This window comes from Hakea prostrata, chromosome 7, assembly GCF_041222555.1.
Source record: "Hakea prostrata isolate BN-2017 chromosome 7, UWA_Hpros_2, whole genome shotgun sequence".
Taxonomy (NCBI): Eukaryota; Viridiplantae; Streptophyta; class Magnoliopsida; order Proteales; family Proteaceae; genus Hakea; species Hakea prostrata.
The window spans coordinates 47,378,127-47,522,305 of NC_142606.1; the positions used below are offsets into that span (position 1 = coordinate 47,378,127).

General features: G+C 39.6%; 3 protein-coding genes across 3 annotated transcripts in view; 2 read left to right on the plus strand and 1 right to left on the minus strand.

Annotated features, from left to right (window-relative positions):
- The window catches only part of LOC149011272 (protein unc-13 homolog), a 14,009-nt gene extending 5,119 nt beyond the window's left edge, over positions 1–8,890 (plus strand). The window contains exons 2-5 of the mRNA XM_089161201.1: positions 1–199; positions 667–1,122; positions 6,946–7,135; positions 7,226–8,890. The exon at positions 1–199 is cut by the window's left edge and continues 671 nt beyond it. Coding sequence (XP_089017327.1) covers positions 1–199; positions 667–1,122; positions 6,946–7,135; positions 7,226–7,806 — 1,426 coding nt within the window. The 3' untranslated portion in view covers positions 7,807–8,890. The remainder of the gene's footprint in view (positions 200–666; positions 1,123–6,945; positions 7,136–7,225) is intronic.
- A 25,231-nt stretch (positions 8,891–34,121) lies between these two features.
- Positions 34,122–81,037, minus strand: LOC149011273 (dolichyl-diphosphooligosaccharide--protein glycosyltransferase subunit STT3A-like). The gene is made up of 23 exons (XM_089161833.1): positions 80,821–81,037; positions 80,595–80,657; positions 75,318–75,373; positions 75,127–75,198; positions 74,933–75,038; positions 74,788–74,838; positions 73,631–73,726; positions 73,342–73,401; positions 73,142–73,255; positions 72,731–72,817; positions 50,463–50,566; positions 50,061–50,156; positions 47,899–48,019; positions 47,706–47,786; positions 47,482–47,613; positions 47,106–47,360; positions 45,113–45,256; positions 39,503–39,689; positions 39,279–39,376; positions 38,370–38,449; positions 38,200–38,287; positions 34,724–34,813; positions 34,122–34,508 (listed from the first exon to the last, which is right to left on the minus strand). Exons 1-23 carry the CDS (start codon positions 80,935–80,937, stop codon positions 34,440–34,442), a joined length of 2,367 nt encoding a protein of 788 aa, XP_089017959.1. The 5' UTR covers positions 80,938–81,037; the 3' UTR covers positions 34,122–34,439.
- A 7,617-nt stretch (positions 81,038–88,654) lies between these two features.
- Positions 88,655–90,167, plus strand: LOC149011274 (uncharacterized). The gene is made up of 2 exons (XM_089162598.1): positions 88,655–89,569; positions 89,664–90,167. Exons 1-2 carry the CDS (start codon positions 88,655–88,657, stop codon positions 90,165–90,167), a joined length of 1,419 nt encoding a protein of 472 aa, XP_089018724.1.
- Positions 90,168–144,179: the final 54,012 nt, after the last annotated feature.

Below are 144,179 nucleotides of genomic sequence, written 5' to 3' on the forward strand. Positions count from 1 at the left end.
TCTTGCTTACCATGAAACATTCAACCGCAAAAATATTGAGTCCATGGAAACTATTGTTTCTCTAGGGGTAACTTCAGCCAAGATCCTTGTGGAAGACATCTCTCATGAATATCGCAGGAAAAGAAAAGAAGTGGTTGATGTGGCCTGCAACAGGGTTGACACTTACATTAGATCTTCTCTGCGCACAGCTTTTGCCCAGGCAAGTCTACATTTATACCTATATCCCTTGATAATGTGATTTAGATGGTAGACCTGAACTCACTTAACCCTCATGCTTGCCTCTTACTCAAGCCTATGCATTGTAATTTGGCAACTTATTTAATGGAAATATGCTACTGTAGGATTTTTGCTGACAAGGTTTATGATTAGAGCTGGATTGTGTTTATCTTAATATAAAAGCATTTTGGTTGAGTGAGAAAGTCTGTATGTGCTGTTTTATTGTGAAAATGTATCTCAAATCTGTTTTGATCAATTGATGATCATCATTTGTTTCTTCATGTATGTGAATTGGATGCTGGGTTGATTAAGCAGTATGGGCACAAATACAATCTGGATATCCCTGAGTAGTACTTTTGTGTTAGCAACCACACCTCATTGTTATATCAGTTCATCTTCTTTATGTTTATAATATGACATGAAGGTCAGTTTTATCTAATACTGAAACAGAGAATGGAGAAGGCAGACTCAAGCCGGAGGTCATCCAAAAATCTGCGCAATCCTCTTCCTGTTCTTTGCATCCTTGCAAAGGACATTGGTGAGCTGGCAACTAATGAGAAGGAGGTGTTTAGTCCCATATTGAAGAGATTTCATCCTTTTGCTGCTGGTGTTGCTGTTGCCACTCTTCATGGTTGCTATAGGAATGAACTGAAGCAATTTGTCTCAGGTATAACAGAGCTCACACCTGATGTTGTACAAGTGTTGGGAGCTGCAGACAAGTTGGAGAAAGATCTTGTGCAGATTGCTGTTGAAGATTCTGTGGACAGTGAAGATGGTGGCAAGGCAATAATCCGTGAGATGCCTCCTTTTGAGGCTGATTCTGCAATTACCAATCTTGTGAAGGCTTGGATTAAAACAAGAGTGGACACAATGAAAGAATGGGTGGACAGTAATCTACAGAAAGAGGTATGCAGTGTAGGGCTCTTCTATTTGTCTCTTCCATTCAGAGTTGAACCATCTTCTTTTAGATTGACATGTTTACATATTATCTAATGGTACTGAGAGATAATATGCTAATTTTCCTTGATATAATTGTAACTAGGTTTTACGGGGCCAACTAAATCATGGGACGCGGATGCCTTTTTTATATTTCACTGGTACTTGAAAACATGCAATTTGTAGTTAGGTTCTTCAGGAAACTCACCGAGAAGTAGATGTTGTGATTTTATGTTTATAATATCATGCTTGCTGGAAACTGAACTAGTAAAATGGTTAGCAGCCCTTACTCATATCGGAGATATCCTTGAGTAGAAGTTGCTAGTGGGGCCAAAACTGCTTAAGCTGCAGTTTATTAGCTTAGTCTGTCAAGTCTAAGAAGATCATGGTAAGGGGTGATTTTTATTGAGTTTAGTGTACACTAGATGATAGTTGCATAAGCATAGTATGACCAGAATGACCCACTTGGAGACCCAAGCCAAGATGATACTGCTTCAACCAGCCTTTTAGTTTCTTTATTGAGATAGATATTGCAGTCTGAGTTTTAGGAGTTAGCTGCATAGTTGCATGTTCCTATTTAATTTTAGAGTTGGTTGCTAAAGGGAGTTTTACTTTCCTGATATCGTGGAGATGGTAATTAAATTGAATGAACTGGAGATAGTTAATTGAACTGAATAAACTGGTGACCAGCAGGGTTTTTATATCATGTTGCATGCTGTTGGCTTATGTCCTCTCATTTCCTCTCCTTCCTTCTGTTTCTCTTTCTTCTTCTTCCTTTGGTAAGGTCTTCCTTCCTTTCTTTGCATTCATTCCTCATATTCTCCTTACTCTTCAATTCTGTTTTCCTTCTGTATTATCTTCATCTTTGGTGGTACGGGCAGCCACTTAGAGTTGAATCGAGTTCTGTCTTCTCACAACCTTTCTCCTTGAGATTAAAGTTGAAGCAACCCCTTTGCTGGTTGATCCAAAACTTAGACTCCTCTTCCCCATTCAACCTTTACGCAGTAAGATAGTTAACTGTACATTTTGTAGTTTAACCCTGCCAGAACCTGTGATTTTTGGAAATTTTAGTTACATAGGATCTTTAACTGGTAAGAGCTTAGAATTGATAGATGTTATGAGGAGAAGAAGGATTAATGTAGCTTGCATTCAAGAGACTAGATGGAAGGGTAAAAAAGCCAAAGAGTTGGATGACTTTAAACTTTGGTATGTTGGGGATAAAACAAATAAAAATGAAGTGGGTATAATAGTGGATAAAGATTTACAAAATGATGTGGTGGATGTTAAAAGAGTGGGTGATAGGATTATTGCTATCAAGCTTGTAATGGAGAAAGAGTTCGTAAATATAATTTGTGCATATGCACCTCAAGTAGGATTAGATGAAAGTATAAAGTTAGAATTTTGGAAAAATATGGATGATTTAATGCAAGGAATTCGTCAAAGAGAAAAGATTATCATAGGAGGTGATTTAAATGGACATATTAAAGATCAAAGAGGATATGAGAGTGTACATGGAGGATATGGTTTTTGAAAAAAGAATGAGGAGGGGATTTCAATTATAAATTTTGCTAATGCTTTTGATCTATCTATTATAAATACTCACTTCAAAAAGAGAGATGAGCATTTAATTACCTTAAAAAATGGACAGCATAGAAGCCAAAAAGATTTCTTCCTTACTAGAAGGACTGATAGATTGTTGTGCAAGGATTGCAAGGTGATATAGGGGGAAAGCTTAACTGCACAACATAGACTTGTGGTCTTGGATATGTGCTTAATCCCAAGAACACATAAAAGGTCCAAGGTAAACTATCCCAGAATAAGATGGTGGAATTTGAAAGGAGAGTGCTCGAAATCCTTCATTAATGAAATAGTCAAACAAGGAAAATGGGATTTTAAAGGGGATACCAATGCAATGTGGAGTGAGATGGTTGTGTGTATTAAGAAGGTGGCTAAAGATGTCCTAGGTGAATCAAAAGGAAAGCTCCATTCTTATAGAGAGACGTGGTGGTGGGATAGTAAGGTTCAAGCTGGCAAAGAACTAAGGATTTTGAGGATCTTCAAAGGTATAGGTTGGATAGAAATGAAGCTAAGAAAATTGCGGGAAAAGCAAGGGAAAAGAAGTATGAAGAGTTATACTATAAGTTGGGCACGAAGGAAGGGGAAAAATCTATTTATAAGATAGCTAAGATGAGGGATAGGAAGAGTAGAGATCTTGACCATGTTAGATGTATTAAAAGTGGAAATGGTAAAGTATTAGTTTGTGAGGAGGACATTAAGAAAAGATGGGAAACCTATTTCTTTAGTTTACTAAATGAGCATTCTTCAAGCACTTATGATTCGGACGATTAAACCTCTCACCAAGGCACCAATTTTCGAACTTATATACGTAGAATTTCGATGTCCAAAGTAAAAGAAGCTTTAAGGAGGATGAAACTCGGCAAGACACAAGGTCCTGATGAAATCCCAATTGAAGTATGGAAGAGCTTAGGAATCCATGGACTAGTTTGGTTGATTAAGTTGTTTAATAAGATTATGAGCATAGGGAAAATGCCAGATGAATGGAGGAGAAGCGTCGTGGTTTCAATTTACAAAAATAAAGGAGATATTCAAAGTTATAATAACTATAGGGGCATTAAATTGATGAGCTATACGATGAAATTATGGGAGAGAATAATTGAAACCCGTTTGAGACACTTAACTACAGTTACGGAGAACCAATTTGGGTTTATGTCGGGAATATCTATAACGGAGGCTATTTACTTAATTAGGAGACTTATGGAAAGGTAAAGAGAATGTAGGAAAGACCTTCATATGGTTTTTATTGGCCTAGAAAAAGCTTACGATAGAGTCCCTAGAGCGTTAATTTGACAAATACTAGAGAAAAGAAGTGTTGCAAGTAAATATGTAGATATAGTAAAGGATATGTATGATGGTTCGGTGACTAGTGTTAGAACAGTGGGGGGACAAAGTAATGAATTCCCGATAACAATTGGGCTACATCAAGGGTCAACTTTAAGCCCATATCTATTTGCACTGGTAATGGATGAATTAACCAAAGACATTCAAGATGAGGTCCCCTAGTGTATGCTTTTTGCGGATGATATTGTGTTGATTGATGAGACCCAAGTGGGGATTAATACCAAATTAGAATCATGGAGAGTAGCTTTGGAATTAAAAGGCTTTAAACTTAGTAAATTGAAGACATAATATTTAGTTTGTAACTTAGTCATGATCGGGTAGATGATGAGGTGGTGATACTTGACGATAAAGAGATTCCTTAGAGTGATTGTTTTAGGTACCTAGGTTCAATCATAAGTAAAAGATGTGATTTAGAAGATGAGGTTTCCCAAAGAATTAAAATAAGGTGGATGAAGTGGAGACGTGTGTCCGAGGTCTTATGTGATCGGCGTATTCTATTAAAGCTTAAAGGAAAATTTTATAGGACCGTTGTTCGACCAGTTATGATGTACAGTGCAGAGTGTTGGGTTGTTAAAAAGAATCATATAGATAAACTCAGTGTAGCAGAAATGAGGATGCTAAGATGGATGAGTAGCAAAACTAGGATGGATAAGATAAGAAATGATCATATCTAGTTTGTAACTTTAGTCATGATCGGGTAGATGATGAGGTGGTGATACTTGACGATAAAGAGATTCCTTAGAGTGATTGTTTTAGGTACCTAGGTTCAATCATAAGTAAAAGAGGTGATGTAGAAGATGAGGTTTCCCAAAGAATTAAAATAAGGTGGATGAAGTGGAGAGGTGTGTCCGGGGTCTTATGTGATCGGCATATTCCATTAAAGCTTAAAGGAAAATTTTATAGGACCGTTGTTCGACCAGTTATGATGTACGGTGCAAAGTGTTGGGCTAAAAAGAATCATATAGATAAACTCAGTGTAACAGAAATGAGGATGCTAAGATGGATGAGTGGCAAGACTAAGATGGATAAGATAAGAAATTATCATATTAGAGTTGGTCTGGGAGTTGCTCCCATAAGTGATAAGCTTTGAGAAAGTTGTTTGAGGTGGCACAACCACATTTAGCGGAGACCTATAAATGCTCCTGTATGTAGAAGTGATATAATCCATATTGAAGGAACTAGAAGAGCTAGGGGTAGACTTAAGATTACTTTAGGAGAAGTGGTGAGAAAGGATATGTATAGCTTAGGCTTTGTATCTAGCATGGCCTCGAATAGAACTGATTGGAGGGCAAGAATCCATGTAGCCGACCCCATTTAGTTGGGACAAGGCTTATTGTTGTTGTTGTTGTTGTTAGTTACATGGTTGGTTGCTGTTTCAGTGGGCTATCACTTGGATTTTTTAGGGCTGGTATGTAGGCCTTGGGTATATTGACCTTGTCCTAAATTCTCAGTTCTAGTTGTGGACTTTTTAGAGAACAATCCTTTTTAATTGGTTCAGTTTTTGCCTCTGGCTGGAGAGACCCACCAAAAGAAAGAAAGGGGAGGGTGGATGATAAGAATAGGATACATTTCAATTGGATCCCCGGAGGTTTGACTTAAGTCACTCTTGATCCCCAAAAAAGTAATATTTTGCATTTGCCTTTAAGTTCACTCACATGTGGCTCTGCGCATAATACCAAGGGTACATGGTGCATGGCCCAACAGACATTCACATGCACAAAACTGCACATATGCATGCACACACACACACAAACACACATGAAGTTTGTAATGGGGAATCCAGTAGTCATAGCATGGTTACCAAGGGAGCAATGCAAGCACGGTGTCTTCCCAGGTGCCTTGGCCATAGGGCAGCCATAATGTGTCACCATGCTAAACAAGGATTTCTAGTCTTCTTATTTAGAGTAACCATTTTATTAGACACAAACAACACATTAAAAATGATATAATTCTATTTATGTGCTAGATAAAAACTAAATATTATACCAATGAAAGATATCCATTGAAGAAATGAAGAAACTATGTTTATCATACTATTACTGCGATCTAGTATAATAGATATGTTCATCTACAAGAAATTTGGCTGGTCAAATAATTTTATTTTGTATAAGTTTCTTTCTTTTTTTTTTTTTTTTTTTTCATATTAGATAGAGCACGAAACCAGCTTTCTGCGAAATCTAAGATTCCTTAAATTTGATATATATTGGAGGTATTTTCTGGTCAAATCTTGTTTGGTTTATAAAAATAATTTTTTAGATATTGAAGCTAATAAATATTTTTAGTGCACTTAAACTGCACGAGTAGAAAGTTGAAATTTTTTGGTGAAAGTCCATTTATTTTCTTCTGGAATATTGTTTTTAACTTTTTTATTGGATTCAAATAGCTGGGTACTGTCTTATATTTAATAATAATAATATATATATATATATATATATATATAGTAATGAAATACAAATTGCAAACTCATTTACCAAAGGTCAGATATATATATACTATATATATATATATATATATATATATATATATATATATATATATATATATATATATATATATATATATATATATATATATATATAGTATATTGAAATACAAATTGCAAACTCATTTACCTATAAGGTCTAAGACAAGATTCAATACCATTATAAACAGTGCAAGGCACCTCCACTGCCCAGCCCTCAAGAAAATGATTGGACACTAAGCAATGCCTTGATGACTATCATGGATAGAACACTGCTTCCTTCTACCTTATTTACTCTATAATTTCTTCACGTTCTGTCTTTCTACATGCTTTGTGAACAGTACTTTCCTGTACACTGAATGTTACATCTGCTATAACTTTGTTAACCAACTTTATCAAGTATTTAATTGTAGTTATGGAACCCAAGGGAAACCAAAGAAAGGGTAGCTCCTTCGGCTGTTGAAGTCCTACGAACTGTGGATGAGAATTTGGACGGATTTTTTCTATTGCCAATTTCCTCACATCCAACTTTGCTTCCTGACCTGATGACAGGCCTGGATAAAGGTCTTCAATACTACATAACTAAGGCAAAATCTGGCTGTGGTATGTCTAAACTAGAAAATCCATTATCAATCTTGAATTTCCATCTCTTAGTCATCTTATTAATAATTATTTTCTTCTAATGATGAATAGGAACACGGAATACCTTTGTCCCCAGTATGCCAGCTTTAACCAGATGCACAATAGGATCAAGCAAATCAAAGAAGAAAGAGAAGTCACAAGGCACTCAAAGGAAGAAATCACAAGTCGGAATGATGGATGAGAACAGCTCCTCCGGAATACCACAGCTATGTGTCCGTATTAATACTTTGCTGCATATCTGGGCAGAATTGGATGTCTTGGAGAATCGGATCGTAACTCATCTAAGGAATTGTCCGTCTGCTGGTGCGAATAATTTGGCAAATGGGTTTGGGAAGAAGTTTGACTTGGCAGCAGCTGCTTGTCGGGAAGGAATCCAACTACTTTCTGAGGCAATAGCTTACAAAATCATCTTCCATGATTTGAGCCATGTTCTATGGGATGGTTTATATGTTGGGGAGCCAGCATCTTCACGGATTGAACCTTTGCTTACAGAGCTCGACCAGAACTTAGGAATCATAGCAGAAACAATTCATAACAGAGTTCGCACTCTTGTGATTACTGAGGTCATGAAAGCTACATTTGATGGATTCTTGCTGGTGCTTCTAGCTGGGGGCTCGTCACGTGCTTTCTGACAGCAAGATGCTCAATTAATAGAGGATGATTTCAAATCACTAAAAGATCTGTTCCGGTCGAATGGGGATGGGTTGCCATTCGATGTGATAGATAAGGCTGCAAAAACAGTTGAGGATGTCCTCCCCCTTTTCCATGCAAATACTCAAACCCTCATTGACAATTTTAGGGCCAGGACATTGGATACTTAGGGTCTTACCAAATCCAGGCTCCCATTACCTCCAACATCAGGACAGTGGAGTCAAGTTGAACCAAATACATTGCTACGTGTTTTGTGTTGCCGAAATGATGACGCAGCTTCGAAGTTCCTTAAGAAGACCTACAATTTGCCCAAGAAACTGTAACTATGAGGTATGATCTTGGCAAAAATGCTTCTATGAGATTATTCAGGTAGAAAGTTCCTGGACTGTTTGCTCTGGAATGCTGAGGATTAATTTTTTTTCTGAAGCGAAATACCTTCCTTGTATAGTGTATTTGTGGGCGGGTCTGGTTGATAGGAGACTTCATTGTTTACTTAGCCTTACCTATTATACCATTAGTTGAGATCTGTGCTAGTTGACTTGAAAGCACCAGTGAATTGCGAAAATATGAGACCTTTGGAGATGGTTCAGGGTTGGTTGGTATTAATATCATTGGGTTGTTAATATTCATTGTCATTCTTTAACACCTCAATTGGATATGTATTCTTAGATCTCTGATTTCTATGAACAAAATCATTTATGTAGAGTTTTCATTTCCTTCTCTCTCCTGGAATACAACCAAAGGCATAGGTGATTCAGAAAAAAAGAGTAAAGATGACTAATGCATCCTCTAGCATGCTTCTTAACTTTTGGCTCTTTTTGGTATCAATTATCATTCTCAATTATGAGAATTTTCATTATTTTTAATTGTTTGGCATCTATTATCTGTTTTCTTTTTATTTAAAATAAAAACTTCCAAAATCCTTGTCTATTATGGATTATGGTGATCATTTATGCACAAGTTTATGTAAAATTTTATAGTTAAGATAAGGGTAAAATAGTCAATACATATTTTTTTAAAATAAAAATCATACTTTTTTCCTCTTTTCTCACTTGTTCACTATCATTTCCTAACAATTTTTTATTGACACTAAACTTATTTTTCATTTCATAATTTATTTTTGACAAAATTTACCAAATCATTTTTCATTTTTAGACCAATAATAAATTATTATACTTATTTCTTTTAAATAGGCATAATCGAGAATGAAAATTGATACAAAAAAGAGACGAAAGGTATGTGATTCTTTTCTATACATATGAAATCTTCTGTTTTTCTTCTTTTGTTTTTGGAAAACTATACATGAAATAGCATATTAAATAGCAAAATTAGTAGGAATTGACGACATATGGATGGCTATCCTTATAATCCTGACAAAAAAATCCAAGTTGTTCTGATGTGAATTGGATTGAAGACTCAGAAGTCTGTCTTCATTGTACCTTGACAAAGGGGGAAAACCAGATTTTAATCGACGAGTAGGTGTTCATGGTTTGTGGTAAGGAATCAGAGATAAGTATCATTGCTTGCTGAAATTCATGGAAGTGCAGCTGTTCAGTTTTGGTTGACATTTTTGAGTTTGAATCCTCCATTCACATGGAAGGAAAAATTTCAATCCACATAATTAATTTTGAGTCTAGATCCTCCACTAGATGGAAGAATAAAAAAATTCTATTGTACATGATTGAATGTCTAAAGCATGAACAATCTAAAAGCAAAATCATATTTTTTTAAAAAAATTCGAAAAATGTAGGAATCTAAATCTTCTCTCATTTCTTAAAAAAGAAGGTTTTTTTTAAGATTCACATGTATCAAGCATTTAACCACATGGATTGTAATTTTTCCTCTTCATGTGGGTGGGGGATTCATACTCAATTTTTGGAAACTAGGACCAAGTGGAGGCCTACATGGACAAATAGTCAACTTGTAACAAATTGAATTTTTTTATTAATTTTTTGGGGAGATGATGCGTCTAAAATGTGCTTAGCCTTGAGATCTACAAACGTGCCTGCAAAACAGTGTTAGGAATGGCCCGACCTTGGGGGTTAGGAGCCACCTTCGAAGGCTAAGTCAGCAGATGAACTAATCACACGACTCTGGCTAGTTGCAAAGTAAAAATGAACATAATTGTAAAGGAAAACGATTCAGATACCTCCTCTATGTGTAGGCTACTTGTTTATATAGGTTTTACCTCTGATTCTCGATCGTTGGATGCGTTTTTGATCTTCACAAGTGGCCATCCGATTATAGGGTTTTACCCTCGATATTCTGAAAGGTGGGTAGTTACCAATCTTGGCACGATCCCCACTCTCCCCGATGGAAGTTGCCTTCCATGGTACGATTACGTATCCCGGGATCTTCGGGATAACGTTCATCTCTCTTAACTGCCAAACGGCTCTTTTTCATTCGGTTGCTAGGATTCGGTCAAGACCGGTCTTGATCGTGGTTCGACCGGGATCCTATACCCGAACCTGGTGCAACCGGGTTCAATCTGATTTGTTCCGTATCAAGAGATGAGGTTCATTTGGGCCAGTTCACGTGCAATTCAACCACATCCTTAGAGGAGACGCCTCGGCAAGAGTCGAACTTACAACCTCTTCACTAAAAGATGTGGATCTTACCACTAGATGCTTCTTGTTAACTTTTGTCTTTTAAAATCTATGAAAGTTGCATTGTTATTTAATATAGAAATATGATCTTACACATTTGTTAATAAATCATGTATTAAAATTGGGATCCAAATTAAGTTATTTGAGCTTGGAGGTTTTCTATGGTAGAGAGGATTCCTAGCTTGCAGAGATATCAGATTACATAATTGCTCCAACGTGGTTCATTTGCACATAATATAGACTACTGATGTTTCGAATTTGAAACGTCATTATCTCCTGACCGTTGATCTTGGATTTGTTTTTCGAAATTCGAACTGTCCCTCGTCCTAGACCATTGATCCATACGAGCTTTAAATCATCGCATCACCTTCTGGGGCTATTTAAACCCCTCAGGTGTGCTTCAAACTTGCTTTCATCCTTTGCAAGAGCAATTGTTTATCTGAATACTTTCTCTCCGCCTTCGTCCATTAGCAAAACTTGTCTTCGTCTTTTGTTGCTTTTGCATTTCTATCCTCTGACGATACCCTGAATAGAACTTGAACAAGTAAGTTTTCTCATTCTTTTTCTATCTAGTTCGTTGGCTTCTCCTCCTTGAATAACTCCAAAGTATTATACTTGGGGGTTATTCATTCCGGAAGCTCTTTGCTGGAAACTCCTTTTCTGATATTTGAACTTCAGACATCTAGGGTTTTTCGTTTTGTTTTTAGTTGGTTGACATTCCTTAACTGGCGACATTCGTCTTTCCTTGCAGTGCCTCCAAAAGTTAACTTGGATGTTGTTAGTGTAACAACCCCCATATTTCTAACCTGAGATCCGTATTTCAGGTCCGAGAACCCGAAGGTCTAGCCGGGTGAATTTATGGAGTGTCCAGATTGAAGTCCATGATCCATACCCTGAATCCATGGATCTGGATCCTTTGTCTGAAGAGCCTGCCCTGCTTGGTATTTGGAATTCTAGAAGTCAAGTGTTGTTCGGAGATGTCCGGAATGAAGGTAAGATCTCCTCCATCTCTTCTTTAGGGCTAGGTTGGCCTTGGGTATCAACCCCCTAGCAAAAGCACCCTTGTATGGCAAATTACATGGGGGCGGTTGCTAGTGGCAATCGATTAAACCAAGCGACCGCCTGGAGTGACCGCCTGGTCTGTTTTTGGGAATTTTACCCTATTTTGCCCCCTGACTCTATAAAAGGCAACTCTCGTCCAAGTAATGAATATTTTATTCGTGGTTGCTAATTTTGGAGGTTAGACGGCTGCGGGGAAGTTCCGAAAGAGACTCGGAGTGCTGGCAGTGACTTGGAGATCAGTCCTTTCCTTTTCTGACTTTCTGGCATGAGGTAATGAATTAATCCTTTGTTCTTTACTCTCTTTGTCCGTTAAATTAGTGTTAACCCATCCCCTCGTCTTTGTGGTTACCCCCTTGGATCTTTTTAACTCTCTTTTCAACCTACTTGAGATGAATTACCCGTAAACGAAACCCTGTTTTTGTGAGAAGGATAATCCAGTCAAGGGGAGAGTTTTGGGTAATCTATTGATGGTAATGGTTAGTTTTCCCTCACCCTTTGGCTTAGGGAGTTTTAGATTTGAGACTTAGGTCAAGATTACTTGAAATCCGGATTGAAAACGAGTAATCAGAAGCCTGAGTTTCGGATTGAAACTCACTGTTTTTGGGGCGGTCACTAGTGGCGGTCGCTCAACCTAAGCTACCGGCCCAAGCGACCGGCTGGTAAACAGAGACCAAATGGTTTTTGGTTCTGATTCAAATTGATTCATTTAACTTATATGTTACTGTAACCCTGTGTATAGGTAATCACTGTTTGAAAGAAAAGTCATATAATAGTTATCAAATTTCATTTTACGGACAGTTTTACTTATATGCAGGTAAGGACAATTCATCCTATCTCTTGGATAGACTTGTAATATGTTAATCTAGTGTCTATTCGAAATAATATTTCTTTATATATGCTGCTGTTTTTATGTCTTAAATGTAAATCATATTACTTTACTGCTGTTTGTCTTACTTACGTACATACTGTGTTGATTATGAATGTTATGTATTGATGATAGTTGGTATATGGTTCTGATGGATGAGGTATCTATTTTTGGGATATCTTAGCTAGGGATATCAAAAGGCTATGGAATGGGACACATGCCTGCTGATGTCTCCAGCATAGTCTTTACTATTTGATGGCATTATTTAGGTAGAGTCTAGAATTGCATGGTTAGGCACCCCACATGCTACTACCCTTTCGGTAGGGGGATTGAAACCGAGTGACCCGTGATGACAGTGATGTGACATTGTGGTGCATTGTTAGTCATATAAATGGTAGGGTTGGGCTCATGGATGTCCAAGGATCGGACCGGGTGTCATGAGGAATCATGAGAGCATCCGCCCCAATAATATGTGGATGACCATAGGGTTAAGGAGTGGAGTCCAACAGCGGTAACCAGTCCGTGAGGATTCTCTCTCCTAGGTTGCGAAGGATACTGAACCGAGTTGGTTGGTGCCATAGGGGGTGTATCTGGACTTCGTGTAGACATGTAACCAGTATGACCTTGCATTGGATTAGAAACCCCGACATGCGCGAGTACTCATTACCAATGGTCGTGGTAAGAGAGTGTTGACTTAACCCCCAGCCATGGAATTGAGAGCCAGGTGTGGACTTTCCCCTTTTTCCCAGGATCCCTACAGAGGTAGCCAGTCCTTGCCGGATCAGAGTGATGAGACTTACCCAGAGGAGGGCTGGTGTATAACTTAAAGCATGTCAACTATTAGAGACCTCCATAGTTAGAAATCATAGTATCATTCATATTTTGCATTCATTCATATTATTTATGTGTCTTGGCATTATTGGATAATTGATGGGATTTGTGATTGTTTCTTACTGAGTTCTCTAGAACTCACGTCTTTATTTTGTATTGTTTATTAGCCTGCACAGAAGAAGGAATTATACAGGAGGATGGACTGGTTTCCTATGAAGGAACCATCCCGTATGAAGAAGATGTGGCACTGTCAGTGGGAGATGGAAATAGCATGTGCGGGAGCTCCTGCAGCTGCATGGAGTGCACTTATCGCACCTATTGATGGTCAGAGACGGAAGGTGGTCAGAAAGTTCGCTCGGCGAATAGAGTTGAATTGGAGAACACCTTACCTTGAGATCCATGAAAAACACTTTTTAGATTTAGAAAAGGAAACTGGGAAGAAATTGATATAACTCTTTTGTTTACTTCCGCTGAACCCTTATTCCTTTATTCATTATTTCTTTCCTTTATTATTGTTATTGGAGTATTTTGGATTCCTGTAATTCATTTAATTAAGTTATTGAATAGTCTTTGCTCTTGATTATCTTTATTTGTCTTAAATATTGTTGATAGACTAAAGCCTTGGATCTTGTGACGGATCACACCCATGGGTTGTCGGGCGGGTAACCGAGACCGGCGGGTGGGGTGTGACAGTTAGGGTAAAATCTTCTAAGACGACTACTCCAGTGGCGAAAGAGGTCATTCGACGCGAAGAGGTTGCTGTTGGTGATTCTCCTAAAGTTCAGATTCCCACAGCTTCAGCTGGTGCCCCGTATGCGTCTTCTTCCATGATGGAGACCGTTAGGCCCACTAAGGAAGATGTGATTCCTTCTGTTGTCATTCGGGCTTCTGAAATTCTAGCTGGTGCCTCGTTGGCATCTTCTTCCATGATGAAGACCGTTCGGCCTGCTAAGGAAGATGTGGTTCCTTCAGCTGTCGTTCAGGCCTCCGAATCCCCATCTGGTGCCTTGTTGGCATCTTCCTCCAACCGTCCACAAGCTATGGAGATTCCTTCTCCGGTAGTGGAGGGGGTTTTCAAAGAGGCCGAGGGTGCTGCTTCTAAGAGAAAGTGTCCTCGGTTTGATGATGAACTATACAGGCCTTCTTGGTCGCTGAAGAGGTCTAACTTGGTGACGGGCGATTTTGAAAAGGCGCTAGAATGGTGCACTTTTGCTCAGATACCTGCCGAGAACAGAGCCTTCAATGTTGTTCCAAACGAGGCCTTTCTAAGGTCATTTGAGGTGTAAGTATTTCTTCATTGTCTTTCCTTTTGAAATATTTTCTGCCCCCTGACTAACTCTAGCGGTATTGCAGAAGCCTTGCTGATAACTTCCACAAGCAAGTGGAATAAGCTTTTTAGCTTAGTAGCTTAAGTAATGATCTTTCTCAGCTTCGGGGAGAATCCAAAGCCAAAGATGCTGAGATTGCTCTCCTTCGGGAGAATCTTTGGGAAGATGCTCGAGAGAAGAATTCCAAAATCGGGCGGCTTTCTTTGGATATGGATGGTGCTAGGAAGCGCATCCGTAAGTTGGAGCGGGAAGTTGAGAAGCTTTTGGGAGAGCTGAAGGGGTCTGGAGCTAAAGCTGATACGCTTCAAAGGCAAGCCATTAATTCTCTGCCCTAAACTCTTTCGACCGATGTTCGGAGGGCTTGCATCTTCAAATACTTGCAGAGTAAGCCATTTGTTGATATGCTAAATACCTATAATTTGCAGGCTTATCGGGACGGCGAAAACGAGGTATGGGAGTCGATCCTAAGGAGGAATCCTTATTCCAACACGGCTCCCCACCATAAAAGTTGTCATCCCGAAGTGTTTGAAAAGTTGCGACTTCCTCTTCCTGCTTGGGCTAAGGATGTGGTGGATCGGCCCGTTCTAGACCCGGATATAATGCATCATCTTGACGATTCTCCTCCTTTGTCCCCCCTCAGAGGATTCAGCTATGAAGAGCTTGCCTCGAATGCAGGTCTAACTAAAGGCCAAGCCTCTTCATTGGTCCAAAAGGACAAGGAAGCTTAAAATTCCTTGTTTTTTCCATGGAAAAGCCTGATGAAGGGTATGGAATTGCAGAGGATTTTGTTCTGTAGGTGGGAGTTTATGGAACTCTTCGCAATCACCGAGGATGAGAGGACCTATGTCTCCTCGGCCAGCATTCAATCTATGTCTTCCCGACTCTGTTTCAACATATGGGAGCCGCTTCAATTTTTCTTCTTGACTTAGTGTTGTTTCCGAGAAAGCTACTTTGGTATTTCTTCCCGATTCTGTATCGACTTAGAGTTCGCTGTTTCTCGACCAAACGAAGATTTGACCTCAACACTTGTTATCTCACTTGTATTTTTGTTGAGAACTTTTTTATGTTGTAAAGGTTGGCCCCTTCTGATCGTTTAAAGAAATAAAGAATTAACTTTTATCCTTAAACTTTGTCAATCAATGAAGTCTTTACTTTGGTAGGTCTTAGCTGATCGGAACCGAAACCTTTTATGATAACTTTAGAATTTCCTTAGAAATTCATTAAGCTTTCGAAGGTCCCACTCAGGTTTTAAACCAATGCCTTTACTTAGGAATTTTCGAAGAATTCTTCTAAGCTTTTGGAGGTCTCACTTGGGTTTTAAACTGATGCCTCTATGAGTACTTAAGAATTTCCTTAAAAATTCATTAAGCTTGTGAAGGTCCCACACGGGTTTTAAACTGATGCCTTTACTTAGGAATTTCCACGAATTCTTCTAAGCTTTCCAGAGGTCCAACTCGGGTTTTAAACCAATGCCTCTATGACTACTTAAAGAATTTCCTTAAAAATTCATTAAGCTTGCGAAGATCCCACACGGGTTTTACCGATGCCTTTACTTAGGAATTTCCACAGAATTCTTCTAAGCTTTTGGAGGTCCCACTCGGGTTTTAAACCGATGCCTCTATGACTACTCAAAAATTTCCTTAAAAATTCATTAAGCTTGCGAAGGTCCCACAAGGGTTTTAAGACGATGCCTTTACTTAGGAATTTCCGAAGAATTCTTCTAAGCTTTCGGAGGTCCCACTTGAGTTTTAAACCGATGCCTCTATGACTACTTAAGAATTTCCTTAAAAATTCATTAAGCTTGCGAAGGTCCCACACGGGTTTTAAACCGATGCCTTTACTTAGGAATTTCTGAAGAATTCTTCTAAGCTTTTAGAGGTCCCACTCGGGTTTTAAGCCAATGCCCCTATGACTACTTAAGAATTTCCTTAAAAATTCATTAAGCTTGCGAAGGTCCCACACGGGTTTTAAACCGATGCCTTTTGATTTGATCCATTTTTGCTGAATAATGTGTGCTGCCCCCAATCAAAAGATGTTATGTTGAAAACCGAGAATTGCATTGATTGAGTCGAATGCCTTACATCATAGATGAAAATGATAATCTTCTAGGGATAGTATTTCTTTAGATGCCTAGCATTCCACGAACGATCCATCTCTTTTTCTGTTGCCATGTTCTTTAGCTTATACGCCCCCGAGCCGACTGGCTTGATTACCATATATGGTCCTTCCCACGAAGGATCTAATTTCTTCTGATGGCGTGGATCTGAAGCTAAAGTATTCCTTAACACCAGGTCTCCCGCTCGGTATTGCCGACGCTTTACTCGGGAATTATAGTGTGATGCTATGCTTCGGTGATAATGTTGGGTTCGGGCAATTGCTTTTGTCCGAACTTCATCTTGTAATTCAAGGTTGTCTAGCAATCCTTGTTCGTTTTCTTTTTCCTCGAATTCCCTTTCCCGAAGTGTTCCAGCCATCACTTCGATGGGTGCCAATGCTTCAGATCCATATGCCAATTTAAATGGAGTTTCTCTGTTGGAAGTTCGAACCGTAGTTTGGTAGGCCCATAGAACGTTGTGCAATTCTTCAACCCATAAGGCTTTATCAGACTCGAGTCTCTTTTTTATTCCATCAAGTTGTATTCGGTTCGTAACCTCCAGTTGCCCGTTGCTTTGAGGATATGCTACTGATGACATTCGATGTTCAATCAGGTAAGTGCTGCAGAATTGCTCGAATTGTGGGTTGTCGGATTGTGTACCATGATCAGTTACAAGGATTTTTGGCATCCCGAACCGATATATGATAGATTCCAACACGAACTTCTCCACCTTCTTTTCAGTGATGGTCGCTAGAGCATTAGCTTCTACCCATTTCGTGAAGTAGTCGATTGCTACAATGAGATATTCCCGTCCAACCGCGGCCTTAATTAATTTTCCCAAAATATTAATTCCCCACATCGCAAAGGGGATGGGGTCTAGAATTGAAGTCAGGGTTTCAGCTGGCCTTTTGGATACTGTGGCATGGATTTGGAAATTGCTACAATGACGAACATATTGCATTGCATCCTCTTAAAGCTTTGGCCAATACAAACCGAGCCTTAAGATCTTGTGGGCCAGGGCTCGTCCACCCATGTGTGCTCCACAAATCCCTTCATGAACCTCTGCCAAAGTTGTTCCTAATCCTTCGGGACCCAAACATCTCAAGAGGGGTCCAGCATAAGACCTTCGGTACAGCCTTCCATTCTGCATTATTACTTTTGCTTCCTTTAGATCCTTTGGTAGCTTATCATCTCTGAGATATTCTATGATCGGGTCCATCCAGCAACATTCGGCTTCAATATAGGATATCTCCTTTGCTTGACTGCTTGGGAATGTTAATTCCTCAATATAGACCGAAGGGTCTATAGTCTTTTCTTTGGCGTTAGCCAATCTTGAAAGCTCATCTTCCATTGCATTTTCTTTTCTTGGAATCTGACATACTTTTAGATTCTTGAATTCCTTCTGCAAAGCTTGCACGATTTCTTGATATTTCTGCAATCGAGGCTTCTTGACGCCATACTCCCCTTGCACTTGATTGACAATAAGCTGTGAATCACTAAAGATAGTTACCTCAGCTATTGCCAAGGCCTTTGACAGATGAAGTCAAGCTATCAAGTCCTTATACTCTGCTTCGTTATTGCTTGCTTCTAATGTGAACCTCAAAGCGTAGCGAATGATGAATCCTACCGGGCTTTTCAAAAGAATCCCGGCTCCAGCTCCCTATTTGTTGCTTGAGCCATCCACGTATACCTCCCACATGGTTGGAATACTAGGTTCGGTTACTTCCTCGGTTGGTGCAGTGGTTTCTACCACGAAATCGGCCAATGCTTGGGCCTTGATTGATGTTCGAGGTTTGAAGCATTGGAATTCACCAAGCTCAACCGACCATGCCACCATTGTGAAATCCAGCCCAAACCTAGCTAGGACACCCTATTTGTTTTGGGATAAAGAAATGCTTGTTTAATGTTAGACCTTGAAGTCGGACCTTGATTTCAATGTTGCTATCTTTGAAAGCCTTAGGAGGTCATGTCTGACCTTTTCCTTAGGGTCCAATGTCCCAAAGTGAAGGAAGAAGTCTCTATGGGCCCTCTTTGTAGAATACATGGTGTTTGACCGGAAACCCATGGATATTGATGATGGTGCTCCACACTGGGAAGCATTGTCAATGTTTGTTAAGAAACTGTGCATTGAAGAGGGATGAATTATTTGAAGTACCTAATGAATTCCCGTGCTCAATCTGAAGGTATTTTCTGAAACTAGACTTCTTGATTGACTTGTAGGAGAAAACCCCACTCAATTTAACCCCGTATAGCCCTCCGAATCCCTATCCGAAGTTGTTGAACTATGCCTGGCCAATCCTGTTTGGTCGATCCTCTTTGGTCAATCCCATCAACCAAGGAGCATCGACCAAGGCTGCCCAGCTGTGAGTTAATGATTCTTTTAGAATATTCCACCCCCTATTTATGCTAGTCTCGTATTTTGAACCCTATTCTAATCATTGCAACACCTGAGAACGTGGAGAAGGTTCCCCAAAGCTCTTCCTTGATATTGGTGAAGGTTATTCTACTCTAATCATTGCCAATCATTTGATTCTTGCCTCCATTATCATCTACAAGGCATGAACTCTCATCTTCACTCTCTATCCTACTCTTTTCTCTTCTTTTCTTACTGTTGTAACCTTGGATTTGATGTTGCAACCTTGCAACCATCACTCCAAGTGTTTATTCCTCACTAATCCATGATCTCTTTCCATTCCCTCTTATGATATACTCTTATTTTTATTCTCGCATATGCATTTCTATAAACTTCTTATTAACATCTTGCATTCTTGACCTAAACTGAGATATGTAATGTGTTAAACCTATGTTCTATGCTAGCATATGATTCTAATCTATTCCCCATCATTCCCCAAGCTAATCCCTCCATTTTCATTGCTTTTCATTTGATTTTACTTCATGCTATGTTCTTGTATTTAGAACATAGGGTTTCAATAGGGCCATTAGATTGTGTTGATTCTTGGTGTATAGTGTCCTTATACTGTTACAATGAATCCATCCAAGTTTCGGATCGATCTGAGCCCCGGAAGACCGATTTCGGACCAAAATCACCAAAATACACTATGCAGCCCGGATATTGTTCCTTGGTCGATCTTGCTTAGTCAATCCCATCAACCAAGGAGCATCGACCAAGCAGGTGCTGAACTGTGTTCTTCGCCGTTTTGACCCGTTTGACCTCCGATTTTCCCGATTTCTTCTCTAATCTTTCATTTATGTTTGTCTAGGGTCCTAATACCATCATTGGATCATTCTTTTGTGACCTTTGGATCATCATCATCACAGCTTAAGGTAAGGATGGTTATCGCCATATAACATACACTGTATGACTTTTACACTGTTGTTGGCAATTTAGTAGACTTAGCTTATTAGTTGATTCTAGACATCATATGACTATTGTAGTTACCTTATGAGAGTAGCACCATGCTTAATTACTTTGTTTATCATGTCTATTTATTCTTGACATTTTTGTCCTTGGACATTAGAGAGAATAGTATGGGATGTTCTCTAAAGATGTCCATCGACGCTTTCCCGGATTATTGAATGACATACATAGGACTTGTCTAGTGGTGTTTGGCTAGGATGTCCCTGTCGTGTCAGACCCGAATTGGAAGGGTGTCACATCCACCCAGCCGGTACCCAATTTGGCATACCCGGGATGTGATCCACAGCCCCGAAGATCAATAGTTCAGGGACCACATCATCCACATCGACAATAACACAATCATGAACAATCAATATTAAACTAACAATTGATAAACATAGAATTCAGAAATGAGATACCAAGGATAATCAGAGTACGGAAATAAATATCATATCAGATAAATTAAGAAGGCAGTGGGCGGAATCCACTCCTTCAAATAAGCGGAAGTGAGGTCAAAATTAAATTAAGTACAAGTCTTAAGTTATGAAAATAAGTCAGAGTTATTACAATTCTTCCAAGTTTAATTTTCACAAAAAGGGGGGGGGGGGCAGCTACACATAAGTCTCCTCCACAATAAATATGTTCTCTTCGATAGTGAAGACCACAGAGACCCAATATGGCTGCTCCCATACTACTCCAGGGCTTACCCTCAAACGCCGGAGGATCTGCTTCGGTACCGTCACCGAAGTCCTCATTGTAGCTAGCCTCCGGATAGTAGTATGAGGTATCTGGGTCCGCCTCAAGGAACGTACCATCAGCGTAATTACCTGCAGAGTAGCCTAACAAAATATTGCAACAGAAAAGGAATGAGTTCAAAAGAACTCAGCAAGGTAGTTATTCCACAACACATAAACCACAAGATAATCATAAAATGATGCAGATGAATGAGACATATAATGCAATATGATTCTATTCTAAGTATGTTGGTCATCTATGGTAGACATGCTTTAAGTCATAGCACCATACTTCTTTAGGTAGTCTCAGTCACTCATCACCGGGGGAAATTGGGTCTTGCATCCCTCTTGGACAAATCCATGGTTGGGGGTTTTGGTCACCACTCTCTCACATCACCATTTGGTACAAGTATTGGCGCATGTCAAGGTAAAGCCTAGCCCAATGCAAGTCATCTACTTAATCATATCATGTCAATTCCAGATATGTCCATTCCTCCCCTCTCGGGATCCTTTCTGGTATCCTTCACACTAGAGTCACGGATATTACTCATCGGACTCATCAACCCTATTGGTCATCCACAAATGGTAGATGGGAAGCTCTCACGTCCCCCTCATGGATCATTTCACCGGTCTTGAGTGCCCGTGAGCCCAAGTCTAGCCATTTGCAACCCTACCAATAAATGGCCCCTTCCGAGTATCCGCAATGCAATTCATGTCCTCTCACGGAGTGGTTACCGGTCTTGAGCGCCCACAAATCCACACTACCACCACGGGTCGTTTGGTCTCAATGCCCTTCCGAATCGGGTCTGATATGATAGGGACATCCTAGCCATACATCTAGACAAGTCCTATGTATGTCAACCAATAACCCGGGAAAGCGTCGATGGACACCTTCGGAGAACATCCCATACTATTCCCTCCGATGTCCAAGGACAGAAGCACCAGTAGGGTACTCCTCAATCCCAAGTTATACTTAAGCAATCACATGCCCAAGTTCATCATATTAATTCACAAGATACAACATCATAATAAACATTCGATTCATGACATTGACATAATTCATCATATATTGAAATTGATAAGCATGATAAGACATTGAAATAAAATAATGTAAACACAAGGCTACTGTTGAAAGACATATGTAGCAAGTTTAACATGATAAGAATATGAATAGAAACCATGTTCACTAGGTTAGGAACACCAAGTCAAAATTTCATGTCCTATGTAATTATATCGATAACTATCCTTACCTTGAATTGGAGAAGAGAATGGTCCAAGATCACAAGCAAGTGGCCCAAATAGTCTTAAAACCCTAAACAAGCATATATGAAAGGTTAGAGAAGAAATCAGAACAATCGGAGATCGAACGAATCAAAACTAGGCAAAAGTTGCTGACAGCAACTCTCTTGGTCGATATCATCGACCAACAAGCATCGACCAAAAGGATTTCGGACAGCAAGCTGGCTTTTTGGGTTTTGGCCCAGATTTGGTCTTCCGGGTCTCGGATCAATACGAAACTTGGGGAATAGTCTAAGCACAACATAGGGACACTAATTATCACGAATTTAACATAATCCAATGGTCCATTTAGAAATCCCCAAATTGATTTATCAAGGTCAAGCGTTGTTAAACATGGCATTGGCTATATCTTAATGCAAATCAGGGGAAAACATAGGGGATTAGGTAGGGAATCACTTAAAAGCAACATTGAACTCATATGCAAGGTGTAGATTAGGTTAATCATAGGCTTCATCTCAGTTTTGGTAAATAAAGCAAGTTGGCGAGCAATAAATCATGGAAATGTGTAGTTAATGATCATGAGGTGAATAAATCATAGTCATATCGGTGAAAACATCAATGTATGAGGTATAGAAGGCTCATTGCAAGGTGCTTGCAAGGTTGCAGCACTTTGGCCATGGTCCCAACAGTAAAATAGAGAAAAGAGGAGTGAGAAAGTGATTAGGAGAGAGAGTCATACCTTGAGAGTGGAACAAGAAAGTGGAAATGAGTGGTTGGCAATGATTAATGGAGTAGATGCTTCATCATTACCAAGGAGAAGTTCTTGAGAGGCTCTCCCACGTTCTCAGATGTTGAAAACGCTAGAATAGGGCTCCAGTCTCGAGGAATAAATAAATAGAAAAGAATATTCCAGAGAATCTTTAAACCTGGGTTCAGCAAACCTGTTGGTCGATACATTTGGTCGATAGTATCGACCAATAGTATCGACCAAAACATGTTTCTGCAGAATTTCACAGAAAAGTTCAGCAACTTTAGGTGTGGACTTGGAGGGCTATACAAGGTCAAATTGCATGGGGTTTTCTCCTACAGTTCACTCAAGAGGTCTAGTTTTAGGGAGTACCTTCGGATTATGCACAAGAGTTCGTTTGATATCTCAACTGTCTCACTCTTCATCAGTGTGCAGATTCTAACTTAACACTGATAATGTGCTCAAGGAAGGAGCAGCATCATCAATGTCCATATACTGGAGTTCCGACACCACGTCATCAACTAGAAGGGCCCATAAGTCCCTTCTACCACTACTTCGGGTCTTCGGACCTACAAACACAACAATGACCAGGTCGGGTCAAGGTTAGGTAAAAGCTGGATTTTACAAAGGGCATTGAGACCAAACGACCCGTGGTAGCAATGGGGATTTGTGGGCGCTCAAGACCGGTAACCAACCCGTGAGAGGACATGAATCACATTGTGGGGGCCATTTATTGGTAGGGTTGCAAATGGATAGACTTGGTCTCACGGGCGCTCAAGTCTGGTAACCAACCCGTGAGAGGACGTGAGAGCTTCCCGTTTACTATTTGTGGATGACCAATAGGGTTGATGAGTCTGTAGTCCGAGTTGGTTGGAGCCATAGGATAAGTGATTCTAGTGTGAAGGATATTGGAAAGGATCCCAAGATATCTTAAATGGTTGAGGAGGAATGGAAGTATCCGGATCTGAGTTGACATGATTGAGTAGATGACTTGCATTGGGCTAGGTTTTACCGTGACATACACCAATACTTATACCAATGGTGATGTGAGAGAGTGGTGACCAAATCCCCAGGCATGGTTTTTTACGAGGACTTTACCCAACTACCCCGGCAGACCCAAGATACCTTAAATGGTTGAGGGGGAGTGACAGACGACCCAAAGAAATATTGTGCTATGACTTAAAGCATGTCTACCATAGAGACCAGCATTCATAGAGTTAAAATCATACTCGCATCATGTGTTTCATATCATATTGCATCATGTTATGACTTGTATCCTATGGCTTATGTATTATGGAATAACTAGCTTGTTGAGTTCTTTTGAACTCACTCCTTTTTACAACATCTTTTGTTAGACTTTCCTGCAGGTACTACTACTATTGACTATAATGGTCAACACTTTAAAGACCAAGTTGGTGACTCATACAATACTGGTTACGGCGACTACGTCGATGAAGACTATTAGTTCGAGACTGATATTTGTTAGGAGCAGATTCGGCCTTGTCTAGTTTCTTATGATTATTTTATTGAGGAAACATTGTATATGTTAGAAGAAACTGTAACTTAGTTGCTTACCTTTTTCTTTCCCTTCTTTTGAGAACTGGTTGTAACCTTTACTTTTGTTTGATCTACCTTCCGTTGTTATTGTAGAATGGGTTTTCCCTTTTATTTCATACTTTGACTATTTATTCTATTGGTATCATTTTCCGCACTCTGATGTTCTTTATTATCCTTTTGAGATCCTTTCTTGACTTTTATTATTAAATTACTTGAAAACTATGATTTGTTCTTGCTTTTGATTAAGTTATTGTGCTAAGTGGATATGATCATTCCTAAACTTGATCTTTTGGGCTGTGGATCACTCCCCCGAGTAATCCAAATAGGGTACCCCATGGGTGGATTTTTGCAGGATGTGAGAACTATTCTTCCAGACAAGTTGGGCTTACGAAGAACTTTATTGAGAGGAAAAGTAGTCAATACCTCTATCGGATGTGCTTGAAAGTATGGCCTTAGTTTTCTGGCCGCTATCATAAGAGCCAAAGCCTGCTTCTCAATCTGGGAATATCGCGTCTTTGCATCGAGGAGCACATGGTTGACATAATAAATTGGCCATTGCTTCTTTTCTTTCTCCCGAACAAGTACTGCACTTACTGCCGAGCGTGATGTTGCTAAGTAAACTTGCAAAATTTCTCCTTTCTCTGGTCGGGACAAAAGCAGCGGTTTACCAAGTGTTTCCTTCAGATTTTTGAATGCCTTTTGGCATTCTTCTGACCATTTAGCCTCCTTACTACCCCTCAAATCCTTAAGTGCTTTGAAAAAAGGGAGGCATTTTTCTCCCAACTGTGAGATGAATCGGTTCAACGCAGCTATTCTTCCCGTTAAGCATTGCACATCCCGAATGGTCTTGGGGGATTCCATGTTAATCAAAGCCTGTATTTTGGCCGGGTTAGCCTCGATACCTCTTTGAGACACCATGAAACCTAAGAATTTCCCTGATGATACACCAAAGGCACACTTCTCTGGGTTCAGCCTCATCTGGTATTTCTAGAGTACTGAAAATACTTCTGCCAAATCTTCATTATGCTTTGTTCTGGCTGTGCTTTTTACCAACACATAATCAACGTATGCTTCCATATTTCTCCCGATCAGATCCTTGAATATTTTGTTTACTGCCCTCTGATAAGTAGCCCCTACATTCTTCAGGCCGAATGACATGACTTTGTAATAGAAGCTTTCATGATCGGTCATGAAAGCAGTAAGCTTTTCATCCTCTTGATTCATGAGGATTTGGTTATACCCCGAATATGCATCCATGAAACTTAACGTTTCATATCCAGCGGTGGCATCTATTAAAAGATCTATCTGGGGCAGCGGATAACAGTCTTTCGGGCAAGCCTTGTTGAGATTTGTGTAATCCGTACACATTCTCCATTTTCCATTCGCCTTCTTGACCATCATCACATTGGCCAACCAGGTTGGGCATTCTATGGGTTCAATGAACCCTGAGTTCTTCAACTTTTTGACTTCGCCCCTGATGGCCTTATGCTTTTCTATCGAGAAATTCCTTCTCTTCTGGATAACCGGTTTTACCTTCGGATCTATCCAAAGCTTATGTTTTGCCACTTGTCGATCTATTCCCGACATATCCTCCGTAGACCACGCGAACACATCATTGTCTTCCCAAAGGAATAACTTCAGTTCTGTTTTGAATTCCTCCAGCTGCTCCGATCCAATATGAGTAGTTCTTTTTTCATTGTCAGGATCCAGCTGGATTCATTCCAACCTTTCTACCGGCTCAGGTCTTTGCATTTCTTCCTCATCCCGATCATCACATATCTCAATTGGCAAAGCTGTGGCCTTCTTCAGGCCTTCCTTATCTTTTAGATACGCCACATAGCACTGTCGAGAGATTCTTTGGTCAGAGGAAACCTGACCAATTCCCATATTAGTTGGGAATTTTATCTTCAGGTGCTTTGTCGAAACTACAGCACCTAACTTTGATAAGGATGGCCTGCCAAGAATGACATTGTAAGCCGGAAGTTCCCGAACCCCCAGGAAGTTCACCCGAATAGTGCTTCTTTGGGGAAGTTTCCAACTGAAAAATCCAGTTGTACTGATCCTTCGGCTATAGCTGACGACCCGGCAAAGCCATAAAGATGCATAGATGACGGCTCCATTAGATCTTCCTCGACTTTAAGCTTTTGATAAGCCTCATAAGATAAAAGGTCTGCAGCAAACCCTGTGTCAACTAACACTCTGTGCACCTCTCGACGTGCAACCTTTACCCTGATGACTATGGAGTCATCATGAGGTATACAGATGCCTCTCTCATCTTCTTCACCGAAGGTGATCGAACCCTCACCATTTTGTTTTTTCCACTTCTGCGTTTCTCCAGTTACAATGAACTTGGATTTGGCCTTTAGTTTTCGGAGCGACTCAGGCTGGGTCCTCCAAATATTGTCAATATGGGTGATCGGGTGGCATCGATCACTTCTTTGCCTTTCTTAGACCTAGGAGCTTCTGTCGGTTGTGCTCCACTTACCGAACGCTCCCTTTTGTCACCAGTTGTCACATCCCCCCAGCCGGTACCCTAACTGGCATACCCGGGAGTGTGATCCACAGCCCCGAAGATCAAGTATCGAGGAAATCATCCTCCCACACATACAATAACATAATCATAAACAGGAAATAATCAAGGTTTTAATATTATAAACAAAAGATTCAATCAAGAAATGAATAATCAATATAATCAGAGTGCGGAAATGATACCAGATGTAATCACATCAAAAGAAGTAGAGTGAGGCGGAAACTCACTCCACAGCTACAGCGGAACGTAGTATGTAAGTCTAAAAGGAATTACAATTGAAACAAAAGAAAATAAGAAAGACAAACTAAACTTAAGAGTTTTCTATCCTATAGATGACATCTTCAAAATAGTGGACTTAGTCAATCCAACATAGATGTTCCATCTCTACATTACGTCTAATCGTAGTACGCAATTTGATCGCTTGAGGGATCATCAGTGTAATCTTGATTGTCGCCAACACCTTGTGTGTAGTACGCTTCATCGGCTTGCACTTCATCGTATTGTCCGTCATAGTAGTCAGTACCTGTAGAATAGTCTAATAAAAGATTGTACAAAAAGGAATGAGTTTCGAAAGAAACTCAGTAAGGCAAATCAACTCATAACAGCATAAATAACATATATCAGAACATAACAAGATGCAATGTAGTATGAAACAAATATGTATGTATGCATCTAAACTCTATGTAGGCTGGTCTCTATTGGCAGACATGCTTTAAGTCATAACACCGTACTTCTTTGGGTAGGTCAGTCACACAACGCCTTTTGGTAGTGGGTCCAACATCCCTCTCGGACATTCCATGGCTGGGGGTTAAGTCACCGCTCTCTCACACCACCATTGGTCTAAGTACTGGCGCATGTCAGGGTAAAGCCTAGCCCAATGCAAGTCATCTACTCGGTAACATCAACTCAGTTCTAGATACGTCCATTCCTCCCCTCTCGGGATCCTTTCTGGTATCCTTCACACTAAAGTCAGCGTATCCGACTCTCTCAAATACGGACTCATCAACCCTATTGGTTATCCACATATGGTAAACGGGAAGCTCTCATGTCCTCTCACGACTTGGTTACCGGTCTTGAGCGCCCATGAGCCCAAGTCTAACCATATGCAACCCTCCAATAAATGGCCCCCACAATATGATTCCCGTCCTCTCACGGGTTGGTTACCGGTATTGAGCGCCCGTGAATCACATTGCTACCACGGGTCATTCGGTCTCAATACCCTTCCGATTCGGGTCTGATATAATGGGGACATCCTAGCCAAACACTGCTAGACAACCCTAGGTACGACAACCAATGATTCGGGAAAGCGTCGATGGGCATCGTCGGAGAACATCCCATACTATTCCCTCCGATGTCCAAGGACAGAAGCGTCAAAATGACACTTCCCAATCCCAAACCATACCTAGTCAAACACATTCTCAAATCAGTCATGACATACACAACCAACAACTCATCATATAAAAGAGAATGTAAAAGCATAATCCGATCAAGCAATAATAAACATTTCCTATAAGCTTAAATAATGAAAAAGAATACATAAACAAGTGCTATTGTACTTACAATAGTATATCAGAAGTATAAATTACAAGAACAATACATAAACTCAGAGTTTCATAAAGTATAAACTCAAGAATATGCGATCTATGTTATTATGAAATAACCGTCCTTACCTTGATTATCGTCGAAGATAATCCAAAGATCAAAGAGAGTAACTCCAAACTTGGCAAATAAACTCCTAACAATCATAGATACAACATTAGGAAAGATGCCTAAAAGATCAAATGAATCAAATCGGGCAAAAAATGAAGCTACTGACATCATTGGTCGAGTGCTTGGTCTACTGACCCAAGCGACCAAGCAGTCGACCAATCGAGTCAGTACGAAATTGTTGAAACTGATTTGGTCATAACTTCTTAGTTTGAAGTCGGATTGATCCGAAATTCGAAGGGGAACTTCCTATAATGTATTAGAACAATATGGGAAGGTAAAATCATCAAGTCATGGTCAAATATGGGTTCTTGATTTGACCCAAGAAACTAGGGTTTCAACCTTTATGGCACCCATAAAAAGGTTATGATCACGAAATGAGAGGGAATGATTGCTATCAAGAAAATAATAAGAAAATCATTGAAAGATCAAGTTTAGATTAACATAAATATTGCCCATGAGGTTTCCCTCGCATGGGAGGTCACTAAAGGTTTCCAGAAAGATCATACAAGGTCAGGGTTTCAAGAAATTATTCGGCTAGGGTTAAGATCTTGACGATGATTATAGATCTCAAAGAAACGAAGGAGATCACAAAGGGATGGTTGCAAGAATGCAGTATCTTCTTCCTAATCTCAATCGAGAATAAGATTAAAGAAAAGAAATTTGTAATGTCGAAGTGATTACTAACCTTGAATTGGCAGATCAGAGATGAGAAGCTTCAGATCTGTATTTAGATCTGTAGAGGAATCCTTCGAGAGTTTCGGAGAGGTCTTCTCACGTTCAAAAAGTGTTTAGGAGGCAGCCGTAACTAAGAAACTCGAAGTAGGGTTTAAATATAAGTGAAAAACCCTAAAATTGCATTTTCTCGGATTTAACACACAGTTGGTCGAGTGCTTGGTCGACTGGTCCAATCGACCAATCAGTTGACCAAGGCAGACAGTAAGGTTCAAACAGGGAATTGGAGGATCAAATGGGATCTAAACCTCAAGGGCTTTTGCACACACATCAAGTGACATATCTAGTGTGTAGAAATACCTTCAAACCAAGTCAGATAATACTCCAAGTCCTTCAACTAATCTCATCATCAGACAGGTGCAGCTTCCTTTCCAAATCTGCACAGACTTCCAAGTATGGAACTCCATCATCAACATCCATGGGTTCAGAGTCAAACACCATGTCTTCTACTGAGATGGCCCATAGTTGGCTTCTTCCTTTACTCCGGGTCTTCGGACCTAAAAACAACCGGGTTACCGGGTCAAGGTCGGGGTTAGGTTTGGGCTGGGTTTCACACCAGTTGCCGGATAGGTGACCTTGAGATATCAATCTCTTGATATCGGCCTTCAGATGCCTACAGTCATTGGAAAAGTGACCGTAATCCTTATGAAAATGGCAATACCTTTCCATATTTTGCTCCCCAGGCTTTGCTAGGACCTTCGGTGGCCACTTTAGGATATTTTGTCCCTTGATGATATTCAAGATGTCTGCCTGAGGAGTATTCAAGGGTGTATACTCACTTTGATCAGGAGACCTCTGTTGCCACGCCGTACGGGGCCTTCCTACTCGATCCCGAACATTTTGTTTGGGCTTTTGCTTTTTCTCAGGTTCTTTCTGCTCTCTTGTAGAGGCCTTCGTGTCTCCCTGACAGGCATCTAGGATCTCTGTTACCTCTGTTTGCTTCTGACACCTTTGCACTAGTTCAACATAGGTTGTAGGCATATCTTGAAGTAATAACTCCAAGAGTCTTTGATTGGTGAGTCCAGTGAACAGAGCAGTTTTAGCTACCTGTTCATCTAGATTCTCGATCTCCATCGTGACCTTGTTGAATCTTTTCAGGTATTCCCTAATCGACTCACTTTTCCCTTGCCTAATAGTGAACAAGGTTTCCTCGGTCTTCTTAATCTGAATTCCGCTTTGGAATTGACCGATGAATTTTCTCGCCAAATCCTCAAATTCCATGATCCCTCCTGAGGGAAGATTCGAGAACTACTTTTGTGCTGCTCCTGTCAAAGAGGAACCGAACACCCTACACAGGATTTCATTTGAGTTACCAGCTACAGCCATAGTTTGCTGGTAGTAACTGATGTCAGAAATAGGATCTCTCGAACTGTTTAACGAAGAAAAAGTTGGTAACCGAAAATTATGAGGAAATTGATATCTGGCTATTGCTTTAGCGAACGGGGTCTTTCGAATGACTGAATATATATCATCAATTATTTTTCCTCTGGACAGTTGTCTGAGTCTCTGATTAATATTAGCCTGTTCTTGGCCAATATGTACTGAATGTCCACCGGTGACGCGAGCTTTGTCTTGAACCGCACGCCTGGGGGTCGGGGAGTGAGTTCGCACTCTTGTGCCAAACCTTGTTGTTGAATATGTTGTGCTTCCTTGCGGTCGTTCAAATTGCTCGTCTCTTCTAGGGAGTTCTCCATTTCTTCTTGATTCTCTGCCTTGTCTCCGAGCATCCTCCCGAAAATTTTGACCAACATTCTGGTCTTCCGGAAGCCTTCTTTCCCTTCGCGGGGAATGCCCTCGTGGAAGAGAAGTAAATACTTCCTCCCCTTCTCTTACACGCCTTCTTGCTTCGTGCTGATCAGGAGCCTACGGCGCCACCACTTGTCTGACCAACGTATGAAGCTTCTGATTCATCTCTAGATATTGGAGCTGCAGTTGATCCAACTGCTGCTAGAGTGGATTAGGAGGATGTAATTGGTCATTGCCCCCTTGTCCACCATCTTCACGTACTTCACGAGCTCGACTTCCTTCAGGGATATCATCCGGGTTCCCTATAGGAAGAAGTTGAGTGTCAGCATCTCGCTGAGCCGCTGCTACTGCTAATATGGTAACCATGACTTTTTGAAGCGTTTCCCACAGACAACGCCAAATGATGCGTCCAAAATCCGCTCAGCTCTTAGATCACTGATGAATGACCTGCAAAAAAATTGTCATACATGGCCCGACCGTTGGGGTCGGGAGTCCACCTCCGAAGGATAAGTCAGTTGATGAACTGATCATAAAAGGCTCTGCTTGAGTATAGAGCAAAAGTATGAATACGAGTATTGAGAATACGATTCAGATACCTCTCTTGTACATAGGTCATGTCTTATATAGTGTTTACCTTCGAATCTCCTTCGTTGGATTTATTTGAGCCTTCTTCCGTTCTTCGGGTGGCGGTCCGATCTTAATGATTAGATCCGTTGATAATAGATCCGTTCGTCGGTGGGATAATGAATAACTCCTTTTGTTAGCACGATCATAGCGTGGCAGTTATCTGAGTAAGCACGATCGTTTGCTCCAGTAAGTGCCGTTAACCGTCTCCTTGACGATTCGTCCACTCCGATAATTACGGATTTGGGCGTGCTTGTTGACTGAATCAGGTTTCTTCCTCAGCAAGCTATCTTTAAATCCGGCCCACTCGGATGCGAGTCGGTCTGTTTCTTCCAGACCGGGGTCGAGGGTCGAACCAAGGGCAGACCTGGTTCGACAATGATTTTTCCCGTATCGGGTAGTTTTACATAAATTTCATTTAATGGTTTCCTTAAAAAATGAGAAAGAAAAAATATATCAACATATATTCCTATAAAAGAGGGAGAACAGGGACGAAAAAGAAAATAATGTAACACAAATAAAAAATATCAACATAATGACCAAAGAGATGTTAAAAAAAAAGTAATTTGGAGAAGGAGAGGATTTTTAGAGGTGAATTTTTTGAGAGGAGAGTTAGTTCAGGAGAGAAAAAATGTTTTTCGAATTTGTTATGATACATGTGTTTATTTATTTCTTTCTTTTTAGAACGAAGGTATAGCTTTATTTAAAAGAATGAACGATGGTGTTGTCACAATCTATCGTATTTTTTTCCATTGGTGTCACTTCAAACATGATTAAATAATGCCAAAGAAAGGGCTTTAGGATGGAAATGAAAATTTTGGGTGGATTAAGCAGGCTGTTGGTTACTTGAGTCTAGAGATTTCAAAAATCTATAGATTTCAAATCTATGGAGTTATGATTCATAAAATTACCTGTTTAGTTAGCTTGAATATTTGGAATGAAATCTGTAGATTTATCCTCAAAAAAAATCTATGGAGTCATGGTTCAAATGTTTAGCGCTATTATAGTAGGGGTGAAATCTCTAAGTTTTAGTTCATACCCATAAATATACAGATTCATGTTTTTAGTGTAAAAAAGTGAATCCCTAGATTTCATGAATCCAAGAATTCACAATCAAACCTGTTTGGATTCATGTAACCAAACAGACCCTAAAGAAATCTAGCCAAGAAATCAGCACAATAGTTCAACTCACGAACATGGTGGTTAAAAGTGTATTCCCTTAGACTCTCCACGTACTCTCAGATTTCTGTAGACCAAGTTCAAAGCATACCAAAGAACCCTAAAAACTTCCCTTTTAACATCTGTATGGCTGTGTCTGAATCAGACTTTATTTGCACACATAGGACTCCTATATCTTTTTTAGTCTACCTTAATAGCCAAGAGTTCTGCATATAGGATGTTCTCACTATTAGCCATTCCAGCAATGGCAAATACAAGTTTACCATAACTGTTGCGTGCATAGCACCAAGACCTCACGTATCTCGCATTGAAAGCTATCACAGTTTAACAACATCTGGCCCATCATCGTTATCCCATGGGTTCTGAAATCCAACTCACTTCTTCCCAAAACCAGGAGGCTTTCAATTCTAGGTATAATGCGTGTTTCATTTTCTTCTTGGTCAACAGGGAAATCGCTCCATGAAAGTTTTGTCTGCAAAATTTGTCATGTTTTGAGAAGGATGAAATGCTCTAATTAGGGCAGACGGTAATGGTGGTCTGCCCAAAGAAAAAACGCGTGTTCCATCTGTTTTTGCAGAGGCTAAGTGATCAGCACAGGGATGAAATGGTTCGAGGGGATCCAAATATCAACCAGAGACTAATGATCAAAATGCTAAAAGATGGAAAATGGAAGGGATAGTCCTTTGAAAAACAGCTTTCAAATCCTAGGCAGTAAGTAATACAGAGGTGGATTGAATTCATCAACCTCTACATGGCAAACTTGCAGAAGGGATTGGCACAAGAGATCTCTGTGGAAACATCAACTGAACGACCAGATCCCTAGCACCTATGCGGTGTCCGTCAAGTTTCTTATAACATAGAGATAAATCACACATAAAAGGCTTAAGTAGTTGCATTTAGGGCCACTTCCTAGTTAAGTGAAACCAATGTTCAGGAGCACTTCCAGTCTCAGGTATGAACAGTTCAAACATCTGTTAACATTCACAAGGCGGCCAAGAATTATAAGAAAAATTGATTTCCCATTTTAGGATCAATACATTCCAAAACCTGTGAAAGCCTGGCCTCTATATCTAAGTACCTTTGTTACTCCCAATTTCAAATTTTATCTCATTGTATATGGAACCAGTACCTTTTTGTACACAACCCAAGTTGTTAAATTACCTATTAAACCTGTTAGCCAAGAGTTACAACAGAAAACTCAAGCAGGTTATAACCAAAGTCCAACACTAAATTTATTTTCTTTTTTAATGAATTTTTATTCTCATCAAAAAAAGAAAAAAGAAAAAAGAAAAAAGAAAAAAGAAAAAGATGAAGAAAGAAAGAACAAAAGAAAAACACCAGACAATCGGGACTGGAGAAACGTACATGGAACGGTTTCAGTATAGCTACTTGAATGGGTTAAAATTCCACTACTACGTACTGCTATTAAAGACAAAACTGTGACAAAGATCTGCACCATAGTTTCACTTCCTTCTATGAAACTGGTCCGAGGCCGTTAAAGAATAACCATCCCTTAAACATATGGAAAAGAAGGCAAATGATACAAGGTGAGCTACAAAAGGAAGGGAAATTTATATCAGAAGCAACCACGAACCTACAAGTGCAAATCCCTCTCTGCAGGTTCAAGCAAAACCTGAGACATTGGCTCACTTGTAAAACAGTAAGAGTATCTAATGCCAAGGATTTATCTTTTTCCTCCCAGTTCGTTTCAAGCTAGTTGCAGTGCTTCCTTTTGAACTCTGCCACAATCAATAAAAAAGAAGAATAATGAGTTTCCTGCTGAGTTTCCTGCTAGTACACTATATAAAAGAAAATGAATGAAAATTCAAATCAAGCATCAACACCCCCCCCCCCCCAAAAAAAAAAAAAAAAAAAAAAAAGAAAGATGGAAAAGAAAAGGAAAGAAGAAATTCCCTACATCAACCAAAGAATTAAAGAAAAGAAAAGAAAATACCGATTTTGATTTCTTTGCCTTTCCCCTGATCCTATTCTTTGGAGGTTTTAATTTGTATATCCTCATCATCCAATGATGTGTTGTGTATACCTGAAATGGTCAGAAGTAAGAATAAACTAAAGTAGCAGCACACGCTCACAAATCCAATACATTCATCCCACCACGCTTTAGAAAGAGATAAAAAACCAGAATAAGTTCTACATGACAGGATTTTCCTATACATTAGATATTTTCTCACATGCCCAACCAGGAACTCGTGCATGCTTGAAGATTGTCTGCTACAGGCATCTGTCGTTAACAGAAGAAGACTATTGGCTCGTAATCAACATGACAGGGGATGGTTGGTTAGGAAGCTATGCTTAGGAAAATGAAAAGTTTAAATAGAAGTCCATAAAAGTTTAAACAGAAGAACATATGCATAATGGAGTTTTGCAAAATATTCATGGCGAGGGTAGGTAGGACGAACCTAGGCTTAGGACTTTCAGGCTAAACACCTCCCATACAAAGATCCCAAGCAAACCCAAACCCATTAAGTTAACACAAAAGTCAACCAACTCAGATGAAGCTCAACTTCGACAGCAATTACATATTGAGATTGAAGTCCCTTGCTGTCTACATCAATTCCCCAAGTATGTTGTTTACGCTGCATTTCATATATAATATATGCTTTTAAAAAGCATATATTAATACCTTATTTGAGATAAGCATGACAACATGATGTGTATTTCTCACACTTGCAGGTTGTAGGGCTAGCCATGTAATTGATGCCAAAGGAATGGATTTGATGTAATTTTAACACCAAGCTACAAATGGACCAGCACATCTGATTGGGGATGGGATGGTAAGAAATTTCACTGAAACACAGAAGGGAAAAGAAGGAATTCTAGTCACAACCCAAGGTTGACCAGAGAAAAGTAACACTTAGAAGGACATTCCTACATAGCTTTAGGGGAAGGAAAGCAATTAAAATAATTCAAGTAAATGGATGGTATTATGGATGGAGAGAAGCAACGGCAAAACATCGTCTAGCCAAGAACCCTTGTTTCTGGGGGCCGGGGTGGGTGGGGAAGTGGAAGCACCAAAGTAAAACTAAAAATTAAAATCTTAAATTAAGAGTGTTGGTTAACAAGGAGGGATGAGAATATTACTTGTGTGCCTCTCCTTAGCCCTATTCCCTTTACTTGCACTTCTACTCATTCCCTCTAGATTTATAATTTCAACTCCAATTCCAACTTCTCTCTAGTTATGTTGGTTAGAATCATCATTTTTAATCTGTTAGGATTGTTTATTTATTTATTTTCTTTTCTTTTTCTTTTTGGAACTGGCAGTTTTGTATTAGTGGGTCTAACTCCGCAAAATTTCACCATCTCGGTACTAGGTGAAATGAAATTCCCACCAAAATCAAAAAGTTTTGGATTTTGATGAAATTTCAGCACTTTGCTGAAATTTCAAAAATTAAGCAAAAATCTATAAAATTTGGGTGAAAATTTTGAAAATTCCAAGGGTTGTACCATACAGGGCTTATGGCTATGGCTATGAATATAGTAGAGCATATGGTTATCCATTTGTAATTGTAGTAGATGTCTACATAGAGGTATGGAGATGGATCAGCTGCATCATTTGTGGACTCCATTTTTGAATATCTATTAGGACCAGCACAACCAGTTATGCCAGTGATGGACTATATGGATAACTTTATCTATACCATATCATGGCATGCTTATTTCCAGTATCCAAAGTACTCCATAACCAAGGCGATAGATCCAACCCGGCACATATTTGTATATTGAATTCTACTAGTATTCGTTGTTGCATTTTAATGAAAATCTTAGTGTTGTCTTGCATAACATTGGTTAAAATTCATGTTCCATACTTTTAGTTTTGCCTGCATACAGCCTGACATGTGCAGATCAAGAACATCATTTTTTATTAGGTTTTAGGCAAAAATAACATTCTTAGTGTGTTTGTTGGCCTCAAATTAGGCTTGTCACCAAAAACTAGGCCGGAATGACCCAAAATTAAGGGTCAAAATTTAATAAAAGATTCCGAAATTTCCTCGAAATCTCAGAATTTTGGTATTGAGATCACCAAAACTAACAAAATTTCAAACCTTGGTGGGAACTACTACATATACCACCAAGGAGAGATGAACGCATGACCTCTTCACTAAAAGATATTGGTCATTACCAACTGAGCAAACCTTTAATAGTAAGGATCGTTGTTTTAGATGAACTGTGTTAGGACATCACCGTTAATTTATTGCAATTAATTAACAAAATTCAACTCACATTTGCATTACTTAAAGGGAGTAAAATGGAGCTATGTATCTCTCTGTGATCAACCAATTAGCTACGTTGATCCGTATGCTTGCGGTTACTATTTATTTCTGAAGAAAAGGCTACGTTAAATGTAATTTGAAAACCAGATCTTAAACAGAAAATAAAATAGAGGAAAAAAAGAAAAAATAACAAAAGAATGAGATCTTAAAAATCAGCAGAACAGAGCCTCAGACTAGTCAAAGGTTAGTAATGGGCAATACCCTTTAATGCCTGCAAGGCTCAACCAAACAGATCGTATCGATCTCAGGTGAAAAAATAAATATGGTAGAAACAGGAAGAACTTTCCAGGTAGTAATAGGTTAAATGATATTAAACAGTTAAGGTTAATATGGTAATGATGTTTCAGTTCAAACTGAGGAAAAACCTTCAGATTAACAAGGTCAATCGATCGGGTAAACCAGTACAGTAACTCACTAGCAGAAAACAGAATAAAAACAATAACAGTATCCAACCATTGGATCAGAGTCCCACAAATCCACTGAGGATTCACACCATGACTGACTCACACAGCTCAATTACAGAAAAACAAACTTCAATATGTTCCAAATTGCTTGTAGCCGAGTTCTTACAAGCTTTTTAAAGAGAAACAAGTAACAGTGATAACTTGTACAGGGAAATATCCCATTAATACACAACATGACTAAGAAACAGAAAAAATAAATAGAAACCATCTCAGGGAATGTGAGGGAATTAAAAGCCTATTAAACTCTTAAAACAAATACTAACAAAACTACTAAAGCCTAATCTTGTAGTGCCATTAAAGTGGACTATTGCAAAAAAAAATATATAGCATGGTTGGCAAATCATCTGCCACGTACCTAGGCCCATTTTTTGGTCAAGGTGACATGGTGTCGCCTTGGTTTTTGGTGCCCTCTATCACCTTGCTTCACCTTGTCGCCTTGAAAACCATGTATATAGGACCAAAGTCTAACACATACATAATCAAACTCAAAGCAGATTTCCAACACAATAACCATTTAGGTGACTTATTTGTATCAGTTCAAAGGGTAACTTCCACTAAGAGTAAGAAGAAAGATGCTGGGAAAGGAAGAACATTCCTCAACAAAACAGTGCTAAGTACGCTATTCATATTTTCTCTAAGCAATTGATCCCTAAAAATGAAGTTGTTATTGTTACCTCCTCAAAATGTGTAAGTTTGAAATGTTTCTTCCCAATTTCAGTCCTCCTAACTCTGTCAAATCCTTTGCCATCTGTCTCCACAAACCTAAATAAAAAACAGAATGAGATCACCAAAAGCATACACAAGATTAAGTTATAAAACATAGTACAGGATACTGCGAGTATACCTATAATACGCGAGCTTGTACATGAGACAATTTAACATGGTTGGAGTAGCCTGAGAATCGATCCGGTACTGACCATCTCTCTATTACATTAGCAGTCAAAAGGAATAAGTAATTTTTTTAATTACCAAACAATCAAAGAAAAAGTTGGAGTTAAGTTACAAGCATGTCTAAAATTATAAACTCATGTGTTAGGACATCAACGAGAAAGACAAGAAGCAAACTTTAATGTACAAATTAGACACGTACACATACACCTGGGAATAAATTGAGAAGGATATGCCCATAACATTGTTGTCAAGTGCGTCCACGATTCTACCGAAAAATAATTGTGTGCACAATATCCAATACATGAATTGACAAACATGTATTTATTATTATTATTTTTTAAAGGAAGTAGAGAGCACAAAGAAAAGAAAACCATTTCAATTAAAACTATTTTAATTAACATGAAAAGTAAACATAATTTATGCTACACCTGCAATTATAGAAATAATTATACAGTTTAGGTAAGCATGATTCTGTAAATTTTAAATAAAATATTATTGAGGGGCAGTTTTGGTATTACAGAATTAGCCATGGGCTATCTTGGTAATACATGCAAATATATATATATTTTTTTTTTGGTGTGTGAATTCTGATGTTCCATTGAATTGACAAAAATAGGCAGTAAGCATGTCCCAAATTGTTGCTCATGTACCCTTCAAAATTAAAGGCACTAATGCAGTGTGCTGAACTCCAAAAGATGTTAATGAGATGCAGTAAGCACTAAGAGCTTAACATGCAATGCCAAACATCTCTAAGACAATCCAACAATATCAGCAAACAAAATGCAGCAAGATTCAGCGACATTCACCAAAAAAAATCCGATTGGAAGAGGAAATCGATATTTGATATTTAATGCCAACTTACCAGATAATCAGGTTCCTTGATATGGGGAAAAACACCACCTCCAATACGAACCATCCATAGAAATTTATTGATATCATCACTGGGGTAGCCTACAAGACCTGAGCATCAGAGTATATGTGTATAATAATCAGTTTCTGTGTTAACATGTATCTTCTAACAGTCAGGGAAGCCAACTCTGAAAGTAAACAAGGTACGACAAAATAAAGAACCATATGCAATCCAACCTCCAAAGACAACAAGAACATATTTTACATCCAAAGAGTTGAAAATCTCCCATGCAGCCTTCTCTGGGGAAGACATGGCAGTACCAACTGTTGCAATATGTGTGTTGTTCCAGGTATTGTTGTCAACAATGACTGTACGATTAGCCATGGCAGTGGTTTGGTAACCATAGTCCCACCAAGAAGCAACCTGCAAGAGCCCTTGTTAAGCATCCAATTTATTTCTAATATCTTCGTTCAGCTAGTGATACCACTTTAGCTCAAAAGAAACTCTCAAAGTAAAATTTAAAACAATCTGAGTCTCAAACTTTGTTGACTAAAACAAGGATATTACAAAGGCCAGTAAAATTCAGTCCGTCTTTTAATATGAACTAGAAGAATGAAAGAATTCCTCACAATACATACATTTTATGCATAAAGATACATTTTTAAGGATAGGACCATGGGTAGACTGGGATCTTTTCAATCATTTTCTTCTTTAGATAGAAGCCTTCCGGCTGTTGCATACACACTCAATTATCCAGGAACCATCAATTATTACAAACATTTATGAGAAGCCAACATTTGAAACCTGTGTAATATTTTTATTTTTTTGGTGAATCTTTGTCATAGTTCTGCACCAGAAATGGTGCCAAGGTAGAAATAAGAACAGATGTCACAGAATTAGCAGGAAAGTTATTCTATGGTTCTAGGAAGAATAAAAATACTGGTAAGCCTTGTTTCCAAAAAATAGATAGTTTAGAAACTATCGTTTCACAATGTAGAGTTGTAACCATAATTCCATATGCAAGAGGGATGAATAAATTGCTCAACCTTCATTTACAACGCCAATGGCATTCTCATTTCTCAAGTCTGACCCTCAAATCTAGCCACAAAACCAAATATTAGGTGAATTGAATGAGAGGGGAAGCCAAGGAGAAACCACTACTGAAGGTTTCATTATGGTTCTAATGTGATCAAAAAGACCCCCACTATTTAGGTCCCCTAAATCAATATCCAAATTGCCAATCCAAGCTGGCCAAATACACTCCAAGGGCAATTTGGTCATTGTCCAGCCTCTTATAAGGCTCAATATGGGTCTGAATAGAATCCCCTCAATCCAAGGGTCTACTTTCGTTTTTCTATTTGGGTTAGTCAATTTTGAATTAGAAAGAATCCAAGTCCTTCAAAAGTTAGTTGTGAATAAGATTGGATTCCTTATCTAGAGGGGCTCTTATCTTATAGAGTTTGTTTCTATTTGGAACTCTTCGCTTGAGTCCAAGTCCCAAGTCAATTATATTTACAAGATTCTAATCCTAAGGTTGGTCTTGTAGTAATTTGATTCCTTTTTGAGTGTGGCAGTCTAAGAGTCAGGAACCTTATCTACTAGGGATTCCCAACCCCAGTCAGTCTCTTATTTTCAGGTTATAAATAGCCTATTCTAGCAATGTAAAATTCAGTTTTGATGATTAATAAATTTGATTGGGTTGGGGACCAGGGTCTCCTTGTTAAATAACCTTGGTTGAGTGACTCGTTCAAGTTCTTCATCTTCTTCAACAATCCAGCAGATTCAAATAATCATCAAAGCATTCACGTAAGAGAAGCCCCCCTCAACCCCATTCTCAGCCCCCTTCTCTTGTCCACAGCCCTCCCCACCCATTCCTGGCCTTGTGCACTAGAGAACCCCCTCCCCCCTTGCTGCTGTACCTTAACAATAGCATTCCCCAACTCCCACAACTTCCCCCACACCTCTCCCCTCTCCTATGGCACCCTAGATTTCAGTCCTCTGCAAACCTTCCATTCCCAGCCCTTAAAACCCACCCTTCACCTCCATTGGGATCACATAAACCCCTAGGTACCATCCCTACTGTTAGTTTCTTCAATTCATTTCTACTTCACTAACTTCAGAAAAACCTGCAGTTCATCTCCTTCCTAGAGATTCTGTAGAATTTTAATTTCCTTTGAAATCTGACTGTATCTCAAGTTCTGAACATATTCCAAGTTCCAGACCCATCACCTCAGTTCTGAAACTGCAGAACAGCAGCTCTAGTCGCTCTGAACTACAGTTGGAGCAAGGCCTTCCCCATCCCTAACCCTAGTCAAGGCAATCCCAACCCTAACTCTGACTTTTGAATTCAAATTTCAAATCCGGAGTTTAGTTATCAGAAGAATACGAGTCTAGAATTCTATAACAGCAAGCCCTAGAGTACCCAAAATCACTACCCCTTCACTGGAATTTCCTGGGTAAACCCTAAGTCTAGGAAATTACAAAAATACCCCTAACCCTATACCCAGTTTACATCAATTGGTGTCAGAGATGCACTTCCCAGCAATCCGAACACCACCATTGTTTCATTCCTAATAGCCAGAATCATGGAGGAGTTAGCAGACAGCCTTCATATTGAACGTAATGTCAAGTATGGGCCAATGATGAATTTCCTCTCCAAAGTTTTTGTTATTGAACCTGAAAATGAAGACTGGAGGAGGAGTTTGTTCCACACTCGCCTGAAGGTTGGAAAGGTCACATCTAGAGCTATCATTGACAATGGGTGCAGCACCAATGTCATATCTGAGTTATCTATAGAAGGCCCAATTACCAATGGAAGCACATTCCCATCCCTACATAGTTGGACTCCTCAACCACGAAATTAATAAGGTAAAGTTCAGATGTCTAGTTCCCATCAGTTTACATGCCTATGTTGATGAGGTTTGGTGTCATGTAATTCCCATGAGAGTCATTGATGTAATTTTGGGTAGACCATGGCTTTTTGACAATGATTTAACTATCCATGGGCGGAAAAACACGTGTAACTTTAGGCATAGGGGAAAAAATATTTTATTCCTTCCCTTGAATCTATACGAGGAAGGTAGAAAAATCGGTGTACAGAGTCCAATCCCAACAGAATCTAGTCATAGTCCTGCACCTCAAACTGAAGATTAACGTGAAGTCAAGCCCCTTCTAGTCCAGGAAGAATTGAAGCCAAATGCCGCAACTCAAGAATCTCTACACATAGAGGGCAGCACCTTGAGTGACTCTACAAACCATACCACATCAGATAGAATACCATTGCCACCAAGTTAGAAGCTTCCTCTAAAAGATGAACCAGAGAAGATTGGTAAAATTGACTTTGGAGTAGAAGAGCACCTAGCTAGGGAGTCTACTCAAAGAAGGGGAGTTGTTGTCCCCAACATGCACCAACCAACTCTTGATAAAGAGCACCCATGGCAAAGACCAAAGGAGCCCTAGAAGACTATAGTGACAAGGTAACCTACTTGGACCAATATCAAGGTCCTAGAGAGATTACAAAAGAGATAGCTGCAGGCCATGACTCCTACTACCACAGGAGAGTTTAATGAGGGTCCTACGGCTAGAACAGTCGAGGACCATAAGGAAATATAAGTCCTTGAAGTCCAGAGCATAACAGTTAACAAAGGTGGCCTTCCAGAGTGTAGAAACAAATCAGCAACCCTACTCAGAGTTGTAAGTAAAAAAGCTCCGTATGTCTTTTACACCAGAGAGATGACACTGCTGCTGCTGCCCCCATACATCAGGGCTATACCAAATCCTATCCCTTATGAGACAGGCCCTCCCTTGGGTTCCAAATTTCTTCTAAAGGATACTACTAGAGTCCTCGAAGCCCTAGCTACAATGCGGATAGAGGTGGTAACAGAAAAAGACTCCACGAGCTTCACCAGCCACTCCCTCATGCCTTCTTGCTCCGTTCAAAAGAAGATCACATCCGTCAATCCATCATTCTTCCAGAGTTCTGTCTAGTAGTAATATTGGCGGCCCTATACCAACTACTTCCTCCCCATTGCAAGATGTCAAGACGAGTCCACACCAAGGATATTCTGAAGCATTGAGTCAGGAGCGTTAGCGGAACACATTCATCAGGAGATGAAAGTTTTCAAGAATGGGAGTATTGATGTGAACACAAGGACCCATAATTAAGTCCCCAAAAACCATATCCTGGCCAATCCAAGCTTGGCTGAATACCCTCCAAGGTATTTTGGTTGTTTTTCAATCCCATTTAGGGTTCAATATGGATCAGGATAGAATCCCCGCAATCCAAGGATCATGGATCTACCTTTGTTTTTCTATTTGGGTTAGTCAATTTTGAATTAAAAATACTCCAAGTCATTTAAAATTTAGTTATTTGTGGATAAGATAGGATTCCTTATCCAAAGGGGTTCATATCCTATAGAGTTTGTTTCAATTTGGAACTGTTAGCTAGAGTCCCAAATCAAGTGTCTTTACAAGATTCCAATCCTAAGATTGTGGTTTTGTAGTAATTTGATTCCTTTTTTAGTGTGATAGTCTAGAGTTGGGAACCTTACCTACTACAGATTCCCAACCCCAATCAAAGTCTTTTATTTTCAGGCTATAAATAGCCTATTCTAGCAATGTAGAATTCAGTTTTGATGATTAATAAATTTAACTGAGTTGAGGATCAAGGTCTCCTCGTTGGGTAGGTCTTCATCTTCTTCAACAGTCCAGCAGATTCAAGTAATTGTCAAAGCCTTCAAGCCTCCATCAAAGCATTCAGGTAAGAGAAGCCCCAACTCCATTCTCAGCCCCCTTCTCTTGTCCACAGCCATCTCCATCCATTCCTGGCCTAGCACACCAGAGAATCCCCTCCCCCCTTGCTGCTATACCTTAACAGCAGCATTCCCCATCCCCATGAGTACCCTAAGCCATTCCCGTAAGCCCCATGACTTCCCCTACACCCCTTCCCTCTCCCACAGCACCCTAGATTTCAGTCCTTTGCAAACCTTCCATTCCCAGCCCTTAAACCCACCCTTCCACCTCCATTAGGATCGCATAAACCCGTAGGTACCATCCATACTGTTAGTTTCTTCAATTCAGCTCTACTTCCCAACTTTAGAAGAACCTGCACTTCATCTCCTTCCTTGAGATTCTGCAGAATTTTAATTTCTTTTGAAATCTGACTTTATCTCAAGTTCTGAACATATTCCAAGTTCCAGACCTATCACCTCAGTTCTGGACTGCAGAACAGCAGCTCTAGTAGCTCTGAACTACAGTTGCAGCAAAGCCTTCCCCATCCCTAACCCTAGCCGAGTCAATCCTAACTCTTAACTCTGACTTTTGAATTCAAATTTCAAATCTGGAGTCTAGCTTTCAGAAGTATACAAGTCTAGAATCCTGTAACAGCAAGCCCTAAAGTACCAGAAATCACTCCCCCTTTGCTGGAATTTCTTGGGCAAACCCTAAGTCTAGGAAAATTACTAAATATAACCCTAGACCTGGTTTACATCAGGTTCTATCATTAGTCTTTATCTGAGCCTCACCAACCAAAGTGGGATCAACTAGAACAAACTTGCTCCACCATCCCATCAGATCCAAAGGCACATCCTCCAGAAAAGTATACTTCAAATTCGGTTTTATGATGAAATCAATCTAGTGCCTTTAATTTAACAATTCTTGAAAGGTGAATTACATTAATTTTAAAAGACCAAAAACATAATATCAAAATCACATGTTCTACATCTATTGATATAACTAAGTGATCCAAAATAATCTTATATCGTAGTGACTTAAAATGAAGAAAGTGTGAGTATCTCAGCTGGTGTAATCTGCGACTTTTAACTGCAAGAAGGCATAAGATGAATTACCTTATCATCCACTTCAGTATTGTGCCTCAACCATGCATAAGCCTCACGGAAATCATCAAAAACATGAAGACCGTCATTCGAGTGAGATGTCAAAACGATTGAAGGAGCCGAATAAGCTTCTGCTGCTGCCCATACACAATGAATCTACACAGAAATAATACAGAACTAATAAGTTCAACAAGCATAAAAAGCTATGCAATTGCCCCCCCCCCCCCAAAAAAAAAATAGTTACATTGTTGAATAGGATAATATGATTTCTTTTTATTTTTTAAAGTAAAAATAAAAAAACCACAAATGACTCAGAATGTTGCCTAAACATAATTTTCAGTGCATTTCATTCAATTCCTACAACTATTGCCTTCTTTTCATTCCAATAATTCTTTGTCATGTATTCAGGGCACATTGGTTTCCTTTCCCCCATATATAAGATTATGCTATATCTTAAAATGAATAACTTTTAATATCCTAGTGAACTACAATGCTTGGACCTGTTCTTGATCTGGGCTATGGATCCAAGTTGCCTTGCACCCACATCACTGCACAAACCATAAGATTGATGGCTTTTGCTCCTCTTTTTTAAACTTCGCATGGTGACTACTACTCAAAATTTAGTAGTGCAGTGAACAGGCCTGTGACAAAATTCACAAGCCCCGATATTGTAAAACAAGAAAGTGAGCAACGCGCACGTGTACACAGGAAACTGCCACAAAACACTAGGAAATCTGAAAGCTTGAAAATGAATACAAAGACTTTTCTGAATACATTGTAATTTGCATTTTATAAAATGCTATATTGGGGTTAGGAACAAAGTTGCAACCATAAATGATAATATTAAGTGAAAAGAGAGAGGAAGGAGGGGGGATGACATTACGATATTACATTAATTGAATTCAGTCTTTTTAGTAAAAACTTTCAATTTCTAGCTTCAAATAGATATACTTTACAGATTAAGTAATTACCTTATTAAGTGGTCAAAGGAAGAGATCAACAGGGGGATGCATGAGACTCTAAATCCCTTTCTAGGATCTACACTAGAAGAAGATGAGGGACTTTCAGGAGATAAATAGTAAAGATTATTTTTCAGGCTGTTTTCGAATGTCAATGAATATGCTCTGAAAGAATTCCCAAAATCAGAGCAGGTACCTTGATAATGGTTTCAGGTACAAAAGACATCTAAGCACATACATATGGGAATCAAATATTATCACAAAGATCCCAACTACTATGACCTTTAAACCATATCTACATTATCACATATGTATGGGAATCAAATATTAAAGTCAGGTGGTTGGACAAATCAAGTTACAATTACTGGTTTTTGTAACAATGATCTACCTAAATTCTATGGTTTAAATCTTCCACCTTTTTTCCCTCCCATTTTTTGGGGAGTACCTTTATAGGTCATTTCTGGAGGATTTTTTTATTTTTTATTTTTATTTTTTTAATAGATGCTCTAATCCTGCCCTATTTTTCTTGTAGCCAATTGTGTTCTTATTAGCATGAATTCTTTGCCACTCTGGGTTGTGGCTTTGGGAGAACAACTTCACTACAATATAACAGCTCAAATCAACCAAGAGTCATTTGAAGTCCTGATCGCTTAAACGTAAATCTCCACATAATGAAGAATGAGAAATAACTATGTTAGCGCAAAGGGTGAACAAGGAACAATAAGGGTCTCAGAATTAGCATGGCAGGGTGTCTAGTTAGTCCTTTCTGAACTTTTTTGCTATTATTTACTGCTTAACCATTGTCAATATTAACTTAAACATATTGAGGTTTGTGGAAGTTCTTCCCATCTAAGTGAATCCACCATTGGCACTCCTATTTTCTTATTTCTCCTTCGCTCCTCTTCTATATTCAGTCTCTAATTAACCACCACAAAACAGACACCTGCCCCTTTTCAATAGATAGAACTCAAGGATAACTGTGTTTAACTAACTATACGATATGGAAAATATCAATGCGAAGATATCAATTGTACAGATTGGCGTACCACATAAACACCACCCAATAAAACAAGCAAGAGAATCCCAAGAATAGATGCTTCTAATGGTAAAACCAAAAGCTTCTTTTGGATTTGGGATTTCAAGGAAGCTTTCTCCACATGTTCCTTTTCCTTTTCCTTCTTCTTCTTTTTCTTTGAGGCTTTTTCCTTTATATTGTCTTCAGTTCTATCAATAGGTGTTTGTTTTTCAGTCTTCACCACATCATTGCAAGCATCAACAGTCCCAGAAGTAGTATCCCCTGCCTTGAAAGACAGGACCAAAACTGACATATTAGTTCATAATCTAGACTACAAGTTGTTTGAGTAGTTCGAAAAACATGCACAAATCTGCAGGTAAACAAGACAAGAAATAAAGAACCCTTACACCAGATTGCAAGTTTCCAGACACTCCAGGCAACTGAAACTTGATAGATCGTGTTAAAACATCGAAAGCTTCAGAAAGAGCAATTCCAGACATAATACATGCTGCTGGAGCCAGAACAAGCATGAGACGCACCTGGAACATATGACAGAAGAAAGATGTTATGGTTGTAGTAGAGAATCCTAAGGAAAACCAAATGAAGTTAGCAATTTTAGAGGACCACTTACCATGACTCCTGAGAAGTATACTGAAGTTACAATATAGAGAACCACAAAGGAGCTCGCATCAGATAGGGGTAAAAAGCACGCCTGTGAAAATAAGGAACATGATTAAAAGACACAAACAAGAGGGCTAAACAAACACATACAACCCACTCAACATTCAGTGGCACAGTATGCAATGAACAGGGTTGCTGCTTACTATAATGCCAGCTGGAACCAAGAAAGCCAAAACATTGATATCCATAAAATATGATGGCCAGGTTGGTGGTTGATGTTCGCTAACACTAGCAATAATGGGTATGTACTTGCTTGCATAAGTTCTGTTTCATTTCCAACAAAAAAAAGTATCAGATCCCCAAAAGAGAAAACAAACATAAACAAGTACATGGTGAAACTAGGTTCAAAACCTGGAACATGCACAACTAAAAGAACGGTGAAGCAGGTGAATAGCAAGAAAAAGAGTTTGGGCGCAAGCAGAAGAATAAGAAAAGACATTATCACCACATGTTGATCAAGCGCTTTGAAAAGTTGGGTTTAGAGATTACTTCAGTGATCCTTAATCATTTCAAAGCGTCCGCAGCACACCTATCCTGATTTCTATCCAAGAATCATCAGAAAATTGATCATGATACATCTTTGGTCAAAAAGCTTCTATCAATTCCAACAAATTTTCATTTTGAATTTGTTGAGCCTTGTCCAAATTATACTCTTCTGGATTCCATATTTTTTTTTCAAAAATATGCTTACGAGGTTTCCACATAGACACCGTCCCTAAAGAACACAAAAAATTTCTAAATGAAACTACGCAATCCCTTTTAAGTGATTCTTTTATCACATTGTGATATTTCAAACCATTTAAGGGATCCATTTGAGAATAATTGGATGATGACAAAATTATTGAAGGATTGGCGAACACATTCATTTAAGTGAGTCAGCTTACTATGCTTCTCTTTACATTCATTACACATTTATGTGATTTCTTATCTTCTCTTTTTCTCTTTTCTTCTCCCAAGAATATTTTTATCACTCAAGCTGATGTTCAAGAATATCTTCAAGAAAGTACATTGAATTATCCCCAACCCTAAATTCCTATATTTCTGTTTCTATTTTTACACTCCATAGAAAACCCAAATTTCAAACTTCGATCTATACCAATCTGACCATTAGAACTGTCCCAAACTTTAGGGATCACCCTCATATATCACTACCTAAGTTCTCTCCAAGTTTCGCCCCCATCTAACCATTATAACTTATGCGCTGGTGCACCTCAACAAACCATCGTCAAAATCCCAAACTATAAACCCTGAGTTTTTGGATTTAGATCCTGGAAGACTAGCCCATAATTGATCCTATTCAATCTAGGGCAACATCAGGTGCTCTAGGAAGGGGACTTATTTATCATTGTCACTGTCAGACGTTATTGGTTATCCTTTTGCTACAGGGCTGGAGCTGCTGGCTATAAATGATCAACAAGGAGGCGTTGTACTTATTTTTGGCAATAACATTGTTAAATGGAAAAGCAAAGAAATAGACTGACATAGATTGTTCAGGTGCTGAGGCAGAGTACAGAGCTATGGCTCACACTGCCACTGCAGCTGAATTGATGAGACCTGATCCTTTGCTCAAGAGCAAGGTTATTCTATTGATTAGGATGCAGATATATAAATTGCCAATAATCATGATTCAAAACGATGGATTTATGTTGCCAATAATCACGAGAACCAAACAGCAACATGTAATGCCAAAAAGCATTTTTTTTCCTTGAGAATGCAAAGCATATTAATGTAGATTGTCATTTTGTTCAGGACACTGCAAATAATTCAATCTCGGATGCTTGTCAGCCCTCATCTTCAACCTAGGGATTTATTTACCAATGCCATGTTTCTGGATGTTTTTCTACAAGCAGGCTCTAAGGTGGGCATGGGTAATGTCCATGCTCCAGACAGAAAGGAAGTGATAAATCAGTACATCTTTGAAAGCATAATCACTGTTGGGGGCTCATTTTTGCTACTGTTTATTAATTGTGTTAAAGCAGTTTTATTATTACTCCAATCTTTTGGTCATTTTCTTCTTCTTCTTCTTCCCTCCTACAGCTTGTTCATTAGTGCTCTAGTTTCCTCCTACATTCCACATCTACAACTTTTCATGTCATCAAACATTTATCTGCAGGAACATTCCATTCTGCTTATGCCAATGACAGTTACAACCCTATGTCTAGGATTTCCATATAATAATAAGTCAATCACATCAGTGTAGATGTCTGAAACATAAACCGGAATCAACTTCAAATCATTCAACTTAGCAGGCATGGTATGACAAAACTATTCAACATTGATATGAAATGCAAGACTAGATGCTTACGGATCAAGAAGACTCAAACTACGGCCACTCCATCCCTTCGTTGGGCTGGATGCTACTAGCGCTACAAGAACTGCTACCGCAGCACAACATATTACCCTGAAAAGTGAAAATTTACTTTAGTGTTCTTGCTATAATGCAAATATATTATATTAATATCATATAGTTCACAGTCCAAACTAGGTAACCAGAACCAACATCTTTTTATCAACCAAGTGTAGTGCTTAACAACTCTCTATTCTGTAACCAATCTCTAGATAGCATAAACCTGTAACCTCAATCATACTAGCATAGAAGAGACGCCAATGCAGAAGTATTTTTCAAGCTAATTTCTTTCCACCATTTTACCACTACCATTCAGCATCTTAATATCATATGTACTAAAGGAATGGCACGGATGCTTACATGCCAACTGACACGACAAGAGCAACAGCCACCTTAAACATTTTTGGTGAGAGAAGCCCTTTGATGTAATATACAAAAGCAACTACATGAATAATGATGAATACCTGCAATTAGTTAAAAACAAAAAGTAAGAAGTATTGTATTAGAGAACTCCTAGAAGGATCAAAACAGATTTCAGCTCTTGCCACACCACAGAAGGAAAGGGAAAAGAAATCAGAACTAAGAGGTCATAGATCATTCAACATCATCTATAGTTCTTTCCATATTCATCAAGATAAGATTTGTCATGTCACCAACCAAAGCAAACACCAAGTTCCAAATAACTACACCATATTCCACAAGTAGCTTTTCATTTTGTGTGTGTGTGTGTTTCAGCATTAGAAAACGTCCGTCCCTTTAGTAAGATGGTATAAAAAATGTCAAATCCAGAAACCTGAACTGATTCAAACCACAAGGATATACAAAGACAAAGAAAGTACATCAAACCAACTATATTGAAGATAAGTATACAGATTTTTCATTTCCATTTGAGTCATACAACCATGACCAAAGGGAAGATGGCAATCTCATTCTCACTGCCCCTAGAGCAACACATGAGCCAGAGAAATTTTTATACTTTTCTAATATCAGTCATCCTCTCAAATAAGTTAGGTCAAATACATCTTCTGATCCCATCTTCACCCTGTCATTGATGACAAAGCTGCACATGCTTAACCCGTGTGCCTCAACTGGCTACCAAGGGCAGAACTTGAACCAAGCACTGTGATTGCCAGGATCCAGGCAAGGGGATCACCAGGAGAATTCACAGACGACCTTTTCAAAGTTTGGGTACGAAGTGGTCCTTGGATGAGCCTAATGATTCAGTAGCTTCCTGTTAGCACCCTGTAACTTCCCCAATCTAACCCTGAAACAAAACCTGCAACCAGCTGCCACTTTAATAGCAATTTCACCTGAACTTCAGCTCATGACAACCCTGCAACTCACTCACATGAATTGTATACACCAGAATGTACAGGGAAGCTCTTCAATTAATTCGTTAACAAAATAGCTCAATCAATCTCCAAATACAAGGAACTCCCACACCCTTGAGTATTCTATTTCAATCACCCCCAACCTGAGAGATTACCTCTCCCCTACGAGCACAGCTCGTCCCCTTCCTTATAAAATTCTTCCTCCCCTTTGCCCACTCCCTATCCCTTATAATATAGCCCTAACAATCCCCAGATATCCTAACTAACGACTTCCCACATCGGCCAACATGAGAGTGGCTGCTCCCCAATAGGTTGATGCCACTTGTTCTTGTCCCCGCCACCCCCCACCCCCAAAAAATTTAAAAAAAAACATAATTATTTTGATACCCAACAGGTCCCCCACACCCTCAGGTTTAGGTCTTAACACCTCCCCTCCTATTTTCAATAGGCAGCCTGCAAGTTGAGTTTGAGCATATCGTGTCACCTTCCTGGTTTGGTTCAAACTTAGTAAGTCCTACTCTAACCAGATAATGAAGTAGAATTTAAAAAGGAATTGATAATTATTTTAACTAATTAACACACAAGATTAATTAATTATATATGCGCTTTCCACCTAAATCCTATAATATTATGTATTTGCACATCAGTCCTTGTAACTTCACATAATTACGTGCTAGACCTTCCACTTTCTAATATTTACAGAAGGTACCCAACACGTAAATAATTTCTGCCAGCCCCTTTAGGCCCCATTAGGAATCCCAAGTACACAAAATCAAATCCTGAAGGGCGTCTGTTAAAGACTTAAGAGCACAATACTATAACCCCATGCTGTTAAAAGCCATCTGCTAATTGACAACGTGGCATCTGAGTATTTTTCAAAATGCCTAAACTAACCCTGAGTCATGTTGTATTATTGCTTTACTTTTGACCTAAATTACAAGAGTATCCTTCAAATTAAAAGGTACTCAAATATCACAATCCCTTAGGTTTAAATGATGGAAAATGTACTCCCTACACCAATCTTCTTCAAACATGATCAACAACCCACAGCTTCTCTTCCTCCTCTCTCTCTCTCTCTCTCTCTCTCTCTCTCTCTCTCTCTCTCTCTCTCTCTCTCTCTCTCCTTATTCTCCTCCATCACTCTGCCTACACGTATATTTCCACAAATCTAACTCTACCTCGGAGGGTGACCCATCGCTGTTCCTTATATCTACAAAATGATACAGCACTAGATTGAGGAGGTTCAACTAGGGACCAGGGTTTTAGGACTTTTGAGCAGTTGAGTTGGGTACACAAGAATGCAGGTTTTATTGGTTGGATGAGAATGAAATTTGTAGAGAACTTAGTAAATAGCATATGGGGATAATCCCTAAAGTCTGGGATGATTCTAACAGTCAGATTGGTGTTGATCTAAGTTTGAATTGGGTATTTTGGGAGTACGAAAATTCTCGAAAGAGGTTAGAACTTTGGGTTTTGCATGGTATTTTAATGTATACTCTTTGATTGGAAGAGGATAGTAGGTATAGGCTATGGGATGGAATTCTAATGGCTTCTGATGGTGTTTTGGGGCTGGAGATAGGTCTTAATGGCCATGGTTTAAGAAAAATAGAAAGAAAAAGAAAAGGATTTTTAGGGTCTGGAAATTCAGAAGTTTAGACTAATAAATAAAATAATAATAATAATAATAATAATAATAATAATAATAATAATAATTTGGGGTAAGCGATAACTGAAATTACTTTTGCTGAAGATATTCTTCAAGATCATGTTGAATGAGAAAATATACTCTTGGGAGAAGAAAAGAGAAACAGAGAAGATAGAAAATCACATAAGCAGGAGAGAGAGAGAGAGAGAGAAGACCGGGTGGAGATGCTGTGTCATTGTACCTCACCGGCAGCAATAACCAACACTAAAAATTCAATTCATCAACTCATGACTCAAACTAAGCAATTACATCCATATTTATGGCCACACTGGCTGACATAGTTTCAAACTCAAAATAGGGCTCAAAATTAGAAAGTGACTCCAAAATAAACTCCTATGCTAGAAATGAAAGGCCTTACCCAATCCTTAACTTATTAACTAACTTAAATTGACTAGGAAATTGTATTAAGAAAGGAAATACATGTAATAATCCTACATGATAGGATTCTTAACCAAATCAATGACATTAATCCCTTCCCATTTTCTACCCATGTTTTAGGCCCATTAAATTGGCCAATTATGAAGTAAACCCAAGGAATACCAATACTTAAACCTATTAAGTGAATTAAATTGACTAGGAAATTCAAATAATAAAGGAAATGCATATAAAATAGGATCCTTAACCTAACAATCAGCCTTTTCCTTGGGGAGTCAACCACCGGGGGATGGGGGATAGAAAGGAGCCTAGAAGATACATCAAAACAAATAGCATGCCAAATCCTATCAAGAGATCGAGATTTGGTGGACCATCTTCTAAGATTGCGCTCCCACCATAGGTGATGGATGGAGGCCGCGAACACTAGCTTACCAACTTGGTCGCACAAAGATGAACCAGAAAATGTTCTCAAGCACCATTCCCAATCTCGAGTGAAGCCATAAGAACGTCTTAACCTAGGCCAAATGGAAGCAAGGGCTTTCTCCCAAAGAGAGCAGGAGAATGGGCATAAGAAAAATAGGTGATCAAGGTCCTCAGGGCAATTCCAACAGAGGGGGCAATTAGGGTTAGCTAGGATGTGGCGGCTATTAAGAAAAGCTTGGGTAGGAAGGGCTAAGTTGTGGGCTCTCCAAAGGGTAAGGGAGTGGCGGGGGATGTGGCCTTTCAACCAAAGCAAGGAGGCCTAGGGGGTAGGGGCGAAGGGGGGTTCTAAGGAGGTTCCAAGCTGAGGAGGTGGAAAAAGACTTTGAAGGAGAGGGGAGCCAGATTGTTACATCACTAGGAGAAGTTGAAAGGAGGGGGGGAGTTCCAAACTTGTGTGAGACTCGGGTGAGATGGGGTGGCAATCGAAGAGCCATTAGAGAGGAATGAGGAGAGGAGGTGGATTTGGGGATAAGAGTATCATAGATAGTGCAAGGGGCAAAGTGGTTAAACAGGATGCCCAACGGATGCCACGGGTCAAGCCAGAAAGGGAGGGGAACCAAAAGAGATTTGGATGGAAATAGCAGAGAGAGCTCTAGGGCGGAGAAGGAGAAGCTTTCTCAAGATCCAGGAAGGATTGGGAGGGGTGGGGGCAGACCAAATGGAATCAGATTAAAGAATATGAGAGTAAACCTAGGAAACCCAGATAAAGGGATGGTTGGAGGCAATTTTCCAAACAAGCTTCAAGAGACAGGCAAGATTAATGTCAGAGATATGGCAGATACCTAAGCCCCCTTCAGATTTGGGACGACAGACATTAGCCCAACTGATGGGGTGAACGAAGCGGGCGGATTCTTGACCTTTCCAGAGGAAGGCACAGCAGAGGAATTCCATAGCCCAAATGGTAGATTTCGGGATGGAGAAGATTCCACACCAATAGAGGTAGGTAGATTGGAGGACAATGCGGATGAGCTCCACTCGGCCAACAAAGGAGAGAAGCTTACCTTTCTAGAGTTGCAGCCTCTTCCGGATGTGATCAAGCATCGAGGAGCAATGATGGCAAGTGAACCTGCCAAGGATAAGGGGGAGGCCAAGATAGGTGACAGGGAAGGAACTAAGCTTAAAACCGGTAAAAAGGAGGGAGGAGCAGACAGAATCAGAGACACCCAAGAGGAAGAGGGAAGACTTGTCCAAATTAACCCAAAGACCGGAGAGTGATTAGCCTTAGAGAAAATCATGAGGTCACCATGCAAGCTAAGTGGGTAAGCTTCAGGGCCTTACACTTGGGAATAGGGGAGATGAGGAGTCGATCAATTTTGGATTGAAGAAGGCGAGAGAGAACTTCTAGGGCCAAGGAGAAAAGGTAGGGGGAGAAAGGGCAACCCTGACGGATGCCAACGCGAGAAGGGAAGTAGCCGACAGGGGATTGGTGATGATGTAGAAGTGGAGGGTAGAGATGCAAATTTTGACCCAGTGAACAAAGGGGGGAACCCATGGTAGAGAGAACCTCACTGATGAAATCCCAGCGAATGGAATGAAAAGCTTTATGGAGATCAACCTTGAGGACTGCCGAGGAGTGGGCGGCGCGATCAAAACCTCCAACAATCTCCGCATAGAGGAGGATATTGTCAAAGATACTATGACCAGAGATGAAAGCCAATTGGTTGGGACTCACAAGGGAGGGGATGACACGCTTGAGATGGTTAGTAAGGACCTTGGAGATGAACTTATAGATGAGATTACAAAGGGAAATGGGGCGGAAATCAGAGAGGGAAGTGGCTCCTGGCTTCATGGGGATAAAACAGATGAAGGTTAGTTGATGGAGGAAAGTTGGGACGGATTGAAGAAGATGCTCCGGATAGCTCAGACAAGCTCTTCCTCAATGAAATCCTGGGTGGCAAGAAAGAAGCCCATGCTAAAGCCATCACAGCCAAGAACACGGTTGGATTTATGGGAGTGGATTGCGAAAAGGATCTCCTCGGAGGAAGGGGTGGAGCAAAGAGAATCAAAGGAGGAGGGAACAAATCTGTTAAGTATAGGGAGGAAGGGGGTGGCGGGGAGGGAGGGGGAAAGAAGGTTGGAGAAGAAAGAGATGATTTCAGCCTCGATACTCAGGGGATCATGAACCCAAGAGCCATTCCTAGAGAGGAGGCAAGGGATGGAATTAGAATTAAGGCGAGCTTTTAAGGGAGCGATGAAAGTAGGCAATTTTAGCATCCCCAAGCTCAATCCATTTAATTACAGCTTTCCTCCTAAGACATGAGGGAGGACAAGTCCAAAGAAAGAGATTTATCATCGTCCGCAAAGGAAGGGTTAAGAGGGTCACTTTGGAGGAGATTCGGGACCCTAGCAAGATAGAGCGGCATGGGAAGATATATTGCCAAAGGAGGAAGAATTCCAAGATCAAAGAGCAATCTTGGTATTACAGAGCTTGCGAGCAAAAGCAACTAAAGGGAGGGAGTGGCAATAGACAGGTTGACCCCAAGCAACTTGGACAGTAAGGAGAAAAGAGGAGTTAGAGGTCCACATGTCAAAAATTTTGAATGGCTTAGGGCCGAAGGAGAGAGGATTGACGATGTGGAGGTGACAGGGAGAATGCTCGGAGAGAAGAGGGGGGGGGAGAAGGTGGCGAAGGAAAAGGGGAATTGGGAAAGCCAGGGCTCATTGATAAGAAAGCTATCGAGCTTAGAAGCAATACGGGCATTTCCAGACCTGCGGTTGTGCTAGGTAAGATGGTGACCAAGCCACCGGAGATTGGAGAGACCCACCTCATCAAGACAAGAGTTAAAAGCATCGATCGCTAACGGGTCAGGCAAGCAACCGCTCACCTCTCGTGTGAGAAACGGTCAATATTGAAATCCCCACCAATACCCCAAGGGTGACCCATCATGGAAGGAGTAGATCATACAAAGATCATCCCATAGGGGGAGCCAAACAAGGGAACGATTGAGACCGTAGATGATGGTGAGGAAGAAAGGAGGGTTCAGGGGACTAAAGAGAGGAGTAATGTGAAAATGCGTGAGCTGAGAGGTAGTGGAGAGAAGAGAGGGTTGGATTTGGTTGGTCCCAAAGGATCCAAATATGCCCATTAGGGTGATATTGGAATTCGAGAGAAACGACCAAGAGGGAGCAATGGAAGAGACAATCCGTCAGGCATTGTCAAGGACTCAAGATGGACATGGGTTTCAAAAAGGGCAGAAAAAGAAGCTTTCGAATTCCAAATAGCATTTTTAACTTCATCTTGTTTTGCAAGGGAATTGAGATCCCTGACATTCCAAATGTGGAGGCACACATTTAAAAACCTTGGGGGTGTGGGCAATAATGGGCTAATGGAGTGGGGCCAACAATGTGAGTGTTAACAATAGTCGGGGATTAACACAAGAGGGGGTGGGAGATTCACACAAGGGGGAACTCAGGGGGGATGGGAACTCAAAGATATTGAGTTCAATAATGGAGCAAGAGCTAGGGTGGAAGTGGGTTCACAAGGGGTGAAGGGGCTCGGGTATGGTCAAAAGGGTTAAATGGTTTAGGCAAATGGAATTGGTTAGGGGTATGGTCCAGCGAAAGAGGATGAAGGTGGTTGAGTGGTTCAAGGATTTAGGAGTGGATGATGGGTTTGGGTCAAGAGAGACAGTGGGTTTGATGGGTTGAATGGTGGGCGGTGGTGGGACATTGGATAATGTGGGCAATGGGCTTTAAAGTTTTAATAGTGATCAAAGGGCTAGGAGTGTGAGATGAGAGAGATGGGTTTAAGTTATGAGAGATTGAGAATGCGTTTGGGTAAATAGGTAAATGAGATGGGCTTGGGCTATAGTTTAGATGGTTTAGGCTATTTGGACCAAAGTGGATAGGCCCAACAAAGGATCCAAAGGGGATAAAGGGAGTGGGGTGAGATGGTTGCTTGAGATGAGTGTTAGGATGTGAAGTTTTCGTGAGGTGAGAGGTTGAGGGTTGCACAGCTTTTTCAGGCTGGGGATAAGCAGTGTGGCTAGAAGAGGAGTGTAACAGAGTGTCAATGGTCGAAATAGAACCAGAGCAAGCATGAGAAGGGAAGCGTACTTGAGCTTGAGCGGCGGTGATTGGAGATACAGCTTGCTGTGACGACCAAGGAAGCTCTAACAAACGCGAACCAGCAAAGGCAGGAGAAACAGTGTCAGGAGGAAGCACGATTTCCAACAGATTTGGCTCCAATGTCTTCATCAAAGCAGAGGTTAACTTCATCATAGGGGAGGGCTTTAGCGTCTTCGATGCCAAGTCAACAGAGGCAGTGTCAGGAAGCATTGACTGTTTAGGCAGGAGAGAGGAAACCTTCTTCTGAGATGATCGAGGAGCAAAGCAACAGAGCCTGGTTCACCGTCAGCGGAAGGAGCAAAGGTCAGAGACTGTGATAGTTGCAGCGATGATGCTTTTTCCTTACTTCTTTTTCCTCCAGTATGCTTTTCTTGGCAAGGGAGGCAATGGATGAGCAAGAGGTAGTGACAATAGTGGCAACAAGAGAAGAATCTGCAAGTTCAATTCTGGTGGTAACAGTATCATTGTCAACTAGAGAGATGCAACAAGGATCTTCCGTAGCAAGACCAACTGAATCTTCATTCTCTGCAGAAGGAGCTAAAGAGGCGACTATAATGACAGAATCAAAACCAATTTCTTCATGCATGATAGGAGGAACTTTCATGGCAGCTTTAACGGCAGCAACATTTACAGCTTCTGATGTAGTGACATCTACTGAAATTTTTTTCAATTTGTCAACAATGAGCATCAGTGGAGATGAATCTTATGGCAGCATAATTTCAGTAGAGGTTGAGGCAATTGTAGAAGAACCCAACTTGAGGGTCGAAGAGCAGGAGGATAAATCATGACCAAATCGGCAGCAGATTTCACACCTTTAAGGGATCCAATTGTAGACAACAATTTTATTATATTGAAGACCGTTATCATCTACAATGTATAAGGAGGAAGGTAGGGGTTGGGCAACATTGACTTCGACATAGATACGGGCATAAGAGAGCCTCTGCAAGTTGAGGGTCTTCAGGTCTGAGTGAAGAGGACGACCTATTGTAGAGCCAATATGACTGAGACATTCAGGGTTCCAGAAATCCAAAGGGAGACCCAGGAGGTTGATCCACAGGGGAACGGTGCTAAAGTTGACCCTGTGGAGGGGGAAAGAAGGAGACCAAGGCCTGAGGAAGATGGGAGACTTACCGACAAACCATGGAGAACCTTCCAGAGCTCGAGTTTTGCTGGCTAAAGTGAAAATTGAACAAGAAGACCAGAGTCCAGGACAAAGGTATCCATATAGTCGATTGATTTCCATTGTTTAGAAAGTGAGGTTTTAACAATTCCGAAAGGGGGAGGGGAGCCAAGGAATTGGCCAACAATGGTCGATTGCCAAAAGAGGATACTGGCTTGAGTTGCAGAAGCAGGGCAGTGAACAATATGGGAAGGTCCAGAGATGGAGGAGGGAATAAAGGAGAGTGTGCAGTCATTTGAGAGAGGGTTGTGGAAGAGGGAAAAAGGAAGTTCCAGGGCTTGGAGGGGGTGGGGGATGTAGGGGAAGAGGTGAGGGAAGCAGGGGAGGAGATGGGAGGATCATCAGGGGGGTTGGGAGAGCCATCATTCATTCTCCAGTCAATAAGCTCATTATATTGATCTCTTCACCCTTTAGCTTCTCTTTTCCTTCATTTTTCTTTGGAAAAGGGTGAAGCACTCCACATTCCTTATCGACGCCAGCACATTCCTTATTTGCCATATTTTAGGCCCATTAAATTGGAAATTACAAACTAAACCAAAGAAATCAAAGGCAAAATACATATATGACCCAACCCTAGACTATATTTAAGGAAGCCCAATTTGATAATGATTATGTAACAACTCTCCCACTGTTGAGAAAAATTTGACATGAGTTTATAAAATTTAAGGATGAGTTTGATATGGTGCATATCCAGCTTAAATCCAAACAGAACTCTGGCATTTCACATGTGTTTGGAATGCACTCTTTGAGACGGGTATCTATATCTTAAAAAAAATTGGATGGAATCATGACCTCTATATGCTTGATCTTTATATCAATGTGACGTGTGAATGGCATATTGACAGAGTCCTCAATGCAAGTAACCTGCTCTTCAATGACTTGAGGTGCAAGTTCCACACCTTTTATCACTTTTAACTCTTTTTCTAAGCCTTCCAAGTACCCCGCACACTTGATCACAAAAATGTATAATATTTGTGCCAGACTTGAAATAATCTGATCGAATATGTCGTAAATCTGATTGAATATCTCCAAATTGGATTTGATATCGGACAATCCTTCATCAAAGTCCTTTGCAAATCACTCCCAAAAAATAATAACTTTAGGAAGTAACATTGTATCTAGGAAAGTTAGGCTCCGATACCACTTAATGCAGCCCTAGACTGAAAAGGTTCAACTAGGGCCCAGCTTTCCAAGATCTCAACTCAAATAGTAAGGGATCAAGATTTTAGAACTTTTGGGTAGTTGATTGGATAAACAAGAATATAGGTGTTATTGGTTGGATAGGGATGAAACTTGTAGAGAACCTAGGTAATGGCATGGAAGAAAATTCGATCGAAATGGTCGAAATTTCGACCGAAATGCCTGCAAAAATCCAAATCGAAACGAAATGTAGTAGTAGGCACGAAATGTATCCATATCGTTTCGTATCGACCGAAATTTCGACCATTTCGACAAATTTCACCATTTACAAAATTTCGACATATCAGCATTCCAACTTGTTTTTCCTTAGCTTTTGTTGATTTCTATCCCATTTTCACCTAATTTTCACTACTCCTTTGCCTTCAAACACCACTTTTGCTCATTTTTTGCCTCCAAACACCTCCTACGCCACAACAACTACAAAGGAAACTCCAGCAACAATAGAATATGAAGCATGAGCCACACCCAACAGTTCCAAACTTCCCCTTTTTTTATTTTTGTTTTGTTCATGCCTTAAATGATCTTGTATTGCCTTGAAATTAATATATGTTTAGCCTAGGACTATGATCTATAATTGTGTTTTGTTAAACTTATCTTTTTATTATTTGCTACTATTTTTTCATTTTTTTATTTTAATAATTATTTTCTAAAATTATGTATTTTTATTTTATGTATATATGATATATAGGCTTTAGCTTAATATATTTGAGACACCATCACTTGATCTAGTCGGTCATTTTATTTTGTTGACTTGTTGTATATGTAACCATTCTACCAAACAATTCATGTATGTTGTTGATTCTATGCATGTATGCAATACAGTCGGAACCAGTCATTTGTTAGTATACTTGAATGATAAATTTTCAATAGTTTTGTTTTTTACAAAATACTAGTTCCATTGTGTTTATTATGCTTGAAATAGGTAGTATACAAGAATCCAAATCATTTTGAGTCCATATGAGGCCCGAAATTGAAGTTCCAATTTTCAGAAAAAGTATCCAGTTTCGATCGAAATTTCGACCCAACGTCGAAATTTCGGCCTTTTGCAAGGTCGAAATTCCTGTTTCGGTCGAATTTTCTTCCTTGGTAATGGTATACATGGATGATCCCTAACACTGGGGATGATTCTAATGGTGAGATTGGTGTAAATCTAAGTTTGAAATTTATATTTTCTAAGGAGTACGAAAATTCAAGAAAGGGTCAGAACCTCAGGTTTTGGATGGTATTTTGATGCATACTCTTGATTGGATGAAGGGAATGATAGGTATAGGCTATAGAACGGAATTCTAATGAATTTAATGGTTAGTTTCAGCTATAGACAGACCTTATTGGCTTGGGTTTAAGGAAATGACAATCAAAAGAAAAGAAATTTAGCATAGTGAAATTTGGAAGTTTAGAAGATTAGATAAAGGAGACTTGGGGCTAGGGATAATTGAACTTACCTTTGTTGAAGATATCCTTCAAAATCAAGTTGAAAAAAGAATATATATTCTCGGGAGAAGAAAAGAGAAAAACAAACAAGAAATCGAATAAGGAAAGGGTATGGGTTGGTTTGGATAACAAGAACAACAACAACAACAATAAGCCTTGTCCCAAATAAATGGGGTCAGCTACATGGATTCTTGCCTTCCAATCAGTTTTGTTTGAGGTCATGCCAGATACAAGACCTAAGCTATGCATATCATTTCTCACCACTTCTCTTAAGGTTATCTTAGGTCTACCCCTAACTCTTCTAGTCCCTTCAATCTGGATTATATCATTTTTCCGTGCAGGGGCATATATAGATCTTTGTTGAACATGGCCGTACCACCTTAAATGACTTTCTCAAAACTTATCACTTATGGAAGCAACTCTCAAACCAACTCTAATATGATCATTCCTTATCTTATCCTTCCTAGTTATGCTCCTCATCCATCTTAGCATCCTCATTTCTACTACACTAAGTTTATTTATATGATTCTTTTTAACAACCCAACACTTTGCATTGTACATCATAGCTGGTCGAACAACGGTTCTATAAAATTTTCCTTTAAGCTTTAATGGAATACGGCAGATCACACAAGACCCCGGATGCACCTCTCCACTTTATCCACCCTATTTTAATTCTTTAGGAAACACCATCCTCTATATCACCTATTTTATTTATGATTGAACCTAGGTACCTAAAAAAATCACTCTGAGGAATCTCTTTATCGTCAAGTATCACCACCTTATCGTCTGGCCGATCATGACTAAAGTTACAAACTAGATATTCTGTCTTCGTTCTACTTAGTTTAAAGCCTCTCGATTCCAAAGTTGCTCTCCATGATTCTAATTTGGTATTAATCCCCACTTGAGTCTCATCAATCAACACAATATCATCAGTAAAAAGCATACACAAGGGGACCTCATCTTGAATGTCTTTGGTTAATTCATTTATTACAAGCGCAAATAGATATGGGCTTAAAGTTGATCCTTGATGTAGCCCAACTATAATTGGGAATTCATTACTTTGTCCCCCCCCCCCCCACTTCTTACACTTGTCACCAAACCATAATACATATCCTTAACAATGTCTACATATTTACTTGCAACACTTATTTTCTCTAGTACTTGCCAAATTAACGCTCTAGGAACTCTATCATAGGCTTTTTCTAGGTCAATAAATACCATATGAAGGTCTTTCCTACATTCTCTATACCTTTTCATAAGTCTCCTAATTAGTAAATAGCTTCCGTTGTAGATCTTCCCAGTATAAACCCAAACTAGTTCTCCATAATTGTAGTAGTTAAGTGTCTCAAACGGGTTTCAATTACTCTCTCCCATAATTTCATAGTTGGGCTCATCAATTTAATGCCCTACAGTTATTACAACTTTGAATATCTCCTTTATTTTTATAAATTGAAACCACGATGCTTCTCCTCCATTCATCTGGCATTTTCCCTGTACTCATAATCTTATTAACAACTTAGTCAACCAAACTAGTCCATGGGTTCCTAAGCTCTTCCATACTTCTATTGGGATTTCATCAAGACATTGTGTCTTGCCGATTTTCATCCTCCTTAGTGCTTCTTTTACTTCAGACATCGAAATTCTCCGTATATAAGTTCGAAAATTGGTACCTTACTGAATGGTGTAATCGTCCGAATCATAGGTGCTTGAAGTATGCTTGTTTAGTAGACTAGAGAAATAGATTTTCCATCTTTTCTTAATGTCCTCATCACATACTAGTACTTTACCATCTCCATTTTTAATACATCTAACATGTTCAAGATCTTTACTCTTCCTATCCCTCATCTTAGCTATCTTATAAATAGATTCTTCCCCTTCCTTTGTGCCCAATTTATTGTATAACTCTTCATATTTCTTTTCTCTTGCTTTTTCCGCAATTTTCTTAGCTTCATTTCTGTCCAACCTATACCTTTGAAAATCCTCAACATCCTTAGTTCTTTGCCATATATTAAAACTAAGTTTTCTTATTCCTAATAGTAGCTTGAACCTCACTATCCCACCACCAAGTCTCTCTATAAGAATGGAGCTTTCCTTCTAATTCACCTACGACATCTTTAGCCACCTTCTTGATACACATAGTCATCTCATTCCACATTGCATTAGTATCCCCCTTAAAATCCCACTTTCCTTGCTTGACTACTTCATTAACGAAGGATTTCGAGTACTCTCCTTTCAAGTTCCACCATCTTATCTTGGGATAGTTAACCTTGCACCTTTTATAAGTTTTTGGGGTTAGGCACATATCGAAGACCACAAGTCTATGTATGGGTTGGTCTAGATGTCTCACAACAATTATGGTGGGCTTGGATTGGTAAAGGCTAACTAAATGATGGTTCTAGCATTTGAGTAAGGATTGTTAGGGAAAACTTAGGACCTTAACAATCCTTATGGGACGGTATTGGGTGACTAAGATTGTTCCTAAGGTTGCTAGAAAAGAAGAATGAATTAATTTGGGATAATATAGGTTGGAACTTGGAAAGGAAAGGATCTCTTCCATACCGTCCTTGCTTCTCTTCTTTTCTTCTTTCTTGTTTCTTTCTTCTTTTCTTTTCTTTCTTTGTCTTCTCTCTTCTTTCTTTCTTTTTTTTTTTTTTTTTTTTTCTTTTTCTAATGTAAATCCAATTCTAGAGTAGGATTTCTTAGGATTACTCCCTAGAATTTAGGATTTGCCTAGAATCTTCCAACAAATAGGTAATAATTGTATGGGAATCTTAAGGATTACTTCGAAAATAGATGGGAGTTAAATGGAAATACTTGTAGATACTAGATGGGATTTCTAATGAGATGATGGGAAAAACATAATTAATTAACGATTTATCATGGGAATGGTTTTGAGATATCAAAAATCAATATGGGATGTAACCAAATAAAGAGGAAGGGAAATTATTATTCCTAGTATCAGTAGAAAAGAAACTAATTAATTTTTGGATCCATGTGAGTTGAAAGGGGAAAATTAGGGAAACTTTGGAGGGAAAATAGTTCAACGATTTGAAGGTCTTGGGAAATCTTTCTCTTCTCCTTTTTTTTTCTTTCTTTCCTTCTTCTTTTCTCTTTCTTCTCTTTCTTTTCGTTCTCCTTTCTTTTCTTTATCTTCTATTCTTTTTCTGTTTCAGATCTGCCGCAAGCCATAAGAGGGGGACAGAGAGGGGCTGAAGGGAAAAAGAAGGGGGAGGGGGTGCTGCAAGGATTAGGGAGGGCGGGGAGCTGTCACAGGGGTAGGGGAGGGCCATAGGGAAGAAGGCATTCATGGGAGGGGTTTCTTAATGAGTTACAGGGTGGGGGAGGGGTTCTGTACTTACAGGCGAAGGGGACAGGAAGGTCTGCAATGGTGGGGGAACAGCTGCCTAGGGATGCACATGGGTCGGGAGGTGAGGGCAGGGGGTGGGGCGTCTTGTACTTGATTGAATGCTGTGGCTGTCTTTTCTGCTGGAATTATTGAAGACTGTAGAGAATTGCTTGCTCTTTGAATAAGCTTGAAGGAAGATGCTGAATATTTAAGGACTTCTCTAAAATCCACCGAGGTCTCCTCAAAACAAGAACCCTGGTCCTTAATAGCTTTTCATTCAATTAAACTTGGATACTTACAAAGAAACAGTAGGCTTATTTATAGCCTACTAAAAGACTTTAAACTAAGTGGGATTCCTTAACAAACTAGGATCCCAACACCTAATCTGGACTAGTGACGTAGAATCTAAAGATCTAAAGACACATGATGAAAATAAGACTTTTAAGTTAACTTAAATAAGCACATGCTTGAATTCTCTTTTAATTAGAACTCCAAAGGCACGTGCTAAAACTTAAGAGAACCACGGACTCAATAACTGACTCAACAACAGAGTCAATTTAAGAAATAAAAACTGACTCAAACTATAGAAATAGAGCTGGAAATAATTCCAGCACTGAAAAGAGGGCTAAACTACCCTAAATACCCCTACTACAGCACTCGGCCAGCTCAAGGGGGCTTCTTAGAGCCATCCAGTGGGCCCCACTTAGAGTTCGTCCAAGGGGTGTCTTACTGTTCACATCATTTTATTTTCAGTTTCTCTCTTTCTGGTTTTCTGCAAGAAAGAGGGGACACAGAGAGAGAGAGAGAGAGGACGAAAGGGTTAGAAGGGGAAGGCAGGAGCCGTACGGTAGAGGAGGGATGGGCTATAGGGCTATAGGGAGTCATAAGGGGAAGGGGAGGGGTTAGCATTGTTGCGGGGGCCTAGGGAAGCTGCTGCCAACATGCGGCAGCAAGGGGAAGGGGAAATTAGGGTTGTGCAGAACAGGGGAGGGTAAGGGAGGGCCTTGAGAGGATTTGGAGAGGTGCAAAAGGGGGTTGGGGATGCTGTGATGGAAATGGAAGGGGCAGGGAAAGCCTGAGATGATGGGGGAGGGAGGAGAAGGGGGCTGGGGTTTATTTACTTACTTGGTAACTTGCCGGAATCTCTGGAAGAAGGGTGCTAGACAGAGTGTGTTGTTGATCTTTGAAGAAGCAGCTTACTTTAGATCTGCTGTGGTCCCCTCAAACAAGAACCACGGTCCTCAACTCAAATATTCTTATTCAAAAAAATCAGACTTAAGAACTACAAAGAGTAGGCTATTTATAGCCTACTAAAAGACTTTGAACCCATGGTGGGAGATCTCGCGAGATATCTCGTTTTTTCAGCTTGGCGAGACGAGATGGAGGGCGAGAGCAGCAAGTTGGGATATCTCGCTCGAGATCTCGTCATATCTCACTATATCTCGCCATATCTCCCCCTGGATCTCGCTGGAACTCTCAATTTTCACCTTTTTTTGTGGATTTTGTCTAAATTTTCACTTGCAACTACTCTTAGCACATCTACAACAAGGAAGATCAATCATTCTTTACTTGTCTTATGAATTTATGATTTAATGACTTATATAGAACTTCTAATGGTTGTATAATTATTTTATTCTTGAAAATTGAGATTTTGATACTCATATGGATGGAATTTTGATAACATTTAACTTAGTTGATGCATTTGATATACTTGCTTTTCATTTATACCTTAAAGGTTCTATGTTACATATTGTATAACATTGCATTCTCTAATCCTACTACATTTTGGTTTCACACTATGGGTAGACTTAGAAATCATACATAGGGTTGTTTCTAACGAATCCAAGGCCACCAACGTGTTCAAAAAGCCTTAAATAAGCTAAATACCAAGTTTCAACTCAATTGGGACCCTAAAACCCACCGAGATGGGCCACCGAGTTGACGCCAAAAAGTTGTATATCTTGACCGAGATCTCACCGAGATGGTCGAGATCTCTTTTTTTCAAGGTGGCGAGATCTCTCTCGAGAGCGAGATCTTCTACCATGTTTGAACCTAAATGGGTTTCCTTTATAGATTAGGATCCCCTTACAATTAATCCCAACCATGAAGCATCTAAGAAAATAATTAAAGATCTAATGGAATCTCTTTGACAATAGATTCCCCTTAAGACTCAACTACTGAGGAACTCTTCTTGTAAACACCGACTGATAATACCCAAGGACTCAACAACTAATTTTTTACTTAAACTAGACTCCTAACTGAGATTTTTATCACCTCCAGTACCGACATCCTCCTATTTCATCCTGTTGACCGCTAGATGATGAACACCTATCTTATTCTAATCCTATGGTTGAAAATTTACAACCTTAACCCTTTCACCCTAAAGTATTTCTCTCTACTCTCTGTCTTTTCCCTCTTTTACTCCGGCAACCCACTCGCCACCAGCATCTCATTTCACTCTTCCCACTTCGACTCCGGCAACCCCACCGTTATTGTGGATATGGAAATTGGAGGGAAAGAAACTTAGTAGACGAAGTAAAGGCGAGAGCTTCTCCGTTTCCAAGATCTGGCTCTCGTCAAAAAGGGTAAAATTCCTGCTTCTTCAAGATCTCGTATGATAGGCATTCCTTCTTCTTCTCTTAATGGTGGCTTGCCTTGCCAGAAAGAACTCCAGATCCATGAAGGGTCATTGTGATCTGTATTTTCTTGATTTATTTACTCAATTCAGTTTCTGATTGAGCATTTTTTTCACTCGGGGAATCCAATTGGGTAGCAATTATGCTTCTCTGCAGAAATACTCTTAAAAGTGAAATACCATAAAGGAGATTGCCTATATGCTAACACGTCTGATGGGTCTTTGTTCTCCATTCTTAATCTTTATGAGTTCAAAAAAGTAGCAGGGGTTGCAGAGGATTCATTTTATATAATGAATTTTTGAAAAAAAATGCCCAAATATTTCTTCTTCTTCTTCTTTTCCCTTTCTATTTCTCCAGAAAAACAAGCTTCGAACACCAGAAATCGAAAACCGAACCCAGATCTAAGAAGAAGAAGAACAGAGATCTAAGAAGCAGAACTAGAAGAAGCAGATCTGAGACCGATCGCTTTGCTTCATTGATCGCTCGATTCCTCTCTCGCTTCACTTCGGTGATCGCTCGATCCCTTGATTTGCTTCGCCGGCGGTGAGTCGGTGTTGCCTGAGGTGAAGAGGGAGACCAAGCCGAAACAAGAGAAAGAAAAAAAGGGAAAAAAAAGTAAAGGATAAACTAGTTAAGTTGGAATAATCGTAACCATACGATTAGAATGAAATACGTGTTGACGATCTAATGGCTAACAGGAGGAACTGGAGCCTGACACGAACTGGAGCGGATAAAAATCCCTCCTAACTGACCACGACCCCTCTGAAAATGAAAAAGAAAACACTGAAAATTAAAATTGGTAACTAATTAGGGCTTGGATGTACCAAACTACTCCCCCTGGAGGGTTCAGCCAGCCCCAGGTGTGCCACTTTGGAGTGGCCGTGGGGCTCACTCCAGGGTTTCGGCTAGGGGCTGAATTCTGGTTCACATCATTAGGACTCAGGATTAGAAACTAACTCCAAAATAAACTCCTATATTAAAAAAGGAAAGGCCTAAGCCAATCCTTAACCTATTAAGTGACTAAATTGACTAGTAAATTGAAATAACAAAGGAAATACATCTAACATAGGACTTTTTGACCAAATTAATGAAATAAATCCCGCCATGCTATTCCTATCCATATTTTAGGCCCATTACATTGGCCAATTACGAAGTAAACCCAAGGAATCAACAGCCAAATACATGTATGACCCAATGTTAGACTATATTTAAGGAAGGAAGCCCAATTTGGTAATGATTCTGCATCACGAAGTGCCTTCTCATTCACCTTCACTCGCTCCATCCACCCTTCCTTGTCTTGCAAGTTGTGTGCCTAAGAGGTGATCACCATCAACCATATTCATCTCTTCTGAAATCCATGATTGCTGTTATTGAAGCAAACCCAGTTTAGTTCTCTCATTGACCCCATACCCGAGATGTAGTCATTATCCGTCCAACCTTGATGAGCAGACATATCTCAGGTTCTCAATAAAATTTGTCTACCTCCAAAAGAAATCAGTAATTGAGAGCCTAAAATGTACTGTGTCATGGGTTCTTGTCAATTACTATTCGCTAGCAGGGAGGTTAAGAATCAATGCTAAATATGAAGCAAAACTCAAGATTGACTGTAATGGAAAAGGTGTGCTGTTCACTGAAGTTTCCATGGATTTCACAACTGATGATTTCCTGAAAACTTCATGGCTGCCCAACCCATCTTGGAGGAAGCTCTTGTATATGTTGGAACCCTGAAACTTTTTGAATATCCCTCCTCTTGCGATTCAAGTAAACCAAATAACTCCTCTCTGCATTTGTTTGTTTCAATTTCTGAAATAAAGAAATACAATAAAATGATAAATTTATGAAGGATTGCAAGTAACCTCCAGCACCCAATGGAGATATACACTGAGAGCACAATGATGGATCTCTCCATGGCATTAATTTGTTCAGGAAAATGAAAAAGACAGGTGAAGGCGGTATGTTTTTGCCCATTTCCACCTCATTTTAATGAAGGGTAAAACGGACATTTTGGATTATCACTTAACAATCAATTAACACCGTCAGAAGTGAGGGACAACAGTAATTTAATAAAGTGTAGGGTTCAATATGTAATTAAACTGTAGCATAGGGGACATCTGTAATTATCTTTACAATAAAATAATTTTAATGTAAAATCAGTTTTAAAACCATTGGCACTAATTTTTTTAATTTGGTTATGCATTTGGATTCCATCTCAAATATTTCCAACACCAGGTAGTAGATACTGTCTTAGGTGGCACCGTCACTCATAATCCATATTCATATTCCCATAGCCTAGAGTCACTTGAACTTGGTCATTGGTAATCCAAAGAATAAGCGTCAATACCACAATGACAAGTGCCCCCTCAAGTCTAAAGTCAAAGAGGCACATATCAATTCCTCCATCACAACTAACAGTATTATGTGTAGGAAAAAACATAATTGGCTTCTTTGCCAATACACACTCTTATGTGTTCTCACATTGTACCCTGCCTCCACTATGACTGTGATGACCAAATGATAAGAGTTGTCCAAAACGAACCCTACTCATGACAACCAATTTAATATAACACATGGACACACATTGCTCATAATAATAGAATGATGAATTTGATTAAATTAATCCAAAGAACACAAGATGTTTTATAACAAAATGAACCTGGCCTAAGCTTGCCCTAGAGGATAAGAAACGTGCATCCACAATTTTGATACCACATAATGTAGCCTTGATTAAGGGAATCAAACAAGGGCGAATCAGCCAACATCAAATGAAAACAGAACCAACTTTCGGAATTTCAGTTTTCAAGTAAGGGCTGTCAAGGGTGTTTTAGGGCATTTAAGAGTGACATGTGAAGAGGGTAGGTGTTAAGGAAGGAGTATGAAAGTTTGGGCCTTAATGGATGACCCCTAGTATTTAAAAGATAGTTGAGGGAACTAGGACTAAAAGAGGCTAGAGGGGGGGGGGTTCTATGGCTGCAATTTGGATCAATTTGGGGTAACCTAAAGGATTAGGATTCCTCAAAAGGAGAGTCAATTCTGAGTATGAGGCTTTATATGGAGATGTCCTCCCTGCACCCCAACCCCCCCCCACCCCACCCCAGAAAAAAAGGGCAGTTTTCCTGGAGCTTTTCAGTGCTTTTGGGACAGAAACAGGAGAAAGTGTTTTTCAGTGTTCCAGTTTGCTTTTCTGTTTTTCATTCTTTTCTTTTCTTTTCTTTTTTCTCTCCAATGAACCAGCTGTTTAATACACTTTTAAGCCTCATCGTAGATCAATGAAATAACGTTTTTTAGAATCCAGCACAAGATGTACACTCAATGACTCGAGTCATAAGGGCAAAAAAGTCATCTGCATATAAAACATAACATAACCCAAAAAATGTTTGTGTTTCATTTGTTGTCAGAGAAACATTTTTTCCCAGTGTCACCATACAAAATCTAGGACCCAGGAACATGCAAACACAAGAAACAAGAAATCTACGCCCGACCTAGATATGTATAAAAAAATAAAAATAAAATAACACATTCATTACCATACAGCCTGTCAGCAAACCTTATTGGGGTAAGGCTGCCTAGGAAAAATGCTCCGGACTTTTGCTTGTGAGGAAGCCTTAGGCAGCAGGTTCACCCTTAATCATTACCACACAGAACCTTAATGATCCACAAAAGCTGCAGCTTCAAGTTCCTATTTTGGAAAATTTAATAGAGGTTTTGGGGCTGCTCTTCTGATTGGTTGCAGATTTAGTGATGGGCAGCAACTGAGGATTAATCGGAGAGGTCCTTTTGAATCAAAGAAGACTGTACTATCCTTGATGGAAAGGCTGTGCTTAATGGAAGAACTGATGTAGCAGGCTGAATCCACAACCCAAGGGTACTCAAAACTTCAAAAACCAAGAGACCCTGATGCATTTAGGACTTGATATGCCAAAAGGCATTGATCCTTGCTTGGAATTTAAATACCAAGTAACTGCAGAGCTGGACTTTAAAACCAGAATTTGTACTTCCACAACGAGGAAGATTCCAGCCAAAAGCTGAATCGTACAACTAAACTAACTTTTATTGTTCACTCGATAGGGTATTTTTAAAATGGCTAGCAGCCTAAACAATGCTGAAAGAAAAATAGGAAAAGAAGTCCTAAGAAAACCTAGAATTCAACTAGTTAACCTCAGAAAGACTCAGTGGGACTCTAAATCTGACCCCTGAAAGGTTTATCAGCCTAACAAACTCCTAAGTACATAACAGCTAAAAACTCCTAACAGGACTCAACAACTTAACAGCTCCAAATAGAACTTCATCAGCCAAACTGTAGGCTGTCTACAAGAATAAAATACTAAAACTAGAAAGGACTGACAGGACAAGTATGCCCTTGTGACTAGATATCAAAAGTCACCGTTACAACTCAAATGTCACTATGTCCAGTCTCCAGTCATGGATAGCCAAAACAATTGAAGCCAGTAAAACCTAAACTTCCAATCATAAATTTGTCTTTGAGATAAAATTATAAACAGACCTTTAAAACTGTCGAGGAGAACTAAACATAACTATCAGTATTAATACCAATGGATCAAAAATATGCACAAAAAGAATCAATACCTGGGGCTTAGGGCCTAGTTAAGTGCAGATTATTATTTTTTTTTTTAATCCAATGGTAAAAGACAAGTTAATGCAACTCTGCCTATTGTAATCAAACTTGATAATAAGAGTGACATAGGAACTCTAAGCAATCAGCTATACGGTAATGCAACACATTTCCAGAACAAATTGCGCCACCTGACCATATACTAAAGTACTGAACAATCTACGAGACAAAAGAAACATAATATGCAGAAGAAGGGTCAAGCACCAAAACGGATCCTCAATAATTGGTCAATTTGCAACTCACCAGAAAGGATGCAAAATGTTCTGATGTCATGACTGCATTAAAACCAACAACAGGAACCAACGAGGCTAACAATGTACCTAGCACAACCTGCAATGGCAGCACTAGATTTTATTGCCAATATGAGAGAATTTGTCATTTAGGATCTCAAAAGAAAAGGCTTGTAAAACTTTAACTAGTATATCCAAGAGTGGATCATATATAGCTCTTTTTGATGACCAAGATTCCCCTGTTAGATCAATATTCTCTTGAGTTATCTAAACTCTTCATCTCATTATAGTTTATACAGAAGCAAACTACGGAAGTTACATGCTTCTGATTCCCCCCACCACTCCCCCCCCCCCCCCCAAAAAAAAAAGGGGGCAGTGTGCTTCTTTTCAAAATAAGGGCACCATGCAGTTGCCAGAAACTTACAAGAGGAGCATAGGCAATGTACAGCCTAGGAGAGTAGCGGCCAGTCACAATGCACAGAAGCACGTGCATGGGAATAAGATTAATTATGAAAGTATAACCACCCCATGAGCAAACCTGAGCCATTCACCAGGAAATATAAATACATAAGTACAACCAAATGGAAAATAAAATCACTAGAAACCTCATAATGCAACACTAACCATGTAGAAGTATGATAAAGCATTTAAAGTGGCATAGAAGAGAGATCCCGTGTTCAGAGTCTGCATAATTTAGAGTCGTTAGTAGGTCATAGTTCTATATAGACTAATAAGAGTTTCATGCCAAATTAGAATCCTACGACCAGAAAAATAATGGAATGAGCATAAATAGATCAAACCTTATCCATAATTTATAGAAAAGGTGCAACTATTCCATGAGACAATCTTCTTTTAGTGTTAAAAATTAAAAACACAAAGAGGAAGAACCATGAAACTTCAAGTAAAGTCCAACCTTCACATAAAGATAGAAAGTGAAGATTAAAGCAAATATAGCAACAGCTTCATTGTCATAGCTGCCAGCCACAGATCGAGATATATAGGATGGAACCTGCAAGCAAAAAAGAAAAAAGAAAAATAAAATATTGGAGGAGAGTTAAGTTTACATTTTTAGTCACATCAAGACTGGCACATGGAAAAAAAAATTGAACCATATTATATTGTAAAAAGGAAAACTGCATGGAGAGCTGACAAACTAAATATAATTGAATAATCAGAAATGATGCACAGCTTAAAAAACAGCAAAAGCTAAAAGAGACTCAAGCAACAGAAAACACTATTTACTTCCCTATTTGAGTGTCATGAATGTTAAACAAACCACTTGCAGTAACCAAGGGTTAATATGGTACTTAAAAAGTTAAAACAAATCCAACTTATCATATGATGGATCCTACAACCCTCCTACCAGTCTTCAAATAAAGCTACCCAAAACAAGTATTTTCCTTAGTTTTTCCATGAGAGAACACAACTCGGTCAATGAACGAGGGTGAATCAATCCCTCAAGGAAAGAAGTTAAAGATGCAATAGATGACTGAGTGCATGCACAAACACACTCAAAATCTTCAATGTACATGAGGAAGCCGTAATTGAGGTACCAGAAGACCACCAAACGATGAACCCACAAATTTTCTAAAAGAAGGAAGTCAGGTCAAATTTAACACATCTGCTTCACAGAAACATGAATCTTCAGTTTTGAGGCTGAATCATGCAGAATTTGAAGAAGCCCTAGTTACCCATGCAACCCAATTATGCAAAGCAGTGTTTTTAATATAAAGCCCACGTAAGTCTACTTAAAAAAAAACTGCAATTCATCCCAAAAAAAAAAAAGATGTCCCTTAACAATACCGGAGAATAGCTAAACTCATGGCTCCCTTTTAGCCCAAACAGTGTTTGCTTCATTAAGAATAAATGCCATAACAGTTGGAAAACCAAATAGAATGTTATATAGTCCCACAGTCAAGAATAGGTAGAAGCGCCTTCCATTGGGGGTAAATTGAATTGAGAAGGAGAACAACGAATTTCTAATATCAGCAATACGTTGTTGTTTCTGTACAATCTAAAATCTTTACCAGGAACCCAATTTAGATTTTGAAATGTGGCTTCAGAGATTACCATAGCCAAAAGAGCTGCAGCTGCTAACCCTGCACCAGTACCCTTAACTTCCTGTTATAATTGGTAATAAAAATATATATATATCAATAATTAATGGGGCCAAGTCCTTTGTTCAACATTGAATGAGTGCCACTAAAAAGAAAACCTTTGTCAGAAGGTAGGTTGCCCATGCAGCAATGGCTGAAAATGTGGGAGCCGTAAACACACAGACAGTTTCTACTGACAGAGGAATGTTCAGAGAATTCAACAACCTGCAATGAATAAGTAAATACTCAAAACAAAGAAATGAAAAAAGAAAAAGAATAGAATAAGTTAGCACATAAATCAAAGGGAACCTACCGCCAGAGGAAACCTGCAGTCAAAGTCAATCCAGGATAAACAGTTCCACCAATCACACGACCCAGAGGATACCTTATTGACAAATAAGATGAGAGATGTATTCAGAACCAATTTTGAATTTTAAAATCAAATTATCTGGGAAAAAGAAAAAAAAGGTAGATGTGCTTAAGCACAATAAAAATACAAATTACCATGTCCGATCATCAAACCAATTCCAGAATTCATATATGCCCTTCTTTGTAAGATACTGAAATAAATACATGGGAATCAGCTGCTAGTCAAGAATCAAAATAAAGGAAATAGACAAATTGAATAATGTTGTATACTTCACATAGAAGTGCACAACCAGATGAGCCATCCAAGAAAATAGGGGAAAATGCTCAATTTTTTTATAGTTTATATAGATTCCAAACCCTGGAAACAGTTTCTCTGAAAATGTAAGGGTAGGCTGCATACATTATGACCTTCCCTAGACCATGCAGTGCAGCAGCACGAGGCCCTGGGTTTGGCCATTTTCCTTTACACATTTCAGACCACCCAAAACAATTATGAACAGTCTAACTTCAAAAGCACATCCCATTGCCAAACTATGGCCAATAAGACAATTATGAACAGTCTAACTTTTTTATCATTCAAGACAATTAAAAACCAGAAAGAGTAGGGAAAAAGAGAAGTCCCAAATTAAAAGGAATCAGCATTAACTTATCTGTCGTTGGGTTTATAGGCTCATCACTGCATTTAATCTTAGATATTCCCCGAATATAAAAAAAAAATCCACTTGAATGACATAACCAGAAAAAATCTGTTTTTCAGGACAATGTTATTCTCATAGCCTCATTGCTACACTAAATATTAGATTTCTCAAAAAATTAAAAACTTCAAAAACCTATCCAGAAACTCTGCTTTTTCATGACAATATTATTTTCATATGGTAATTTTAACACTTTCATTAATCAATTCATAAAACCTAAATAATCAATTACTACTCTCAACCAGGAAGGAGGATCTGATAATGCAGGTCCAGATTGAATTTATAAGCCCATATTTAGGATTTTAATTATGAATAGAGAACTCGTATTTTAATTAGCAGTTAATATTAGTAGCGGAGCCTATTAGCTATAGCTAGGAAGTAATTTTGTTTTACAATAATGTCAAACAAAAGCATAGTTGTCACAGCGATGAGGAGAGTTTAGGCCAGTTGAAGTGGTGAGGACTTCCAAGGCGGTCAAGCCATTTGAAGTGACATTTTAGTTTACATCCTGTACACTCTTGTTCATCATAAATATATCATATCTTATATAATTTAGAAAAAAAATAATAATAACATCAGGCTACCTTAAGTCATCCAACAGTTTTATTTTGATACATCATCCAATTAATGTAGTTAGAGATGCATCCATATTAATAGCTTTTGATTTAGCATATTTATTTTAAAAATTAAAAAAGAAGAAACAAACTGAATAAGGCGGTCGCCTTGACCCTCAAGGGCTTCAAGGCATCCAAGGCAACACCTTGAGGTCAAAGCGGCTGCCTTATGCACATCATATAAGGGGAAGGTCGCCTCACACCCTTGAGGACTTCCCAGACACCTAGGCGACACCTTGCCAACTATGGACAAAAGTCTATCAGTTATGGAGCCCATCCTAGTGCGAAATTTCTCTAGAAAAGCTTTCGTGTAGGCAAAGCAAATGCCAATTTATTTGGCAAGAAACATGTTAAGAAGATCTAAAAAGACCAGGGCTAGTCACTTCTTCAACTGGTGAACCATCCCAACAACAACGGCACAAGCCTTGTCCCAACTAAATGGGGTTGGCTACATGGATCCTTGCCTTCCAATCAGCTCTATTGGAGGCCATACTAAATACAAAGCTTAACTTATGCATATCCTTTCTCACCACTTCTCCGAAGGTTATCTTAGGTCTGCTCCTTGTTATTCTAATTCCTTGGATATGAATTAAATCAATTCTTCTCACAGGGGATTTTTATCCGCTCTGGTTCTGATAGGGTACTGTTTCCTGCAATTAGCCGTTAGATGGTGGACATGTGTTTTATTCTAATTTTACGGTTAAGATTATTTCATCTTTTGATCACGAACCCTAACTCATTTTAGCCTTCTCCTCTTCAGCTCTAGCGACGGCGACTCACCACCGACATCATCGCCACCACCACTAGCATGTCTACAACAGCAATTAACTCCATGAGCAAAGGATTCATCATTCTTGGGTTTTCTCTGTTATTGGCAATTTTTCTGTGTTTTTCTTCTTCTTGGAACCTTGTAAAGGTTGTAACTTTAGTCATGATCAGCCAGATGATGAGGTGGTGATACTTGACGATAAAGAGATTTCTCAGAGTGATTGTTTTAGGTACCTAGGTTCAATCATAAGTAAAAGAGGTGATTTGGAAGATGAGGTTTCCCAAAGAATTAAAATAGGGTGGATGAAGTGGAGAGGTGCGTCTGGGGTCTTATGTGATCGGCGTATTCCATTAAAGCTTAAAGGAAAATTTTATAAGTCCGTTGTTCGACCAGCTATGTGTCGGTGCGGTGTTGGGGTTAAAGAATCATATGATAAACTCGGCGAAATGAGGATGCTGATGGATGGTGGCAAACTAGATGGATAAGATAAGCGATCATATTGGTTGGGCTGGGGTTGCTCCCTAGTGATAAGCTTAGAGAGTCGTTTGAGGTGGCCGGCACGGAGACCTATAAATGTCCTTCGGGGGGGGGTTTTTATCCTTTTTGAAGGAACTAGAAGAGCTAGGGGTAGACCTAAGATAACCTTAGGAGAAGTGGTGAGAAAGGATATGTATAGCTTAGGCCTTATATCTAGCATGGCCTCGAATAGAACTGATTGGAGGGCAAGAATCCATGTAGCCGACCCCATTTAGTTGGGACAAGGCTTATTGTTGTTGTTGTTGGAACCTTGTAAAGGGGTATGGTGGTATAGTAGGAGGACGGAAAGAAGTTCAAGATATGAAAAACAAGAAGATTCAAGAGATCAGGAAATTCTATGTTGAGAAATACAACAGAAATCTGCAGCGTAACCCAGCACAGCAATTTTCTTCCTCTGCCTTTCTTGGGTTTTCTCTGTTATTGGCAATCTTTCTGTGTTTTTCTTCTTCTTGGAACCTTGTAAAGTGGTTTGGACCATATGGTGGTATAGTAGGAGGAAAGAAAGAAGTTCAAGATATGAAAAACAAGGAGATTCAAGAGATCAGGAAATTCTATGTTGAGAAATACAACAGAATCTGCAGTGTTACCAAGCATAGCAAGAATACCATTTGGAATTCAAAGAAGCTGGCTAAGGCTCTAACTCAGGTTGTTTCAGAATTCAAGTATTTTCTCAGAATTTGTGCTTTTTCTTAAGATGGAACCCCCAAGATTTATGATGTCGTCACTGTGGTGAAGCCAGATTTAGGAAAAACAACTTCTCACCTTTGCTCCATCCGCTGATTATGAGTATAAGCGTTCTTCCTCTTTGTACTCTTAAGGATTTTTTTTCTTCTAGTGATTTTGAAAAGGGCTTCTACTTGGTCGTGAGCGTTAGTATTTTGTGATGTTGAGGCTTGTGTTTCAAAGGATTTATTGTATAATGAGAAATTTGGGGGAGATGCTTTTTTGTTGCAGACTTAGGTGGGGTGGCGATGGTGTTGGTGGTGAGTCGCCGTTGCCATTGCCTGAAGAGGGAGAAAGCGAAACGAGTTACACTTGGAGTGATCAAGAGATGAAATAATCTTAACCGTAAAATTAGAATAAAACACATGTCCACTATCTAACGGCTAACTGCAGGAAACAATACCTTGTCAGAACCGGAGCGGATAAAAATCCTCTCATAGGGGCATTTAAAGACCTCTGTTAGACGTGGTTCTGCCACCTCAATCGACTTTCTCGTAGCTTATCATTTATTGGAGCTACTCCAAGACCAGCTCTAATATGATCATTTTTTACATTGTCCTTCTAGTTTTACCACTTATCCATCTTAGAATCCTCAATGTGCTACATTGAGTTTATCCATATGATGCTTCCTAATAGTCCAATGCTTTGCACCATTTATCGTAGCTAGAAAAACGACAGTCCTACAAAATTTTCTTTTGAGCATTAAAGAGATGTATCGATCACACAAAACCCGGATGCACCTCCACGCTTCATCCAGATATCCACCCTATTTTAATTCTTTGGGAAACATCATCATCTGTATCTCCTTTTTTATTTATGATTGAGCAAAGGTACCTAAAATAATTGCTTTGCTCTAGCTCCTTCTCATCAAGTTTCAGCACCTCATCATCCGTCCGATCACGACCAAAATTACACCCTAAATATTTCCATCTTCACTCTACTAAATTAAATCCTTTTGATTCCACAAATCTCATAAAAACACCCCCTTAGCAAGAAACATGTTAAAAGATCTCATAAAGCCAAGGCCAAATCACTTCTCCAATTGGTGATCCAACCACTTGATGCATAAGACCAACCAACTCCTAAGGGCTAACCTATTTGGTTTGGGAGCTGGTGGGTCTCCCAAACCCAGATTATGGTGGTAGTTGGTTCTTATAGATTGTCTTTTAAGTTAAGGTCAATAGTGTCTTTCAACATCAAAACTTAAAACCCAGAATTCTAGTAGCTATTTTCACTATTTTTATTTAGAGCTTGTAAAATTTTCTACCCAAATCAATTGATTGAATGATTAAAATATTGTTTTGAAAGATGGTGAATAAGACCTCCTTTGCTTCCTTTCCTCTTCCTCTACTCTCTTATATCCCCTTCTCACTACCCCACTTCTTCCTCTACTCTCTTATATCTCCTCCTCTTCACCCACTATTATGTTTTTCTCCACTTTTCTTGGTATCTCTATCTTCTATCACACTACCAGACTATTGCTAGGAGGCTTCTCCTTCTCTTTTTCCTTTTATTCCCCTCCCCCCCCCCCCACCCCAAAAAAGAATTTCTCCCTTAATGGTATTCTATTATGTAACTCTTGGACTGCTGTTAGTACTGTAAACAACTTTCGAATTTCCAACTACTTAAATGCTCCTTGTTCCACTCGAAATTATATCCCACAAATAAAATGCCATTAAGTATCATTATTCATTTTGCAATCAACCGTACCCAGTAAATTTGTATAGATTTTATGTTACCATGCCTTAAAGTTAGTAATAGAACATACCTAGAAGGCGTTACTGCAGCATCATCATATTTCAAAGGTGGGAACTCCGTCAGTAAGTGTATCAGGTCAGGAACCAGTACAAGTACTTGCACCAAGTACCATTTCCTGGCAATTATTACTTCCAGTCTTCCACCATGTACGAAGTACACGGTAACTAAAGAAACAGCTTCAGCGTAGCAGTTAATGTGTCAAATTGCAAAATTTGACAAATCCATAATTCTATACCATAATAAGCAAAACCTGATTACGAAAGGTCAACATCCATTACAGATTCATGAATACCTCATTTTATCTACAGATGAATACCTGAGTAACTCTGTAATTGAAGTAAGGATCGAACTCATGTATAACACTTTCGTACTTGATAACCTGTAAATCAATCAGGAAAGCAATGAGTCTGCAAAATGCAAAATGATCCACAAAAATTCAAGAGATACGTACCAAAAAGAGAAGCCGTATAGCTAGAACGGTCATTAAAGATCAAATAAAGAAAGAGATGATGCATAGAAGACAACAAGAACGAACGTCTTACAGAGAAAAGGCGTATGGAAAAGGCAAGAACTCCAATCAGGAGAAGGATAAAGAAGCAGAAAACATTTCCGAATGCGAGTCTGAGACTCGCACTTTTGCCATTCTCCGGTACCTCCATTAGTGAGGAGAATGGAGCCAAGTGGTTCAGTGAAGACACTGATGATGGACACAGGAAAGGGATTTTCAAGGCCCGGAGAGACGACTGACTTTTCTTGTTTTCACTTTTTCTTCTTTCTTTCTTTTCTTTTTTTTTTCTTTTTTTTTTTTGGGGGGGGGGGGGGGGTAAGATTGACTTTTCAGGTTCTACACTTCTACTCCCAGAAAAAGGTGTGTTTGTTTGTCGGTTTTGAACTACACCGTAGTAGAGGGTGTGGCTTACTTTTAGATATTTAAAAAATTACAAAGTAAAAATCTTAGTAAACCCCATCTACTAATGTGTGGTTCAATACGGTCAAGGGAGCACACTATTCCCCACTGCTGGGGAGCTGATCTAGACTCCCATGAGGTTGTTAATCAGTTCACTTTGATCAATTTGATTCATGTTCTTGACTACTCGACCTAGTTTGGTTCATGTTATTAATGTTTTATGTAGCCGGTTTCACACGGTCAAGGGAATACTTAGTAGTCAACTTGCACATGCAGATGCACATATTTCTCGTAGTTATTTATTTTGAATTTGAAAATTATTCATATGGAGATATTTCGAGTACTTTGATTAGTTAATTTATCAATTTTCTCAAAAGAGGGATCAAAAAAAGGGACAAATCAAAATGTGGATTCGAGAATTATTCATTTGCTAAAAAGAAAATCAAATAAAAAAATTTGAATGTTTAAACCGAGAAGAATTGCACGTAAACTAAGAGACATCCAACAGAGAGATTACTTACAAAAAATGAATATTATGGTTCTGGATTTTGTAGGATTGAAAAATGGCAGAGGAACAGAGAACTCACCTCTCAAGAATTGCAAAGAAATGTGCAAAAATCTTCTCTAGAAGGAAGAATAGAAGAATCACATAAAAGTTGGAATTCTACCAATTATAATGTCACATGAATGGTAGCCCAAGCCACCTAGAGATCCATGCCGTAGAAATTGTTTGCAGAATGATTGTTGGAGAAAATTTATTGAAGAAAGAAAAAGAATTAATATTTGATACGAGGGAAATTGCACCGAACATTTCGAACCGGGTTCATAATCTATGTTCCGGTCAAACCATGACGGGGACTCACTCAAACCCTAATTTAATGATCATAAGGGCATCGCAGATCGATTGATAGTCCGGTACTACTTCCCGAATATTATGGTAGGAAAAGCTAACTTACAGGAGGCGACTATCATGAAGCGGAGAGGAAATCGTGCCAGGATAAATATCTACTTACAGCCCCGAATATCTAGGGAAAAACCCTAAGATCGGACGGTCACCAAAGGAGATCAAGAAGTCATTTAAAGGATCAAAGATCATAAGTAAAATCTATATAAACCAAGGATGTACAACCCATCAGGTATCTGAATCGTTTCCTAATTACGTATTCATTATTCTTATGCTCTGCAATTAGCTAGAGCTTTTTGTGATCAGTCCAGTTATTGACTTAAGCTCCGGAGGTGGCCTCCCGACCTCAGCGGTCGAGCCACATCTAATGTCATTTTTGTCATATTCGCAGATCCATAGGCTTAACAATTTTTGGACGCATCATTTGGCTCCGTCTGTGGGAAACGCTTCGAAAAATCATGGTGACTAGATCAGCAGCAGCAGCAGCGGCTTTACGAGAAATTAACACTCGCTCTCAGATGGAGATTTCGGTCATTAGACCCGAAGGAAGCAGACTTCCGAAAGTTCAGGAAATTGGAAGGGAAGAAAATCAGGACCCTCCCAATCCTCTCCAAGAACAAATGGAGCAGTTACAAACCCAATTCTTGGAAATGCAACAAACGCTCCGTTTTTATTAGCTAGACAGGTAGTTGCACCACAAGCACCTGACCAAATAGAGGCAAGAGAACGCACACAAGAAGCGATCTTCACTCCACCAATAGTCCCTGCACCGGCACCTTCTCATCAAGTAGATAAATGGCAGGGCGAAGGCCAGAATTACGGCCAAAACCGCCAAGGGAACCGTCAGGATCGAGCACGAGAAGTCAGAGTTGGCGAACCTCTCAAGAGAGATGAGCGGCACGATAGGCCGCATGTGAAATCCAGCCCAGACCTAGCCCGGGGTACCCTATTTGTTTTGGGATAAAGAAAGACTTGTTTAATGTTAGACCTTGAAGTTGGACCTTGATTTCATTGTTGTTATCCTTGAAAGCCTTAGGAGGCCATGTCCGGCCTTATCCTTACCTTGACCCGGCCCGGAATTTGTATTGTCTGTTGATCCAATGACCCGAAGTGGTGGGAAAATTCCTTGTGTACCCTTTTGGTTGATGATTTGGTGTTGGAGCCCAAGCCCATGGACATTGACTATGATGCCCCTCACTTGAGAGCATTGTCAGTGTTAGTTTTGAATCTGCGCACCGAAGAGGGGTGAATTAGTTGGTAGACCTAATGAACACCTGTGCACAATCCAAAAGTATTTCCCGAAACTAGACTTCTTGATGGACTTGTAGGAGAAAACCCCACCCAATTTGACCCCATATAGCCCTCCAAATCCCTGTCCAAAGTTGCTGAACTATGTCTGGCAAATCCTGCTTGCGCATCGAAGAAGGTGAGCTTAGTTGGTAGACCTAATGAACTCCCATGCTTGATCCAAAGGTATTTCTGGAAACTAGACTTCTTTATTGACTTGTAGGAGAAGACCTCACTCAATTTGACCTTGTATGGCCTTCCGAATCCCTGTTTGAAGTTGCTGAACTATTCCTGAGAATTCTGTTGAAACTGTTGTTGGTCGATACTATTAACCAAAGGTAATGACCAACAAGCCCAGAATCGTGAAAAAGGTGCTTTTTGGATATTCCTTTCTCCTTTTTAAGTGAAACCTCGAACCTAAATCATTATTTCACTCATTTCAACATCTGAGAACGTGGGAAAGCTCCTCTAAGCCTCCTCCTTGGCTTGGGTGTTGATCTTCTTCAAGAATCATTGTCCCTCTTCTCTAATCTCTTCTCCAAGGTATGTAATCTCTCACTCTCTCTCTAATCTACTTCTACCTCATCTTGTTCTTGCTACTGAGTTCGTGAAGAAGGTGTTGTAACCTTACTACACATGTTAAGCTGAGAGATATCAGAAAACCTATTTCTTATAACCTTCTTCTCTGTCTCAGCTTTCTCTACTTCTTACGGCCTTCTCTACTTCTTACCTTCTACCTTGTCTTCTTCTCCAACCCCTATCTTGAATCAGAACACAAACCCAACAAGTCACTCACTGGTTTAGCAAAGATTTATGGCCCTCTGATGACTATGAAGCTTGGTCACCACAGTTGATTCTTCAGCAGCCACAGCCCAAGGACTTCTCCAAACCCACAACCAAGCACTTGCTGATTGAACAGTTGTGAATGCAGTTCGAGCACTGGACCATCATCAAGTTTCTATGGTATGGCTTTCTGTTTCTCCACGCTGGAAAAACCCTTACAAGCTCTATCATCATCAGATCTTTCTCAACCCAGAAACTTGATGCTGGTGAATCTCTGCAGCACCTTAAGATTCAGCAACTCCTTGATCTTGTTCGTGAAAATGCCCAACTGAGTCGAGCTATTGTTGCTTGTCAAGCTGCCTTTGCCACAACCCTGAACTTGCTGTCCAACATTTCTATTTATTCCTCTCTTTGAAATCATTAGACCTCCAAGGAGGAGTTGCGGCTCCAGTTCATTGGTGGGTCTAAGGCTTAAAGAAATCCTATTGTTCACCTTCTGCATGTTTCTCTTTTGAGGCTGCTTATTAATGACTCAGCCCCCCAAGAACAGCAACCAACCTCTGCAGTTTCACTTGACCTGAATGTTCTAAGTGACAGAACCTTAAAGATGCTTTCAGAATCATGTTATGTGCCTCATCCTGATAAGGAAGAAACTAGTGGGGAGAGCTTGGTGTTGATGCAAGGGGAAACTCCGGCAGAAACTCCCACCAGGCCCGGCTCCTCTTCCAGTCATTGGTAATCTATTCTCCCTTCTCTAACCTACTCCAAATTACTCCTACTTTTGCTGCTGAGGTTAGGAAGAAGGTGCTGCAACGTTGCAACCACCCCTTCTACAACCTCTTTTGTTTTGAATAAACCCTTTCATATCATATTCATGCTATGATTATTATGCATAATGTTCTTGCCTTCTTACTATGATTTTCTTCATAAAAACACGAATCCTTTACCTAATCTAATTTCTTTAAATAGGGCTGATTATATGTTAGTATGTACTCTAATTTACTGCCCATCATTTCCCTAATTCAATTCCTAAGTTCTCTTGCAATTGTAATGGTTTTCATTGAAGAACATGATTCTTGCAAGTTTAAACCTAGGACCTCAATTTGGGGGTTTTCAATTTGACCATTGGATCATGTTAATTCTTGCTACATAGCCTCTTGCTACTGTTCCTAGCATCCCCTCCAAGTTTTGTATCGATTCGAGACCCGAAAGACCAATTTTGAACCAAAACCCAAAAAGCCAGCTTGCTGTCCGAGATTCTTTTGGTCGATGCTTGTTGGTCGATAGTATCGACCCAATGTATCGACCAACAAGGTTGCTGTCAGAAACTTTTGCCCAGTTTTGATCCATTCAATCTCTGATTGTTTTGATTTCTTCTCTAATCCTTCATGTATGTTTGTTTAGGGCTTTAAGACTATAATTGGACCATTCTCTTGTGACTTCGGATCATCTTCTTTACAATTTGAGGTAAGGACGGTTATTGCCATATAACATAGACTGTATGACTTTTACACTGTTGTTGGTAACTTAGTGGACTTAACTTATTAGTTGATTTTAGACATCATATGACTATTGTAGTTACCTTATGACAGTAGCACCATGCTTAATTACTTGGTTTATCATGTTTACTTATTCTTGTCATTTATTTATACACTGTATTATGAGATGTTATGACATGTTTTCAATATGATAATGTATTGTTGATATGTAATGGATGGAAATAAGCATGTGATTGCTTAGGTATGATTTGGGATTGGGGAGTGCCCTACTGGTACTTCTGTCCTTGGACATCGGAGGGAATAGTATGGGATGTTCTCCGAAGATGCCCATCGACACTTTCCTGGATCATTGGATGACATACATAGGACTTGTCTAGGTGTATGGCTAGGATGTCCCTATCATATCAGACCCGATTCGAAAGGGCATTGAGACCGAACGACCCGTGGTAGTAGTGTGGATTTGTGGGCGCTCAAGACCGGTAACCACTCCGTGAGAGGACATAAATTGCATTGCAGATACTCGGAAGGGGCCATTTATTGGTTGGGTTGCAAATGGCTAGACTTGGGCTCACGGGCACTCAAGACTAGTGAAATGATCCATGAGGGGATGTGAGAGCTTCCCGTTTACCATTTGTGGATGACCAATAGGGTTGATGAGTCCGGTGAGTAATATCCATGACTCTAGTGTGAAGGATACCGGAAAGGATCCCGAGAGGGGAGGAATGGACGTATCTAGAACTGACATGATATGATTAAGTAGATGACATGCATTGGGCTAGGTTATACCTTGACATGCGCCAATACTTAGACCAAATGGTGATGTGAGAGAGTGGTGACCGAAACCCCCAACCATGGATTTGTCCGAGAGGGATGCAGGACCCAATTCCCCCCGGTGATGAGTGACTGAGACTACCTAAAGAAGTATGGTGCTTTGACTTAAAGCATGTCTACCATAGAGACCAACATACTTAGAGTTAGAATCATATTTGCATCTTATGTCTCATATCATCTGCATCATTTCATGATTGATATCATATGGCTTATGTATTATGGAATAACTTTCCTTGCTGAGTTCTTTTGAACTCACTCCTTTTTGCAACATATTTTGTTAGACTTTTCTGCAGGTACTACTACTATTGACTGTGACGGTCAACACTTGGAGGACTAAGTTGGTGACTCATACCACTTTGGCTACGGTGACTACATCGGTGAAGGCTATCAGTTCAAGACTCATATTTGTCAGGAGTAGACCCGGCCTGGCTTAATTTCTTATGATTATGTTATTAAGGAGACATTGTATAAGCTAGAAGAAACTATAACTTAGTTGCTTACCTTGTTATTTCCCTTCTTTGGAAATCTGGTTGTAACCTTTACCTCTTATTTCGATCTACCTTCCGCACACGTTGTAGAGTATATTTCCACTATACTCTATAGTTGTCTTTTGATTTGGTACTTGTTATTCCGCACTCTGATGTTCTTTGTGATCCTTTTGTGATCATTTCTTAACTTTTATTATTAGATTACTTGAATACTATAATTTGTTCTTGCTTTTGATTATATTATTATGATAAGTGGATATGATCGTTCCTAAACTGGATCTGTTGGGCTGTGGATCACTCCCGAGTAACCTAGATAGGGTACCCCCGGGTGGATTTGGGGCGGGATGTGACACCGCAGGCGAGCCAAACGGGAACAACCGTGAGGAGGCGAAGGGTAGTCCATACCCATTCACCGACCTCAAGACGTTCGAGAAGGGAAACTGTCCGGATGGAGGATGGACGATCACTTCATATTGGCCGAGAACTCACCAACATAAATCAAAGATTGGGGCAACTGTCTCGAGGTAGAAAGGCTGATGATATTTATTTAGTCATCCGAAAGACTCCTTTCACCGATGCCATTGCTCTATTCGAATTTCCACATAACTTTAGGCTTCCAACGTTTACGGCTTTTGATGGATTAGGGGACCCCACGGCCCATATTAGTTACTTTCAACAAACGATGGTAGTGGCTGGAAACTCTGATGAAATTCTTTGCCGAGTGTTTGCTTCTTCCCTAACCGGGGTGGCCCAGAAGTGGTTTTCAAACCTTCCTTCGGGAGGAATCAGTTGATTTGAGAATTTGGCACGTAAGTTTATTGGCCGTGTCCAGAGTGGGATCTAGATCAGGAAAAAAGAAGAGACGTTCTTTACTATCAAACAACAAAGGAGCGAATCAATACGGGAATACCTGAAGACATTCAATAAAGTTACAATGGAAATTGGCAACTTGGATGATCAAGTGGCCAAAACGGCCCTCTTTACAGGGTTAACTAACCGGAAGTTACTGGAATATTTACTACAGGATATGTCGACCACTTATGCCGAGTTAGTACAACAATGCCAAAAGCAGGCAAAGGTGGCGGAAATACTTGATGCCCGACAAGGGGAGCCCAAGGTGGCGACAAGAGAGATAAAACTTACGGAAAAAGGACCAAAGCAGAAACAGCCCGATCGGGAACGCGTGCGAAAGTCACGCTTGTCCTGGAGAAGGCGATCCCCTGACTAAGATGAATATACACCATTAAATACTACTCGGTCCGAGATACTAATGCAGATAAAGAATCGGATATTCTAAGATGGCCCCCCAAGATTGTCACAAAGACAGGCGAAAAGAACATGGAGAAATATTGCCGCTTCCATAAAGACTATGGTCATTATACTAATGACTATAGACATCTCAAGGCAGATATCGAAAGGATGATAAATCAGGGACACCTTACTAATTTTCTGAAAGGTAGGGAGGATGATAAGGGAGCGATCAATGAAAAAAGAGGTCATTTTCCAAACCAGGAGCGTCGGGTTGAAACATTAAAAGCCAAGAAGGGAAAGGAAGTCGTGGGACCCAGCAGGTCCCCGATCCTCACTATATTCGGGGGACTTGAACCCGAATCCTTACGAAAGTTAAAATAAAAATTGAGCTTCGTGGGATCGGGAGAGGCTCAGAAAAGAAAAAAAATGGACGAATTATCAATTACTTTTGGTGAAGAAGATGAACTAGGCGTCTGCATCCCCCATGATGATGCGATAGTCATCAAGGTAGAGATTGGACGGAGGGAGGTGCACAGGGTCCTGGTTGACACAAGATCTTCAGTTGATCTTCTATCTTACAAGGCTTATGAAAAGCTAAATCTTGAATCAGGGTTGATGAAACCATCCTCGACTCATCTCTACGGATTCGGTGGTCCGTCGACCATGGTGGAAGGAACAGTTCAGTTGGATCTCTCTGTAGGAAATTTCCCGAAAAAATCGACCATTCGGGCAAATTTCTTGGTAGTTCGGGATCTTCCTGCATATAACATGATTTTGGGCAGACCTTCGTTAGCAAAGCTAGGTGCTGTGGTATCGCCAAAACACATGAAGATAAAGTTTCCAACGCATAATGGAATTGGGCAAGTAGTTTGGAATAAAAAATTATCCCGGCAGTGTTTTGTGGCTTACCTGAAGGACAAGGTAGGACCCAAAAAGGCCACCACCCTACCAATTGAAATAAGAGATGATCGGGACGAAGACATCATGCAAAGGCCCGAACAGGTGGAAAAATTAGAACGTATATGTTTACAACCGAAGGATAATGTGAAGTTCACTTACATTAGTTCCGAACAGCCCAAAGCTTTTAAAGAAGAATTGACAATTTACCTTCGAGAAAACATAGATGTATTCGCATGGTCAGCCAGCGATATGCCAAGAATTGACAGAACTGTGGCCGAACACAAGCTATGGCTCAATCCCGATTTCAAGGCTGTAATTCAAAGGAGACGAAATTTCTCAATCGAAAAACACGATGCTATCTGGGTGGAGGTGGAAAAACTAGAGAAGTTTGGTTTTATTGAGCCCATTGAGTGCCCAACATGGTTGGCTAATGTGTTAATGGTAAAGAAGTCCAATGGAAAATGGAGAATGTGTACCGACTACACCGACCTGAATAAAGCATGCCCAAAGGACTGTTATCCTTTGCCGCGAATAGATCTCCTTGATCGACGCCACGGCAAGATATGAAACGTTAAGTGTAATGGACGCATATTCCGGATACAACCAAATCCTGATGAATAAGGAAGACGAGAGATTCACAGCATTCATGACTAATCGGGAAAGCTATTTTTATAAAGTCATGCCATTTGGTTTAAAGAATGTGGGGGCTACATATCAAAGGGCTGTAAACAAAATTTTTACCAACCTTATCGGGAGGAATATGGAAGTATACGTGGATGATATGTTGGTAAAAAGTCTTTTATGGATTAGAAATATGAATATAATTGGTGGAGAAAGGCACACACCGATCCACCCGGAGGAAGTGAACGCTCAGGATTACCATCCATCAACGGCCGATAATCCTCGACGGTTCAAGAACCGTCATTATGGCAGCAAAGGCTATGGACGTGATGGTTTGGGGAAACTGGACAATGTGTATACTTTCCCGATTGACACGTGGCCACTATGCACAGTAAACGAAGCATTCAAAGCATTTTGACGGCACCTCGCTGGAGAAAGGTGTCAGTGATATTAACTACAAGGTTGTTCGTGATAAAAAGCAAAAATCTCTTGAACTTACTCACGTTCGAACGAAGCATCAATCCAAACCAAGCATCCCGCATCTAACTCAAATGCTTGGCATGTGGGGCAAATGATATGAGGGAAATTGCACCGAACGTTTCGAACCGGGTTCATAATCTATGTTCCGGTCAAACCATAATGGGGACTCACTCAAACCCTAATTTAATGATCATAAGGGTGCCGCAGATCGATTGATAGTCCGGTACGACTTCCCGAATATTATGGTAGGAAAAGCTAACTTACAGGAGGTGACTATCATGAAGTGGAGAGGAAATCGTGCCAGGATAAATATCTACTTACGGCCCCGAATATCTAGGGAAAAACCCTAAGATCGGACGGTCACCAAAGGAGATCAAGAAGTCATTTAAATGGTTAAAGATCAGAAGTAAAATCTATATAAACCAAGGACGTACAACCCATCAGGTATCTAAATCGTTTCCTAATTACGTATTCATTATTCTTATGCTCTGCAATTAGCTAGAGCTTTTTGTGATCAGTCCAGTTATTAACTTAAGCTTCGGAGGTGGCCTCCCGACCTCAGCGGTCAGGCCACGTCTAACGTCATTTTTGCAGGTCATCTTCGCAGATCCATAGGCTTAACAATTTTCGGATACATCAATATTAAACTTAACGTGTTTGTAGGAAAAACTCGATGGTTTTACCCTTTTGTTAATCTTTTTGTTAATGTTGTTATTAATTCGGCCAAATTATTTGCATATAATTTGGTTCGGCCAGAATTAATTGTGAATTTTATTCATGAGTAAAAGTTAATAATTTTACCAATGAAAGGATGGTGGAGTGGTTGAGAACACCAACTCTCAATGGAGACATTGTGGGTTCAATCCTTACCAGCGGCATTTATAACATCCCCATCCCCAATTTTCCCATATATATAAAAGTGCCTTTGTTACAAAAAAAAAAAATCAATAATTTTATTGATTTATTGGGACAAACCTGAATTCAAGGAATAAATTGTATTATTTGGATTTGAAGAGTAATTTGCGAATTATTTGCATAATTAAATAACCATGTGTTTTGCCAAATGAGAGGGAGAGTATCTATAATGAATATTAATATTATAAAGGATGTAATTTTTGAAAAATTAAATTGAAATTAAATATAAATTATTGAAAACATTGGAAATTAGTAAACCTGTCTTGCAACTTTGAAGAAGAGTTGTACATTGGGGTGTTTTAAATTGAAAACTTTTCTTGGAACTGCTATCTTGTTCTTCTCTCCCATGTATGCCGCCAAATATCCTTTTGTGGCACTATTGTCGTCGGCTTTGCTAAAAATGTCTTTGGCCCTAGATGCTCATACTCCAATGTTTTTTTTTTAGGTACACAAACGGGGTCAAAGACCCAAGCAGAAACAAAACGGAGTCAAAATGACTCAAAAAGAAAAAACTAACTCATAATAATGAGAGACTTATCCGCCTGAAGGATCCTCTCTAAGCCAGAAGGAGGATCCATCCAGCTCGGCGAGGCATTTTCTCCCTGAGTGTGAACTCTCGCCATCCGTTAGCGGCTGAATTTGCTTCTCTGTATATCAAAACTAAGCGAATATCATTTCTATCCTTTAAAAGTTTCTTTATCTCTTCTATGTAATTTGCAAACTTACCTTGAGGCTTCTTAGAAGAGTGCACCAAATGCACCACCTCCAATGAATCCGTTTCCATAATTACTGGAATTTTCTGCAACAATAGAGAGAACTGTAGACCCCATAAAAGGGCTTGTAGTTCAACCTCTAGAGCTAACCATGGGTGTAAATGTTGTGCAAAACTAGCTATATACTTTCCAGCTGGGTCACGGATGACCCCACCAGCTTGGGCAAAACCCCCTTTCCTGTTAGTTGCTCCATCTATATTACATTTGTACCAGCCTACAGGAGGAGGAAACCATTTCACCAGCTCTCTGTTTTTAAGAAAACCACCTGTCTTCGATACACAAGGGAGCCAAGCTTCATTTACCTCCTTTATAAAATTTTGCAATGTTTCCAACCCTTGGTTGGGTCAGTTATAATCTACTTCATGAGCTTCCTTATTTCTCCCTCCCCATAATAGATAAAGTAAGCATGAGAAAATTACCGGCCACCCATCTCTTCCTTTAGTACTATTGCCGCAAATGTTATCCAGAAGCCAGGCTTCCTGGTTAAGCTCAAAGAATTTACTTCGTAGAGCTATAGGAACCAAGCGATTCCATATTCCTTTTGCATATGTGCAATCCCTCATCACATGAAGAATATCTTCAAAAGGATTAAGGCAAAAATTACAAGCTGTATGATTCAGGAGTTGTAATTTCCCTAAATGAGAGTTTGTGAGGAGACGGTTGTTACTAATCAGCCAAAGATGCGTAATTACACGTTGAGGAACTTTAAGTTTCCATATTCCTGACCAGTAAATCTTTCTGAATGTGCCCATTGAATTACTGTTCTCCTTTTTTGCCAACACTTCATAGCCAGATTTAACAGTGTAAATACCATTTCCTGTATGCTTCCAAATGATACAATCTGTATTCCCATTTGAAATTGGTGGGGCCGATTGAAATATCTTGTTGCATATTTCTTTAGGAAGAAATTGCACCAAGTGTTGAACATCCCACTGTCCATTAATATCAATATACTTCAATATTACTTCTCTTTGCATTTTGTTGGAGATCAAGGCAATGGTTTGATCAAATAAAATTAAGCCTGAATCCAACCAGCACTCATGCCAAAATAGACTTGATCTTCCATCGCCAATATGAGTGACACAGTTTTCAATCATCACTTTAGCAACCTTACACATAGCTTTCCACAAAGGGGAATCCATGTTGGAAGCTACAAAACGGTTGGATCTTCTAGATGACCCATATTTTTGCTTCAAAATTTCATCCCAAAAAGAATTGTTTTGCAGATAACCTCACACCATTTTCAATAAGAAGGCTTCATTCATCAATGATAGTTTTCGGAATCCTAACCCTCCCTCATCAATTGGCCGACATAAAGTTTCCCAGCTCAGTAGATGCATCTTTTTGCAATTTTGTGTCTCTCCCCAAATGAAAGCTCTTGAAACTTTCTCAACCTCCTTTAAAATGCCTTTGGGAATAGGGTTTGATTGCATGGAGTAGTTAGGTATCGTCATGAGAACTGATTTTGCTAAAGTAATCCTCCCTCCAAGAGATAACGAGTTCACCTTCCAGGAAGCCAATCTTCCCTTTACCTGTGTTACTAAATAACAAAATTTTCTTTTCCTTACTCTCCCATTCCAAATTGGAACCCCCAAATATCTCCCAATATCATCAGTCTCAACAAAACCACTTCTTAGTGTGATAGACTTGACTTCTTGTTTAGGAACATTTCTAGAAAAAAGAATTCTAGTCTTTGAGATACTGACCTTGCTTCTAGATGCTTCACAAAATTTATTTAAGCACTCTTGAATGATATCCAACCGAGAGAATGACGCTTCAGAAAATAGTACTACATCATCTGCAAACATCAAATGAGAAATACCTCGCTTGCTTCTTCCAAACATGAATGGTTTCCACTCTTTGTTTGCAACAACATCCTGGATACAATGTGTATGTCTTTCCATACACAAGACGAAAAGATAGGGGGATAGAGGGTCCCCTTGCCGAATGCCTCTTGAAGGAGAGAAACTTTTTGTTACTTCACCATTCCACAAGATACTTAAGTTAGAAGTAGTAACACAAGCCATAAGAATATCAATAAGCTTTTTAGGTACCCCAGCCAAGCTTATAGAGTCTGCAATAAATTCCCATCTCAATCTGTCATATGCTTTCTCTAAGTCAATTTTGATTGCCATTGACTTGATTCTACTTGTCTTCTTCTCATGGAATGAAAAATTTCCTGGGCAATGACAATATTTTCTTGGATATGTCTTCCTGGGACAAAGCTAACTTGATTAGGGGCCACAAGACTAGGCATGTAGTCCTTAAGTCTGTTAGTAATGGTTTTTGTCAAAATCTTGAAACTAACATTGCATAAGGAAATAGAACTGAAAAGTGAGACTTTATTTGGAATGTCCACTTTAGGAATGAGGGCAATGAGTGTTTCATTTAATTTGGTCTCCATGTCACCCTCAAAAGCGTACGTTCTCTCCAAACATCATTTAGGACCGGAAAGGCATGTGTCGTTTTCAAGTTTATAGGACAATGCAAATCTTCAGAGAAGAGGCCTTGGAAATAGTTTCTAACATGTTCTTTTAAATTTCCTTGATCTTCAGTCCAATCACCATTCTCATCTTTAAGATCTTCAATTTTATTTCTTCGTCTTCTCGCTACAGTAGAGATGTGATAATACTTGGTGTTCCTGTCTCCATGTGCTAACCAAGTTTTTCTTGATTTCTGAGCCCACATTATTTCTTCTCTAGTGAGGACTTGTTCAAGCTCCACCCTTAGTTCCTTTTCTAAATTTTTTAGAAAGGGTTCGATCGACCCTCCATAATACGCCTCTGGATGCCACCCAATCTAGCATGGATTCTCTTTTTGGACACATTTAATTCGCCAAAATTATTATGATTCCACTTCAACAAAACCCCTTTCATGTCTTCAAGTGCCTTAGGAAGACTGATTCATTTTTCCATCCTTAATAAGTTGGGGAAATTTCTGGTGTGTTACCCACATAGCTTCAAATCTAAAGGGCCTCTTTCGAAAAGGACTTCTACTAGGAAATAAGTCCACCAGGAGAGGGTGATGATCTGACTTTAATCTAGGCACGACTCTTACTATTGCCTCAGGGAAAACTAAACGCCAATCAGCTGTACACATGCCTCTGTCCAACCGCCTATAAATTATGTTGTAGGTGCTCCACTTCGGACCCCTCCATGTATATTTTGGACCAACATATCCCATATCAAGAAGTTCACATTTGTTGATGTTATCTATAAATCTTATACATCTTCTAGGATAGGGGCGCCTCCCTTCGCCTCTCCGCTATCCCTTGTGTCATTGAGATCACCCACCACCAACCAAGGACCCTTATGAATGTCCATAGCTGAATGAAGGGCATCCCAGTAATCTTGTCTTTTGGATTCGTCTGGACTTGCATAAGAAGCAGCTATCATCCATACACCTCCTTCTCTACTTGTTACCTCCAGAATGACAAATTGTTTATGCAGCTGAAGAAGTCTAGTGTCAAAGTTATCATTAACCTGGATACACCAAATGCCGCCAACCATCCCTGTAGCATCACTACAATAGCTCTTAACTCCTTTCATCTTCTTAATCACTGCTTCTGTAGTAGATCCACTCACTTTCGGTTCAACAATAATTAACAAATCAGGTTTGTATTCACTTCTATAATGCTTTAGGGTGGAAGTAAATGCTTTACTGCTAGCCGCTCTACAATTCCAACATAAGATCTTCAAGAGATAATATTATTAGACAAGTCAACGACATCGTTACTCACCATATCATTATCTATTGGGATGATGGGAACTTCTTCATCCAATGACAAATTCGATATCTGAAATCTATCAACTTGCATCTGATCTGGAGGTTTTCCTTGAAATCTCATCACAGCTAGTTGATTGCTGTCTAGCACACGCGCTGAGACCGCAGCTTGATTTTCTACCGCCATAATATTTGGGTTTTGATTCTCATTGCTGAACATAGATTTAGTCCCCTCCTGAATGGTCTCCACATTCAACAACTTCTCTTTTGCTTTAGCCATTTCATTAGGAAGAATATATGATGCAGGTTGATTTACGTTTTTAGATCTTTGAATGGTCTCGGGAACCACAGAAGGTTCTTGTAAAGTCTGATAATTTTCACTAAGATTCCTTCCCACCTTCATTTGACTTCTCCTGGGATGTGCGCAAGATGGGATGGCTGTGGATTTCTCTATTACCGCATTCATTGGCTTTTGGTGAAATGGTATCATTTTATTCTGCACTTTGATTATCTGTTTTATCTTATTCATGATTCTTTTATTATATGCTTTTACCTTGATTATTATTGTTCATGATTGTGTTATCGCGTATGTGGGAGGCATGGTTGGTCGATACTTGATCCTTGGGATTGTGGATCACATACCCGGGTACGCTTGGTAGGGTACCGGCTGGGTGGATGTGTGAAATCCAGCCCAAACCTAGCTAGGATACCCTATTTGTTTTGGGTGAAGAAAGGTTAGTTTAATGTTACACCTTGAAGTTGGACCTTGACTTCAGTGTTCCATCTCCTTCTTCTCTCGTTTCTTCTTCTTACTGTTCTAACTTGATGTTTTGATTATGGAGAAGGTGTTACACTACTGTAACTACCTATTCTCTAATCTCCTTATGTCTTAGAGTGAACCCCCAATCACTCTATGCATTCCTTAAAACCACATGGTGAGTTTGCTATGAAAACCATGTTGTTTCCAATTTAGAAACTCATGTTCACAAATTATAAAGTACTGATTTTTTTGACCACGGATGATGTCCAATTCATGCTAGATAGTCTCGGTATGTTTGTGTGAGGTTCCCTTTCGAATTTCGGATCAATCGAACTTCAAACGGAGAAGTTATGACCAAAACAATGCATTATGGCCTTGCTGTCTCTGTTGGTCGACTGGTTGGTCGATTGGGGCCAGTAGACCAACCAAGCCCCAGTAGACCAACCAATTAACCAACCAGATCTGAAATTCGAGAAAACCTTATGTTTTGGGCTTTTAGCTTCCTATTTAATCAAACCTCGAGCCTTTTTGTCTCCCCTGCCTCCTAAGCCCTCTGGAACATGTGAAGACCTCTCTCAAGCTTTCCCTTTGCATTCGGTGAAGCTCTTTGCAAAGATTCAAGCCTCCATCTTCCATTCCTCCGCTTAAGGTTTGTAGTCTCTCTTATAATCTATTATATTATTTTCATCTCTTATGTTTGGAATTATGAGGTGGATGCTGCATTCTTGCAACCATCCCTTCTACAATCTCCTTGCATTCTCTTTGTTTTAATGATTTCATATTGATCTTCACCATGATCATTGTGGAATCATCATGAAACAATGCCTATTCTTGATCCATTCTTTGATTTGAATCTTAGCATGATTAGGATTGCTTTTCATGATGGTTTAGAGTATGATTTCTGATTACTCTTTACTAGAATGAGAATCCCTCCATCTTTGGTTTTCCCTTTGTGATCATAGTACAATTTCATCAAAAACCCTAATTGTTACTTTTATATAAAGTTTTGTTTCCAAATTTGTATCTTTGTGTTTTGATCAATGTTGGTGTTTAGACTTACTCTTTAGTGTTAGGATACTGTCATTGAGGTCTCCTCCAAGTTTGGTGATGTTTTGGATCATGTAAATCAAGTTTCGGATTAGAAACATCAATTCTGTACCTTACTAACTCTATTGGTCAATTGGTTGGTCGACTGGGCCAGTAGACCAACCAATTGACCAAGGTTGACAGTAACTCCAATTTTGCTCTCTTTTGACTCCTATCTCTTGGATTTGCTTCTTATGACCTATACATGTTTTGTCAAGTTTATTTAGGTGATTTTGGATCTGTTCTCTGATCTCTTACTTGAAGATTATAAGTTCAAATTACGAGGTGAGTATTCCAACTCACAATATGCCTATTTATATGTCTTATTGTATTATGACATGAATGAATGACCTAGCTACTGATGTTTTATTTTCTTTACATCATGTAATTCGGTAACTACAGTAGCATATTCATATTGTTATTTACATATTGGAATTGATGATATAGTATTGTGAATGTGATTTGGACTATGATATGAATATGAGTATGAATGTGATTTGTATGGAATCATGATGTGATTGAATAGGTATGATTTGGGATTGGGGAATGTCCTTTTGACATTTTTGTCCTTGGACATCGGAGGGAATAGTATGGGATGTTCTCCGAAGATGCCCATCGACGCTTTCCCGAATTATTGATTGTCATACCTAGGGCTATCTAGCAGTGTTTGGCTAGGAATACCCCGTCATATTAGACCCGATTCGGAAGGGTATTGAGACCGAACGACCCGTGGCAGCAATGGGGATTCACGGGCGCTCAAGACCGATAACCAACCCATGAAAGGATGTGAATCACATTGTGGGGGCCATTTATTGGTAGGGTTGCATATGGATAGACTTGGGCTCATAGGCACTCAAGACTGGTAACCAACCCGTGAGGGGACATGAGAGCTTCCCGTTTACTATATGTGGATGACCAATAGGGTTGATGAGTCTGTAATCAGGGACTGTGAGAACTCTAGTGTGAAGGATACCGGAAAGGATCAACAGGGGCGAGGAATGGACGTATTTGGAACTGAGTTGATATAACTAAGTAGAAGACTTGCATTTGGCTAAGCTTAACCCTGACATGCGCCAATACTTAAACCAAATGGTGATGTGAGAGAGCGGTGACTTAAACCCCAGCCAAGGTTGTTCGGAAGGTGTTCCTACCCACTACCAAACGACGTTGTGTGATAAGACCTACCCAAAGAAGTATGGTGCTATGACTTAAAGCACATTTGCCAATAGAGACCAGCATACATACATAGAGTTAGAAGCATATTGCATTTATTGTTTCATATTATTGCATACATGTTTGTTTGTGAATGCATGTGAAAATGCTTATTGTGTTTGGATTACTTGCTAAGTTCTTTTGAGCTTACCCTTCGGAGGACTTGTTTTAGATGACATTGCAGGTATGAAAGAGAACCCGTGCCACAGTACGAAGGACCTTTCCGTACATGGTGCAGCTCTGGAAGTCCTTGGACAAGGTAATGAGTAACGAGGCGGCCAACACACAAATTTGGACTGCGTTGATGGCTCCTATTGATGGCAGCCGGCATCATCTTATTCGCCGATGGGATCGTGCACTAAATGCTGATCTGAAGCTTCAAGAGCATAACCTAAAGGTGAAGAAGATGAAGACTGAAGAAGAAGAAGAGCCGACTAAAGATGTGGATTAGTCTTCTTTATATTCTTCTAGACTTTTATTTTACTTGCATTAGCATAGGGCGTTGCCTTAGATTTTGATCTACCTTCCGCATATGTTTGTGGAGTATATTTCCGCTATACTCCACAGTTGTCTTTGATTTGGTATCTTGTTATTCCGCACTCTGATATTCTTAGTGATCCTTCTGAGATCCTTTCTTGAATTTTATTATTAACTTATTATAATACAATGATTTGTTCTTGCTTTTGATTAAGTTATTGTGCTAAATGGATATGATCATTCCTAAACTTGATCTTTTGGGTTGTGGATCACTCCCTTGAGTAACCTTGATAGGGTATAGGCTGGGTGGATTTGGCGGGATGTGACGGGATGTGATAGTACTCACCTTGAATTCGATTCGTAAACTTCGAGAAAGAGATCAATGGGCAAGTCCAAAATCACCAAAATAACCCTAAACCAACATGGGTTAAGCATTAGGAACAAACCCTAGTGATCGGAGATGAAAAGGAAGCAAAACAGAGCAAATTTGTTATCACTGACTCTGTTGGTCACTCAGCTTGGTCTGTCAGGCTGATCGATCAAGGTGATCGACCAACACCTTGTTGTACGAACAAAAAACCTTAAATTGGTTATAACTTCTTCGTTTGAAGTCCGATTACTCCGAAATTTGAAGGGGAGTTTGTAAAATCCAGCCCAAACCTAACCAGGACATCCTATTTGTCTTGGGTTAAAGGAAGTCTTGTTCAATGTTAGACCTTAATGTTAGACCGTGATTTCTGTGTTTTCATCTTTGAAAGCCTTAGGAGGTTATGTCTGACCTTTTCCTTAGAGTAGATCCAATGTCCCAAAGTGAAGGAAGAAGTCCTTGTGGACCTTCTTTATGGAAGACATGGTGTTTGACCCGAAACCCATGGACATTGACGATGATACCCCTTACTTGGGTACATTGTCGGTATTTAGTGAAAATCTGCGCACCGAAGAGGGGTGAATTAGTTGAAGTACCAAATGAACTCTCGTGCTTAATCCAAAGGTATTTCCCAAAACTAGACTTCTTGACTGACTTGTAGAATAAAACCTCACTCAATTTGACCTCGTATAGCCCTCTGAATCCCTGTCCGAAGTTGCTGAACTATTTCTGGATTTTCTACTGAAACCTGTTTTGGTCAATGCCATCAACCAAAGCGCATCGACCAAAGTTGCCCAGATTCGAGAAAAAGATGCTTTTTGGATATTCCTTCCTCTATTTAAGTGAAACCTTGAACCTAGAACCATATTTTACTCATTTCAACACCTGAGAACATGGGAAGACTCCTCTTAGGCTCCTCCTTAGCTTGGGTGATGATCTTCTACAAGAATCATTGTCTCTCTTCTCCAAATATCATCTTCTAAGGTATGATTCTCTCTCTTGCTTATTATCCTACCCACTTCTCTTCTTCTTTTTACTGATGAGGCCATGGCCAAGGTGCTGCAACCTTATAAACACCTTGCCATGAATGTCTCTTCCCATTTATACTTGCTTTTCCTTCATTCTTGCTATGCCTCACTTGCATCTTGATCCTTGCATATGCATTACCATGATTCTTTGCTTAACAACTTATTTCTTATACTAGACTGAAATGTGGAGTATGATTAGCCTAACTTCTGGCTTGCAATTGATTGTAATCTTGTTCCTAACCCATTCCCCAACTTATTCTCTAGCTTCCCTTTCAATTTCATCGATTTCTCATGAATGCTAGGATTCTTGTCTTTAGAACATAGGACCTCAATTTGGGGGTTTTCATTTGGACCATTGGATTGTGATAATACTTGCCAGGTAGTGTTATTAATCATCCCTCCAAGTTTCGGATTGATCCGAGCCCCGGAAGACCGATTTCGAACCAAATCACAAAAATCCAACTTGCTGCCCGAAACCACTTTTGGTCGATCCTCTTTGGTCGATCCCATCAACCAAAGTGCATCGACCAAACATGCTACTAACAGCAACCTTGCTCCGTTTTGACCCGTTCAACCTCCGATTTTCCCGATTTCTTTTCTAACCTTTCATTTATGTTTGTCTAGGGTCTTATTACCATCTTTGGATCATTCTTTTGAGATTGTTGGATTATAATCATCATGACTTAAGGAACGGATGGTTATCGCCATAAATACATAGGCTATGTGCTTATGTCTTGATGCTCATAACTTAGTGAACATAGCCTCTTAATTGCTTTTGAATATCATTAGACTGCTATACATGTTTTAGAACAGTAGTATTGTGATTTCATATACTCTTGTTATAATGATTTATTATTCTTGCTACTTGTATATATGATGGATCATTTCGATGTTATGATTTAACTTCTATCATGATGATGCATTAAATGTATGCGATATGATGGACTTGAGTATGTGATTGCTTAGGTATAACTTGGGATTGGGGAGTGTCCTATTGACGCTTCTGTCCTTGGGCATCGGAGGGAATAGTATGGGATGTTCTCCAAAGATGCCTATCAACACTTTCCCGGGTTATTGGATGACATACATAGGATTGTCTAGTTGTTTGGCTAGGATGTCCCTGTCGTATCAGACCCGAATCGGAAGGGCATTGAGACTGAACGACCCGTGGTAGTAGTGGGGATTTTTGGACACTCAAGACCGGTGAGATGATCCATGAGAGGTCATAAATCTCATTGTGAGAGCCATTTATTAGTAGGGTTGCAAATGGATAGACTTGGGCTCATGGGCGCTCGAGGATCGGTGGGTCATATCCGTGAGGGGACGTGAGTGTGAAATCCAACCCTAACCTAATCCTCACCTTAACCCGGAAACCTGGTTGTTTGTAGGTCCGAAGACCCGGAGTAAAGGAAGAAGCCAACTATGGGCCATCTCAGTAGAAGACATGGTGTTTGACTCTGAACCTATGGATGTTGATGATGGAGTTCCATACTTGGAAGTCTGTGCAGATTTGGAAAGGAAGCTGCATCTGTCTGAAGATGAGATTAGTTGAAGGACTTGGAGTATTATCTGACTTGGTTTGAAGGTATTTCTACACACTAGATATGTCACTTGATGTGTGTGCAAAAGCCCATAAGGTTTAGAGCCCATTTGATCCTCCAATTCCCTGTTTGAATCTACTGTTTGCCTTGGTCGACTGATTGGTCGACTGGGCCAGTCGACCAAGCACTCGACCAAAGGTTTGCTAAATCCGAGAAAATGTAATTTTAGGGTTTTTCACTTATATTTAAACCCTACTTCGTGTTTCTTTGTTAAGGCTGCCTCCTAAACACTTTTTGAACGTCAGAAGACCTCTCCGAAATTCTCTCTGGTGATTCGAAAGACTCCTCTGCAGATCTGAAGCTTCTCATCTTTGATCTGCCAATTCAAGGTTAGTAATCACTTCGACATTACGAATTTCTTTTCTTTGATCTTGTTCTTGATTGAGATCAGGAAGAAGATGTTGCATTCTTGCAACCATCTATTCCATGATCTCATTCTATTCTTTGAGATCTATGATCATCGTCATGATCTTAACCCTAGCCTGACTAATTTCTTGAAACCCTGACCTTATATGATCTTTATGGAAACCTTTGGTAACCTCCCATGCGAGGGAAACCTCATGGGCAATATTTATGTTAATCTAAACTTGATTATTCTATGATTTCTTGTTATTTTCATTCTGTGATCATAACCTTTTCATGAGAGCCATAAAGGTTGAAACCCTAGTTTCTTGGTTCAAATCAAGAACCCATATTTTGACAATGACTTGATGATTTTACCTTCCCATATGATTCTAATACATTCTAGGAAGTTCCCCTTCGAATTTCGGATCAATCCGACTTCAGACGAAGAAGTTATGACCAAATCAGTTTTTACATTTCCGTACTGACTCGATTGGTCGACTGCTTGGTCGATTGGGTCAGTAGACCAAGCACTCGACCAAAGGAGGTAGTAGCTTCGTTTTTCACCCGATTCGATTCGTTTGCTCTCTGATCTTTTAGGTATCTTTCTTAATGTTGTATCTATGCTTGTTAGGAGTTAGTTTATTTGCCAAGTTTGGAGTTACTCTCTTTGATCTTTGGATTATCTTCGGTGATAATCAAGGTAAGGACAGTTATTTCATAATAACATAGATTGTATACTCTCTGGTTTCTACTTTATGAAACTATGAGTTTGTTTACTGTTCTTGTACTTTATACTTCTGATATACTACTGTAAGTACAGTAGTACTTGTTTATATATTCTTTTTCATTATTCAAGCTTATATGAAATGTTTATTACTGCTTGATTGGATTATGCTTTTACATTTTCTTTTATATGATGAATTGTTGGTTATGTCATGACTGATCTGAGAATGTGTTTGATTAGGTATGGTTTGGGATTGGGAAGTGTCCTTTTGACGCTTCTGTCCTTGGACATCGGAGGGAATAGTATGGAATGTTCTCCGAAGATGCCCATTGACGCTTTCCCGAATCATTGGTTGTTATACCTAGGGTTGTCTAGCAGTGTTTAGCTAGGATGTCCCCATTATATCAGACCCGAATCGGAAGGGTATTGAGACCAAACGACTCATGGTAGCAATGTGATTCACGGGCGCTCAAGACCGGTGAGTTATATCCGTGAGAGGACGGGAATCATATTGTGGGGGCCATTTATTGGAGGGTTGCATATGATTAGACTTGGGCTCATGGGCGCTTGAGACCGGTGAGTTATATCCGTGAGAGGACATGAGAGCTTCCCGTTTACCATATGTGGATAACCAATAGGGTTGATGAGTCTGTATTTGAGAGAGTCAGATACGCTGACTCTAGTGTGAAGGATACCGGAAAGGATCCCGAGAGGGGAGGAATGGAAGTATCTGGATCTGAGTTGATGTAACTGAGTAGATGACTTGCATTGGGCTAGGCTTTACCCTGACATGCGCCAGTACTTAGACCAATGGTGATGTGAGAGAGCGGTGACTTAACCCCCAACCATGGATTGTTCGAGAGGGATGAAGGACCCACTACCAACCGGCATTGTGTGATTGACCTACCCAAAGAAGTACGGTGTTATGACTTAAAGCATGTCTACCAATAGAGACCAGCATACATAGAGTTTAGATGCATACATACATTATTTGTTTCATACTACATTGCATCTTGTTATGTTCTGATATATGTATTTATGTTGTTCTGAGTTAACTTGCCTTATTGAGTTTCTTTCGAAACTCATTCCTTTTTGTACAATCTTTTGTTAGATTTTTCTACAGGTACTGACTACTATGACAGACAGTACGATGAAGTGCAAACCGATGAAGAGTACTACATGCAAGGTGTTGGCGACAATCAAGATTACACTGATGACCCTCGAGTGATCAAGTTGCATACTACGATTAGACGTAATGTTAAGATGGAACATCTCTGTTGGATTGACGAAGTCCACTATTTCGAAGATGTCAGCTTTAGGATAGAAAACTCTTAAGTTTAGTTTGTCTTTCTTATTTTCTTTTGTTTCAATTGTAATTCCTTTTAGATTTACATACTACGTTCCACTGTATCAGTGGAGTGAGTTTCCGCCTCTCTCTACTTCTTTTGATATCTTCGGATATCTGGTATCATTTTCCACACTCTGATTATATTGACTATTCATTTCTTGATTTGAATCTTTTGTTTATAATATTAAAACCTTGATTATTTCTTGTTTATGATTATGTTATTGTATATGTGGGAGGATGATTTCCTCGATGCTTGATCTTCGGGGCTATGGATCACACTCTCGGGTATGCCAGTTAGGGTACCGGCTGGGGGGATGTGACAGTGAGAGCTTCTCGTCTACTATCTGTGGATGACCAATAGGGTTGATGAGTTTGGTGGGTAATATCCATGACTCTAGTGTGAAGGATACTGGAAGGATCCCGGGATGGGAGGAATGGATGTATCTGGATCTGACATGATATGACTAAGTAGATGACTTGCATTGGGCTAGGCTTTACCGTGACATGAGCCAATACTTAGACCAAATGGTGATGTGAGAGAGCGGTGACCGAAATCCCAACCATGGAATTGTCCGAGAGGGATGCAGGAACCCAATTCCCCCAGTGATTGAGTGACTGAGACTTATTTGAAGAAGTATGGTGCTATGACTTAAAGCATATCTACCTTAGAGACTAGTATTCATAGAGTTAGAATCATACTTGCATCATGTGTCTCATATCATATTGCATCATGTTATGGTTTGTATCATATGGCTTATGTTTTATGGAATAACTGCCTTGCTGAGTTCTTTTGAACTCATTCCTTTTCGCAACATCTACTATTAGACTCTATTGCAGGTACTACTACTGTTGACTATGATGGTCAACACTCTGAAGACCAAGTTGATGACCCGTACCACACTGGTTACGGTGAACAGGTTGATAAAGACTAGTAGTCTGAGATTGGGACTTATCTGGAGCAGTTCGGTGTTGCACTTATGTGTTAGGGATGGGATATCGTCTCACTCCCCTTTTTAACCTTTTAGTTAATTCGTTGAGACCGTAGTTAGTCTGTTCCTTTGTCATGTTGGGAACCGGTTGTAACCCTTATTTTAGTCGATTTACCTTCCGCTAATATTATAGGATGGGTTTCCCCCTTCCTTTTCACACTTTGACTATTTGTCCTAATTGTATCATTTCCGCACTCTGATGTTTCTTGTGATTCTTTTGAGATCCTTTATTGACTTTATTATTAAAATATTTGAATACAAAGAATTGTTCTTGATTTTGATTATATTATTGTGCTAAGTGACTATGATCGTTCCTAAACTTGATCGGCAGGACCGTAATTCACTCCTCCGGGTAATCTAGATAGGGTACCCCCTTGGTGGATTTAGGGCGGGATGTTACAGAGTTCCACAAAAACATACTAAAGACTATCTATAAAGGTCTAAGCATCAAACATGGTCAATGGAATAGAATTCTAATCGAATCATAAAATAGGGTTTTTACAGAAATCAGTCTGTGTATCTCACGAAAAGACTAGAGAGAAAGGGGTTTCACTCTAGGAAAGAAAAAACAATATTTCAAAATCAAGAATTGGCATTGGGAAGGGTCTAACATGAAAAAGAAATCAAGGTCTTCGAATGGATACCCATTGTTGAAGGTTACCCTAATTTTCCCTCAAAATCAATCCACAACAGATTCACAAAGTGATAGAGGGGAAAGGGATTCACCCAAAAGTACGGAGATAAAAGGAATGGTCAAGGTAATGGTATGAGACCTTCCTCACAATCACGAAATTGGATAGAAACAGAAGAGAGGGAAAGATCTAGAGAGAAACATATTGATTACTAACCTTGTAGAAGAAGATTCGACAGAGAAACTCCTACGGATGCTTGGGGGCGTCAAAGAGGAGGTTCTAAGGTCCTTCCCACGTTCTCCAGAGGCTTTAGAACATTATGAGATGAATTAGAACAAAAAACACTTAAATAGGGCTTCAAAAACCTAATTTCCAAGGAATTGACCAAATTGCCCCTGTCACCTTTGATCGGTCAGGTTGGTCGATCAAATCAACCAAGGGTGATCGATCAACAGTCCCAAAGAGGCCAAAAACAGGTTTTCTAAGTCCAAACCCAAAATTCCCAAGGGGGCTTTTCCCAACTCAACCAAGAGACTTACCTAGCATTGTAGGACCTTCCAGAGAGTGCCAACACTAGGGCTCAAGGTCCAATTTCCAAGTCAAACATCACTCAATTCACTTCTTCATCCAAAACAAATAGGGTCTACTAATTAGGGTTAGGTGGGATTTCACATAACCCACCATTATGTAAGTCACAAACTACCTTTTCTCTCAATGATGTTCGAGGAAGGCAAAGCTGATTTCCATGCATCAAGTAATCATCTTGAACAAAAAACTCCCATACAAGTTGACCAGCAGCACTTCCAAATTTGTGTGAAATCCTCATCAGTTGAATAACAGTCTTTCAACTGTTCGAACCTCAGAATATATTGGCACAAAGTAACCAGCAAGCCAACTCTTCTGCTCAATACATCTGCCACTACATTGTGCACACCTGACTTGTGTTCAATTTGAATGGAAACTTTTGCAAAAATTGACATCGTTGTGCATACATGTCTTTACTGATCCTCTTTTGACTATTCAACTATTTTAAAGCCTCATGATCAAAATAAAGCACAAATTCTTTCCAATTAGATAGTGTTTCCATGCCTTCATAGCTCTCACAACATAATAATACTCTTTATCATGAGTGCTCCACTCAGCCTTGCTTCGCTGAGCTTCTCTCTAAATAACATACCGGTCTACGCTCCTATGATAAAACAGCTCCTATACCCATTCCACTAGCATCATAATCCACCTCAAATAGCTTGTCAAAATCTGGTAATGCTAGAACAAGTGTGATACATAATTTTTCTTTTTAGATTGCAAAATTGTTCTTTGGCTCTTTACTCCACAAAAATTTGCCTTTCTTCATGCACTCAACAACTGGGGCTGCTATGCTGCTAAAATTCTTTATTAACCTCCTGTAAAATGTAGCTAACCCATGAAAACTCCGAACCTTAGAAGTTGTCTTTGGCGGAGGCCACTCTCTGATTGCTTTCACCTTTGCTTCATCCACCTTTATTCCTTCAGCAGTAATAATGAATCCCAAGAATAGCAGCTTATTGGTTACAAAACTGACACTTCTTAAGATTAACACATAACTTGTTAAACTGCAATGCTGTGAACACCTCCCTCAAATGCCTCAAATGAGCCTCCTCAATCTTGCTATAAATCAAGATCTCATCAAAATAAACTACAACAAATTTTCCAATAAAAGATTTGAGAACCTATTCATATGCCTCATGAAAGTACTTTGAACATTTGAAAGTCTAAAAGGCATCACCAACCACTCGTACAATCCCTCGTTCATTTTAAAAGTTGTCTTCCATTCATCCCTTGGTCGAATGCGAATCTAATGGTACCCATTCTTCAAACTCAGCTTCGAAAACCACTTGGCTCCATGTAACCTATCCAATATGTCATCCAATCTTGGGATTGGAAATTTGTAGCTAACTGTGATTCTGTTGATCACCCTGCTATCAACACACATCCTCCAACTACCATATTACTTAGAAGTTAACAACATAGGAACAATACAAGGGCTCATGTTGTTCTGAATATGCCCTTTCTGCAACAATTCCTCCAATTTTTCTTTCAAAATCTCGCTTTCCTTGGGACTCATTGTCACATCCCCCCAGCCAATACCCTATCTGGGATACCCAGAGGTGTGATCCACCAACCCCGAAGATCAATTTAGTGCGATCATATACCCACATACCACAATAATATAATCAAGAGCAAGAACAACTCATTGTATTCAAGTTATTTAAGAAACAATCAAGTAAGGATCTCAGAAGGATCAAAAAAGAATATCAAAGTGCGGAACAAAACAATATCAGAGTAAAGTGTGTAGCAGAAATATACCCTACAATCAATGTGGAAGGTAGATCGAATCTCTAAAGAATTCTAAAGCTATTACATCCCGTTAAAAGAAAGAAAGAAATAGATTACAACTATTCAAAGTATGTATCCTAGTTCAAAATATAATGTTTGTACTTCACGGTCTCCATCTCTAGCACCGGGTACTCCAATTCTAGGTTTGGACTAAACCTGATATGCACAATTATTACACTAGAAGTCTTCACTGTGTAGCTTAGAACAGCTAACACCTTGTACACAGTACGGGTCACTTCCGTGGCTTCATATTTCTAACCTAGGATCCGTATTGCAGGTCCGAGAACCCGAAGGTATAGTCGGGTAAATTTGTGGAGTGTCCGGATAGAAGTCCATGATCCATACCCTGAACCCATGGATCAGGATTCTCTGACTGAAGAGCCTGCCTTGCTTGGTAGTTGGACTTCTGGAAGGCAAGTGATGTTTGGGGATGTTTGGAATGAAGGTAAGATCTCCCCCATCTCTTCTTTAGGGCTAGGCTATACTTGGACATCAACCCCCTAGCAAAAGCACCCTTGTATGGCAAAATACATGGGGGCGGTTGCTAGTGGCGGTCGATTGAACGAAGCGACCGCCTTGTTCTAGTTGCGGGGTTTTGCCCTATTTTGCTCCCTAACTTATATAAATAGTAACCCTCGACTAATTTACGAATATTTTATTCGTGGCTACAATTTTTGGAGGTTAGACGGCTGCGGAGAAGTGCCAAAAGCAGATCTAAAGTGTTGTTGGAGTGCCAGAAGGTTCTACTGTTAGTCATAGTCAATCCAGTTGAGGTAAGTGATTCCCTGTTCGCTTATGTTCCACCACTTGCTATGATTAAAGTAGGTTAGTATTCATCTTTGGTTGTTCTTGATCCTTCTATTGCATCGCCTACCTTTTTGTTGATCTTGGTTAGATCAGATCTAAAAACAAAACCCTGGCTTTCGTAAAAAGGGTGATCTGATCAAGGGAAGGTTTCTGGATAATCGATTTGTGATGATTGTTAGGTTTCTTGTCACCCAGTGGTTATGGGAGTAATAGATTTGAGATTCGGACTATGATCATCCAAAATTCGGATTGAGAACTAATGATCAAAAGCTTGAGTTTCGGATTGAAACTCTTTGTTTTTGGGGCGGTCACTAGTGGCGGTCGCTCAACCTAAGCGACCGGCACGAGCGACCGGTTGGTACACAGTGACCAATTGGCTTTTGCTTTTGATCCGATTTGATTCAATTGACTTATACCTTATTGTAACCCTGTGTATAGGTGTTCTCTGTTTGAAGAGAAAGTTTTATAATTGTTTACGAATTTCTTGTTACGGACGAATTGCTTATATGCAGGTAAGGGCATATAACCCTATCTTTATGAATAGACTTGAACATGCTAGTCCAGTGTCTGTTAGTGTTAGTCTTTCATTATATATGCTGCTGTAATCATGTTCTACATGCTGATCTTGTTATATTGCCGTTGTTCATCTTGTTTACATATATACTTTGTTGGTTATGAATGTTATATACTGATGATGGTTAGTATGTGGTTTTGATGGATGAGGTGTTCCTTTGGGATATCTTAGCTTGAGATATCAAAAGGCTGTGGAATGGGACACATGCCTGCTGATGTCTCCAGCACTATCATAACTATTGGATGACATTCTTAGGTAGAGTCTAGAGTTGCATGGCTAGCTACCCCACATGCTACCACCCTTTCGGTAGGGGGATTGAAACCGAATGACCCGTGATGACAGTTGTCACATCCACCCAGCTGGTATCCTATCTGGCATACTCGGGAATGTGATCCACAGCCCGAGGATCAAGGATCGAGCGACCATGCCTCCCACATACACGATAACATAATCACGAACAATATAATCAATGTTTAAAGCAAGTAATAATCAGATCAAATGATTAAGAAAAAGATAATCAATTAGAGTGCGGAAATTATCAAGTACAAATCAAGAAAATCTCAAAAGAGAAAGAGAGTGATCAGAAGTCACTCCTTCTCAAAGGCAGCGGAAATGGTTGATCAATTCAGTTACAAATTCCCAACATCAAAGAGTAAATCCAAAAGAGTTATTACAACATAACCAGGTTCCAAAATGACATAAGGGACTAAACTAGAGTCTCCTCCGTCTTGTATATAGTATCCTCGTATGTGTACACAAAGGAGACCAAGCATGGCCTCTCCCAAATCAAGGTCGGACTAACTCTAGTACGGAGGGTAATCACCCTCGGCACCTTCACCATAATCTTCGTAATAGCCAAGACCTTCACCATAGTATGAGGGATACTACGCCGTCTCATAGTAGGAGCCATCAATGTCTTTGGTACCTGTAGATATGTCTAACAAAAACAATTGCGGAAAGGAAATGAGTTCAAAGAACTCAGCAAGGCGAGTCGTCCCACAATACACAAATCACATGATACAAATCACAATATGATGCAAGATGATATGAGACAATAATGAAATATGAGTATGCTAGTCTCTAAGGTAGACATGCTTTAAGCCATAGCATCATACTTCTTTAGGTCGTCTGTCATTCCCCCTCAATCATACATGATATCTTGGGTCTGCCGGGGTAATTGGGTAAAGTCCTCATCAGAAACCATGGTTGGGGATTAGGTCATCACTCTCTCACATCACCATTGGTATAAGTATTGGCGCATGTCACGGCGAAGCCTAGCCCAATGCAAGTCATCTACTCAGTCGTATCAAGTCAGATCCGGATACTTCCCCTATGGCACTGACCAACTCGGTTCCGTATCCTTCACACTAGAGTCAGCGTATCCTATGGCTACAACCAACTTGGACTACGGACTCATCAACCCTATTGGTCATCCACAAATGGTAAACGGGAAGCTCTCACGTCCTCTCACGTATTGGTTACCGGTCTTGAGCTCCCGTGAGCCCAAGTCTATCCATTTACAACCCTACCAATAAATGGCCCCTTTCGGGTATCTGTAGTATGGTTTATGTCCTCTCACGGGGTGGTTACCGGTCTTGAGCGCCCATCAACCATACTCTACCACGGGTCATTCGGTCTCAATACCCTTTCGATTCGGGTCTAATACAACAAGGATAGTCCTAGCCATACATCTAGACAATCCTATGTATGTCATCCAATAACCCGGGAGAGTGTCGATGGACACCTTCGGAGAATATCCCATACTATTCCCTCTGATGTCCAAGGACAGAAGTGTCATCAATAATTCATCATATAAACAAAGGCATAAAATAACATGATAATCATATAATCATAAAGAATAATTAAGCATGATATTCCGAATGACATGTAACATACTATTACCGATATAAAATGCATATGACAGTCATACATGGTTAAGGAGTACACATATGAAGTATATCTACTAAGTTTCCAAAATAGAAGTAGATTTGCATAATCAACGTACTTGAGGTAACGACCGTCCTTACCTTAATCGAGTTAGAAATAAAATCAAGAGTCACCAAGAATAGCCCAAAAGTCAGTGTTTGTACCCTAGACAACATATAATCAACATTAGAGAAGAAAGAAATCGAATCGGAGGTCAAACAAAGCAATTTGGCCAAAGACAGAGTTGTCTTTATATCTTGGTCGATCAGGTCGTCGATCAAACGACCAAAGCAAACAGTAACGGACAGAATTGGGGATTTGGCCCGAAACTGATCTTCCGGTGCTCTGATTGACATGAAACTTGGAGGGCATGATTATGGCAATATGGGGACACTACACACCAAATATTAACATGATCCAACGGTCCAATTGTGAATACCCAAATTGAAACCCTATGTTCTATATGTTAAACATCAAGTATTGAATTGGAATTGATTGCATTAGCAAGAACCAATGGGGAATCAATTAAGGGGATGATAAGAATTATATAAGAATCATGAATCAATAGTAATTCAAACCTAGCATACATCTACACTTCAATTTGAATCAAAGAATATGTTGAAATGAAGGAAATCATGAGGTTGTAATGTAGGTGAACATAATCATAGCAAGAATGAATTGAGATTGATGGAAATGAAAGGGGAAGCTCATGGCCAAGTGTTTGCAAGGTTGCAGCACTTCAACCATGGTCCAAAGATTATAATTTAATAGAATATTGAGTTGATTAGAAGAAGAATAAGAGAATTCATACCTTGAAGTGATGATTGAGATGGAAAACCAATGATTAGAGTCAAAGATCTTCACAAACACCAAGAGAGGGCCTAGGGAATGTCACTCCTCGTTCTCTGGAGTGCCAATGATCAGGGTAGACCTTCATTCATGAGCTCCAAAAAGGTAGGGTCAAAATGGTAAGTATTTTTGTAATTTTCGAATTTCATAACTGCTGGTCGACTGCTTGGTCGACTGACAACAACCTTAGAACATGGATTCGGAAGGCCAGACTAATCTGAATTGAGTTGGGTTTTCTTCTACAAGTCAATCAACAAGTCTAGTTTCAAGAAATACATTTGGATTGAGCACAAAAGTTCAATAGGTGCTTCAACTAATTCAATCTTCTTCGATGTGTAGATTTTCACTAAACACTTGACAATGTGCTCAAGTAAGGGGCATCGCTGTCAATGTCCATAGGCTCTAGATCAAGCATCGAATCTTCAACTAAGAGGGCCCACAAGTCTCTTCTACCTCCACTTCGGGTTTTCGGACCTACAACAGTACAAAATCCGGGCCGGGTCAGGGTTAGGATAAGGCCGGATTTTACAACAGTGATGTGACGTGGTCCACTGTTAATCATATAAATGGTAGGGTTGCATATGTTAGGGTTGGGCTCATGGACGTCCAAGGAACGGACCGGGTGTCGGGAGGAGTCATGAGAGCATTCCACCCCAACAATATGTGGATGACCATAGGGTTATGGAATGAAGTCCAATAGCGGTAGCCAGTCCGTGAGGATTCTCATTCCTAGGTTGCGAAGGATACTGAATCGAGTTGGTTGGTGCCATAGGGGATGTATCTGGACTTCATGTAGACATGTAACCTGTATGACCTTGCATTGGATTAGAAACCCCGACATGCGCCAATACTCATTACCAATGGTCGTGGTGAGAGAGTGTTGACTTAACCCCAACCATGGTTTGAGAGCCAAGTGTGGACCTTCCATTTTAGCCAGGATCCCTATAGAGGTAACCAGTCCTTACCGGATCAGAGTGACTAGACTTACCCAGAGGAGGGCTGGTGTATATCTTAAAGCATGTCAGCTGTTTGAGACTTGCATAGTTAGAATCATAGTATCATTCATACTTTGCACTCATTAATATCATTTATGCATTTCTGATTGTTGGATATTTGGATGGGAATTGTAATTGTTCTTATTGAGTTCTCCAGAACTCACTCCTTTATTTGTATATGTTTTATTAGCCTGCGCAGATGGAGGAAATGTGTCGGAAGATGGATTGGTTTCCTACGAAGGAACCTTCCTGTATGAAGAAGATGTGGCATCGACAATGGGAAATGGAGATAGCTTGTGCGGGAGCTCCTGCGAGTGCATGGAATGCGCTTGTCACACCCATTGATGGATAGAGACGACAAGTTGATAGGCAGCTCGCTCAACGAATGGAGAAGAACTGGAGGACCCCCTTTTCTAGAGATTCATTAGAAACATTACTTAGCCTTAGAAAAGGAAACTGGAAAGAAAATAATTTAACTCTTTTTGATTGCTTCAGCTGAACTCGTATTCATTTTGATTTATTATTTTTTCATTGATTATTTTATTGGAGTATTTGGACTCCTGTAATCCTTTTAATTCATTAATTGAACTATTATTGCTCTTGATTGTCTTTATTTGTATTTATTATTGTTGATAGACTAAAACCGTGGATCCTGTGACGGATCACTCCCACGGGTTGTCAGAGGGGTAACCGAGACCGGCGGGTGGGGTGTGACACCTTGTGCACAGTACGCGTCACTTCCGTGGCTTTGTAGTCTTGATTCCTGAAGTCATTGGTACCTACAATACAATCTAAAGAAAACATGTTCCCCGAAGGGTGAGCTTAAAAGAACCCAGCAAGTAGTTCAAACACAATTAACAATTATAAACATTCACAATCTCAATAACAGGAACAAGATACAAATGCAAAAGAAGCATGATGCAATGATATGAAACAGTATGTGTGCAAGTATGCTTCATCATGCTTCTAACTCTATGTATGCTGGTCTCTATTGGCAGACACGCATTAAGATAAATCACCATACTCCTCTCGGGTAGGTCTCAAATCACTCTCCCTCAACCATCTTGGTATCTTGAGTACCCCACGGTAGTTGGGTCAAGGCATCCTTCTCGGACATTCCATGGCTGAGGTTTAGGGCAAAACAGTCGCTCACCACCATTGGTCTAAGTATTGGCGCGTGTCAAGGTCAATACCTAGCCCAATGCAAGTCATCTACTAAGTCACATCTACTCGGAGTCGGATATCTCCCTTCATTGCACTAGATAGTCCGTTTCGGTATGATAGCCTCCCTTGATAGCCTCCCTTCCGTGCCTATGCAGTCCGTTCGGATATCTCCCTTCCTAGAGTCATCGTATCCTATGGCTCCAACAACTTGGAATACGGACTCTCAACCCTATTGGTCATCCACATATAATAAACAGGAAGCTCTTATGTCCTCTCATGGGTTGGTTAGCGGTCTTGAGCGCCCATGAGCCCAAGCCTACTATTGCAACCTTACCAATGAATGGCCCCCACAATGTGATTGTGTCCTCTCATGGGTTGGTTACCGGTCTTGAGCGCCCACCAATCTCCATTGCTGCCATGGGTCACTCGGTCTTAATTCCCCTTCCGATATGGTCAGATATGATAGGGTTTTCCTAGCCAAACACTTCTAGACCAAACCTAGATATGTCAACCAATAGTTGAGGAAAGGGGCACCATAGGAATGCGTCCCATACCACCTCCACTAGTGTCCAATGACAGAAATGCCAAAATGGCATTCCCCATTCCATAACCAAAACCTAGGCAATCACATCACATCATAATTCCATACATATATCCAAACAAGATTCATTCACAGATCCAATCATTCCCATTCATAATAATTATGTAATTAAAGAAGTAAAACAATATAGAAAAGGATCTAAGACAATAACTATCATATGCAAATAAGATCTAACAACATATAGAATACAATTATGTTAATTGTGAGTGAATGTACTCACCTTATATCCAACTTTGCAAACTCCAAATAAGAGATCAAATGGCAAGTCCAAAACCAACAAAATAACCCTAAACAAACATGTAGAGAGTTAAAGAACAAACCCTAATGATCGGAGACGAAACGGAGGCAAAATGGTGCAAAGTTGCTGTCACAGACACCTCTGGTCAATTGGCTTGGTCGATTGAATCGACCAAAGCTACTGTTTAAAGACATTAACTTCCAACTTTGGTCGGAAACTCTTCGAACGACATCGGAACACTCCAAAATTAATAGGAAAATTCTAAAATAACATATAGAGACTATATATGATGATCTAAACATTAGACAATGTAATTGGAATATAAATCTAATAAATCACCTAATAGGCTTGATCCGCGGATTTGAACGGAAAGACTAGAATGAATGGGATTCATTCTAAAGATAAGAAAATAGTAGATCATGCATAAAACATAACTTAGGAACTGTGAAACCCAGCCCTAACCTTGACACGGAAACCCTGTTGCTTGTAGGTCCGACAACCCGAAGTAAAGCAAGAAGTCAACTTTGGGCCATCTTAGTGGAAGACTTGGTGTTTGGCTTAGAATCCATGAGAGTTGATGACATTGTTCCATTTATGGAAACTTGTCCAGGACTGAAAAGGAAACTGCACCTTGATGAAGATGGAATTAGTTGATGGACTTGGAGTACTCTCCGACTTGGTTCGAAGGCATTTCTACATACTAGGTGAGCCACTTGGTGTGTGTGCAAAACCCCTTCAAGTTTGGAATTGTTCTAAGCCTTCAATTCCCTATTTTGGACTTGCTGTCCTGATTGGTCGATTGCTTGGTCAAACCTAACGATGTTAAAAAAAACAACCTAATTGTCACACCTCACCTGCCGGTATCGGACCCCTCCGACAACTCGTGGGTGTGATCCTCAGTTACATCATCAGTAATAACACATACACAAAATGTCATAATCAAGAGCAAAGAACAATTCAATAATAAGTTAAGGAATAAATGGTTCCAAAATCAAAGGAAATAACACTGAATGATATCAAAAGAATGTCTCAAAGGAGTGCGGTATATAAAGGTAGGTAAAAGAATATGTAATAGTGGAAGCAAGAATTATCCAAAGAATGTTTCATTATGCTTTATTATTGTCCTGCAACTTCTTAGGGTACTCTATCTCGTATTTCTCAATCCACGGAGTCATGAGACCTTCCTTCATGGACTTGTCCAAGTGGCAAATAACCCGAGCTCTCTTCCCCTTAATAGGTGTCATAAGAGCATTCATGCACCCGCAGGAAGCTTCGTGTTGATCAAACTAGATCCCATTGACGCTTCCAGTACCTCTTCAAAGGTGTTCTCCCACGTATGGGGAATTTCTTCTAATTCTATATAGACATCTGAAGAAAATAGAGATAACCTACAAAGATGAGTTCTAATGAACTTAGTAAGGCAACAATATCATATATGTACCAAAATCACATAGTGAGTAGTAGATGAAATAATGAAATGCAGAGTTATGAAACGCATCTAGTAATCTAACTATGCTTTAAGATGTAACACTAGCCCTCCTCTAGGTAGGTCTCATCACTTTGATCCCTTACAGACTAGCTACCTTTGTTGGGATCCCGGGTAAGGCGTATGATACTCATCACCAACCATGCTTGGGGTATAGGTCCACGCTCTCTCACCACAATCATTGGTCTGGCACTTGTTGGAGATTCTAAATCCAATGCAAGGTCCTATGGTAACACACTACATGTGGTTCATATACCTTTCCTCATACCTAGTGCATTGTTGGTCTAGTATCCTTCTCCACCTAGGATGTGAATCATCACAGACTGATTACCTTTGTTAGATGTCATTCCTTAACCCTATGGTCATCCACATATTGTTGGGGTGGATGCTCGCATGATCATGTCCCCTCACAACACCCAAATAGTCGTTTGGACACCTATGAGCCCAACCCTAACATATGCAACCTTACCATTGCATGATAAACAATGGATCACTGAGTCTCCTCACAAACTAGTTACCTCTTTTGGATGACACAAAGTCACGTCACTACCCTCACGGGACACTTGGCTTCAATACCCTTGCCAAAAGTGTAGTAGTATGTAGGGGTACTTAACCATGCAATCTAGACCTCCAAGTCATGTGGGATAGCAACCATGAAAGTGCTAGGGGCATCAAATGATAATGTCCCATACCACAACCCCTAATATCCCAAGCTAGGAGCACCAAACTAGGTATTCCCCAATTATAGTTGCACCAAACACATCATTCCACACTAAGAAAAGTAGTAATAAAATGCATTAATCATCAATCATGACACTTCATTAAGAAGTAAACATGCATAACAATAATTACAAGAGGTTATAAAACTATTGATATGTACAGAAAAGTAAGCAATTCCTTATAACAACAATTCAACCATACATGCAATTGTGTCCTTACATATTTCAGAGGAAAAGTATTGAAAAACATGTTAGATCTCCCAAGAAAATACACTAACAGATCCCAAATAACCCCTAGATAAAGGTTATAAGGTTACATTAGGGTTTGAGAGTCAAACTGGGCAAAAACAACATCAACACAACCTCTAGAAGAAGGTCGGTCGGTTAAGGTGGTTGGTCGACCACCCTAAGCAACTGCCCCACTCTCAGGCAGAATTCCAAGTCCGAAATTCAGACTTTTGATCACCCATCCTCGATCTGATTTTGGGTTAATCTAAGTCTAAATCACATCTTTAGAATTCCAAAGAGATCACTTTGACTACAGATCAAAGAAGGGAATAATTTAAATCCACATCATTTCTTTGATAAGATTTGCCATTAAATCGGATATAAAATCCATCCTCTTGGAATGATCCTCTTGGCATTATCCAATCAAGATCATCGTTGGAAAAATGATTAAACTAATCCAAAACACTGCCACATAATTTAGAAGAAAAATAACTACTCTTTAACAAGATAATTTTAATAGAATAAGAGAGTGGTTAAACTTACCTCCACTTTGATCCGAAAGTCATAGCAAACTCACAAAATTCACTGCGGAAATAGGTTCCTCTCCACCCTCCATGTGTGCTTTGCCTTTAATCAATCCACAACAGCCTCCACGAATAAAATAAAGCAAAATTAGGTCGTGGAAAGCTTTAAATAGGGGGTCGGGGACAAATTAGGGTTTTTAGGTAGGGTTTTACAATCGACTGTCAGGTTGGCCAGTTGCTAGGTCAATTGACCACCTTAAGCAACCACTACCCCTTAGTACTTTTTAGTATGTGGGCATTTGCACTTCCTATTGATCTCTGCTGCAACTTTAACCAACATGTGGAGGGGTCTTACCTTGTTCGCGGACATCTTCCAACTCGACCTTTCTCGGCTAGATATCCATCTGCCCGGTCCTTTCGGGTTTTGCTAGATCTCCTTCCAGTTCCTAGTAAGGCAATTTTTGCACCAACAATATCCAAATCCATAGGCTTTGGGGCCGAAACATAGGCCTCAATTTGGGTAGCCCACAGCTTCTTCCGGCTAGAGCTTCTAGTACTTGGACCTATAATTCAGGTTTGGAGTTACAAATATAGGGGCTATTACACTAATAGGCAAAATTGTTAACAATTGATAACAAAATGATGTCAACTAATCAATTCAGATAATAACAGAGATAATAGATCTCAAGAACAAGGCATATATAATCAAAAGCTATCAATTACATGCAAACACACGCTAGCTGAATTTGATTAACAAAGATTGTTAACTTAATCAGAAATTTGTGAGTAAAATTGATCAATCAATATGCCAAAAACATCACAGAGACCTCCTTAAACCACGAAATAGAGCAATTAATAGCAAAAACACCAATTCGATTTCATCACAGACCAAAACTAAATTGGTTCTAATGCCATTATAACTGGTGATGATTAATCGTGGATATTGCAAGAGAAAAAAGGGAAAAACACGCGAGGTTTGATGATGAAATTTGGTCCAAGACTTACGTCTCTAGGGCTCAAAGAAGCCCAATCCACTATAACAGAGGGTAGAAAAACCTTACAAATCTGTGTACAACAATACATCGAAGAAAGGTTTTTTCTAGGCGATAATAATAGCATAATCTATGCTTGAATCCATTGCTCGTACACCGAAATCAATCGTAGAGAAGCAGCAGCTGCAGCCGTTCCTCGAGAACACGAGGTCGTGAGGAAGAAGAAGATCGAATAGAGCAAATGAAAACCTAACCAATTCCATAAATTAACCCCAAAAACAAACCGAACCAAAGAATATATAACAGAGCCTGAACTGGATCGTATGGCGCTGATTCAATATGGTTAAAGCTATGCTTAAGTCACAGTTCAAGCAAACCAGAGGCTAAATTACAGATTAGCCCTTAATAAAAATATAGATAATAAACGTTACAAGGGAGATCTCTCATATAGCAATGACCAGACTGTCCACACCTATAAATCTGTAAGATGCTTCAATGTACAAAAGCACCAAAATATAGTACAAAATGTCAAATCAAAATAGACGAATGTCAGCAATCACATATGCAACAAGAACACCAATCGTCTGCAGTGCACATCTCTCTGTTGTGCACAGCAGTGCACTACAAGAATAAGACACCTGGAATATGCTAAATAGAAGGCCAAGATTAAAACACTAATTTTGAACAGAAAAAAACCCAGTTTTTAAACCCATTTAGGCTGTATCCACCTATTTCTAAAAACCCAGTTCAAAGTTCTTCTCAACTCCGATGACTTCCTTCACCGTATTCCACACTCCCGTCCACATTTTTCTTCTAATTTTTTTTATGGCTGTGTGTTGTTCCTCTCTCATTTGGAAAACCTTTCTTGATTTCTTCCTCCTCAAGTGGCTCAAAGATTCACTGTCCACATTTTTCTTCTAGCCGTGTGCTGTTCCTCTCTTGTTTGGAAAACCTTTCTTGATTTCTTCCTCCCTTAAGTGGCTCAAAGATTCACCTGCAAGCTGATTTCAAGTAAGTTTCACAAGGTTGAAGAAATCAAACCAGTGAGCATATTGATCTTCAAAACCCTACACAAAGAGCTCTGCTTAAAATGATAATTTCTAGAAATTCTCAAGTTTAAAATCATCATTCATAGCCAACGACCCAGTCATGGATATATGGAATTACCTCGAAAATGAAGGTTGTTAATCAAATCCGAGCAGAGAACTTAGAGGTATGTTAACAAGAAATAGTCTCCAATTTCGTTCGAGATTTGCAGAGGAAGAAACGGTGTAGAGGAAGAAGGGTATTTCAAAGGTGAGAGAAGTCAATCTCCAATTTCTGATGCGGAATGAAATGATGTTGGTGAATCAACTTACAGGTGAATCTTGGTGCCACTTGAGGAGGAAACGATGTTAAAGAAGAAAAGGTGTGAAATCCAACCCTATCCTAACCCTAACCCTGACCCGGAAACCCGGTCGTTTATAGGTATGAAGACCCAGAGTAAAGGAAGAAGCCAATTGTGGGCCATCTCAGTAGAAGACATGGTGTTTGACCTAAAACCCATGGATGTTGATGTTGGTGTTCCAATCTTGGAAGTCTGTGTAGATTTGGAAAGAAAGCTGAACCTGTCTAAAGATGAGATTAGTTGAAGGACTTGGAGTATTATCTGACTTGGTTCGAAGGCATTTCTACACACTAGGTATGTCACTTGATGTGTGTGTAAAAGCCCTTGAGGTTTAGTGTCCATTTGATCCTCCAATTCCCTGTTTGAACTTTGCTGACCTGATTGGTTGACTGATTGGTCGATTGGGCCAGTTGACCAAGCATTCGACCAATGGTGTGTTAAATCCGAGAAACTCCAATTTTAGGGTTTTTCATTCTCTATTTAAATACACTTCGTGTTTCTTAGTATCCTCTGCCTCCAAAACACTCTGAGAATGTGGGAAGACTCGTTTGAAACTCTCTTCGGTGATTTCGAAGATTCCTCTGCAAGATCTAAAGCCTCTCATCTCCGATTTGTCAATCTAAGGTTAGTATCTCTTCTGTATTCTAATTTATTCTTTCTTCGATCTTGTTCTTGATTGAGATTGGGAAGAAGATGCTGCATTCTTGCAACCATCTCTTCCATGATCTCATTCTGTCTTTAGGGTTTATGATCAGCATAGAGATCTCAACCCTAAGTCTGAAAATTCTTCTTTAAACCCTAATCCTTTCCATGGATATGATTTCTTAGCCGACCGAATCTAATTTTCATGACGTACTTGTATTTGATTCTGATTACCTTTTTCTTGGATGAGATCTAAATCATCCCTAGTCTTTTCTGTGAGTTCCATAGTATATTTTTATCGAATTCTAGGGTTTTCTCCCAATTGGGGAAACCATGATTTTAATTTGAAGGTAATGTTTTTAATCATTATTAGTGCCCGATCTTTACTCCCTTAGTGTTAGAATACTATCCTATAGTTTTCCTCCAAGTTTCGTGAAGTTCCGAACCATGTGGATTGAGTTTCGAATCAGAATTCCCATATTTGCTTCGTACTGACTCTGTTGGTTGACTGGGTCAGTAGACCAATCAATCGACCAATGAAGTTAGTAGCTTTGTTTTTCACTCAGTTTGATTCGTTTGCTCTCTGATCTTTTAGGCATATTTCCTAATGTTATATCTATGATTGTTAGGGGTTTATTTGCTAAGTTTGGAGCCTCTCTCTTTGATCTTTGGATTATTTTCGACGATAATCAAGGTAAGGACAGTTATTTCATAATAACATAGATCGCGTACTCTTTGGTTTCTACTTTAAGAAACTCTGAGTTTATTTACTGTTCTTATATTTTTATTGTGAAATCCAGCCCAAACCTAGCCAGAACACCTTATTTGTTTTGGGTAAAGAAGGGTTTGTTTAAATGTTGATTTGAAGTTTGACCGTGATTTCAGTTTTACTATCTTTGAAAATCTTAGGAAGCCATGTCAGACCTTTCTCTTAGGGTTGATCCAATGTCCCAAAATGAGGGATGATGTCTTCGTGGGTCATCTCGGTAGAAGATATGGTGTTTGACCCAAAACCCATGGATATTGATGATGGTGTTTCCTTATGGAAACCTTAATTGATTTGGTATTGAACTACTCACTAGTGAAGAAGAACTTGGTTGATAGACCTAAAGCTTAGTTGGACCTGGTTTGAAGACATCCCTCCATACTAGGTAAGTAGTATGATGTGTTGAAAGAAGCCCATCCAAAAATATTGAAGTTAGGCCCATTAAATCCCTATCTTTGAACAAGCTGTCCAAGCAGTGGCATTTTGGTAATTTTCTGTTTTTAAGGTTTTTAAAAGCTTTATTTCTTTTAATTTCGTGGTAAACATTCCCACTAGGTTTCTAACTCTCTATGGAACATGGAAAGGACCTTAGATCTTCCTCTTTGGCAACCAATCAATCAGTAGGGTCAATTTGGTCAGTTTGGTGAAATCCTAGTAATTCTTGGACTCTTTGTGCTATTTAAAAGGGAGAACTCCATGTTTTCCAATCACAATCTGTTCTAAACCTTTGGAGAACGTGGGAAGAGCCCTAGATCCTCTCCTTCGAAGCCAAGGAAGACCCTCAAGCATCTGTTTATATTTCTTCATCGGTTTCTCTTCTAAAAGGTTAATATTCAATTCGTTTCTTCTTTAATTCATTCTTTCTTCTCTACTTTTGATATTCTGATTATGAGAAGGGTATTATACTGCTGTAATGACATCTTCTCTAATTCTTTTAGCCCTAGAGTGAATTCCCCAATTCACTCTATGTTCTTGAAGCCATATGGCGATGATTCTTGAATTTGACTCCACCAAAATCTTGATGATACTTTCCTTGAATTTTCTACCTATCTTTATGATTGTGGGGAAGGTCTCATACTATTACCATGACCTTCCCTTGTGTCCTCATGATTGAGGAGTTGATCCTTGTTTTTCCTTGGAACAATTGGCAACCCTTCTATTTTCTATTAATTCATTGGGTCCTCCCCAAGACTTTCTTTATTATGATTTCTTTATCTTTATTCCCTAGGGTGAATCTTTATTCTCCCTAGTCTTCCCATGGGATATTAGGATTTCTTTCCTTTGAATTTATTTACAGTCTTTTCTCTCATTGGTACACCCTTCCTATTTCCATTCTTGATTTTGAAATATTAATGAGATGTTCCTTTATCTATCTTGGGTTGTTTTTGTAAGAGTTAATTATGGGTAACTCTCATGGGAGGTAACCAACTCTTATGAGAGGTAACCATATCTGAGACCCTAATGTTCTTTTATCTGTTGGAAATTTCCAACACCTTTTCAGATTGTGCATTCTTTGTTTCTCTTTCCCTAGGGTGAATCTTGATTACCCCTAGCCTTTCCATGAGAGCCATCAGTTTTGTTCTGAATCTGCGCACCGAAGAGGGGTGAATTAGTTGAAATACCTAATGAACTCCTGTGCTCAATCTGATTATATTTTCCGAAACTAGACTTCTTAATGGACTTCCAGGAGAAAACCCCACTCAATTTGACCCCATATAACCTTCCAAATCCCTGTCCGAAGTTTCTGAACTATGTCTGACAAATCCTGCTTGTGCATCAAAGAAGAAGAGATTATTTGGTGGACCTAATGAACTCCCATTCTAGATCTGAAAGTATCTTTGGAAACTAGACTTCTTGATTGACTCGTAGAAGAAAACCTCACTCAATTTGACCCTGTATAGCCCTCCGAATCCCTGTTTGAACCTTGCTGTCCTGATTGGTCGATTCATTGGTCGATTGGACCAACAGACCAATCAATCGACCAATGGTGTCTGAATTTACCAATTTGGTCCTGTCTCTTCTATTCAAGTCTAATCTCGGGAATACTCCGCCTCCTCTGCCTCCTAAGCCTCTAGAACGAGTTAGAACCCTAATCTAATCAATTCCCTTGCATTCCTTGGTGATCTCTCACAAGACTTGAAGTAATCTTCTTCCTCTCGCATCAAAGGTATGTCTACTCTCTTTTCTTTCTTCTCCATCTTTGATTTTCTTTCTTTAATCTGTTCTTGGCTGAGATCAGGAAGAAGATGATGCACTCTTGCAACCATCCACTCCATGATCTCATCTTGTTCCTTGAGATCTATGATCATCATCATGATCTCAACCCCAGCCAGTTGAATTCTTGAAACCCTAATCTTGAAACCCTAACCTTGTGTTGTCATCTAGAGAACCTTTGGTAACCTCCCATGTGAGGGTAACCTCTTGGGTAAAAGTTATGTGAACCTAAACTTTATCATTGAATGATTCTTCTTGTTATTTTTGACTAACGATTTACTTCCCTTCATCCGGTGCTCTCAACCTTTTCATGGGAGCCAAAAAAGGGTGAAACCCTAACCTCTTGGATCAAACCAAGAACCCTTTGTTTGATCTTGTTAACCTCCAATCAATGTGTTTTCTTTACTAGAATCATAACCTATCATCCTCTAGTTCATTATCCCTGATCCATACTATATTCCCTTCATGATCTATGTTAACCCTAGTTTCTTGGGTCAAATCAAGAACCCATATTTTTACCATGACTTGATGATTTTATCTTCCCATATGATTCTAATACATCCTAGGAAGTTCCCCTTCGAATTTCGGATCAATCCGACTTCAAACGAAGAAGTTATGGCCACAACATTTTTCACTATCCCGTACTGACTCGATTGGTCGACTGGGTCAGTAGACCAATCAATCGACCAATGAAGTCAGTAGCTTCAATTTTCGCTCAGTTTGATTCGTTTTCTCTCTGATCTTTTAGGTATCTTTCCTAATGTTGTATCTATGCTTGTTAGGGGTTTATTTGCCATGTTTGGTGTCTCTCTCTTTGATCTTTGGATTATCTTCGGCGATAATCAAGGTAAGGACAGTTAATTCCTTAACTACATAGATTGCTTGTTCTCTGGTTTCTACTTTATGAAACTATGAGATTACCTACTGTTATTGTATTTTAATTCTGATCTCCTACTGTGGGAACAGTAACACTTGTTTATATCATCTTTTTCATTATTCATGTTATATGGATTACTTATACTGCTTAATCTGATTTTGCTTTTAGATTCTCTTTTATATGATGAACTACTAGTTGTGTATGTCATGACTGATTTGAGAATGTGTTTGATTAAGTTTGGTTTGGGATTGGGAGGTGTCCTTTTGACACTTCTGTCCTTGGACATTATCGAAAATAGTATGGGATGTTTCCGGGGTTGCCCATCGACACTTTCCCGAGTCAATGGTTGTCATACCTAGGGCTGTCTAGCAGTGTTGGGCTAGGATGTCCCTGTTATATCAGACCCGATTGGGAAGGGTATTGAGACCGAACGACCCGTGGTAGCAATGGGGATTCACGGGCGCTCAAGACTGGTGAGTTATATCCGTGAGAGGACGGGAATCACATTGTGGGGGCCATTTATTGGAGGGTTGCATATGGCTAGACTTGGGCTCATGGGTGCTCGAGACCGGTGAGTTATATCCGTGAGAGGACATGAGAGCTTCCCGTTTACCATATGTGGATAACCAATAGGGTTGATGAGTCCGGTGAGTAATATCCGTGACTCTAGTGGAAAGGATACCGGAAAGGATCCCGAGAGGGGAGGAATGGAAGTATCTGGACCTGACTTGATGTAACTGACTAGATGACTTGCATTGGGCTAGGCTTTTCCCTGACATGCGCCGGTACTTATGCCAAATGGTTGTGAGAGAGTGTGTTGACTTAACCCCCTACCATGGTTTGTCCGAGAGGGATGCCCGGACCCACTACCAATAGGAGCCGTATGCGTGACCTACCCAAAGAAGTACGGTGCTATGACTTAAAGCATGTCTGCCATAGAGACCAGATACATAGAGAGATGCATACATCATGTTTGTTTCATATTGCATTGCATCTTGTTATGGTTTGCTTCCATGTTATTTATGTTATGGATTAACTTGCCTTACTGAGTTTCTTTCGAAACTCATTCCTTTTTTGTACAATCTGTTGTTAGACTTCTCTACAGGTTCGGATTTCTTTGACGGTATGTATGAGGAAGCACAAGGTGAAGAAGATGAAGACTGAAGAGCAAGAAGAGCTGACTGAAGATGTGGATTAGATTTCTTTTGTTTCTTCTAGACTTATCTTTTACTTTATTTGTATTAGCTTAGAGCTTTACTTAGATTTCGATCTACCTTCCGCATGTGTTTGTAGGGTATATTTCCGCTATACTCTACAGTTGTCTTTTGATTTGGTATCTTGTTATTCCGCACTCTGATATTCTATAGTGATCCTTCTGAGATCCTTTCTTGACTTTTATTATAAATTACTTGAACATTATGATTTGTTCTTGCTTTTGATTATGTTATTGTGCGAAATGGATATGATCGTTCCTAAACTTGATCTTTTGGGCTGTGGATCACACTCTCGGGTATGCCAGATAGGGTACCGGCTGGGAGGATGTGACATTTATACTTTTGATGTACTACTGTAAGTACAATAGCACTTCACTTATGTTTTCTTTTTCATTATTCAAGATTATATGAAATGCTTATTACTGCATATGGTTTAATGATTGGATTATGCTTTTACATTCTCTTTGTATGATGAGTTGTTGATTTTGTATGTCATGACTGATTTGAGAATGTGTTTGATTAGGTATGGTTTGGGATTGAGAGGTGTCCTTTGACACTTCTGTCCTTGGACATCGGAGGGAATAGTATGGGATGTTCTCCAAAGATGCCCATCGACGCTTTCCCGAATCATTGGTTGTCATACCTAGGGCTGTCTAGTAGTGTTTGGCTAGGATGTCCCCATTCTATTTGACCCGATTCGGAAGGGTATTGAGACTGAACGACCCGTGGTAGCAATGGGGATTCACGGGCACTCGAGACCGGTGAGTTATATCTGTGAGAGGACGGGAATCACATTGTGGGGGCCATTTATGGGTAGGGTTGCATATGGATAGACTTGGGCTCATGGGCGCTCAAGACCGGTGAGTTTTATCCGTGAGAGGACATGAGAGCTTCCCGTTTACTATATGTGGATGACCTATAGGGTTGATGAGTCCATAGTCCGAGAGGGAATTCACTGACTCTAGTGTGAAGGATATCGGAAAGGATCCCGAGAGGGGAAGAATGGATGTATCTAGATCTGAGTTGATGTAACTGAGTTGATGACTTGCATTGGGCTAGGCTTAACCCTGACATGCGCCAGTACTTAGACCAATGGTGATGTGAGAGAGCGGTGACTTAACCCCCAGCTATGGATTGTTCGAGAGAGGGATGACGGACCCACTACCAACCAGAGCCGAGTGACTGAGACCTTACCAAAGAAGTATGGTGCTATGACTTAAAGCATGTCTACCAATAGAGACCAGCATACATAGAGTTTAGATGCATACATACATTATCTGTTTCATATTGCATTGCATCTTGTTATGTTCTACTACATGATATTTATGTTGTTATGAGTTAATTTGCCTTGCTGAGTTCATTCGAACTCACTCCTTTTTGTGCAATCTTTTTGGTAAATTATTCCACAGGTACTGACTACTATGAAGGACAGTACGATGAAGCGCAAGCCGATGAAGCGTACTACACGCAAGGTACTGGCAACAATGAAGATAACGATGATAATCCCTCGAGCGATCAAGTTGCGTACTACGATTAGACGTAACGTAGAGTTGGAACATCTCTATTGGATTGATGAAGTCCACTATTTTGAAGATGTTATCTATAGAATAGAAAAAATGTAGTTCAGTTTGACTTTCTTTCCTTACTTTTCTTTAGAAACAATTGTAATTCTTTTTAGACTTACGTGCTACATTCTTCTGTAACTGTGGAGTTAGTTTCCGCCTCACTTTACTTCTTTTGATGTGCTTACATTTGGTATCATTTTCCGCACTCTGATTTTATTGATATTCATTTCTTGATTTGATCTCTTGTTTATAATATTATACTTAATTTTATCTGTTCATGATTATGTTATTGCATATGTGGGAGGATGATTTTCTCGATACTTGATCTTCGGGGCTGTGGATCACACACCCGAGTATGCCAGTTAGGGTACCGGCTGGGGGGATGTGACAAAGGGAATGCAGATCCGGTGAAGAAAGTCGTCGGAAGTGAGAAGTGGTAAAGTCGTCGAAAGTGAGAACTGGTTAAGCTGAGTTTTAAAAAATGGACGGGCGGGTATAGACTATATGGGTCTTTTTTTTTTCATTTAATGACCAGTGTTTATATCTTGGCCTTCTATTTAGCATATTACAGGTGTCATATTCTTGTAGTGCACTGTTGTGCACAGCAGAGAGATGTGCACAACAGACAATTTTTTCCAAATAATAATTCGGTGGTTTTCTTTTTGGGATGTAATTGACAGTTACCATATTCCAAAAAGAAGAATATTGTAACATAGTTATTTTAGTAGAATATATCTAATTTTAAGAATATTTTCTTTATTAGGGATTCAACCGAATGGATTGAAAGAGGGTATCTGACTATCATGATTACATAGAATGATAAGTGATGCGTCCATAAAATGTTAAGCCTCCAGATTCTATCGATGGCTGCAAAAATAGAGTTAGATGTGGCCCGATTGTAGGGGTCGGGTGGCCACCTCTGAAGCTTAAGTCAGTTACTGAACTGATCACCAAGGCTCTGGCAAGTTGCAGAGCATAATAATGAATGCGTAAATTGGAAAACGATTCCGATACCTCTAGAGTGAGTGGGTCACTCGTTTATATAGATTTTACCTCCAATTCTTGACTTTTGAGTGAAGTTTCGATCTCTATTAGTGGCTATCCGATTGTAGGGTTTCCTTCTAGATATTCGGGAGTGAAAGTAGTTACCAATCGCTGCATGATTCCCTCACAGCTTTGATGATAGTTGCTTCCTACAAGTCAGCTTCGTCTACCGCAAGGTTCGGGAGATCTTACCGGACTGATAACCAAAATGCGGCATCTTTATGATCATTAAATTAGGGTTTGGTGGGCCCCCGGTTATGGTCTAACCTGACTGAAGATCTTGAACCCGGTCCATGGGTCCGGTGCAATTTTCCTCTTATTAATAAGATTTTAGAGTTATTTTATGTATTACTTAGAAAGAAAAAAGCTATTTTTGTAGAATATCTAGTTTTATCATAATTTTCATTACTAGGATTGATAGGTCAATATTTTCCTTGGCTATTGTATCATTTTGTTTTTATTTAAATATAAAATTTTGTGCATTAGTCTTCTTGTCGTTTTATTTTTTCAAATTCTAAATCTTATACGAGATTTAAATACCTTAAAAACTACTAGTAATATCATATCATCATGGGTAATTGTATAAGACAAATAAAATAACTAACAAATACCATGTATAAAAACTAATATGTTTCAAATGGCATGAATGATCTCCTTGTCAAAACACATAGATATGCACAACCCTTAGTGATATATGAACAACAATAATTGATAGAATTGGGACATGAGTGTACATTTTCTTTAAGGTATCCAAACGCCTCTAAGTGCTATCGCAACAGTTCACTCCAAAAGGCGATAGCACTTAGGGCTCCAAAAGCTATATTTACAGATCCATTCTCAACTACACGGATTAAAGAAAAATTACTCTTATAAAAATAATTTTCACTCTTGAATAAAAATCTCTCCCACCTTTATATTGGAGATTAATAGACATCACTTGGAATTGTCTCTAAAAAAATATGAAACATGTTTCTTCTCTTTAAGGCTTGTTTGCCATTCAAACTCACATTCCAAAAGACTGGTCTATTTAGGTGCGTCCAACCTCTTAACGAAATAAAATTATGAATTTTCAAATAAAACCATGAAAATACAGCCAGTCTGAAGATTCAAATTGAATATATGTCACCGAATATCCATCATCATCTTGCTTTCAAACAAAATAACAGGAAGAATGAAGCTTAATTATGAAGAAACTCCATAACACTCACAAATTAAATCTAAATTGATGTTTTTGCTTTGAATTCTCTCTAGCACATAGAAGCAAGATTCAGAAATAGGTTTTTCTACAACAGCAGTCACCAATGGGTGCTTCCCATCTGGGAAAGCATTCAGCAAGACTAGGATCATAACCCCATGCGTCACATTTCTTCATACATTCATGGAGGTTCTTGCAGTCTCCTACACACCAATCATTTCCAGCCATAATCCCTACAGAGATCGATTCAATAACAAAAGAAAATCAGATGCAGGGTTTAAAAACACATTATTATACATAAGAGAAACTCCGCAAGTAAGAAACAAATCACCAAACCCATCTGAAAATCATATCCGACTAAAAGGAGAGAGAGACCTGTGAGAGTGGTGGAGAGAAGTGCAGCAAGAAGACAGAAGCATGCAAGCTTAGATCTGAGCATAGCCATTTCTGTGCAAGAGAATACACAGAGATAATGAATTAGTGACTTACAGGGGAAAAAAAAGAGATTTTGGAGTCATTAATGAAAAATCGGCGCTTAAAGCTATTTGATGACCAGAATCCTTTGCTTTGGAATTTGAAAATTATTATTATTTTTACATTTTTGGAATTTGTTTTATTACATTTATATTACGTATAAATATTTGTTACCCATAAAGATTATATATATTTTAATATTAAATTCTTCGCCCAAAAAGCTCCATTCACTAATATCCCGTCCGCGTCCTTCAAATAATCCAATATCTATGGTATTTTCAAAATTTCTACTCTACCCAAATTTACCTTCAAATCCTTTTTGATTAAAAAAAAAAAGAAGAAGAAGAGGAGCACAAAAGAATAACAACTGCAGGTTTTGAAGTATTTTTCAAATTTTTTTCTCTCATCGATAAGAAGATTCAGCAAGGATTAATATGTATTTTTTAATTTAGAACTAGTGGTGTTAGGCAAAAGGATGTTTGCAATAGAACATATTCTAGGGGATGTAAATGTAATCGTATGCAAATCAAATGGTATATATGTAATTTGTTCAAATTTTGACTAAATGGATAAGGGCCTATTAAGTTACATGAGTCAGGAGATTTCAAATATATAAAAATTTCAAATCTATAGAATCACAATTCATAAAATTAACTATTTGGTTATGGAATAAAATCAGTCGATTCATCCTAAAAAACTATTTGGTCGATGTGATTTTTGTGAATGTGCAAATATTTAGTGCTTTTATAGTAGTAATAAAATCTCTGGATTTCATCTCATACCAATAAATCTACAGATTCACGTTTTTAGTGTAAAAGATGAATTTTTAGATTTCATGAATCTAAAGACCAAAAGGATATAAATCTTAGATTCATGAATCTAGAGATTTGAAATCTCTGAATTAATGTAACCAAACAGGCCTTAAGGGATCCAACTCAGTTAGTTACTGCTTGTGTTCCCATTATGTGTGTTTATGTGTTGTCATTATATAGGGATAATTACTATTGCCTCCATATATTCTGGTTTTATTACTAATCAAACCTCATTCTTAATAAAATTATTACTGCCCACTTCACTTCTAATGGTGTTAAGTGACTGCTATTAAATATTTAATGTCTATTTTGCCCTTCATTAAAAATCAAGAAGTCAAAAAGATGAAATTATCATCATTATGGAAACTATATTGAATGCCAATTATATCATTGAAATTTTATATTTTAGAATTAATTTTGGATTTGAAAAAGTACTAGCCATTTTCATTAAAACATGATGAAGACTCATATCAAGAAAGTTTGAGAATGAATTACTTCTTGAGATCTTTCTTCTTTGTCCCTAACTGTCACATCCCCCCAGCCGGTACCCTAACTAGCATACCTGGATGTGTGATCCACAGCCCCGAAGATCAAGTATCGAGGAAATCATCCTCCCACATATGCAATAACATAATCATGAACAGAAAATAATCAACGTTTTAATATTATAAACAAAAGATCTAAATCAGGAAATGAATATTAGTATAATCAGAGTGCTGAAAATGATATCAGATGTAAGCACATAAAAAAGAAGTAGAGTGAGGCGAAATCTCACTCCACAGTTATAGCGGAATGTAGCACGTAAGTTTAAAAAGAATTACAACTGTTCTAAAGGAAAGTAAGGAAAGAAAGTCAATCTAAACTGCAAGTTTTCTATTCTATAGATAACATCTTCAAAATAGTGGACTTCATCAATCCAACATAGACGTTCTCATTCTACGTTATGTCTAATCGTAGTACGCAACGTGATTGCTCGTGGGGATCATCAGTGTGATCTTTATTGTTGCTAGCACCTTGCGTGTAGTACACTTCATCGGCTTGCGCTTTATCGTATTGTCCTTCATAGTAGTCAGTACCTGTAGAATAATCTAACAAAAAGATTGCACAAAAAGGAGTGAGTTCGAATGAACTCATCAAGGCAAGTTAACTCATAACAACATAGATAACATGCTGCAGAACATAACAAGATGCAATATGAAATAGATAATGTATATATGCATCTAAACTCTATGTATGCTGGTCTCTATAGGCAGACATGTTTTAAGTCAGAGCACCGTACTTCTTTAGGAAGGTCTCATCTCACAACGCCGGTTGGTAGTGGGTCCTCCATCCCTCGGGACAATCCATGGCTGGGGGTTAGGTCACCGCTCTCTCATATCACCATTGGTCTAAGTATTGGCGCATGTCAAGGTTATGCCTAGCCCAATGCAAGTCATCTACTCAGTCATATCAACTTAGTTTCAGATACATCCATTCCTCGCCCCTGGCGATCCTTTCCGGTATCCTTCACACCAGAGTCCTCATAGTCCCTGACTATGGACTCATCAACCCTATTGGTCATCTACATATGGTAAACGGGAAGCTCTCATGTCCCCTCACGGGTTGGTTACCGGTCTTGAGCGCCCATGAGCCCAAGTCTATCCATATGCAACCCTCCCAATAAATGGCCCCCACAATGTGATTCCTGTCCTCTCACGAGTTGGTTACCGGTCTTGAGGGCCCAAGAATCCTCATTGCTACCAAGGGTAGTTCGGTCTCAATACCCTTCCTACTAGGGTTTGATATAACGGGGACATTCTAGCCAAACACTGCTAGATAGCCCTAGGTATGACATTTAATAAACCGAGAAAGCGTCGATGGGCATCTTCGAAAAACATAGCATACTATTCCCTCCGATGTCCAAGGACAGAAGTGTCAAAAGGACACCTCCCAATCCCAAATCATACTTAATCAATCACATTCTCAAATCGTTCATGACATACACAATCAACACCTCATCTTACAAAAGAGGATGTAAAAGCATGATCCAATCATTAAACAATATGCAGTAATAAGCATTTCATATAAGCTTGAATAATGAAAAAGAAAACATAAGTAAAGTGCTACTGTACTTACAGTAGTACATTATAAGTATAAAATACAATATCAGTAGTTAAACTCAAAGTTTCTTAAATTAGAAACCAAAATATACGCGATCTATGTTATTATGAAATAATTGTCCTTACCTTAATTATTGTCGAAGATAATCCAAAGATCAAAGAGAGAGGTTCCAAACTTAGCAATTAAACCCCTAACAATCATAGATACAACATTAGGAAAGAAGCCTACAAGATTGGAGAGCAAGCGAATCAAACTAAGCGAAAAATAGAGCTTTTGACTTCATTGGTCGATTGGTTGGTCTACTAACCTAGTCGACCAACCAGTCAACCAACAGGGTCAGTACGAAGCAAATACGAGAAATTTGATCCGAAACTCAATCTACAAGGTTCGAAACTTCACGAAACTTGGAGGAAAACTTTAGGATAGTATTCTAACACTAAAGAAGCAATGATTAGGCACTAATAATGATTAAAAACACTACCTTCCAATTTGAAATCATGGTTTCCCTAATTGGGTGAAAACCCTAAAATTCGATGAAAAATATACTATGAAATCACGGAAAAGACTAGGGATGATTTAGATCTCATCCAAGAAAAAGGTAATCAAAATCAAACACAAGTATGTCATGAAAATTAGATTCAGTTGGCTAAGAAATTAGATCCATAAGAAGAATTAGGGTTTCAAAAGGGTCTTACAAGGATTAGGGTTGAGATCCCTATGTTGATCATAAACCCTTAAGAAAAGAATGAGATCATGGAAGAGATGGTTGCAAGGATGCAGCATCTTCTTCTCAATCTCGACCAAGAACAAGATCGAAAGATAAATCATGACACCGAAGAGATTACTAACCTTGAATTGGTAGATCGGAGATGAGAGACTTCAGATCTTGCGGAGAATTCTTCAAATCACCGAAGAGAGTTTTGAACGAGTCTTCCCACGTTCTCTAAGTGTTTTGGAGGCAGAGGATACTAAGAAACACGAAGTGTGCTTAAATAGAAAGTGAAAAACCCTAAAATTGGATTTTCTCGGATTTAACACATTGTTGGTCGTCTGCTTGGTCGATTGGCCTTGTTGACCAATCAATTGACCAATCAGGTCAGAGAAGGCCCAAACAGGGAATTGGAGGATCAAATGAACAAAAAACCTAAAGAGCTTTTACACACACAACAAGTGACATACCTAGGGTGTAGAAATGCCTTTGAACCAAGTCAGATAATAATCCAAGTCTTTCAACTAATCTCATCTTCAGTCAGGTGTAGTTTCCTTGCTAGTTCTGAGCAAGTTTCCAAAATTGGAACACCAACATCAACATCCATGGGTTCAGAGTCTCGAGGGCTAAGCTTTCCTTTGACATTGAATCTCATTATACCCTTCATAGGTGAAACCTTCAAGAAAACTTTCTCTCCAATTTGAAATTCCAAATCAGTCCTTCTCTTATCAGCATAGGATTTCTGTCTTGATTGAGCATACTTAATCCTTTCTCTAATCATGTTGACCATTGTGCTTGTAGCTTCAATCATTTCCGGACCTAAGACTTTTCTTTCACCAGTCTCAATCCAATACAAGGGTGTCCTACAAGTGTTACCATACAAAGCCTTGAATGGAGTGATGCCTATTGTTGCTTGATAACTGTTGTTATAGGCAAACTCAACCAAAGCTAAGTGTTCATCCCAATTTCCACCCATATCCACTACACAAGATCTAAGCATATCTTCCAAGGTTTGAATTATCCGCTCAGATTGTCCATCAGACTGTGGATGATGAGCTGTACTTAAGTTTAAGTGGGTTCCCAAGGTCCTTTGCAAGCTGTTCCAAAACCTTGAGGTGAACCTAGGATCATGATCAGAAACAATACTCACTGGTCCGTGTAGATGAACTACATTATCCACATAAAACCGAGCTAGCTTATCCAAAGTATGAGTAATCTTCATAGGAATGAAATGGGCTGATTTGGTCAACCTATCGACAATTACCCATAGAGTGTCATTACCTTTGCTTGTCTTAGGTAGGCTAGTCACGAAGTCCATAGAGATATCTTCCCACTTCCAACTAGGAATAGGAAGAGGCTGAAGTAATCCAGATGGGGGTTGATGAACGGCTTTCATACGCTGGAAAGTCTTGCACTTGGCAACAAAATCATCAACATTGGCCTTCAAACCAATCCACCAAAAATGTTCTCTTGAGTCTTTATACATCTTGGTGCTTCCAGGGTGTACTGTAAAGATCGATTGATGTGCTTCCTTCGATATCTCTTTCTTGATTTCCTCATTAGCTGGCATACAAAGTCTACCTCTAAACAATAGGGTACCATCCATAGATATACCAAAGTCAGGGTCCGAATCGGGATTCGAAGAAATCTTCTCAATCTTTTCCTTAAATTCCTGATCAGAACCTTGTAGAGAAACAATTCTGTCTCTAAGGGTGAATCTTGCTGTCATGGCAGAAAGAACAAAATCCGAACCTTCAGGGACCACTTCCAAATCAAAACTTGCAATTGAAGACAACAGAGGTTGACTCAGAGCATTCAAGTCCAGTACTTTCTTCTGACTTTTCCTACTAAGAGCATCAACAACCACATTCGCCTTACCAGGGTGATACTGAATGTCATAGTCATAATCAGACACCAATTCTAACCATCTTCTTTGTCTCATATTTAACTCCTTTTGGGTAAAGAAGTATTTCAAACTTTTATGATCATGAAAATAGAAATCTTCTCACCATAGAGGTAATGTCTCCAAATCTTCAAAGCGAAGACAACAACGACAAGTTCTAAATCGTGAGTGGGGTAATTCCGCTCATAATCTTTCAGTTGCCAAGAAGCATAGGCTATGACCTTACCATGTTGCATCAACACGCAACCCAAACCAATCTTCGACGTGTCGGTGTAGACTGTCAAACCGCTGGAACTATCAGGTATAGTCAAAACCGGGGCACTTGTCAATCTATCCTTCAATTCTTGGAAATTCTTCTCACACGCGTCAGACCAAACAAACTTCTCTCCCTTTCTAGTCAGCTTAGTCATGGGAGCAGCCAACCTAGAAAAGTTCTCGATAAACCTTCTGTAGTACCCTGCCATACCAAGGAAACTCCTTATTTCCGTCGCAGTCTTCGGTCTTTCCCAATCGGCTACTTCTTGTACCTTTTCGGGGTCAACACGAATACCTTCAGCTGAAACCACATGGCCGAGGAATACTACTCTCTTGAGCCAGAAATCACACTTGCTAAACTTAGCATAAAGCTTCTTTTCCGCAGTCTTTGCAAAGTGAAATCTAGATGCCTTGCATGCTCTTCTTCATTCTTCGAGTAAATAAAGATGTCATCGATGAAAACTATCACAAATTTATCAAGCACATCATGAAATACTTGGTTCATGAGGTCCATGAACACAATAGGAGCATTAGTCAAACCGAAAGGCATGACTCGAAATTCATAAGGCCCATACCTTGTTCTAAATGCCGTCTTGAAAATATCACTTGACTTCACTTTCAATTGGTGATATCCAGACCTCAAATCAATCTTTGAGAACACTACTGCACCCTTCAACTAATCGAATAGATCATCAATTTTGGGCAGCGGGTATCTATTCTTGATGGTCAGCTTGTTCAACTCGTGGTAATCAATGCACAGATGCATACTACCATCTTTCTTCTTGACAAACAAGACCGGGGCTCCCCAAGGTGATACACTAGGCTAAATGAAACTTCTATCTAAGAGTTCTTTCAACTGCTTTTGCAACTCTTCCAACTCGTTAGGAGCCATTCTCTATGGAGCCTTAGATACTGGGGCAGCTCCAGGGATTAGATCAATCGAAAACTCCACTTCTCTATCAGGTGGAACTTCTGACAGATCCTCCGGAAAGACATCAACGAAGTCACATACAATCCTGAATTCTTCTACCTTCTATCCTTCAAATGGCATCCCTTCTACTAATGCATAGACTTGCATCAGTGGGGACAAGGTCTTCTTACCAATTCTTCCTTTCTCGCCTTGGAATTCAAAAATTAAACCTCCACTAATCTAAAACTAAATTCTCTTTGAAGAACAAAGAATTATAGCATTATGGGTAATCAACCAATCAATACCCAAAATGATATCAAAATCCTTTCATATCCAGAAGTACCAAATTGGCTTCCAAGTTCTTCCCACCAATCAAAATAGGACACAAACTAACCCTTTATCTAGTTTCACAACAGGTCCAGTAGATGTACAAATCAATAAACGACTAGATAAATTCTCAGGTGTTAAGTCAGTCTTCTGGATGAATGCAAATGATATGAATGAATGGGAAGCACCCGTATCAAATAAGACAAATGCAGGAATAGAAGCAACAATTAAAGTACTTGTAACCACTTCATGATTTGCATCCTGTTCAGTACCAAATATACTGAATACTCTACCAGAAGGAGGGATAGGATTACTCTTCACTATAGGAGCCGGTTGTTGAACTGGCCTCTTAGGACAGGTGTAATATCCAGCCCTATTCTAACCTTGACCCTAACCCGGATCCACTGTTGTATTCAAGTCCGAAGACCCGAAGCGGTGGAAGAAGAGATTTATGGACCATTCTGATTGATGATCATGATTTGGAGACTGAGCCCATGGACATTGACAATGATACCCCTTGCTTAAATGCATTGTCAGTGTTTAAGGAAAGTCTGCGCATCGGAGAAGATTAATATAGTTGATGTACCAAATGACCTCCTATGCACAATCTGAAGGTACTCCCCGAAACTAGACTTCTTGATTGAATTGTAGAATAAAACCTCACTCAAATTGACCTTGTGTAGCCTTTCAAAACCCTACTTGAAGTTGCTGTTCTAAACCTTAGTTTTCTGCTGGAAATATTTTGGTCGATCCTTTTGGTCAATACCATCGACCAAAATATCCCAGTCTGCCAAGTTAATGATTCCATGGAATATTCCTTTTCTATTTATTATAACCTCGAGCCTTGAGCCCTATTGCAATCATATTCTCACCTGAAAACGTGGGGAGAGCTTCCCAAAGCAGCTCCTTGGCTAATGTGAAGGGCACCTCATCAAAAACTCTTTGTTTATCATTGATTCTTGTCTTCATCTTCCACACTAAGGTATGAATCATCATTCCACTCTCTACCCTACCATTTTCTACTCTTTTCTATTGCCATCTTGCTGATGAGACATTTGGAATGGTGTTGCAACCTTGCAATCACCACTCCAAGTGTCTACTCATGTTCAATCCATGATTTCCTTAACTATTCTTTGATGCTATGCTTCTATCTCATGCCTAGCATATGTATTCTATGATTTATCTATTAACATCATGCCATTTGGTACCAAACTGAGTAATAGGATGTATTATGTTCATGTTTAACATTGCCATATGATTCCAATCGAATTTCTATTAGTTCCTCTAACTATTACATGCCATTCCTCATCAATGCAATCAATTCCAACTCATGCCATGATGTTTATCACTTGAACTTGATAGCTCAAATTGGGGCTTTTTGTTTAGACCATTGGATTGGGTTAGTTTATTGATTTATAGTGTCCTACTACTATTGTTAAGTATGCGTCCAAGTTTCAGATTGATCCGAACACTGGAAAACTCATTTCGGATGAAAAACCCCCAAAATCCACATTTCTATCTCGAAGGAAATTTTGGTCGATACCATCGACCAAAGACCATCGACCAAAATGTTGGCAGACAACAACCTTGGCCAATTTTGATCCTATTAACATCCGATCTTCCCAACTTCTTTTCTAACTTATTATTGATGCTTGTTTAGGGCCTTAACAATTCTATTGGACTATTCTTGGTACTCTCAATTCATCATCAATTCATCCAAGGTAAGGATGGTTATCTCCATAAACATATAAGTCATCAAATATTGAATTGTGTTTTATTTAAAGAATGAAATCTCTTGATTTTCTTTCAATCATTATAAGACTGTTACATATGTGTTAGAACAATAGCATTTAAATCTTTATAATTTTGTTGTGTTACTTTATCATTTTGATTTGCTTATGTTTATAATGATTTGTTTCAATATCATGATTTGATTACTATTATGGATATGCATTGGATGCATGAGAAATGATGAGATTGAATATGTGATTGCTTATGTATGACTTGGGATTGGGGGGTGTCCTACTAACACTTCTGTCCTTGGGCATGGGAGGGAATAGTATGGGATGTTCTCCGATGGTGCCTATCGACACTCTCCTGGGTTATTGGATGACATACATAGGACTGTCTAGTTGGGTGGCTAGGTTTATCCTTGTCGTGTCAGACCCAAATCGGAAGGGCATTGAGACCGAACAACCCGTGGTAGTGTATGGTTGGATGGGCGCTCTAGGCCGGTAACCAATTTGGTAGGGGACATAAACCATGCTACGGATACCTGAAAGGGGCCATTTATTGGTAGAGTTGCATATGGATAGACTTGGGCTCACGGGCGCTCAAGACTGGTAACCAATCCGTGAGAGGACGTGAGAGCTTCCCGTTTACTATATGTGGATAACCAATAGGGTTGATGAGTCCGAAATCCAGGGTTTCGCTGACTCTAGTGTGAAGGATACCAGAAAGGATCGCTGGGGGCGAGGAATGGACGTATCTGAATCTACCTTGACCGACTGAGTAGATGACTTGCATTGGGCTAGGCTTTACTGTGACATGCGCCAGTACTTGACCAAATGGTGATGTGAGAGAGCGGTGACCAATCCCCTTACCACGGTTTTTTTGATGACTTTACCGATCTTCCCCGAGCATTCCCAAGATATGGAAATGGGAGAGTGACTGATGACCCAGAGAAGTACGGTGCTATGACTTAAAGCATGTCTACCCTATAGACTAGCATTCATAGAGTTAGACTCATATTTGCATCATATGTTCCATATCGCATTGCATTATAATATGTTCTGAATGTGTATGATTTCTAATTATGGAATAACTTCCTTGCTGAGTTCTTCGAACTCATTCCTTTTGTGCAAATGTTTTTAGATTATATTACAGGTACCGAGGACTACGATGACACCTCCCTTGAGGCGGACTATGATTCCACATACTACCCTCCGGGTAGTGGCGTCGGTGAGGATCCGTATATTGGAGCCGAGGAGGATTACCATCTGCACCAGGGTTAGCCCCACAGTTGTGTGGGAGCGGCAGCGTTGGGTTTACTTCATCCGTACTGTTGAGGAGATTACTATTAGTATAGAAGAAACCCTAGCATAGTGCCCCATTTCCCCGGTGTGTTTATGGAGTATACAGGCCTGAAATTAACATGTATTTGGATTCTTCTGGTGATACCTGGACATGTACTTAACTACTTTTACTTTCCGCTGCTTTCAGAGGGTGGCTACCACACCTTCTTTCACTGATATGATTTTGACCACATTCTGATATTATCTATCTTCCGCACTCTGATATATATTTAATCCTATCTTATACATATTGTTTAGTATTAATTGTTTTTACCATTGATTATTACTGTTCATGATTATGTTACCGTGTATGTGGGAGGCATGGACCTCAGATCATTGATCCTTGGACTGTGGGTATTCCAAATGGGGTACCGGCTGGGTGGATGTGACAACAGGCATGAGCAAAGTGACCAGTTTGCTTATAGTAGAAGCAAACAGGGTTACTGGGTCCAACAGGAATAGGTGCAATTGGAGGCTTTTGAACCAAAGGCCTAGGAATAGCATTCATGGGCCTAGCATTCGCATTCATCGGTGGTCGATTCCTACCATACTGACTATACTGGCCTGGCTGCTGAAATCTAGAACTCTGACCTACACTCCTAGGCTGAAAAGCAAGAGTAGGGTATGGCGTAGGTCTCACAAAGTGCCGACCAGTACAGTCCGCAAATCTAAGATTCCTTGACTGCCAAGGTCTATGCACTCTAGCATTCTCCTTCTCGGTTTCTTCCAGCTTCTTGGCATTCTGCACCACCTGAGCAAAGCTTTTAATGGGCTGAATAGTGAGATATGCCCTGATTGCAGGTCGCAATCCCTTAAAGAATTTCTTTGCTTTGGCAATGTCAAGCTTCAAGGAGTCTGGAGCAAAGAAGTGAAGCTCCTCAAACTTCTGTTGGTACTTCAACACAGACAGAGGTCCTTGCGTAAGAGCCATAAATTCAGCCTCCTTCGCATCTTTCACTGCTTTCGGGAAATAGTTCTTGTAGAAAGCCTCCTTGAACAAATCCCACGACACAACACCCGCATGCAAACCTTCCAAAATAGGCCGGGTGGAAGTCCACCAAGCGTCAGCTTCATGTTGCAGCTTTTGCTCAGCAAACAAAATTTTCTGGGCCTCAGTACATTGTAGGTGTCGGAAAGCTTTCTCCAACTCACGCAACCACTTATTAGGAAACAAAGCATCCTTGGACACTCCGGTGAAGTTGGACACTTGCAGCTTCAGGAAACTCTCCATCAAATGGGTATAAGGAGTTCCGGCTAACCTTTCTGCATTCAGAATTGCGGCATGAGGATTTCCATTGGCACTAGCACGAGTCTCATTGTGCAGAGTCATGAAACTTGTCAGCATCTGATTGAACTGGGCTACTTGTTGCTGCATCATATTGCCCATAATGTTGAAAATATCGCAGAAACTTCCGATGTTCGGGGCACCAGGTACATCATGGGTACCTTGGTCACCAGTGTTGGTCTGCTGATCATGACCACTGATTGGTATCTCGCCACTTCCGTGACCACTGGATTCACCACGCCCACTTCTTAACGTAACCATTCTGCAAAAACCAAAATGTCAAAAACACCAAATTTCGAAGTTTCAACATAATCCACAAGTCCAAATGATTAAGAATCTTAAATCATGCTCAAATACATCCATTTAGTCATTAAGCAATTAATCATAGGACAAAAATCACATTTTTCCAAAATTCAATAGAAATTGGAGCTACTGGGGTCCATTGGTCGATTGTTCCAATCGACCAATCAGTCGACCAATGCTCACAGCATGCGAAAATCAGGGTTTTAAGTCACAAATCCTCATTCAAACTCATTCCAAACCTTGCAAACTTGAAAAGGAGCATTGGGGAAGAAGTTCTAGAGCATTTCTAAGTGTTTCAAGAGTAGATTGGTGCTTCATCAACAACTCTACAACACTCACTCATCATCATACAAGGTAAACCATCATATTCTTTCTCAAATGCATCTTCTCATGTTAGCATTTCATCAAAATCCATGTTTTACTTGTGTCTATAGTTATAAATCATGCTTAGGAACACTTAGAAACATGTTCCATGAGTTTTTAGTGCCATGCTTAGACAACAAGTTCTAACACAATCTTGCATTTTCACATCGTTAACGCAATCGAAATCGCCTATCTTTAGAAAAACTTCGATTTCTCACAAACTGCTTGGAGTTTTCACACGAAATCAAATGCTACATGCTTAAAATGATATTTTGGATGTGTACATGTAGTTTGATTCTACCAATTTCAGAATTTTCAAAACTCCAATTTTGACCTAGAATGCAAAATCCCCAAATTCTTCTTGCTGAATTTTTTTGACTTTAAACCAAGGTTTCGATCGATTTTCTTCAAATAAACTTCATAATCATGCAATTCCAAGTATTGTGCACATGCTAGTATGTTCAATTTGCATTTGCCCCAAAATTTCAATTTTGATGAAAATTACGAAAATACCCTTCTGGCTGAATTTTCGTAACAACACTAACAAGCAATGTCCTTTGTCTTTTCCACAGACATTCATCATGCAGAGAGGTGGACACAGTCGAGGCCGGATAGTTAGTGCTAGGCGAGGCAGAGGTCGAGTTCCAGCTCAGCCGAGAGCAGAGGTACTTTGGCTCGATAGATTCAATACGCCACAGGCCGAATTCCTGTATGAGGCGTTCTTCGGGTCTTGCCACATAGAGTACAGACGACTGCTTCATTTACGAGAGCTGAGGGTGTTCAGGATCCGACAAAGATTCGACACCCTAGGGTGGACTCATCTCTTCACGGCGGACTTGCCCGTCTACCCAGAGCTAGTGAGGTTGTTCTTCAGTAACCTCACGTCTATCGAGGAGGCTAGAATACAGGGCCGTCCTTTCAGACTGATCATTGAGAGCAGGGTCATGGAGACACAGATTCGGTTCTCCACGAGGACATTGGCACAGATTCTCCAGGTGCCTTACTATCCACATCAGTGTTTATGGATACCCTTAGGAGCTGAGGTGGACCATTACTTGTTGCCCTATGAGCT

What these genes read in the sequence shown, in the direction of transcription:
- LOC149011273 (XM_089161833.1), bottom strand. Translation starts at nt 80,937, where the DNA reads ATGGAGGTACCGGAGAATGGCAAAAGTGCGAGTCTCAGACTCGCATTC. An exon ending in ACTGCAGGTTTCCTCTGGCG is followed by an intron (nt 75,039 to 75,126) that starts GTAGGTTCCCTT and finishes TATTCATTGCAG; the next exon opens with GTTGTTGAATTCTCTGAACA. An exon ending in TCAAGGAACCTGATTATCTG is followed by an intron (nt 38,450 to 39,278) that starts GTAAGTTGGCAT and finishes CTAATGTAATAG; the next exon opens with AGAGATGGTCAGTACCGGAT.
- LOC149011274 (XM_089162598.1), top strand. Translation starts at nt 88,655, where the DNA reads ATGGACGAATTATCAATTACTTTTGGTGAAGAAGATGAACTAGGCGTC. An exon ending in GGTTGGCTAATGTGTTAATG is followed by an intron (nt 89,570 to 89,663) that starts GTAAAGAAGTCC and finishes TGCCGCGAATAG; the next exon opens with ATCTCCTTGATCGACGCCAC.